Here is a 144,179-nt window from a genome sequence, read left to right on the forward strand (position 1 = left end):
AGCTGGTTTTCGACTTAGTTGGCCTGGGACCCTGCTAATCAGGGCCCCAGGCTATCTGCTCTCTCTGTAAAATGGACTCCATGTACCCTAGGTACATACCTAATTGGATATTGGGTCACCTTATGAGCCCCTGTACAGTGTACTATAGGTACCCAGGGCATAGGTGCATCCAAGGCCTCCCAGGGGCTGCAGCATATCTTTTGCCACCCCTGGCTGGCTGGCCATCCAAACTGACACAACTGGCTGATCACTCAGCTGGGGAAAGGTCGTGTAATCACCCCTTGCTTATATATAGTACACCTATATCTAAACCTATATCTGGACACATATATAACTATAAGTCACTCCTATGGCAGGCCTTAACAATCCTTGAGACAGAGTGCTTGGTTTTATGTAAGGTGGTGCTCTAGCATGAGCTGAGCCTGTCTGAAGCTTTCCGAACCATGTCCTTATAGCTGTTCTGGGATATTGCCATACCATATGCATTATAATCCTCGCGGTTATTGCTAACTTTGGTTTGGCTTTATCGAAACATGTCGTGTAAGGTGTCATACACTTTGGAATACTACCCCCTCGCCAGTTCTGGTGACGGGGGTAGCATTCCACCCTTCTAGAGGGCTAAGACATGTGGGTAACAGCAAATGCGGTTAAAACTAACCACAGCCTCAGCATCACAAAATGGATGCTACTGCCACAGACACAAGTCTGGCCTCCTGCTGCTGACCGAAACTTGGCAGGGGAGGCTTGGACAAATGTTTCCTATCACAGGGAGGTGTTACACCACCCCAGGCAGGAGATAGTGGATTGAGGCAGGCAGGGCGAGTGAAACTAGACACTGCCTGGGGCACAAGGCCCCCCATGCATAGTCCAGTTCAAACCGGTGCTGGGGCACTCCAGCCCCAGCTCTGGCGCGAAACTGGACAAAGGGAAAGGGGTGTAACCACCCCCTTCCTGGGACCCACCCATAGGAGGGACCTAGCAGGATATCCAGCCCCTTGATTTGGAATAAAGGTAGGAGCTGTGCCCATAGACGACAGATAATCCTGACTGAAACTTTGATACAGAACTCTGGACCCTTCGACATCCCACTCGACGTGGAAGACTGAAGAATCTCCCTTGTGGTCAAGGAGTGACCACCCTGTGCAAACAGGCACCATCCAGCGCCCAACGGTTGGCTTTGTTGCAGCTCCAGCCAGAGCTCGAGCGACAGAGATCAACAAGAACCAGATTCCCAGACATACAACAGCCAGTCCACAGCCACAGCAAAGCTGAGACCCGTGGAGGCGACGTGAGACGTGGGACCGGCCATCTTGAAAAGACTGCGAAGTGCTGACCGTGCAGCTACCGAGGCACCCTTGAAGCTGTGCATTAGGGTTTGAGAAGCCCCAGCCCAGAGCAGCTCGTTCACTGCAGATCACCCCTCCACACTCACCGAGTGCTGCGTGGGGCCCTTTAGCATTTTCCTGCTTGATACGTCTGTCCGGTCACTTGCCTGTTGGCTAGTGGTCACTATGACAACAAAACTTTAAAACTACTCTGCTATTCTGGTTGCGCCTGACTGGCCCTCGCTCCCCTGAAAAGGAGCAACCTCTCTGACCTTGCTGGTCCGAGTAAGAAGCAATCTTCAACTCCTGTGTGGGTTGCATTTGCCAAGGCCTGTTAACTCCGATCCGGAAGCCAACACCGCCGACAGTGAGAGCCTTTATGGGACAGCTTGTGCTCCACTCCTGGTCATCCTCGATGCCCCAGAGTCCACGTGGCAGCGGAGACAATCTTCTCAACAACCACCTGATTGCGCCCGACATCACCTGGTTCCTTCCTGGTTCCATCCTGGTCACTGGCTAGTGACCCAGACTCTGTCCCCTCTGCTTTCAGGTACTCTACATCTTCGATCCACCCTTGGATCCAACCGGACTCTTCTCTCCTGGCCGCCTGCAGCATCTTCATCTCCAGGCCCTATAGATCTCCACGACGAAACCTGACACACTTTGGCACCTATGCACCCGCTTCCTGTGGGTGAGGTAAGGATGCAACACTGGTGCTCCTGTAGTGCTTTACACCTCTAGTGTCCTAGTTTTAAGTGGCTAAGTTCTAGTACAGTCGAAAGACTTCCAAAAGAGTAACTTTGTAACTTTTATGCACCATTGACTTTGCATTGGTGCATGCGTGTGCTTTTAGCGCTGCACCCGAATCCCGCGGGCTACTCCCGTCCTAACTACAGTTAGTCCAGTGTAGTCCCAGCGATTCCCAAGGCCCTAGGCCTTACCACTGTTCGTAAAGCGGTTCTTATACCACTTATTTAATATATGGTTTGAGTGGCCACCAGGCCTATCCCTAATTGTGCAACTTTTGTATGTTTAACTGTGCTTTTGTTTAAACGCTTGTGCCTCTGCCCTCATAAAGAGTACAGGGGATTATTCTAGTAATAAATACATATATTTTTATAATATATAACTTGTGTGGTGTCCTTTCATTTGATATTACAGGATTGCATATAGTAAAACAGCTGGCTTCACATGCCCTCTTGAGTTAAGCCTAAGACTGCTTAGGTCCATGCTACCCCTAGGATAGCTAGTCTATAAGGTTGACTTTACAACCACCACCATAAGGGTTGTTTGGACTGATACAAGGTGCTCACTAGAATAGTGAACATCATACATCAGGCCAACTTCTCACATTGGTGTGCAGCGGTTGGGATTTGAGCTTGCTGTTGTTTTACCATTGCAATCTTTATATCATTTGAAAGATCACATTAAGTACCATAGGTACATATAAACAAAGCTTACATACTTAAGTTCTACTGAACTTAGTAGTTGTAGACCAAAGGGCTTAGCACACCCTGACTACAACTCACTAGCAAGGTTCTAGTAGGAAAACACATAGTGTAGGTAAGTGCATCACTTACACCTCACTAGAGTCATGTCTGGCACAGGTGAGCAACCCAGTTCTCTACCTGTAGCAGGTCACCTTACCAAGGCACCTTCCAGCTATGACAACCTCAGCTTCAGAGACTTGAGTGCCTTGTGCACTACAAGGGGGCTGAAAAAGGGTCACAACCCTACCATTCCCATCCTGATAGGAGTCCTAGAAAAGGATGATCTTGAGAAGGCTAGTGCAGGTCCCTCAGGTAATTCAGGAGAAGGAGTGAACCCCCCAGATGATGAGAACACCACCCCAGAGGTGGATGAGGAGGAGGAAGTAGACTCAGATGATCAGGGGGATATCCAGGTCCAAGTTAGGAGGCTTAGCCAAGCTAACTTGAGCCTACATGGGGATGGAGAGGTGAACCACCTTTCCAGACCCAATAACAGAATACTCCCTGGCAATAGAAGAGAGAGATCCCTTTCCAGGGAATCTAACCTTTCTAATGCCTCAAGGGCTTCTCAAAGGGGAATGATTTCCCCTCAGAGAAAAGAGCATAAGGCCAGGATGTGAGCTGTCAAACTCCAGATAGAGAGGGAAGAGATAGCCCTGGCCCAAGCTAAACTTGCTTTAGCAAGGGAACAAAAATTGAGTGGATTAGATTCCACTGGTGGCAGCAATATCCCTAGAGATAAAGACAGGTCCTATGACAATAGAAACCTGACAAAGATTGTGCCACCCTATAAAGAAGGGGTTGACATCCATAAATGGATGACTGCTCTGGAGAGGGCCTGCATGGTACAGCGGGTTCCCCAAGATCAGTGGGCAGCAATCTTATGGTACTCCTTTTCTGAGAAAGGGAGAGATAAGCTCCTCACTGTTAGACCTGAGGATGCTAAAAACTACACTGTCCTGAAGAGTGCTCTTATTGATGGGTTTGGCCTAACCACTGAGCAATACAGGTTGTTGTTCAGAGATACCCCAAAAGCTCAGACTCAGGACTGGACTGATTTTGTAGATTGTGCTACTAAGGCTCTGGAAGGTTGGTTACTTGGCAGCAAAGTACATGACTATACAGGATTGTATAATTTGATTATGAGGAGGCAGATCCTTAGTAATTGTCAAAACCAGCTTTTGCACCAGCACCTGGTGGACTCAGATCTGGACTCTCCACAAGAATTGGGTAAGAGGGCAGATAAATGGGTCAGAACCAGGATTAGGCCTAAGAATCAGGGTAATGACCAAAAGAAGGATACGTCCAAGGCTCAAGAGAAAGGTGGGGATAAATCAAAAGACAAGTCTCCCACAGGGCCCAAAAACCCCAAGGAGGGGAGTGGGTCCCAAAACACTTCCTCTAACCCAAAGAAACCTTATTGCCATGCCTGTAAGCAGACTGGCCACTGAAAAACTGATAGCTGTTGTCCAAAGAATAGCAATAAGGAAAACATTCCTCCTAGTAAGGCTCCAACACCTCCTGTTACTGTTAGTAGTAATCCCCCAGGTGGTGGGAGCACCCCCAAGAATTTGGCTGGGTTTACTTTTGGAACTCATGTGGACTCTGGCCTAACCAGGTCCCCAACTACAGCTACTCTTGTCTGTGAAAATGGCATGGGGTTTGCCAACTTCACTGCTTGTCTAAACACTTTGAACAAGTATAGACAGGTGCCATTCAGCAATGGTCAGAAAGTTGAGGACTATAGAGACACAGGGGCTAGTATCACTATGGTGACTGAGAATCTAGTCCCCTCAAGACACCTTTTACCTGGTGCCACATACCAGGTGACTAATATTGATGGATTGCAGATAAATCATCCCATGGCAGTAGTAAATCTCAGCTGGGGAGGTGTCACTGGCCCAAAGAGAGTGGCAGTGACAACAAACTTGCCTGTAGATTGTCTACTGGGAAATGATTTGGAAATCTCAGCCTGGGCTGAGGTAGAACAAGAAACCCATTCTAAAATGGTAAATCTCCATGGAAAGGTTAGCGGGGCTGTGATAGCCACAGCCCCAATCCAAGATGTCCTTCCTGAACAGGTTAGGAGGGCTGTGCCAGTCTCAGCCAAATCTCAAGCAGATTCCTTCCCTGAAAAGGTTAGCAGGGCTGTGATGGTAACAGCCCATACCCAAACTGAGTCCCTTCCTGAAAAGTTTGGTGGGGCTGTGATGGCCACAGCCCAAACTCAAACAGATTCATGTGTTGTGAAGCCTGAAACTATGGATCACTCCACACAAACAGAGAGCATTGAGGAGGAAGAGAAATCTCCCTCCCACCAGACTTTAGGAAAGGATCAGCCTCCTCAGGGAACTGATCTTACCCCTTGTGAAGAAACTGCCCAAGAGGTAGTCAGGCCTAGCCTGACAGAGCCCCTGATGTCAGTGGACCCTTCCAAGGTGAGACCCTGTCTGGAGCAGGTAACCTGCCCCTCTCTACCCTGCCTCAGTCAGCCTAGGGCTGCAGAGGTCAAGGAGGTCAGTGGCACCCCAGAGGGCCCCCTGTCCAATAAAACACCCCCATCAGCGGATTAGGGGCACCAAAGCTAGCAGCCCTAACCAGGTGAAAAATTCAAAAACTCCTGAGGGATCCCCCTTACAACTAGTTAGGGACCTCCCCCAGATAGACACTGTTGGGCACAGCCAAACCTGGGACCCCAAGGCCCCAAACCTGACCTGTCCCTCCAGTAAGCCAACCAAAGGGACCCAGCCTCCAGCTGTAGGCAGCCAAAGGTTGACCCTGAGAGCACAGTGCAACTCAGTCATAGAAAGAAAGGCATCCATGGTGGATAGTGATTGGAGGAATTTGAGCCCTACATTAGTGGAGCCTCACCTCAGTACTCCATCTCAACACCAGCCTTGTACTTTGCCAAAACACACTCCAGGTAGAAATTCCCTATGGTGGAGACCCTCTAATACCCCTAGGGTGAGGGATTGCTTAGTGGACCATGAGTTAGGGGGTAACCATGCCAGTGCAGGTTCCTCCTTGTATGGCCACTCAGGCAATATAGGCTTACCTGGTCAAGCATAGCCTTATCTCCTTTCGTTTGGGGTGTGGGGGGTTCTGTAGGAGGGTGGATACCTGACTATGGTTACCCCAGAATGTTTGCCTTGTGTTTAGCTGGTTTTCGACTTAGTTGGCCTGGGACCCTGCTAATCAGGGACCCAGGCTTTCTGCTCTCTCTGTAAAAAATGGACTCCATGTACCCTAGGTACATACCTAATTGGATATTGGGTCACCTAATGAGCCCCTGTACAGTGTACTATCGGTACCCAGGGCATAGGTGCATCCAAGGCCTCCCAGGGACTGCAGCATATCTTTTGCCACCCCTGGCTGGCCATCCAAACTGACACAACTGGCTGATCACTCAGCTGGGGCAAGGTCGTGCAATCACCCCTTGCTTAGATATAGTATACCTATATCTAAACCTATATCTGGACACAAATATACCTATAAGTCACAAAGGGGGGTGGGGTCGCACACTACTCACACACCGGCGGTGTCGCCCCTAAGGACTCTGGTCAATGTAGTAAAGTGTTTGCGATGCATCATCTTTCGATCTTCTGCTATCTTCGCTGTCTTTGCCATCCCTGGACACGTGTTTCGGGGTATTACCCCTCATCAGCAGGGATAGGCCGTGTACTGGGGTTGCCGATGGCTGCCAATATCTGCCAGGTCTACTTTACTACATTGACCAGAGTCCTTAGGGGCGACACCGCCGGTGTGTGAGTAATGTGCGACCCCACCCCCATTTATACCTATAAGTCACTCCTATGGCAGGCCTTAACAATCCTGGAGGCAGAGTGCTTGGTTTTATGTGAGGTGGTGCTCTAGCATGAGCTGAGCCTGTCTGCAGCTTTCCGAACCATGTCCTTATAGCTGTTCTGTGATATTGCCACACCATATACTCTTAAGTGCATTATAATCCTCGTGGTTATTGCTAACTTTGGTTTGGCTTTATCAAAACATGTTGTGTAAGGTGTCATACACTTTGGAATACTACCCCCTCACCAGTTCTGGCAACAGGGGTAGCATTCCACCCTTCTAGAGGGCTAAGACATGTGGGTAACAGTAAATGCGGTTAAAACTAACAAGTCTGGCCTCCTGCTGCTGACCGAAACTTGGCAGGGGAGGCTTGGACTAAAGATTTCCTGTCACAGGGAGGTGTTACACCACCCCAGACAGGAGATAGTGGATTGAGGCAGGCAGGGCGAGTGAAACTAGACACTGCCTGGGGCACAAGGCTCCCCATGCATAGTCCAGTTCAAACCGGGGCACTCTAGCCCCAGCTCTGATGCAAAACTGGACAAAGGGAAAGGGGTGTAACCACCCCCTTCCTGGGTCCCACCCATAGGAGGGACCTAGCAGGATATTCAGCCCCTTGATTTGGAATAAAGGTAGGAGCTGTGCCCATAGATGACAGATAATCCTGACTGAAACTTTGATACAGAGCTCTGGACACTTCGACATCCCACTCGACGTGGAAGACTGAAGAATCTCCCTTGTGGTCAAGGAGTGACCACCCTGTGCAAACAGGCACCTTCCAGCACCCAACGGTTGGCTTTGTTGCAGCTCCAACCGGAGCTCGAGTGACAGAGATCAACAAGAACCACATTCTCAGACATCCAACAGCCCGATCCACAGCCACAGCAAAGCTGAGACCCGTGGAGGTGACGTGAGACGTGGGACCGGCCATCTTGAAAAGACTGCAAAGTGCTGACCGTGCAGCTCCCGAGGCACCTTTGAAGCTGTGCATTGGGGTTTGAGAAGCCCCTACCCGGAGCAGCTTGTGCACCGAAGATCACCCCTCCACACTCACCGAGTGCTGCATGGGGCCCTTTTGCATTTTCCTGCTTGACGCGTCTGTCTGGTCACTTGCCCATTGGCTAGTGCTCACTACGACGATGAAACTTTGAAACTACTCTGCTAGTCTGGTTGCGCCAGACTGGCCCTCGCTCCCCTGAAAAGGAGCAACCTCTCTGACCTTGCTAGTCCGAGTAAGAAGCGATCCTCAAGTCCTGCGTGGGTTGCATTTGCCAAGGCCTGTTAACTCTGATCCGGAAGCCGACACTGCCGACAGTGGGAGCCTTTGTGGGACAGCTCGTGATCCACTCCTGGTCATCCTCGATGGCCCAGAGTCCACGTGGCAGCAGAGACTTGCTTCTCGACAACCACCTGATTGCACCCGACATCGCCTGGTTCCTTCCTGCTTCCATCCTGGTCACTGGCTAGTGACCCAGACTCTGTCCCATCTGCTTTCAGGTACTCTACATCTTCGATCCACCCTTGGATCCAACCGGACTCTTCTATCCTGGCCGCCTGCAGCATCTTCATCTCCAGGCCCCATAGATCTCCACGACGAAACCCGACACACTTTGGCACCTATGCACCCGCTTCCTGTGGGTGAGGTAACGATACAACACCGGTGCTCCTGTAGTGGTTTACACCTCTAGTGTCCTAGTTTTAAGCGGCTAAGTTCTAGTCCAGTCGAAAGACTTCCAAAACAGTAACTTTGTAACTTTTACACACCATTGACTTTGCATTGGTGCATGCGTGTGCTTTTAGCGCTGCACCCGAATCCCGTGGGCTACTCCCGTCCTAACTACAGCTAGTCCAGTGTAGTCCCAGCGATTCCAAAGGCCCTAGGCCTTACCACTGTTCGTAAAGCGGTTCTTATACCACTTATTTAATATATGGTTTGAGTGGCCACCGGGCCTATCCATAATTGTGCAACTTTTGTATGTTTAACTGTGCTTTTGTTTAAACGCTTGTGCCTCTGCCCTCATAAAGAGTACAGAGGATTATTCTAGTAATAAATACATATATTTATAATATATAACTTGTGTGGTGTCCTTTCATTTGATATTACAGGATTGCATATGGTAAAACAGCTGGCTTCACATGCCCTCTTGAGTTAAGCCTAAGACTGCTTAGGTCCATGCTACCCCTAGGATAGCTAGTCTATAAGGTTGACTTTACAACCACCACCATAAGGGTTGTTTGGACTGATACAAGGTGCTCACTAGAATAGTGAACATCATACATCAGGCCAACTTCTCACAGTGAGCGTCCAGGCCAGAAGAGGAAAACAGAGAGTAAGAGTGCCCAAGAGGGAAAGAGCAAGTGAAAAGGCCCAAGAGGCCAAGCGAGCATGAGAAAGCAGAAAAAATGTGGCAAAAAGTAATAGAAGATGTGCCAAAAAGCAGGTATAGAGAGAGCAGAGAAAGAGGAGAAAATGTGAGAGTGATTAGGGGGTAGAAGCGAGAGCAGTTGCGACACCCAGTGGCAGGAAGCTGTAGGCGATTTTCGGCGATTCTCGGCATTCTACAGCCCAAGCAGCAGTAGTAGAGGAGGAGTAGGGCACGGTGGCGGCGGCTTGAAAGCGGCTAAAGGCACAGCGTATGGCACAGTGGCACGGAGTCCTAGAGACTCAGAGACTTTGCCGCTTGACGCTGCATGTAAGACCGTGAGCAGCGCTAGGGGGCGTAGAACGCCGCACCGCTGCTATCCTGCCTTTACCCTGCTACTACCAGCACCGAGCCCCTCGCCCCTCAAGGTACTTGCAGTTCTTGCGGTGCTCAGCCTAATTCTGCGTTGGCCCCGCGGCCCCTCAACCTCAGGGCGGTTCACGGCATCTTCCTGATTTTGTGTGGAATCTGTGGAAGCTGCCGGCAGCTGCTGCCGGGGGATTTGGGGCAGCCTGAGCCATGGCGTGTGACTGAGCCTGTCCCCAGGTATCAGGTGTCAGGGGCTGAGGAGCAGAAAAGGAGAGGAGAGGAGCCAAGTTGGGAGCCAGGAGTTGCATGTACAAGGTGAGGGGGTGCCGTTCCTCTGCCACCCTAACTGCACTTGCACCAATATTGATCCCCCCAACCACCCAAACCTCCTGACCGTTAGCCCTGACTCCTGTTACTTGTTCATCGATTACTGGTGTACATTGGCTTGGAAGCGTTTTGATTCGTGTGCAGTCTGTGCCAGAGAGTCCAGTCAATCTTGAGGATCCGGTCCGGTATTTTCTGCATGCTCCCGATGCAAGAGCGGCTTCGGAGCACAGCGCGGGTACGGGTTGCGGACCTCTGACCTACGTGATTGTTCTCCAGGGATCAACGAAGCGTCGTGGGACTCACGGGGCTGGTTCCTTCCCGCCAGTTACCGGTCTCTTTCTGCCTCGGATCAACTGAGCGTGTGGGGGAGCCCTGGTCAGATTGTAGGCACTGAAGGCAGCCCCTACTCTATTCTACTTGCCTCGCATACCTGTGTCTGCCATCAGTAGGGTGCTGGAGCTGTAGAGAAATTGGAGCAGCTGCTCTTAGTCTGTTTAACCTTTTTGTTTGAGCCCGACGCCCCCAACAGAAGCGGCCTGGAGACTAAAGGCTCTGGAATCGGCTCTGGAATTGGTCAGCATCACCTGGAACTCGCCTCTTCGCTGTGCCTGTTTGGTGCTCTCATCTTTGGGTTCTTACCACCAAACATATGGTAAGAAGCTCTGTCTGTAAGCCCCACAATCCTGTACACTTGAAGTTTCTGGGCTCTCTCCTTCTGTTCTGTTTGTTCTGTTCCACCTCCATTCAGCTGCTGCCTCCATCCTTAGCAGGTCGATTGGTGAGAGGAAGTCACCGCTGGGGTTTCTTTTCCAGCAAGCAATCTGAGTGTAGGCGAGAGTCTATCCCTTTTGTCATTTAAGTACGCGGGTGTGTGATGTCTGCAAAAAAATTACGCTCAGGCCGTGTTCTTTCCTCGTCTCCAAGGCTTACAAGTAGATTAAGGAGATCGTATAGTGAGTCTAGAAGTGAGAGCAGTTGGTGTAATTCCATTTAGCAGAGTTTTTTGAAGTGCACTATAGTCTAGACATTTACAACATCTCTGTTTTAAAGCTCAGCCAGCCATCACTGGCTACTTCTGCAAAACTCCCCAGTCTGCTCCTGTGGTGGCAATACTGGTCCAAGAAGACCTGCTCCTTAAACCCATCTCAATAACATCACCTCATCTATTCTCAGGGGAAGCACAGAGGATTCCTTGTGGCCTCTCGGGGGGTCATACAAGGCCCTGCGAAGGGGCAATGGCCCAGTCGACAAATTTAGAACTGAAGGTTAACTCAAGTGGGCAGCTATTGGTTTCACCTCTAAGTACAAATATGGGCCTGGTTCATGCGCCCGCCACTAAACCCAACTTAGCCAGCGGAGTAAACAGCAAATCTCTTTAAACCAGTCAAATTTTGAGCATGTTACGTCTGATTAATTTACTGCATCTGTCGTTGACTTTTATGCAAAACTGGGCCTGGATCTTCTTTTTACCCAGCAGAGTAATCAAAACATCACTGTGAATAGGGAAAAACCTAATAGTATGACAGTGGCTGCATCTGTCACTTCTTCAGAACAGGGTGGCGCTGACAAGGGATCAAGCGTTGACTGTGCACCTGGGCATACCAGAGGCCCCCGGGAGGTCTCAGGTGGGCTTGTTCTGGTTTTGGATGAGAAGGCAACTGCCTGCAGTAATCTCGATCAAAGGGAAGACTTTACACTCCCAGATGTTGATATGGAAGTACAATCAAGAGGTTGGGAAGTCCCTTATGACCAAGTTGACAAAGATGGATATACCAAGAGTAGATTCAGGGACAAGAATACCCCAATAGTAAGCTCTTCTCCCAGACGATTCTCATTGCCTTTCTTATATTGTAGCTCAAGTCATCTGATTGTTACTTCCGTGGAGTCTGATCATGATGCACTTGTTGTACATGACGTTTTTTGCCTTGTTCTCAAGTAAAGTTGGGAAATGAAAACGAGAAACATGTTGTGCCCTCCGAATATTTGGTCTGCATTGAACGAATACTAGGTTCCATTCTCTCTTTATTGGAGAAATCGGTACTGAGTACGAACCATATGCTTGAAATGATCTCTATAATGTTGTTCGAAGTGCAAAAGGTATCAAAAACTGACAACATTAGTCATTCGCCTAAGATATGTATGCAATCGGGGAAACAGGCAGATGCTAGGCCTCTTTCTCCTGCTCTTCGGAGAGAGTTGAGTGATGCATCTGTCCAAGCAGGAATATCCCTTTTTCTATTACCCCCCACTGAACCTTCATGTAATCTTGACAAGGAAGAGCTTTGTTTAAGTTCACTCTTTGGCGAGTCCTTAGTGGGTCCTCCTCTGGAAAATGTCACACTAAAACCTTACCCTTTGTTTATCAAGGGAAATAGGGGGGGGGCAGCATGGATAACAAGAAAGTTGAGAAAACCAGGAGGTACATGGGGCAAAAAGGTAGGGGGAGATGGAGGGGGATGCCCCACCCCCATCCTCCTCTCAGGGTCAACCCCCTACTTTATCAGGGAAAGGGGGGTTAAAAGCTAGGAAGAAGGGAGCTTGCATAATAACTCCTAAAGGGGATAATATGAAAAAGAAACATTAAAAGACAAGACGTTTCCCTAAATGTAAAACGGCATAATTGCATTTCCGTCAGATCCCCAATTGTCAGAGTGAACCCCAAATTTCAATAGTGGAGGGAGGTCGTAAATTGCCAGTTGAGGAGGGTACACCCAGAGACCCGACTCTAGTACACTTTACATTAGACGGGGATATAGTGGCGACAGTTATGGCAGATATTCCATCAAGCCCAGTGTTGCAGGCTCCACAAGTGCCCTATCCCCTCCAGACCAGTGAGTTGTCTGCTTCCTCAACTGGGGGGTTTGTAAAGGGAGGTGGGGCTGTCTTACCTCAAACACGATCTAGAGCATTGGGGGCCAGAGTGGATGCAAGCTCAACGGTGGGGTCTCTTGTACTGGGTAACCCACAGATGGGATCTAATAGAATTTCCTCAGGGACAACAATATTGCATAACAGAAAGTCAGATATCCCAATCACTACTACAGTATCTCATCTAACTACTCAGCTTGAAGAGGAGGCACAAGCTGTCAGTTCCGGCGATAGAGTGCCTCTATGGATCCCTCCACAGGGCGTTGTAAGGAGAGATAATGGGGTGCAAAAGGTCTCCTCTTCCATTGTTGATTTTATCTGGCTATTTGACGGTGAATCCTGCCCGGTAAATAGAGGATTCATTCTCAAGCTCTTTTCTGAGATAGATACACTAAAGCTGGTGGAAAGTAGGGATATCTTGTCTGTGAAGATTAACTTGCACGAGAGCCTCTTTTATACTAGGGTTGCATTTAGCTCTGTGATTGTGGCAAATTTGGTCCTGCAAAACTGTGATCATTTTTTAAAATGAGGGCTGGATTTAATGCCTGTATTAGACTCCAAGGAACATCACATTTTGTGCCCTAGATTTCAGTACCCAAAAGTACTGAGGCCCAGTAATCCTGTGGTGATAGATGCTTTGGGCCCCGACTCAGAGTTCCCATCGGGTAATAGTCTAAAGATTAAGGTATCATTAGATAAAAGAAACCTGGGGTCAGATGCCATTGGCACCTATCAGGACACAGACATAGATGACGATTTGGCTAAGTGGAGTTGGATCACAAAATCCTTGAATACCAACTGCCCGGTTGTAGGAGAGTAGGGTCTGCAATCCTATGATCACCCAGATTTTTGCTTTTTGCTGCACTGGTTTACGACTTTCCCTGGCTGTGGGCCTGCTAATCAGACCCACAGCCTAGCTGTTCTCTCTATCCAAATTGTACTCAGGTACTGAATTGGCACTGGGCCCTCTCCAAGTCCCTGTACCCAGGGCTGAGGTGCACCCAGGAGTCTCCCAGGGGCTGAAGCATGTATTATGCCACCCCTGGATTGACTAACTAAAACTGACACAACTGGCTGCACGACAGCTGGGGCAAGGTGGTGTACTCACCCTTTGCTTTAGATATAGTATGCCTATATCTAACCCTAAAATGGACACACAGATCTCCTATCAGTCACTCCTATGGCAGGCCTTAACAATCCTGAAGGCAGAGTGCGTGGAATCGTGTGAGATGGTGCTCTGGCATGAGCTGAGCCTGTCTGCGGCTTTCGGGATCTATCCCTTAGCCGTTTCCATGATATCGCATACCATATACTCTTAAGTGCATTATAATCCTCGCGGTTATGTGCCAACTCTGGTATCGCTTTATCAAAACATGTCGAGTAAGGTGTCATACGAATTGGAATACTAACCCCTCGCCAATTCTGGCGACGGGGTTAGCATCCCACCCTTCTAGAGGGACACGACATGCCTGTAACCTATAACCCGGTTAAAAGTCAGACAGAGCCTTAGCATCCACAAAATGGATGCTGCCACCGAGACACAAGTCTGCCCTCCTGCTGCTGGGAGTCCTCCCAGAGCAGGAGATAAGGACAAAGGGTTTCCTGCCAGGGGCGGTGCCAGCACCGTCCCAGACAGGGTTTTGTGTATTGTAGGTAGGCAGGGCTTTAGAGGAAGGTGACTGCACGTGGCACCCCGGTGCTCACTGTGCATAGGCTGGCTGGAACCAGTTCCAGGGTCACTCCAGACCCTGTGCTGGGGAAAAGCCCGCCAAGGAAGTGGGTGTAACCACCCCCCTCCTGGTCCCACCCATAGGGCAGGACCTAGTCGCGTGCCAGCCCCTTTTTCCCAGATAAAGGTAGAGACTGGCCCCCTTCCAAATCAGATCATCTTTGGAATCAAGATACCACTTTCCACGAAAGGACTTCACGATTTCTTCCTCAAGATTCTCCCTTGTGGCTAAGGAGTAGTCACCCTGCATCCGCAGGCACCATCTAAGAACACTGCGGTCTGCTGCACGTCCTTCCTCCGGAATCCGACTGCCCAGCTCGACGAGACCCGGCTTCCCTGGCACCTCTGACCTCTACCCACCTCTACAGCACAGCTGAGAACCGTGGGTGCGACGAGACCTCGAGGGACCGGCCATCGCCAAGACTGCACGACTTCTGCACAGCAAGCCCACCGAGTAATTTCCTGGTGAGTGCTTTGGGGTCCGAGAAGCCCCCACCCTGAGCAGCTCCAGCACCGAAGAGCAGCCCCCCAGCATCTCCACGATCTGCGTGGGGCCCTTCTGCTTTCCACTGCTCACCGCGTTGTTTGGCTACTAGCCCGCTGGCTTGTGGCCTTCCTGACGACGCCCGACGACATTTCTGCTGCTGGTCTGGTTGCTCCAGACTGGCCCTTGCTCCCTTCCAGAAGAGGAGCACCCCGGACCCTCCTGGTCCACTCAAGACGCCATTTTGAGTCCACCGCGTGGGCTTGAATTAGCCAAGGCTTGTTGCCCAATCCTGGGTAACTTCGACGCCAACGACTTCATCCTTCGTGGGACAGCTCGCACCTCCATCCTGGTCGCCGACAACGCCTCCTGGTCCGAGAGACTGCAGAGCCCAGCAGCGCCCACTCACCTGACTGCGGTGACTTCGCCCGGTGCCATCCTGGTGCCCACTTAATCACTGGCTAGTGATTCAAGAACTTGGTCCCCTCTGCTTTCAGGTTTCTTCTTCCTTGATCCAGGCTTGGATCCATCGAACTTTCCTTCACTGGTCGCCTGCCAGCAACTTCTTCCTTCCAGGCTCCCGGTCCGGCAACGAGATCCCCGACGTCTTTTCAGACCTATGCAGCTGCAGCCCCTGGGCTAGGTAACTTCGGCACTCCGGTGTCCCAGCATAGCCTCACTATCCAAGGGTCAGGATCCACTGTCATTTTCTCCCTACCAGGTCGGGTTCGCCCGTGAACACTAACTTTGTGAATTCTAGCTTCCATAGACTTTGTCCCGCATCCCGCGTGAGAGTGCACACTCTGCACCCGAGTCCCCTGGGCCTCCTAGTAGTAATCTAACGATTCCCTAGTCCAGTCCTAGCGATTCCAAAGCCTATTAGAACTGTTACTTACCTGCTAGTAATTCGCATTCCACTTTTAGCGTATATGGTTTTTCGTGCCCCTCGGGCATTTGTGTAACGTGCTAACTTAAAAGTATTTTCGTAAGAGTTTTGTTGTGTGCTTAGCACCCTGTCCTCATAAAGAGTACAGGGTTGTTGTGATTCTAATAAATACATTGTTTATTTTCATAACACTTGTGTGGTGTCCTTTCACTGGGTGTTCAAGGGGTAATGTGATGGTAAAACAGCTGGCTTAACACGCCCTCTAGAGTCTTAGCCTTAGACTGCTCGTATCCATGCTACTAGGATAGCTGGTCTATAAGGTTGACTTACAACCAATCATCAATAAGGGTTGTTTGGGCTGATATATAGTGATCACTAGAATAGTGAGCACTGCACATCAGGCCAACTTCTCACATTGGTGAGCAGCGGTTGGGATTTGAGCTTGCTGTTGTTTTACCACACATGCCCTAAGAATATCTTGTGAAAGATCACATAAGTACTAAAGGTACATATAACTTAGCTTAGAATACTCTGGGTTCTACTGAACCAGCTGTTGTAGCTCCTAGGGCCTAGCACACCCTAAACTACAACTCTAGCAAGGGATCAGTAGGCAAACATATAGTGTAGGTAAGTGCACCACTTACACCTCACTAGAAAAGCATGTCGACTCAGGGGGACTCTACTGAGACTCCCCTGGTCAGTGTTGACCCTCCACAGGTCACTTCAAGATATGCAGCTCTCAATTTTCAGGAGATGAGGCAACTCTGTGTCTCCAGGAAACTGAAGCAGGGGTCTAACCCCACCCTTCCCTTTCTGATAGGTCTCTTAGAGACATATGATGCCAGAAAGCTCTCTCAGTTACATGAGAGCATGCCAGCCTTAGAGGGAACCTCTGGGGATCCAGACCTCCCCAACACTGATTCAGCAGTTGAGGAGGAGGATGAGGAGGTACTCTCTGGGGATGAGGTAGACAAGGGTCTTGAGGTAGTCAGAAGGCTAACTAGGACCAACTTAGACTTACTTGGGCTAGGATCTGGGGGCCCCCCAGTACTAACCCGAAGTGGGCCTAACCTTGGAGTTAGGAGAGATAGATCTCTTTCTAGGGACTCCAATAGATCTCTGCACTCTAATGCCTCTTCTCAGGGGAGAAGGAATCCTCCACAGAGGAGATTTACTTCCCCTCAGAGAAAGGAGCATGAGGCTAGGATGAGACAAGCTGAACTGAGGATTGAAAGGGAAGAAATTGCCCTGGCCAAAGAGAAGCTTGCCCTGGCAAGAGAGCAGCAGATGAGTGGGCTAGCTCCCACTGGTGGCAGCAATCTCCCAAGAGATAGAGAGAAGGGTTTAGATACTAAACACCTGACTAAAATAGTGCCCCCCTTTAAGCAAGGGGATGACATCCAGAAATGGATGGCTGCTCTGGAGAGGGCCTGCACTGTGCAGAACATTCCCCAGAGTCAGTGGGCAGCTATACTGTGGCTCTCCTTTGATGGTAAAGGTAGAGATAAGCTCCTCACTACAAGAGTGGAGGATGCTAACAATTACCAGGTCCTGAAGAATACACTGGTTGATGGGTTTGGTTTAACCACTGAGCAGTACAGGTTGCTGTTCAGAGACACCCAGAAAACTCAGTCTCAGGACTGGTCTGATTTTGTGGATTGTGCCACTAAGGCTTTGGAGGGCTGGTTGCTGGGTAGCAAGGTTACAGATTACACAGGATTGTATAATCTAATGATGAGAGAACAAATTTTGAACAATTGTCAGAACCAGTTGCTGCACCAGCACCTTGTTGATTCAGATCTGACCTCTCCCCAAGAATTGGGAAAGAAGGCAGACAAATGGGTCAGGACAAGGATCAAGCAGAACCAGAACCAGAACCAGAACCAGGGTGGTCAGAAGAAAGCAGACCAGAAGGGTAATGTTAAGAATGAGCAAAATGACCAGAAGTCTTCACCAGGTCCCCAACAAACCAAAGAGGGTGGGGGTCAGGCTTCCCAGAAAAAGAAGACTCAAGAAGGCCAGTCAAAAAGGTGGTGCCAGTACTGCAAAAGTAAATCTCACTGGTTTAGTGAGTGCACCAAAAGAGGAGGAGGACAACCTCCTGCCACTACAGCTCCTAAAGCAACTGCACCCCCTAGTACAGTCAGTAGTGGTAGTGTCACTCCCAAGGCATTAGTTGGGTTAACCTTGGGTACTGAGGGGTCTGACAACTTAGTTGGCACACTCACTCAGGCTGTCCTTGTCTGTACAGGGGATATGGATATGTCCCCTGAAATAAGCCCCAATACTTTGGGCAAATACAGGCAGACACCTTTGATTAATGGCAAAATGGCTCAGGCCTATAGGGACACTTGTGCCAGTGTCACCATGGTGACACCTAACTTTGTGGACCCTGGACAGATCATGCCAGGTACTGATTTCCTGGTGACCAATGCCAGCAATGTCACTACTAGTCATAGTGTGGCAATTGTAGCTTTCTCCTGGGGTGGAGTGAAGGGACAAAAGAAAGTTGTAGTCAGTTCAGACCTCCCAGTTGATTGTTTGTTGGGCAATGATTTGGAGTCATCACAATGGTCAGAAGTGGAGCAGAGGACTCACATGGAGATGTTAGGCTTGCCAGCACATGTGCTTGCTGTGACTAGGTCACAGGCCAGAAAATGCCCCACTGAACAGGTGCTGGATCCTGAAACTATGGACCAGACACCTTCCAAGAAGAAGAGCAGTAAGGGTAAGGCTTTGCCTTCCCCCTTGCCCCAGGTTGAGGATCAAGTCTCTGAGGAGGCTGATCTAGAAGAGCTGAGGGAAACTGAGCCTAAAGAGCTTGAACTTGATCAAGTTGAGTTTCTGGGCTCAGGGGGACCCTCCAGAGCAGACCTGGGGAAGGAACAGTTGAGCTGCCCTTCCCTTGAACCCCTCAGACAGCAGGCTGCTGCTGAGGCTGCAGGGAATGCCACAGGTGCCCACAGGGTATACTGGGAAGATGGACTCCTGTACTCTGAGTCAAGAGACCCCAAGCCTGGTGCAACCAGGAGGCTGGTCATCCCCTTGTCTCTGAGAGGTTTCCTTCTCACCTTGGCCCATGAGATTCCCCTTGCAGGTCATTTAGGTCAGACAAAGACTTGGGACAGGCTTGTCTCACACTTTCACTGGCCCCATATGAATGAGAATACCAAGGAGTTTTGTCGCTCATGTGTCACTTGCCAAGCCAGTGGTAAGTCAGGTGGCACAACAAAGGCCCCCCTCATACCACTACCTGTGGTGGGGGTTCCCTTTGAAAGAGTGGGGATTGACATTGTTGGTCCAATGGAACCCCAGACAGCATCAGGACACAAGTTTATACTGGTGGTGGTGGACCATGCCACCAGGTATCCTGAGGCTATTCCCCTTAGGACCACTACAGCCCCTGTAGTGGCAAGAGCCCTAGTTGGAGTGTTCTCCAGAGTGGGTTTCCCTAAGGAGGTCGTTTCTGACAGAGGTACAAACTTCATGTCAGGATATCTGACTGCCATGTGGAAAGAGTGTGGTGTGAACTACAAGTTCACCACACCCTATCATCCACAATGCAATGGGCTTGTTGAGAGATTCAACAGGACCCTGAAAGGGATGATTCATGGACTACCTGAACCTCTTAGGAGAAGATGGGATGTCCTGATCCCCTGCCTCTTGTTTGCTTACAGAGAGGTCCCACAGAAGGGGGTTGGCTACAGCCCTTTTGAGCTTCTGTATGGGCATCCTGTAAGGGGACCCCTGTGTTTGGTGAAGGAAGGATGGGAGAGACCTCTCAAAAAGCCTGCAACCAACATAGTGGACTATGTACTTGGTCTCCGCTCCAGGATGGCTGAGTATATGGAAAAGGCATCTAAAAACCTTGAGGCCAGCCAGGAACTTCAAAAAGCTTGGCATGACCAAAAGGCTGTACTGACTGTGTACCAGCCAGGACAGAAGGTGTGGGTGCTGGAGCCAGTGGCCCCAGCAGCTCTGAAAGACAAATGGTCTGGGCCCCACACCATCATTGAGCAAAAGGGAGAGGTTACCTACTTGGTGGACCTTGGAACTCCCAGGAGCCCTCTCAGAGTGCTCCATGTTAACAGGCTCAAAGCATATGTTGACAGGAAGGACATGAGCTTGCTCATGGCCACAGATGAGGGACAGGAGGAAGAGAGTGACCCTCTCCCAGACCTGCTCACTCAGAATCCTGATGATGGGTCAGTTGATGGTGTTGTCTTTTGTGGCAGCCTCACTGAACATCAGCAACAGGATTGCAGGCAAGTTCTGCAATCCTTTCGACATATGTTCTCTCTGACACCCAGCCAAACTGATTGGTGTACCCATGATGTTGACACTGGAGACAGTCTGCCTGTCAAGAGTAAAATCTACAGACAGCCTGATCATGTTAGAGACTGCATAAAAACTGAAGTGCAGAAAATGTTGGAACTGGGAGTCATTGAGCCCTCAGATAGCCCTTGGGCTAGCCCAGTAGTTCTAGTGCCAAAGCCTCACACCCAGGGTGGTAAGAGAGAGATGAGGTTTTGCGTAGACTACAGAGGCCTCAATGCAGTCACTAAGACTGATGCCCACCCAATACCAAGAGCAGATGAGCTTATAGATAGATTGGCTTCTGCCAACTTCTTAAGCACATTTGATTTGACAGCTGGGTATTGGCAAATCAGGTTAGCTGAGGAAGCCAAACCTAAGACAGCATTTTCTACCCCTGGAGGGCATTATCAATTTGTGGTAATGCCCTTTGGACTGAAAAATGCACCTGCCACCTTCCAAAGGTTGGTGAATCAAGTCCTCACTGGGCTGGATGACTTCTGTGCAGCTTATCTTGACGATATTGCTGTCTTTAGCTCCACCTGGGAGGATCACCTGGTCCACCTGAGGAAAGTGTTAGAGGCCCTGCAAAAGGCAGGTCTCACTATCAAGGCCACCAAGTGCCAGATAGGGCAGTCACAGGTTGTATACCTGGGCCACCTTGTAGGTGGAGGCCAGGTTCAGCCACTGGAGAGTAAGATACAGGCCATCAAGGACTGGACTCCTCCAATCACCCAGACTCAGGTTCGAGCTTTCTTGGGCCTGACTGGGTACTATAGGAAGTTTGTCAGAAATTATGGGTCCATAGTGACCCCCCTTAATGACCTGACAAGCAAAAAGATGCCAAAGAAAGTTCAGTGGACAGCAAGCTGTCAGAAAGCATTCAATGACCTAAAGCAGGCCATGTGCACAGCACCTATCCTCAAGAGTCCAGATTACTCCAAGCCATTCATTGTCCAAACAGATGCTTCTGAGTTGGGTGTGGGAGCTGTTCTGTCTCAACTGAATTTTGATGGTAATGATCAGCCTATTGCTTTCATTAGTAGGAGGTTGACACCCAGAGAGAAAAATTGGTCAGCTATTGAGAGGGAGGCCTTTGCTGTGGTCTGGGCCCTGAAGAAGCTGAGGGCCTACTTGTTTGGCACTCACTTCACCATTCAGACAGACCATAAGCCCCTCTTGTGGCTAAATCAGATGAAGGGTGAAAACCCCAAACTGCTTAGGTGGTCCATTTCCCTACAGGGGATGGATTTTACAGTGGAGCATAGACCTGGGACTGATCACAGCAATGCTGATGGGCTCTCCAGGTATTTCCACTTAGAGCAAGAAGACTCACCTGGTCAAGGTTAGCTTATTGTCCCAAAGTTTGGGGGGGGGTCATGTAGGAGAGTAGGGTCTGCAATCCTATGATCACCCAGATTTTTGCTTTTTGCTGCACTGGTTTACGACTTTCCCTGGCTGTGGGCCTGCTAATCAGACCCACAGCCTAGCTGTTCTCTCTATCCAAATTGTACTCAGGTACTGAATTGGCACTGGGCCCTCTCCAAGTCCCTGTACCCAGGGCTGAGGTGCACCCAGGAGTCTCCCAGGGGCTGAAGCATGTATTATGCCACCCCTGGATTGACTAACTAAAACTGACACAACTGGCTGCACGACAGCTGGGGCAAGGTGGTGTACTCACCCTTTGCTTTAGATATAGTATGCCTATATCTAACCCTAAAATGGACACACAGATCTCCTATCAGTCACTCCTATGGCAGGCCTTAACAATCCTGAAGGCAGAGTGCGTGGAATCGTGTGAGATGGTGCTCTGGCATGAGCTGAGCCTGTCTGCGGCTTTCGGGATCTATCCCTTAGCCGTTTCCATGATATCGCATACCATATACTCTTAAGTGCATTATAATCCTCGCGGTTATGTGCCAACTCTGGTATCGCTTTATCAAAACATGTCGAGTAAGGTGTCATACGAATTGGAATACTAACCCCTCGCCAATTCTGGCGACGGGGTTAGCATCCCACCCTTCTAGAGGGACACGACATGCCTGTAACCTATAACCCGGTTAAAAGTCAGACAGAGCCTTAGCATCCACAAAATGGATGCTGCCACCGAGACACAAGTCTGCCCTCCTGCTGCTGGGAGTCCTCCCAGAGCAGGAGATAAGGACAAAGGGTTTCCTGCCAGGGGCGGTGCCAGCACCGTCCCAGACAGGGTTTTGTGTATTGTAGGTAGGCAGGGCTTTAGAGGAAGGTGACTGCACGTGGCACCCCGGTGCTCACTGTGCATAGGCTGGCTGGAACCAGTTCCAGGGTCACTCCAGACCCTGTGCTGGGGAAAAGCCCGCCAAGGAAGTGGGTGTAACCACCCCCCTCCTGGTCCCACCCATAGGGCAGGACCTAGTCGCGTGCCAGCCCCTTTTTCCCAGATAAAGGTAGAGACTGGCCCCCTTCCAAATCAGATCATCTTTGGAATCAAGATACCACTTTCCACGAAAGGACTTCACGATTTCTTCCTCAAGATTCTCCCTTGTGGCTAAGGAGTAGTCACCCTGCATCCGCAGGCACCATCTAAGAACACTGCGGTCTGCTGCACGTCCTTCCTCCGGAATCCGACTGCCCAGCTCGACGAGACCCGGCTTCCCTGGCACCTCTGACCTCTACCCACCTCTACAGCACAGCTGAGAACCGTGGGTGCGACGAGACCTCGAGGGACCGGCCATCGCCAAGACTGCACGACTTCTGCACAGCAAGCCCACCGAGTAATTTCCTGGTGAGTGCTTTGGGGTCCGAGAAGCCCCCACCCTGAGCAGCTCCAGCACCGAAGAGCAGCCCCCCAGCATCTCCACGATCTGCGTGGGGCCCTTCTGCTTTCCACTGCTCACCGCGTTGTTTGGCTACTAGCCCGCTGGCTTGTGGCCTTCCTGACGACGCCCGACGACATTTCTGCTGCTGGTCTGGTTGCTCCAGACTGGCCCTTGCTCCCTTCCAGAAGAGGAGCACCCCGGACCCTCCTGGTCCACTCAAGACGCCATTTTGAGTCCACCGCGTGGGCTTGAATTAGCCAAGGCTTGTTGCCCAATCCTGGGTAACTTCGACGCAAACGACTTCATCCTTCGTGGGACAGCTCGCACCTCCATCCTGGTCGCCGACAACGCCTCCTGGTCCGAGAGACTGCAGAGCCCAGCAGCGCCCACTCACCTGACTGCGGTGACTTCGCCCGGTGCCATCCTGGTGCCCACTTAATCACTGGCTAGTGATTCAAGAACTTGGTCCCCTCTGCTTTCAGGTTTCTTCTTCCTTGATCCAGGCTTGGATCCATCGAACTTTCCTTCACTGGTCGCCTGCCAGCAACTTCTTCCTTCCAGGCTCCCGGTCCGGCAACGAGATCCCCGACGTCTTTTCAGACCTATGCAGCTGCAGCCCCTGGGCTAGGTAACTTCGGCACTCCGGTGTCCCAGCATAGCCTCACTATCCAAGGGTCAGGATCCACTGTCATTTTCTCCCTACCAGGTCGGGTTCGCCCGTGAACACTAACTTTGTGAATTCTAGCTTCCATAGACTTTGTCCCGCATCCCGCGTGAGAGTGCACACTCTGCACCCGAGTCCCCTGGGCCTCCTAGTAGTAATCTAACGATTCCCTAGTCCAGTCCTAGCGATTCCAAAGCCTATTAGAACTGTTACTTACCTGCTAGTAATTCGCATTCCACTTTTAGCGTATATGGTTTTTCGTGCCCCTCGGGCATTTGTGTAACGTGCTAACTTAAAAGTATTTTCGTAAGAGTTTTGTTGTGTGCTTAGCACCCTGTCCTCATAAAGAGTACAGGGTTGTTGTGATTCTAATAAATACATTGTTTATTTTCATAACACTTGTGTGGTGTCCTTTCACTGGGTGTTCAAGGGGTAATGTGATGGTAAAACAGCTGGCTTAACACGCCCTCTAGAGTCTTAGCCTTAGACTGCTCGTATCCATGCTACTAGGATAGCTGGTCTATAAGGTTGACTTACAACCAATCATCAATAAGGGTTGTTTGGACTGATATATAGTGATCACTAGAATAGTGAGCACTGCACATCAGGCCAACTTCTCACACCGGTGGTAGAAAGAAGTGGTTCTTCGATGTAGCCAGGGGGGTGTACTTCTGTCTTGGAATATGGCCGGTTTAGGTCAGAAAGATGAGAAACTGAATTTTCTGAAATCCCTGAATCCCTCAATTATATGCTTACAGGAAACCTGGGCGTGTAAAGATTTTGTTTGTGATGGCTTTTTTTCCTGTTATGCCAAGTACTCCGAAAGGGGTCATGCTAACGGGGGGTATCCATCTTGCTTAACAATACGATAAACTGGAATCAGAAAGTCTTCCGCCATCCAACAAATCTGTGTATCTGCCTCAAGGTATCTTATTACAGGACAAGACGGAAGTCCTCATCCTGGGATCCTCACCCTCCACCTGGGACGACTCCTGGTGGCCCCCTGCCCTGGGCAGCGCACCCAAACCGACAGACCACGCACGCAACCTGGGCTTCATCCTGGACTCCTCCCTCTCCATGACCAGACAAGTCAACGCCGTCTCCTCGTCATGCTTCAACATCCTGCGCATGCTACGGAAGATCTTCCGGTGGATCCCCACCGAGACCAGGAAGACGGTCGCCCAGGCCCTCGTCACCAGCCGTCTGGACTACGGCAACTCCCTCTACGCCGGAACCACCGCCAAACTCCAGAAGAGACTCCAGCGGATCCAGAACGCCTCAGCACGACTCATCCTGGACATCCCCCGTCGCAGCCACATCTCCGGACACCTGAGAGATCTGCACTGGCTCCCGGTCAACAAGAGAATCACCTTCCGTCTACTCACCCACGCACACAAGGCCCTCCACAACCAAGGCCCAGGATACCTCAACAGCCGCATCAACTTCTACGCTCCCACACGCCAACTTCGATCGACCGGCCACGCCCTCGCCGCCGTCCCCCGCATCCGAAGAGCCACCACAGGAGGAAGATCCTTCTCCTACCTGGCCGCCAAGACCTGGAACTCCCTCCCGACCCACCTCCGCCTGACCCAGGACCACCTCGCCTTCAGGAAGCAGCTCAAGACCTGGCTGTTCGAGCAGTAGCGGACCCCCCCCTAGCGCCTTGAAACCCTCCGGGTGAGTAGCGCGCAATATAAATGTTGTGATTGATTGATTGATTGATTGATTATTTTGGAGAATCCGGTACCCTTATTTTCTTTTTGGTGGCAAATTTAGATTTTTCACAGCCTGCTGGCAGGAAAATCTGGATTTTATTAAGGACACGGAGGCTAATATTGTGCAAATCCCCTTTAGTACTACAGCTCAGTAGCAACAATTGAAGAACATAGAACTTCAATCAACAGTATGAATAAGTATAAAGTTCCTTAGAGACCATCTCTCATCCTTCTTTGTCCAACTGCGAAGAAAGATCATCGTGAAGAGGATAAACATGTGGATCAAAAGCTGAAGATCCAAATTCCAAAACCAAGGTCCAGAAGAAAAGAATCGATTTTATTCTGAAAGAAAAAAGTAAATAACGTAAAATCATAAAATAGGGAGGGATTAAAAAACAAGAGGAGGGATAATATTAGCCTCTGTGTCCTTAATAAAATCCAGATTTTCTGCCCAGCAGGCTGTGAAAAATCTAAATTTCATGGCACGACACGGAGGCCATGCTATGCAAGTTTAAAGTGCACTGAGAACATTATCAAACACGTATCACATTTAAAGTGCACTAAGAACATTATCAATCACATTAGGGATTGGTCTGAAATAACAAGCTCTAAACATACTATCATTAGACCAATCTGCAGCCCTAAGAATATCTTGTAATCCTCCTCCTAAGCAAAAGGCCTTTGAGGCCGAAGCACCTCTGATGGAATGAGCACCAAAAATAGATACATCAACACCACTTTCATGCATAACGTTCTTAACCCATCTGGCTAAGGTTGGAGAAGAGAAACCTTTATGAGGAAATCTATATGAAATTAACAAATGGGATTCGTTCATCCTTAAATGTTTGGTTCTTCTCTCATATTCTTTCAAACACTTGACCACACACAGTCTATCATTCCCTGGGAAAAATGGATAAAAGATAGAGGAAGATAAGGTCTTCGTTTTTTTCTTGAGGTAAAAGCAAACTCTTCGAGTTGGAAAGCCCTGCTCGAAATATCTAAAGCCCTAACGTCTGAAGTTCTTCTAAAAGATACCAGACATAATAAGACAGTAATTTTAAAAGAAATACGTTTAAGAGAAAGAGAAGAATTGTCTCCCCAGGATGATAAAGTTCTAAGGACAAGGGTAACATCCCACAAGATGGTATATTTGGGACACGGAGGGTTTAAAACCCCCATGCTTCTCATAATTTTTTTAGTTAGCAGGTTCTGTCCAACTGATATTCCGTTAATTAAGGAATGACCGGCCGAGATCGCTGATCTATAAACGTTAACAGTTCTGTAAGACAGACCTAAAGTGAAAAGATCCGAAAGGTAATTAATAACATTGACATAGGGCCAGATGTAGGAGCCATTTACCGACCGGTAACGGCCGATTTCGGCCGTTATCGACCGGTAAATGGGTTTTTGGGATGTAGGGGCACATTTTTACAGAATCGGTAAATTTACCGATTCGGTAAATTTACCGATTCTGTAAAATACCGAATCGGTATTTCCCATTGATTCCTATGGGCTTCACAGCCCATAGGAATCAATAGGAAATACCGATTCGGTATTTACTGAATCAGTAAATACCAAATATTACCGATTCGGTAATTCCACATCTGGAATTACCTACTTCTCCCCCCCTCTATTTTACCACTTCTTAAATACCGAATTGGTAAAATTCGGTAATTAAGAAGTGGTAAAATAGATTTACCTACATCTAGCCCTAGATCAGTTGAAATGGGATCGTAACATCGTTGAATGCACCAGCAAACCCATTTGTTCCATGCCAGTCCATAAGCTTTCCTTGTGCCAGATGCCCATGATTCAGAAATGAGTCTGAAAGCATTTGACAAAAGCCCAGGGACTCTCCATTGTCTCCTGAAATCTTCCATGGATCTTGCTTTTAGTCTTTGAAGTGCCCGGTAATGTAACGGGCCCGGAAAGATCGCTTGAATCGTGGATGAGAGGAGGCCCAGAATTTTGGCTAGTGATCTCAGGGGAAAACCTTCAGAGTCAACAGTTTCCTGAGTTCTTTCCTCACTTTGTCGGAGGGGAGACGTAGTTCCGTCTGTACAGTGTTTACTAGGAAGCCCAAAAACTGTGTTTGTTGGGATGGAACTATGCATGATTTTTTCATATTTATAATGAAGCCCAAGTGTTGTAAGAGGTGTATCGTGAGATCCGTAGGAAGTAAAACGGTCTCCCTCAACTGAGCCATTAAAAGGATATCGTCGAGGTAAATGATCAGTCTCACTCCCCTCCCTCTTAGCCACGCGACGACGGGTCGGAGTACCTTGGTGAAACACCAAGGGGCAAATGACAGACCAAAAGGAAGGCTGCAAAATTGATACAGATGGTTTTTCCATGTGAATTGAAGGAATTTTTGATGGGGTTCCCAGATTGGTATAGTTAGATAAGCGTCTTTTAGATCTAACCTCGTCAACCAGTCCCCTTTCCTTAAAACGTCTCTTAAGAGGTGTATCCCTTCCATTTTGAAATGTTCGTAGACCACCCATTGGTTTAATCCTTTTAGGTTTATGACTGGTCTTTGTTCCTTGTTTTTCTTTTCTACAAGGAAAATATTGCTTAAGAAGCCTACATGGGTACTCTCGGTAATTGCACCTTTCTTTAGAAGTTCCTGAACCTCTACAGATACCAACGCCCTGTCTTTGGCGGAAAAGGTGATCTCCCGAGGGGATTTCGTTTGGGAAGGAGTGTCGATAAAGTCTATTCGATAGCCCTTCACTGTGTTGAGGACCCAGGGGTCTTTGGATACCAGATCCCAGCAAATTGTAGCAGTCTCCCCCCCACCCTTGGAGGGGTATCTGAAAGTTCCAATGAGGTTCTTACCTGCAGAAAAGGAGCGTTGCCTCTGCTCGCCTCGGAAGGGGCGACCACGGGTTCTTTGCCTCTGGGGGTAGAATTGACCAGAGCCAGTCAAGTTGTTGTTGAATCTCCCGGCTCCACGGGACAAAAAGGGTCTCGTATTTGAGTTTCCACGGCCGGGGAAACAACCCCGCATTCTCCCGGCCCGAGTAAAAACACGATCTTGAAACACTTTCTTAATATCCTTTTGGGATTTTTGAATGGAGCTGAATTTGCCGACATATCTGGCCATATCTTTAATAAATTGCTCACCGAAGAGGAAGCCCTGAGTACTCTGACCACCATCATATTTTGCCAGTTCGATCAATTTTAGGTCGATTTTAAACAGGACCCCTTTTCTCCTTTCTATGGACAAGGCTGTGTTAGCATTTCCAATAAGGCATATGGCCCTTTGGATCCATTCCCTGAGTTATTTAGGGTCGACCTGACGGTTCTCCAGATAGGCTGACTCTGCCATCTCAAACATCTTTGTTATAGGACCCACCACTTCAAGGAGGTGGTCTTGACAGGACCTCAAGCCCTTGTCTATCCCCTTTCTTGGGTCTCGTGAAGTTTTGGACATGAAGGCTACTACTTTGGGGTCAAGCTCAGGTGTTACAGCTATCTTGTTAGGGAGTGGGGGTCTTGGACATTCAGAGCGAAGTCTATACTTATTCAGAATGTTGATTGAAGTTCTATGTTCTTCAATGTTGCTACTGAGCTGTAGTAATAAAGGAGATTTGCATAATATGGCCTCCGTGTCGTGCCATAAAAATCCATATATCCCAGCAGGGAGAATTTTTGATCATTTGTCAAGTACACTTCTCTCATATATTCACGAGATAGCTACCCTGGAAGAATGCCACTTGGTTGTTTTAGTGGGAGATCTGAATGCGAATATTTCGAATTCAGCACTGGAGATTTATGCCAACCCAGATAAAGAGGAGATTTGGCATATTCCAGATTACCTCCTACCACATAAAATAAAAACGGACACATGGGGTCTACTTTTGCTTGATAGTATCAGAAGCATGGACTTGGTCATTTTAAATGGTAGGGTTCCGCTTGATAAAACAGCATATTTTACTTTTAACTCCCATCAAACACAAAGCTTATTGGACTATGTGGTTGTCTCCAATCAAATGTATGGGGCCAGTGAAAATTTAGTGGTATCTCCTTTATTATGAAGTGACCACAGTGTATTGGGTTTGACAATTGCCTTTAATTTACCCGCATTGAACCAAGGGAACTTGGACCAGGGCTCGTTAGTCTTTAATAAAGCTAACAGCCGTTCTTTTTGGACCCCAAAAGATACCATTAAGGTAGAGAGCAGAAGTTAAAGTGAAAGCAAGAGAGGGATAGGATTTAAGGTTGGCTCCGCAAGACAGTGCTGGCAGGAGCAGCTTGTGTCAGGGAAAAGAGGGGGGGTGGATGGGGGACGATGAGACTAATAAAAAAAATTAAAAATAACTTACCTGCTGCCCTCCAGCATTGCGCTCTTCTGCTCCTCTCCTCTTCACTGCAGGCAGGTACAGGCTCCCAGTCTACCCTGCGGCCAATCCTGAAGCTGCTCTTGTGCATGACAGCTTCAGGAATGACCTGATCGCCGATGATCTGCGCTCCCAGACAGACAGGGAGCCTGTGCCTGCTCTCTCCAACCCGGCATTGCAGCTGGGGTTGGCGAGAGCTTCATTGCGCATGTGAGTTCGGCGGCCGGCCTGAGACGGCCAGCAAAACACACATGCACAGTGAAGGAAGTGCCCACCACTCCACCTCCAGTCTGCCATCACCCTGGCCCCGCCCCAAGACCCGTCACAAGAAAAATAAAATGATAATAAAACAGGTTTTAACCCCGTTTAGTTATTGTTTTATTTTTCACGCTTTTGAGAGTGCTAGCGGGGGAGGGCAATGCTCTTCCGCTAAAGCGGAGGAGCCGCTGCTGAGTGCTGGGCTGGAATTGAAAGGGCTGAGCCTGGTTGGAGGACCAGGCACAGGCATAGGCAGGTACAAAGTGAGGCATGCTGGTCTACTGATTAGCCACCATTAAGGTGGCATGGCAGTGTGGAGGATCTCCTGGGCAGTGGGAGAGATTGAGGCAAGAAGAGAATGAGAGTGCCTAAGAAGCAAAGAACGAGTGAGAAGGCACAAGAGGGCAAAAGAGCATGAGAAGGCATAAAAAAGAGGAAACCTGACAGGAAAAGTGGCAAAAAGCAAGTAGAGACAGCAGAGACATATGAGACAATAGGAGAGTGATTAGGAATAGAGGAGAGAGAGCAGAGAGTCGAGAAAGAGAGAGAGAGCGAGAGATGAGTTCGAGGCGGGAGGCTCGAGGCAGGACTGGAGATAGGTTTAAAATAGCTGTACGTGGTAGCAGAAAATTGAGGGTGATGCTACAGGGCTGACAGTAAGTTCATTTTACATGAAAGATGTTAAACAACCTCGTCGCCATAGCGGTGTCGGTGCATGAAGGACGCTGAAACACTTGCCAGCAATGATTCAATGTCACTTTGACGTGATAATTAGAAAATGGAACTTATCAAAAGTAATTGCTTCTGATCCGGAAATTGCAACGGATCCGGTACAGTGGCAGTGTTCCCATTTTTTCTGAATATTTCTCGCCTCAATGCACATACAAAATATTGCATTATGGTTGCCATGTGACAGTTTCATCAACTTCTTCATATCTGATAGCAGCTGTATGCATATTTTGAATAACACGCAGTCCCTTGTCACCTACTGTTGAGGGAAATTAAACTAATAATCAGACAGGAGCAAATTTTGTCTGAAAAGACCCAATCATCAGCTTTAGTAATTTTAAACAACAGCTCGGTATAATTTATCAGAGTAATGGTAATGTCATTTTCAACAGGGTGTTTTTCTAAGACGTACATCTCCCACAGACATCAGAGAAGCCCAATGTATAACTTGGTGGTGTTGGCAGAGGTGACGGAAACCATCTTTCACTTTTGAGGACCTGGACCAATGTTTTGTCATCAGCCTTTGATCCAGATCAAGAGATAGAAATGCAGAAAAGGGACAAAGAAGGAAGAAGTGAAAGGTAGGAAAACAGCGCCAAAGGGGATGCAAGGATGAAAAACAACCCTTAACAGTGAGATACAGAGACAGGAAGGTTAGGATGATGGAAGAAATGAGCTTGAGGAGGATTTAAAATTAAACAGTTTTGGCACTGGAGAAGAAACAAGGCTATGATTACATTTTAAGGCCATAATTTCTTTTTTGTGTGCATAACTTGTGGGGCCCAGCATTACAATTTTGGCTTTGTATTTGTTTATTCTGATGCTTGCATCTTGACTGGAAGAGTTATGTTCTCTACACCAGCTGAAGCCCCTGAGGAGTCCTTGTCAGAAGGACAGCATCATCTGCATACATTAAAGTAGAGACTATTCTTTTTCCGTTTTTTTGGGGTAGGCACATATATATTTATCAGGCAAACCATTATTATAGAGTTGAAATAATATTAGGACCTGTTAAAGGCCTTATTGAAGTACATTCTCTGGAGGGTAACGTGGAGGGAGCGGTTAGGTAGCTGATCTCCAGACACGTCCCAAACGTCCCTTTAGGTGTAGTGTCTGAGGGGAGTTGCATTGATAGACTGGTTAAAGTATTATTGAAGTGAATGTGCTTAGTTAAGCCATTAGAGTGTTCCTACCCGACGAAGCAAAAAGGAAGAGTAGTTGCGGAAATCTGCAAATAAATGTGCATTTTGATTTAGGATAATTCTGAGTTGCAAAACAAAAACATGTTTTATGTTAAAATCCCCAAACACTCAAACATGAGGCAGTGATGTCATTACCCATTGACACTCACTACCAGAATATAATGCTCATGAGTTGACATTGCGGGGAATTACATCAGTGAAAGAGATTTAGGTTTCTGACCTCCTAGTTATGTATGCTACTGACCACTACAATCCGTGGCCCTTGGGGCCAAGCTAAATGCACAAAATGCGTTAGGCAGGAAGTGACCTCATAGGAAGTAACATACATGGCCATGGCCATGCTGAATGCATTTTTTAACCCCATGCATCAAAACAGTACATCCAGTGACCCTACACCCCCAATGCATCTTAAAATAAATCTGAACATGATTGGGCATACACTATAAACTGTGCAAAGCCTTTTAGTAGGTCCTTTATATTAATAACATTAAATATAAAGAAAGATTAGACCTGTGAAAAGTATAAGAAGTGATTTGAAAAAAAAAGCTTTTAACCATGCATTTTATTAAATGTTACTTTGGAGCCGATTTAGACCCTGTCAGGTGGCCCACCACCCGTCGGGGTGATGGATGTCATCTCCTTTGTCACCCTGTTCGGACTCCCGCCCACGAAATTAAGAGAATACCGTGGACACTGCAGTGATCTCTGCGCCCTGCTGGAGGCTACTGTGAAGCCACAAGTGGTTTAGAGCATGTCCTCAATTTTTATGATGGCTGCTCCCCATATTTTTGTTTTTCAGAAGCAAACTTCCAAAGCAGGAGTTTGTTTCTGAAAACCAAAAAAACATAATGGTCACACACCCTGAAAAATTTCTTTTTGTGTATGCGGGACATTCTTTTTTTTTCTTCCCCATTCGGGCCATCGGAGTGAGTTTGACGATGGTGGACCCATCGCCTTAGGAAGACTGACAGTCCGCTTGACTCATACTTGAGCAAGCCATCCAAGGGTTTGGAGAATAGGGTACTCCTTTACATTCATGACAGAGGGCCTGATTTAGATCTCAGCGGACAGGTTACTCCCTCACAATGCTGACGGATGACCCAGCCACAGAAATCTAAATCCCATAGGATATAATGGGATTTAGATTTCGGTGGATGACTTTTCCGTCACTTTTGTGATGGAGTAACCCCGTCTGCCGAGATCTAAATTAGCCCCTGAGTATCCTGTCCACCAAACTCTAAATCTGGCCCTTTGGCTTCAAAGAAGTAAACTAATAAAATGCACAATTATCACAGCAGAGAAAACATCTTTTATTTATATTACATAGGAAGCTTTTTTATAATATTTTGTCCAGATTACGGTGATAGCTGACACCAAGAAATTAGTCACTAGAGTGACTTTTGGAGAAAGCAAGAAGACAAGAATTGTCTTCTTGTATGAACAAAAATAGTAAATAAAGGTATGTTTAATTATAAAAGACGTAACAGAAAGAGTCCATTACACTTTCCAGTAGGGCTCTATTGGCAACATTAGCATGGTTGAAAAAGGAAGTTCTTCGTTGAACGAGCCATTGTGAAAAGTTCACATATTCTTGGAGTTTTCTCTTCCATTAGTACCTGGAGGTGTGTGTGGGACGCTGTGAATTAGTTCATGCATGTTAGTGCCTTTTACGTTCTGTTCCCTGTAGGCAAACCTGTCCTAGTTATTCCACAATGCTCTAGTTTTTTTCGCCCATATCACTTAACAAAAGTTCAGTATTTTTTCCTGTATAGCAAGCTGATTGATGTCGCATAGACCTTCTTCAAAAAAATGGATCTATTGCTGAGGGCTCATGGACCGCTTCTGATGATACGATTTGAAATATTCTGGTACACACACTTACATTCTCCTTTCATTTTTCTCCTATACTTAGTGAGCCGGATATGTCTGAAGAATGGAGGATCAGGACTGCTGCCACCCACGAGACTCACACTAGGGATCTGGACGAGGGCGACACGAGCAATAGGGTGGGATCATAGATTAACCAAACAGACTCCACTGTGGAAGTGTGCCTGGCTCAAGGAGATTAGTAAATTGAAGGGGTTCCAGAGTTGGGATGCTATTGGCATGTCGACCCTGGGAGATGTGATGAAAAACGGGGTGTTGCAAGCCTTCCCTGCGCTACACAAAGACTACGGGCTCCACCACACACAATACTTCAAATACATGCAACTAAGACATGCGAGGATGGCAGAGGGAGCCCTGGCGGAGGCGCTTCCGGAATATGCTCCACTAGAGGGCCGCCTGCTGCAAGAAAGCATTCCTACCAAGGCAGTGTCCCTTACCTATAAAACAATAATAAATCGGCCAGACAAACTAGGGAACCTACGTGCCACATGGGAGCAAGAAGTGGGGGATATGGATGAAGTGGATTGGGGAATGGTCTTGATGCATCCAAGGGAGGTAGCGGTTAAATCTCGACTGCGGTTGATTCAATTTAATGTCCTCCATAGGACCTATTTTGACAGGGCACGACTATACAAGATAGGAAGGATACCAGACCCTAGTTGCTTGAGATGTAACACGGGGGTAGGGGACTTCTATCATACCATATGGGCATGTCCACATATACAACTCTTTTGGAAGGCGGTCTTGGCAGAGTTGGGGGAAGTGTTAGGGACCATCATACCTTTAGATCCCAAACTGGTGCTACTAGGAATGACGAATGATGTGGATCTGGCTTTCTGGTATTGGCCCTAGTGGTGGCTAAGAGGGATGTGGCCAGGAAATGGGGGGCGCCAGACACGCCTCAACTAGATGAATGGAGGAGGGGGATGGACCTCTATGTGGCTGCTGAGAGAACTACATATAAGGCCAGGGGATGTCCCAAGAAATTTGGCAGGGTATGGGGTAAGTGGAGGAGCTATCATGGGCTGGATGGTGGGTTGTGAGTTGCATGCTGGGGGTGGGCTTTTTATTGCCATGGAGCTAACTGAAATAGAGGGTTTGGGGTCGTTCGATGGAGGACACAGAATGGGATGCTACATTGAATTAATGGACATTGTGACTCTTAGACTACAACAGGAGACAAGGACAGCGGATTGGGGGCGGGGGGATGGGTGTGTTGCTCGACAATGACATGCTTCATGTTTGATTTGTTGATGAAAAATGCTAATAAAAATGTTATAAAAAAAAAAAAGAATGGAGGATCAGAGGCACTGGCGTAACAAAACTTGAGGGAGCCTCCCTGCAAGGCACGTGGAGGGGCCCCCTCCGGGCTCAATCCCGATCTCTGCAGCCAGAGTACTGTGCCTAGGGGGCCCCTGCACTGCAGGGGCTGTGGGGGCCTATGTTATGCCCCTGAGCAGAGGCTAATTTTATCATACTCTCATAATGCGTAGCATTTTCTTTTCAGGTTGCAAGCTTAGGGCCTGGTATAAGTGGTAGCTGGTGACATTTGAAAGTGGTGAGGCATAAAAATCACCTGTAGCGAGCAACTGTAGCGAGCAAGCACGACTGTCATAAGGGGGGTTCAGGGGATGTTCTTCACCTGAGAAAAGTTTGAAAAAATGCTTAAGTGAGCTCTCAATTTGTTTAAAATATGGCCTCCAACAAACATGGCCCTTAGTGAGAAAGATATAACCATGCATTTAAACACAGTGTCTCACAAAGTGCACTTTGTAACATTATAATAGAAGAATATTTATTATTAAATGTATAGCTGCTTCAAAAAGATTTAGCTGGCGCACATCTGAGATCAAAGTAGCATTGCATTGTCACTATTCCTATGCAGCTGTGTAAATTACTTGCAAGTGCTAAATATATGAAAATACCCATTCTTGCTATAGAAGAGTATATATTAATTCACTGTTGCCATTCAAGTCTGCATCTTCACTTGCTGTTGCTAACTGTATACATCTCTTCAGTATTACACTATTATTATAAAAGTTTGCAGGCTAATTCACTATTAATACTTGAGACAACACAACTGCCCACCGGCGCTGGAAAGCTCGGTGGATTTGTCGAACCCCCAAATGCAGAGCAGAGTAAGGGACAGACAGCATGCATCAAGTTGCACCTGTAACACATCGGGCTCCAGCCCCCAATCCGGCTAAGCCGAGCCACTAAATCATCCAATCCCGGGGTGAGTTTGGGGCCTTTTGGAGTTATAGGGCCGAGTGAGGTGCAGGGAAGATATCTGCTGCTCTATCAAACTCAGCCCTAACGAGCCTCAGCGCGAAGCAGGCCCTGGTGAAGGTGGAGGTGAGGGATGTCAAGGCCCGGTAAACCAAGGCAGTGGGGGAGACCTAGAGGCTGGCCACATTACTGGAAGTATGTGGTTGGTGAGAACCAAATTATGCAGCAGGGTTGACTAAATTATGCAGCAAGAAAAGACAAATTATGTGGCATAAAGCCACACATTTTGTGATGGTCTTACTTCCTTATTATTTACAAAGGTTTACACTGTCTGGGAAAAGGTTTCACTTAATTAGAACCAGTTAACACCCAAATAGAGCAATAAGCAACATATGGGACCACACCACCTTTGCTAAGGCCTTCTACTGCCCGGTAACACGTGTTACTTGTCACTGTTCATTACTAACTTTTGATCCATTTGATCTGCAAGCAAATATTTTTTGTGTTAACATTCGCACTTTATACAGCCGATGATGGATTACGTGGCAAATGTGGCAAAGCCATAATTATACAAAAAAATGGAGCAGCTGCACAATTTCATAATTCCTGTGGCAATGCTAATACCCTCACCCATCACACCACCAGTCTCTGTAGGGAAATAGCCTTTGCAACACAGGCATTACCACACAATGCCTTTGCGACACATCATTTACCATGCACTGCCTTTACAATGCACTGCCTTTACCACGCATATACCTTTACCACACATGCCTTTACAACGCATGGTCTTTCAATCAATTCGGATGTGTAAAGTGCTGGTTATCACCAATGAGGGTTTACAGGTGCTGGGGGTAGCTGCTGCTGGGCCTGGTCAATCAAACAGCCAGGTTTTTAGCCTGTTTCTGAACTTCTGCAGGGAAGAGGAGGTGCAGAGGTGGAGGGGGTTCATGAAAGGGTTTACAACTGGATGAAGTGAGAAAAAGCAGGTGCAGTAGAACAGTCAACCTCTACAGCAGCCTTGGGAAAACCACCATCAGCTGCAGGTATTCCAACACCAGCTGCCTGTGAGGAATTGAGTCACCTGGATATTCACCACATGAAATGCAACATAACTGTTGTTGTTAAAATGGTTGCATTCTTGGTTACAGAGAAGATGCATCACTGTTTTGCTTCCAGTGTATATATCACTGTGTGCCTGAGTATCTCATTTGATGTATTAGTGTTTGGGTGGATGTGTCAGCATTGCTGCATGCCCTGTGTGTGTCAGTGCCTGCACTGGTAAGTCCCTGGCTGTGTCAGTGTGTGCATCAGTGTGTGTTTGGGTGTGCTATTGGATGCATTAGTGTTTGGCTGGGTGTGTCAGTGTCTGCATTGCTGCATGCCTGGATGTGCCAGTGTCTGCATTCTAAGTCTCTAGGAGCCAGATGTAGGTAATCCCCGATTACCGATTCTTAAATACCGAATCATACCGATTCGGTATTTAAGAACTGGCAATCGGGATGTAGGTATATTTACCGAATTAATTACCGAATCGGTATGATTCGGTAATTAATGAATCGGTGTTTACCGAGTCTGTAACTGCCATTGTTTCCTATGGGCCTTGAGGCCCATAGGAATCAATGTCAATTACCGAATCGGTAAATACCGATTCGGTAATTGGGGGAAATATTGAAGGGTGGCAGGGTCTCACTTTGACACCCTGTTGCACCCCTCAATTGTGCATGGGTGCACATGTTGCTGACATACATGCCCTTAGGGCATGTATGTCTGCAACATGGCACTGTTTAAAAAGCAAAAAAAATGCTTTTTAAATGGTTTTCTTAATTTACCACCAACTACTAGTTGGTGGTAAATTAAGAATTCTTAAACCCTTGTAGCACTGAAAACAGTGCTACCTACATCTGAAATTACAGAATCGGTAATTTTACCAATTCGGTATTTTATCGAATCGGTAAAATTACAGAATCGGTAAAATTACCGATTCTGTAATTTTACATGCCCCTACATACCAATGTCCAAATACCGGTCGGAAACGGCCGAAAATCGGTATTTTCGGCCGTTTCCGACCGGTATTTGGACACCTACATCTGGCCCCAAGTGTGTCAGTGTCTGCATTAGTGTGTGTCAGTGTTTGGCTCAGTGTGCCTGGGTGTGTTAGTATATGCAATAGTGGCTGTCTAGGTGTGTTAGTTTATGCATCAGTATGTGCCTGGATGAGTTAGCATATGTATCAGTGTGAACCTGGGTATGTCAGTGTATGCATTTATGTGTGTGCCTGAGTGTGTTATTCGGTGCATTACTGTTTGGCTGGGTGTATCCGTGTCAGAATTGCTGTATGCCTGGGTGTGTCAGTGTCTGCATTGGTAAGTCCCTTGCCATGTAAGTGTGTGAATCAGTGAGTGTCTGGGAGAGTTATTGGGTGCATTAGTGTTGGGCTGACTGTGCCAGTGTCTGCATTACTGTATGCCTGGGTGTGTGACTGTCTGCATTGGTAAGTCACAGGCTGTGTCAGTGAATGCCTGGGTGTGTTATTGGATTCATTAGTGTGTGGCTGGGTATCTTAGTGTCTGCATTACTGTATGCCTGGGTGTGTGAGTGTCTGCATTGGTAAGTCACCGGGTGTGTCAGTGAATGCCTGAGTGTGTTACTGGATGCATTAGTGTTTGGCTGGGCAACTCAGTGTCTGCATTGCTGTATGCCTGGGTGTGCCAGTGTCTGCATTGGTAAGTCCCCAGAAGTGTCAGTGTGTGGGTCAGGGTGTGCCTGGGTGTGTAATTGAATGCATTAGTGTTTGGCTGGCTGTGTCAATGTCTGCATTGCTGTATGCCTGGGTGTGTCAGTGTTGGCATTGGTAAGTCTCTGTGGGGCTTATTTATGAGCCCTTTGTGCCACCGTTGTGTCCCTTTTTGTGATGCTGTGGCAGAGGAAAAAATGCTCCACGTTAAGCAATATTTACAAAGTGACACATCACTTTGTAAAGCCTTGTGCTACATCATACCTACATCAGGTATAATGAATGCAGGGTGGACGTGCATACGCAAAAAAAGGGTCATTGCTGTATGCCTGGGTGTGTCAGATTCTGCATTGCAATGTCTCTGGGTTTTCTCAATGTGTGCCTGGGTGTGTTATTGGGTGCATTAGTGTTTGGCTGGTGTGTCAGTGTCTGCATTGCTATATGCCTGAGCTGTCACTGTCTGCATTGTAAGTGTCTTGGTGTGTCGGTGTATGCATCAGTGTGTGCCTGCGTATGTTGGTGTAAGCACCAGTATGTGCCTGGGTGTGTTAGCATATGTATCAGTGTTAGCCTAGGTATGTAAGTGTATGCATCAGTGTGTGCCTGGATGTGTCAGTGTATAGGCCAGTGCATGTCTGGGGTGTTAGTGTATGTATTAGTGAGTGCCTGGGTGTGTTAGGGTGTGAATCAGTGTGTTCCTGGGTGTTTTATTGTATGCATGAATGTGCGCCTGAGTGTGTTAGTGTATACAGAAGTGTGTGCCTGTGTGTGTTAATGTATGCATCAGTATGTGCCTAGTGTGTTAGCATATGCATCTTTGTAAGCCTGGGTATGTCAGTGTATGCATAGGTGTGTACCTGGGTGTTTTATTGGATGCATTATTGTTTGGGTGGGTGTGTCGTGTCTGCATTGCTGTATGCCTGAGAGTGTCACTGTCTGCATTGGTAAGTCTCTAGGTTTGTCAGTGTGTGTAGGAAAATGCCTCTCCGTACAGTGTACTAAAATTAAGTACACTATGTAGAGAGTGCGGGAAATCACCAAAAGGCAGGTAGAGGTAAAAGTAGATAATATAAACTCACTTTTTTGGTAGTGTGGGCAAGCAGGTAGTCTTATCAATCATGTAATCAATTAAGTGGCTTGTAAAGTACAGAAACTCACCACTAAGGGTATCAAGGCACTGTGGGCTGGGGCAGCAAATCTGTCTCAAGGCACTATGTTACAGTCAAACAGCCAGGTCTTGAGGTCCTTCCTAAATTGGGGCAGTGATGATGATTGCTTTCAGGGGAGAGGAAGGGTGTTCCAGGTCTTTGGCTTATCAGAGGCAGTGATAACCATGTGTTGTACTCACAGAGGTAATACATTAGACACAGACTAAAGAATAAATCCGAGATCCATTTGAAAAATACTTTATATTTTTGTATAATTCTTAAGCTCAAGAACACAGTTCTAAGATAAGTACTTTCGGAGTTACGATTTTTCAAAATTTGGGAAACGTATCACTTTTGTGCGCAATTACTTACCATAGGAAACAATTGAGAAAAATGCAAAATAATTCAGGAAAGGCTGTCACGAAGTTCACCTTCTCATTTTAGGTCGATGTTAGGAGGAGGTCCAACGTTCCAGCAGGAGAAGTTTTGGAACGTCCCAGATTGGCCGGGAGCAGAGTTGCTGAGGTCTTGTGTGTTTTTTGTTTGTTTGTTTTTTTTTCTTTGTCTTGTGCGCAAAGACAAAGGGGGCTCCTTGAAAAGGAACTGTACAGAGGGACTTACAGGTAAGTCCAATGGGTTGCCTTAGAGGGAGGAGGTTGCAAGGGCCTGGGAACCAAAGGGGCAGGACTGGCTGGTTGGTGCTGGGGCCGGGTGAGATCGAGCAAGTCAGCAGGGCGTTGTGTATCTTTGATGTCCTTGCTGGCATAACCAGGCAACTTGGAGAAGTGATCTTGGGACAGCTTGGCCACTCAGGAAGTGGATCTCAGGTGTCTTGACATCCCTCAATAGGTACTTACTTCTGGTGTTTTAGAAGTTCAGTGTGGACTCTTCTTCTTGGTGTTTGCTGTTGGGAGTGCAGTACCCTGGCCGTGGCTTGGGTAGGTCCTGGTGCCTACAAACTTTGTAGGGAGGCAAATCTACCACGCTGAAGCGATTGTACCTTTTGTTGCTTTTGTGCTGCATTGAGGTCGTCAGGGAGCAGCAAGTTGACAAACAGGACTTCACAAGATTGGTGCCTGCAGTGTACAGGGGAGTGATACCTTCAGTCCAAGAGAGCTTCACTGAAATTTCTCGAAGGCTGGAGGTGTTCCGGGATTCTTGAAGTCTTTTCAGGTTTCAGGACAACACAGCAGCAGTGATTGTAGAGCGATGGGAGCAGCAGGCAGAAATGGGCACCCTTATCTTCTGCAGGTCAAATCTGATGTTCAGGTGTCAAAATTCTAAATTTAGGGGCATTGCAAAGGGAAACAAGTAGTAGCCACTCTCTAATGACCACTTCTTGTGGGAAGAAGCAATATCCTAGCCCTGATAGGATGTTTTCTCACCATGCCAAGATGGTGGAATTTCAGGAGAGGGGTTCACCGCACCCTCCTGCCCTAGGGGTGCAGTATGCTAAGTGAGGACCCTCCTTCTAATCTAACACATTTTTCTGCCTTTCCTCCCACCAAATGTGGAGTAGGAAAGGGGGCCTGTCCTCCTCCACTATAAGGAGGTTCCTGGGTTGGATTTTAAAGGCGGAATTGCCTTTAAAGCTTCCTGCCCAGGAAGGCCATCCTATCCTCGAAGAGGTGTGAATCACCTCAGCCCTGAGTAGGCTTTGCCTCTGTCCTCCGAGAGCACTGGCTTTCACCCCATGAGGTCGGAAATATGTCTGGTAGTGTCAGGCTGTTTAAAACAAGTCAGGAACCAAACTAGTGCTTGGTAGGTTTTCAGTAGTGGTGGGCAGTGAGCTCCACTCCACTGGAAGAGCTTGTGGAGTTTCCCCACTCCGTGCTCCGCTTGAAGAGCAGAGTTTGGCAAAAACACTCTGCCTCCTTGCATAGCTTAGCGGAGCTTGCTGGCCCACCTCTGCCAAGACAATGGTTCCAGTGGAATAGTACTGTGTAATACACTAGTTTGTCAAATGCGCCATCACGATACAAGGTTTTGAGTGGATGTCAAAGAGAGAGTGCCAAACACACCAATGGTAACTTAACAAATAGGTCTGTATTGATCAAGAAATATATAACAATAAACATAAACAAAATTTGAAGTGCAAAGGGTTCACTTTCATCAATCGACACGATTGACGAAAGTGAACCAGCCACGCAGCACTAATTATTGTATATAGTTGCTGGAGTTATTACATGAAAAATTCAACATTGGTCACTTTCTACGAGATAAAATTTGTGAAACCTTGTAAATATTGTCACCACATGTCACTCAACTGTTAGGTTCATATGACACTTGGGACACTTTGCTCTTCAAATTTTGTTTATGTTTATTGTTATATATTTCTTGATCAATACAGACCTATTTGTTAAGTAACCCTTGGTGTGTTTGGTCCTCTCTCTTTGACATCCACTCAAACCCTTGTATTGCGATTGCGCATTTGACCTACTAGTATATTACACAGTACTATTCCAATGGAACCATTGTCTTCTTCTATAAATTTCGCACCCTGGTTTGGCCAGAAGGGAGTCGGGACCTTAATTTGTGAAATCCTTCTCAAGCACCAGTTTTGAGGTTAGATTTGTTTGACATGCTGGGTGAGGTGTGCCCTCCTCGGATACGCGAGGAGTGAGGACGAAGGCATTACATTAAACCAGCTCTGACCCTAGAAACTACAAACAATAGAAAAAAGAATGTTTAACACTCGTATCCTCCTGCGAGTTTTGAAAATGTGACAATGTCTCTATTTTTGGAAAGAGTTTGTATACAATACATGGTTTCTACATGTGGGACCTATGCATAAATTCATAGTGAAAGGAAACGATATTCATTGTCATAAAAAAAACCAAACTACCAAGTACACCAAACTCCAACTGTTCGTCTCCATTCTACAAGAGCACTCTTGCATAGAGTGATTCTGAATGTGTTGAACTTTCCTTCCCGCAGTACCAGCCTGTTCTCTCCAGTTAATCTGCTCCTTTCAAAGATGACTGACCTGGTAGATAAATGAGTTTCAGCCATCAGGGACCACTGCTCGAGTGTGGGGGTCATATTGGAACAGAATAATCTTGTTCATAAGCAGCATACTAGTGCGTGCCTTTTTTGTTCTCTTTCTATCTCCATTGCCCTGCTCTGCCTGGGTGTATCAGTGTCTGCATTGGTAAGACTATGGGTATCTCAGTATGTGCATCAGTGGGTGCCTGGGTGTGTTATTGGATGCAATAGTGTTTAGCTGGATGTGTTTGTACTTGTTTCGCTGTGTAGTTGGGCATGTCAGTCATGGTATCAATGTGTGTCTATGTGCGTCAGTGGCTGTATCAGTGTGAGTACCTCTAGCTGTATGCAGCTGGGTGTGTGACTTTCTGTACTGATGTGTGCCTAGGTGTGTTAGTAACTTTAGCAATCTGTCTTTGGGTATGCATCCTCAAAATATAAAGTTATTGAGCAACTCTACAAGACCTAAGTGGTAAAGGACAATATCCCAATAGATGGTGTCATTGATCTGTATAAAAAGAAAAAAACTGAAATATGTATTAGTTTTATAATTAATATAAATAAGCATTTATAATGTGCCCTGTTTTACTTTTCTCAGCTTCTTTACTCATACACCATAAACAATGTACTACAGTCATCATTGAAAAGTGGGGAAAAACAATCATAAATATTGTAGAAAAAAATCCAAACTGCAATTGAGGAACACTGTACCTTGCACTCATGACAAACAAACATACTGGAACTTATTTAATTATTTACAAATACAGTTTTGTGAACAACTACTTTAAACACATGTAGGTATACCTTTATATCGGCAAGCACAAAAGAAAGTGATGTCTGCAAGCATTTTACAATACCTTCAGGGGAAAACAATGCAGCTAAATATGTGCAGTGTAATATTTGCGGCATACAGTAACCCAGCAGCACTGCTAAGAAGTATTGACATGGAACTAGTTTCAATTGGAAACACTTAAAATCAATTCATGAAAGTGTGTGCAACTGAATGATGCAGGAGATACAAGGTGCAGCTGAATATTCCACCTCTACATCACTCATGGGGGAATCTTCATCAGCTGCAGTCATCATAATACCAGCAGCCTGGGAAGATTCGAGTGATATGGTTGCTCACTGTGCAAAACACCACGTTTGTTGCTGTAAAAATGTTACTGCGGGTTCGTATTCCCTTCTACAACTCTCAGGTTGTGTTCTCATACACCACAAATGATGTACTGTTGAAACAGCAATCATTGATCAGTTAAAAAAAATAACCATAAAGATTGTATCAAAAATAAAAAAAACTGCACACTTTGTGTATATAAGTAGCTGTATGCATGTGCAAATAGGTCTGTCATTGACTGCGGGTTTTTGACTGGGTGTGTGACAGAGTGTGGGTGTGTCAGTACCTGTGTGAATGACTGTATAGGCTTGTGAGTACATATATGGGTGTGTATATTACCTTAAGTTAAATTAATAATAAATCTATATAAATAAAAATGTAACTTCGTTTTTTCAAAATCTCAAATCTCCGAAAGTGCTTCACCGATTGCTTTGAAATTTAGTCAAAACGTTGCATTCAAATATGCGAGTGTTTTATGTACACAACGTTGGATTCGAATACGCACGTGTCGAATACACACGTGTTTTTAATCAAAAGCACAAACAGCCACATAAAAATGTCAATGTGCGTTTGATAAAAATCTTAAATCTATGAAAGTTCTTCACCGATTGATTTGAAATTTTGACACAACATTGCATTCGAATACGCAAGTGTTTTTATATACACAACGTTGGATTAGAATATGCGCGTGTCGAATACACGCGTGTTTTTAATCGAAAGCACAAACAGACACATAAAAATGTCAATGTGCATTTGATAAAAATGTTAAATCTACGAAAGTTCTTCACCGATTGATTTGAAATTTTGACACAACGTTGAATTCGAAAAAGCGCCTGTTTATATATACACAACGTTGGATTAGAATGCGCGTGTGTTAAATATGTGCATGTTTTTAATCTGAAGGACAAACAGACCCTATCGATTGGGTTGCTGCACAACAAATACAATAGATGCATAGAGACAATAGTCAACATATATTAGGATGGACAGTTGGTGTCAGGATGGCAGATCAGGAAGTGGGTAGAGGGAGGGGGGAGGAGTTGGTTCACTTGGCAACATTAAGAAAGGACGCATAGAGACAATAGTCTACATATATTAGGATGGGAAGTTGGTGTCAGGATGGCAGACCGGGAAGTGGGTGGACTCACTTTGCAACATTAGCGTGTGTTTATATATACACAACCTTGGTTTCGAATACGTGCATGTCCAATACGCGTGTGTTTTTAATCGAAAGGCTGAACAGACCCTATTGATTTGGTTGCTGCGCAACAAATACAAGGGACGCATATAGACAATATTCTACATATATTAGGATGGACAGTTGGTGTCAGGATGGCAGACCGGGAAGTGGGTGGAGGGAGGGGGGAGGAGTTGGTTCACTTTGCAACATTTAGAAAGGACGCATATAGACAATAGTTTAAATAGATTAGGATGGACAATTGGTGTCAGGATGGCAGACCGGGAAGTGGGTGGAGGGAGGGGTTGGTTCACTTTGCAACCCGAACAAAGCCTATTATTTTGGTTGCTGTGCAACAAATACAAGGGAGGCATATAGACAATAGTATACATATATTAGGATGGACAAAAACATATTGTATACCCACAAGCATTGTGAAATTCAACATATTGGAAACCTGCGCTTACTCTTTTCTTTCTCTTCCATTTAACCAGACTGAGCCACAGCAAAGCGTGGCCTTGTACAGCTAGTATATTTATAATTTTACAAGTACTTTTTATTAACATATTAGAATCCAATTTAAACTAAACAATTAACAATCATACATAGTATAACATAACTTATTTAACTATTTACAAATACAGAAACACACTGAAATTGAACGTTTGATTAAGTACTGTAGGAACTCGCCCATATACTTACACTGCTACTGTCTATTTACTTTACAGCCAAATAATTTTTTTTTTAAAAGCACCTAATTTGACAAGGAGGCAGAAATCATTTAAAGAAATACGAATAAGAATGTTTAGAGATAGAGTAATACAGAATTTGGTACGAAAAATGAGGGACACTAAGCTGAGAAGAGCAGCACCCAAACATAAAATAATGCACTGGGATTGTGGATGCTCTGAAGCGCAAACTATTTATTTTGATACTAAACAGAATGAAAACACTGGATAATACAGTGTTGTCTATTAAGAAAAAAGAACAAAAAAGGCTTATTAATAAAAGTTACTTTTGCAAACTTTTCAAGAATAGTGGAAGTGTAACTCTACTACTGAGCTTTTCTTTAATGAAGAAAGCTACTTACAAGAGGATCAATTAGTGTAGGTATTTGAAACAAATGGCTGATGTTATGAAGTAAATCGCTCAGGGACACCTATGGTCTCCTATCCCCACCACTTTATCAACTTCAGGAGCAAGAAAATCATCAGTAAATTCACCTCCATTCTCAATGCATCCATCGCCACAGCCACCTTTCCAGAGGAATGGAAGCACGCAAAGATCAAGCCCCTCCTCAAGAAACCTTCTGCCGACCCCAACGAACTCAAGGACCACCACCTCCATCTATCTGCTCTCCTTCCATGCTAAAGTCCTTGAAAAGGCTATCAACCGCCAACTAACTGAACACCTGGAGAGCAACAATTTGCTAGGCACCTCCCAATCTGGTTTCTGTACCAACCACAGCACCAAGACCCACCCTGATCACTGCTACTGGTGACATCAGAACCCTCCTTGACCGGAGAGAAACTGCGACCATGATCCTCCTCGACCTCTCAGCAGCATTCAATCCCACCACACCCTTATCAAGAGACTTCATCACATTGGGGTCCAAGGAAATGCCATCAAATGGATTGCCTCCTTCCTCAAAGGAAGAACCCAGAGAATCTGCCTCTACCACGGGTCACATCGGAACCAAAGAAAGGGCATAATCTGAGGCGTCCTTCAAGGCTCATAGCATGGTCTCAACTTCATATCCTATGCAGACAGCACTCAGCTCATCCTCTCTCTTTCAGAAGACCCCTCCACCACTAGGACCAACTTCTACAAGTGCATGATGAGCGTCACCGAATGGATGAAAGCCAACTGCTTAAAACTTAACACTGACAAAACAAAAGTGCAGATTTTTGCGAACAACACCTCCCAATGAAACAACTAATTGTGATCCTCCAAACTTGGATCCACACACAATTCGACTGACATGCCCGCAACCTTGCATCATTCTGAACTGCAAACTCACCATGAAAGGCCATATCAGCGCAGACTCTTCTGCTTACTGCCTCACTCTCTGCATGCTCTGAAAAATCTTCAGATGGCTCTCTTTCAACACCTGGAAAACTGTCACTCAAGCCCTAGTCACCAGCCGGCTGGATTATGATGACGCACTCTATGTAGAAATCTCCACCCATCTCCTGAAGAGATTCCAGATGATACAGAATTCAGCTGCCAGACTCATCCTTCACCTCCCTAAACGGCCCCCATGAGCCCCTACCTCAAGATGCTCCACTGGCTTCCCATCCAGAAAAGATGCCAATTCAAGATGCTGATTCATGCCTACAAAGCCCTACACAGCCAAGAACCAGCATACATCAACCATTGCATGAACTTCCACCAAGCCCCCAGACACCTGTACTCTGCCTCCCATGCCCTCGCTCACGCTACCTGCATCCGCCAAAGCAACAGTAGAGGACATTCCTTCTCCTACCTTGCCGCCAAGTTCAGGAATGACCTTACCCTTCACCTCCCCATCCTCGCTCAAAACCTGGCTTTTTGATTGATCCCACCCTCAGCAGCAAGAGCCTAGCATCTGGATACCCTCATGGGTGATTAGCCGCACACTATAAATCCTGATCGATTTATTGAGTAATACCTATTTTCTGTGCAGCTTCTTCTTGCCACTCTCACATTTAGTAGTAAAAAGCAAATCTGTGGGTGCAGAGATTTCCACGTGGAAAAGAGAGAGGTGGAGGCAGAGGTCTCTGCACATAGGTTTGTGAATAGCATTCCAGTACTTCAACTTTACATACCACATAACGCATATGAACAGGTCCCTTGGAGAGCTCAAGTGTGTTAGACCTGAAATTACCAGGTCCAGAAACACCGATCCCAGGTGGGATCCGCAACTCGTATAACTGCTCCTTCGGAGGTGCACAGGATGTGGTTGGGGGTACTGTGCAGCACCCCCCCTTTCTGCCAGCACAACTGCAGAAGCAGACAACTCTTCCCCAGCATAGTCCTACCCTTCTGTCCTCTGAAGGCAGTAAAGAGCAACAGAAAATAAGGGGTCCATTAATCAACACATGAAGGGGGATTTATGTGAAAACATACCCAGTAATACTGGATTCGATTGGTATTGACTGTTCGGGTGGAATAACTTATAATGTCAGTTTTTTGGAATCAAATATTCCAGGTGCCATTTATCTCCTCAACAAATAATGGAAATAAGGCATTTAAGGAAAGAATAAATGACCTCAAGAACTATTTATGTCCATGGACAAGAAGTAGTTCAACCTCGAAATCTATAATGATAGGATGAAGGTGTACTTGGTGGTAGGTAGGCTGTATGTCTAAGCATTATAAACAGAAATATTGTCTGACCTAAATCTTGTGTTCTAAGTATTGAATACAAAACTATAACTTCATTGGGTGTAGATTTACTATTATTAACTCCATTGGGGCGATATTTTCGCAAACAATATTTAGGACGTGAACTTTCTATCAGACATTCTACTGACAATGTTCTGACATTATTCTGGTGCCAAGCCACGCAGGAACTAGTAAGGGATGCAGTGCCCTGAATGTTGTGTATGTTGGAGGTGAACTGTAAACATGCATCACAAGTCTAGACATAGATCTTCACATATGTCTAATCTACTAAGTGATAACAAGCACAATTTACTAGCTGAGCCAGTCATCCAGAACAAGAACCAGCAAACTAGACTAGACCCAGTGCTTAATTTGAGCCAGGGGTTTTCTGTGCTCGGCACAGCACTTAATTGTCAACACTGGCACGTATGACGGTCTGCCACAGGGTGGCACTGTCTGTCCAATGTAGAAATGAGCACAACAGTAGATACTAATTCAATATAGATTAGAAGGGATTAATACCTGCCACCCAAGCCATCCTTAAAGTGTTGGGCACCTGGAACAGTCAGAATTGTCACACTTATAGGAGTATGATTGTCAATAATTGCATTGATATTGCCATTAGCAGTGCTGGCATGACAACAGGTGGTTGGAGCTGCAGTCGCCTCTTGATGAGGGCCCTGCCACTTACTATTTCCCTACAAATGAAGCACTGTCTGGACCCCATTCTAAAACCATTATTCTTAATTTCTCATTGGGCAGGTATAAGACAGAACTGTGGTAGGCACATTAGTTGTTACTATCATACCACGTTTAGAAATAGTTGGCTGCGAATGAACTCAGTCACTCAGTTCTTTAAAGTGCATGTTTGGAGTACTTCACATGGAAATGAATTATGGTGAGTAGGAAGGAGGAGCTGATCCCTCATTTTTTACAAGGATCAATCGACATGTCATTTCCATAGTGTCTGAAGAGAGCAGCAGCCTAGCTCTTAATCTGACCTGGGCAGAAGGTGATCACAAAAACACAAGTTTAGATAATCATGAGCAAACAGGCCTGGCTGGGGTTGACATATTTGCTGAACTTCAAGGTTGTAAGCATTCACAATCCGCCACAACAGGATTAGCTACCTTCTTCTGAAAGACAGAGAAAAGAGTTACCAAACAAATGCCCCAGGTGGCAAAACAGAACTGGGATACATTTACGGAAAAAGGGGAGAATAGGCCGGTGGAGACTGTGGCATGGAATAGGAGCCGGATATATGAGACATACAAACCAAGAAGGAGTTAGTGCAGGAAAGCTTCCAGAGCTATAATGGAAGATTTAGCAAAGGGCACTTGCCTAGCAACTGTTAATGTGATCTGTGTGAATGGGAAAGCGCAAGCATGCATCGTATTGAACATAATATGACGCATTCCTGTCCTTTCCTTGTGCTGATGCCATTTCGGCTGCCTAGTGCCAATGCAGAAATCCTTGCACCATGGTGCAAGGGTGCTTGCTTTGTAAGCAGGATTGTTTTTGAGCATTAAGGGAGCACTCACATTCCACCCATGGAACTCCTTCCCAGGCAGAGTAATGCAATGCTGCATTGCGTTACTCTGGATTTATTAAGCGCCATGCAGGGCCACGCAAGATGGCCTTGCGTGGCTTGATAAATCTGACTTTGTTTTAGCGTAGCCCTTGCGCCTTCTTGAGAGGTGCGTGGGTGACAAAATATTCATAAACATGGCCCACAGTCTTTCAATCAAATGCTTTGCATATCTGCCACACCTCCTCAACCCCTGACTCCTACTCCTGTTAACCTTAGTACAGGTCTTCTGCTTTCCACTCTATTCCCTCCTTTCCCTCCTTTTCTGTATATCCTTGGGAATGGGTTCATCATTGCATTTCCAGGTTTTATTAGTTAGAAGGTTAGGGATTAGCATCAACAGCAAACTGTGGAACCCAATTGTCTGACAGCTTGCTAGTCCGCTGAAAGAAATATCAATTTTTCGCAAAGTATGGATCCCAAAATCAATCAGCAACAAGCAATAGAACAAGCTAATAGGAAAATTCAAGATTACATTACAGTCAATGGGCAAAAATGGGCATTTCTTCTTAATGAATTATCACCACCAACAACCGGGATGGATTTCACCTGGGCAGTTCTCAAGGGAATTATTACTGGTTAAGAGGCCACCACAGCACCGACTGCCAGACGTTGAGCTATGGTCTTAGCGCATGATCAGTACTGAAAAGAGTCACCACTGAATTTGGATTGTCGCTAAACACTGCATGGCACTCATTTTGATCTGTTCAAAGTTAGCAGATCAATGAAGCAGTTATGTTATTTCCGACATCAAACAGTTTCAGCACCTTAAAATAGACTCAATTTAGAGGAATGAGACAGCAGTGGGAGGTTTTTACCATGGCCTCAGAGACGAATTGAAAGACTTTTTGGCACTGGTAGTTAATAGTCTCGCAACTACAAATTGTTTGGAAGAATTGATGTTCAGCAAAGATCAAGATGCACTGAAAAAAAGATGTTTTTCTAAGCACCAGGGGGCAGATTTATGAAGGCCTTGCGACGCCGGTGCGTCACTTTTTCCCATGTTAAAAATGACGCACCGGCGGCGCAAGGCCTTCATAAATCTGCCCCTAGGTGCTTTTAACTTCTGATACCAATATAGGAGAAACTGATCCTGAATAACCAATGCAAATTAGATCGGTACATTGTCCTCTTACTAAGGAGGTGAAGGACAAATGACAAAAAGAAGGGATTTGTCTATATTGCAGCAAATTAGGACATTTTGTGTTGGCTCCACCCCTGGATCTCGAGAGTAATGATTTTGATTGACAGCAGAGCCTTAGTGTGTTTCATGACTCAGATGTAAACTCCAACACCACTATATATCTGCAGAAAAAGCACAGACCAGTGATTTTGGTAACTGAAATTCGCCATTGAACATCTCTCACATTTTACCTTACTAATTCTTCTGCATTCGCTGCCATTTGGGCACAGCTTGGCCTTGCTGTCTTGGACCAAGAATTGATTGGAGGAACACAGCTATTGTGTTTTCTTCAGAACTTTGCTAAGAACACTTGTCTTACATGTTCAAATCACAAGCCTTAAAATGTTTCAAAGCTTGGAATCAGAAACCAGAAGAGATGATACCTAAACAATATCAATCTATTGCAGACGTTACATTTCAGAAGGGAACCAAGACTTTACACGCACATCAGAGTTATTACTGCATTGTTCATTTGATACCTGGGGTCAGCATCGATCATGGGCAAATGTATCCTCTCATAGTCAAAGATGATCAAATATGTAAAGACCACCTGGAAGGAAACCAACAAAAATTAATTAGTCTTGGGGCGCTAGGTGACGCACGAGCAGAATGGCCGCGGCTATGTGAGGCTCCCGCTGTCCGGTGGATTATCCGTTAATTATCCTGTGTCTACGGCCACCTAATCAACTAAGAATCACTGCCTCTGCTTCGCTAGATATCGGGGGAGGAAGCGGAGCACTCAGGTCTCTGATCCCGCTGAGAGCGTGAGTTGTCTGGCGGACGAGGAGGTCACTGTGGGAGAACCTGTGCGGCGCTGTGGAGCTCAAAGCTGGACGCTGTTGCTACGCGAGCGCCGTGGTTCCCACGTGGAGAGTGGGCGGTGTGAGTGCGGACGACTAGCTCCTTCAGCCCAGTGCGCTGTGGAAATCGGTGGGACAGGAGAGAGCTCCCCTGAGACTGGGCGGATTGGATCAAGGAACCGCAGGCTACTAGCTCTGAGAGTACGCAGTGACAGAACGGGACAGTGTGAGTACACCGGCATGAATCGCAAGATGGCGGCAGCCAATTTGAAAGCCTAAACTGGATGATGTAACTGTCGTCACACAAGGGGACTAAGAAGTATATGACACTTGGGGAGCAGATGCCATACGCATAGCAAGCAGTGCGGCACCGCTTGTGGAGGTCAGCGATTATACTATACTCAGCAGAGTCATTGTGGCGCTTCGAGTTGTGGGAGGCCTGACTTCATGGTGTGCAGATGTAGTGTGGTGTTGTACTGTCCGGTAACTCGACTACTCCAGTTTGATCAGTGATCATGCAGCCACAAGACAGGGCCCTGAAGAACAACACGCACATTTAGCACGGCTGCGGGATTCCTCGCACTATCACGTTAGCCCTTATTGAACCCTAATAGGAAGAAACTACTGACGAAGTTTGGACGGGAGTGTACGGTCTAAATCTGTTGTGTACTATACAAAGTGCCGTCGAATCTGGGCACGCCTGGCTGTTCCATTGCTGGGACTGTGGATTGGGGGCCGCCACAGGGGGCTCGCTGAGTGGACTTGCTAACGCACTTAAGATCGTGTGCAGCTAACTGGGCTGCATTCCTACAACTAGCATCGATAAAGAGATCGGGTGCTGTATTTGCTAGGCCCAGGGGATCCAATATGGGCAGGATGGATTCGCGACAACCACGTCTCACCTTTGAGTCTAAAAAGACTGCAAAGCAGCAAACTGTGGAGAAGGGGACTGAAGTGCCGGAGGTGACGGCCGAGCGGAACCCTAGCGCTGACAGCGATATGCGCACCATATTGACGGAAATGAGACAGGGGTTTGCGGCAATAGCAGAAAAGGTAGACACTCTTACCACCCGTATGGACAGTATAGCGCAGAAGCTAGACACTCATGATACCTGGCTCAAAGAAGCGGAGCAAAGAATATCGGATTCAGAGGATGTCACAGAGCAGTTAAAGACGACCATGACTCAAATGGACATGCTCATGAGGATCATTGATGCCAAATATGAGGACATTGAAGCCCGCAGCAGGTGTAATAATGTACGAATCCTAGGGATGCCAGAGAGCACCAACACTGGGCGGCTGGAGAAATACGTAGAAAAAATGTTGGCTGCAGTCACTGATGAGGGCATACTCTCTTCCCAATTCATAGTCGAGAGGGCGCGTAGATTGCTTGGTCCAAGGCCGCCTCCTGGAGCCACCCCTAGACCCATTATAGCGTGTCTCCTTAACTACCGGGATCGAAATGCTGTCTTGAAGGTGTCAAGAGAGAAGAAACAACTCAATTATGATGGGGTCACGTTTACTGTCTTTCCTGACTTCACTCAGCGTGTGCAAGAGGAGAGAAGAAAATTCAACAGCGTGAAGCGGAAGTTGAGACAGGAGTAGGTGGATTATGCTGTTATATCCTGCGCGTCTTCGTGTTACCTACCAGGGAAAGCAAACTATACACATGACGCCACAGTCGGTTGAGAAATTTCTAAAGACTCTCAGACGCCGAAAAGCAGGGCCTATGGAGCGGGATGATGTAGAAGAGGGGCTACTTTCTGATGTGGAATGATCTGTTACATGGCTGCTGTGCCATAGTACATCAAAGAGAATGCACCTGGGTGGTTGATGTGAGACATTGACTGCGCTGTGGCAAAGGAAAACTGTAATGTATATTTTCTCCTATTGCACTGGTTATGATTCATGGTATTGGTAAACTGCTCACCACCTAAGGTATGGGAGGGCGTAGCACGTTATATGACTCTCACTGGACGCCCCCCCTGCTACTGGGGATCGACGAGTATAGACAGTTCCCTGATTAGGGGCGAGGTTCGAGTGTGCCACTTGGTGGGAAAACCTCAATGGGAGAACCCTTGTTGAATTATGGTTTTGCTATGGTGGGGAGCGGGAGGGCGATGGTATGGTTCATTTCTGGCATAATTGGGATGCTTCAGTGGGAGGGGGTGGTGGGTACGGGGAGGTTTGTTACATGCAGGGAGATGTTATACACAGTGTGGTTCAGTTGAATATCAAGTCGAGGGGAGGTTTGATCGGCTTTCTTACTTTGCAGAGATATTGTGCAAAATATATGAGACAACATGGCAGGGAAGGAGAATGATTCGGCCTTAACGATCATGACTTGGAATATTAGAGGGCTGAATGATGCGAGGAAATGCAGGAAGATATTGGCATACTTAGACAGACATCAGGTGCATATTGCACTATTACAAGAAACGCATAGTCATCCATAATCGCATAACACATTTGATGGTAGATGGGCAGGTGTCCGACTGTTTTCATCTTTTTCGTCATACTCCAGGGGCACTGCCGTCTTGATAAAAAAGAATGTACCCTTTATGCTTGCTGGAGAGATTCTGGATCCATCGGGGAGATATGTATTTGTTTGGGGCAGATTGGGTACTGAATCTGTGACCATTGCAAATTTGCTACGCACCTAACGTGGACACACCAGAATTTTTTACAACACTCTGGGGTAAAATACTGAACATTGGCTCTATGCACATTATTTGGGGGGGGGGACTTTAATGTCGCTCTGATACCTACTCAAGATAGGGCTGATGGGGGTAGCACATTACCATAGCAGAACTAGGGAGGTGCTGCAGGGTATTGTAGAAGAGGGGGGGGTTGCTGGATAGCTGGAGGTTCGTCCATCCTCTACGTACAGAAGGGTCACACTACACATCATACACTGGCACTTGGGCGCGTCTAGATTATTGTTTGATATCCAGAGGACTGAGCATGGGTCTCACTGCTGCTACACACCTGGCCCAGCCATATTCGGACCATTGTCCTGTTCTGATTAAGTTACATATCCCCGGATCTCATAAACCCAAACCAGTGTGGCGTCTTCAGCCTAATGCTATGCTGGATACCGTTTTTCGGACGGTACTTGAGGAAGAGATTGCAGCTTTTTTTCCACGCAATAGGGGGTCAGTTGATAGTGTTGAAGTAATCTGGGAGGCTTTTAAAGTTACAGTGCGAGGGTACTGTATATCAAAGAGTTTCGGAGTTTTAAGGGATATACAACAGACACTACGCACCTTGGAACAAGACCTGAAGGGATTAGAGGGGCACATGCAATGTGGTGACGTAGGACAAGCACACAAGGACTTCAGGGCCAAATTTTCAGAATATGAGGAGGAACCTGCTAGGGAAACCAAGTTTAGGGGTCAACATTGGGTTGCACATAGGTACGGCGAGGGGGAGAGGCTGGGGAAGGCATTGTCTGCAATTACAAGAAGTCCACGCTTTAATAACAGTATCTTGGAAATAGGCGGCCCAGAGGGAGGGACATGTCAAGACACTGCTAGTAATCTGGATATTTTCACCACACACTACACTCAACTGTACACTACGCAAACTACTGAAGAGATAGATATTGAGGGATTTATGTGTGATATTGCCCTATGCTGGTGGAGCGTTTTTTGGACTTGCCTGCTGCCACTGCCGCTGGGAGGCCGGGTGGAGAGTTGCTGCCCTTTTCGCCCTTTCACTTGCTGGGGTTGCCGCCTGCCTCCCGCTGCCCGCTCCCATTTCCACCTGGGGATGCGCCGGCCGCCTCGTGGAGTGCAGGACAGGGGACTGCAATCCCCAGCAGCCCGCGGGAACCACGTGACCACAGCACAGCGCCAGGAGGCGCATAAAATTACCGACAGTCCTGCTGAGCGGGGGAGCGTTTTTTGGACTTGCCTGTTGCCACTGCCGCTGGGGAGCCCGGGTGGAGACTTGCTGCCCTTTTCGCCCTTTCACTTGCTGGGGTCGCCGCCTGCCTCCCGCTGCCCGCTCCCATTTCCACCTGGGGAAGCGACGTCCGCGCTTGGTTTGCTGGACAGGGGACTGCAATCCACAGCAGCCCACGGGAACCACGTGACCACAGCACAGCGCCAGGAGGCGCATAAAATTACCGACAGTCCTGCTGAGCGGGGGGAGCGTTTTTTGGACTTGCCAGATGCCACTGCCGCTGGGGAGCCCGGGTGGAGAGTTGCTGCCCTTTTCGCCCTTTCACTTGCTGGGGTCGCCGCCTGCCTCCCGCTGCCCGCTCCTATTTCCACCTGGGGAAGCGCCAGCCACCGCGTGGAGTGCAGGACAGGGGACTGCAATCCCCAGCAGCCCACGGGAACCACATGACCACAGAACAGCGCCAGGAGGCGCATAAAATTACCGACAGTCCTCCCTCGCGGGACGCCGGGCTAAGCCCGGGCAAAGGGCGGGCCCTCTGTGGCCCTCAGAGGCCAGAGGAGGTCGGGTCGGAACACCCATCTTGGTTTTCCGGGACTAATGTAATAAACTAAGGTATGCTTATTTAGAGACTAATCATCTAGAGGCTGACAACGAACATCTTTGTCCTCTCCAAGTAGCCCCATTGATGATTAAGATACCCACTGGTCCCATACATAGGTGTGTGCTTTTGGGTCATAAGCTAGTTGCACCATGACCCCTAAAGGGCCCCCCAAACAATCTTCTTCTCAGTGAGGGTCACTCAAGGGGACACTGGACCGGTACATAACAGGGGTAACATCGGCCATTGAGACAATAGACCACAGCCTTCCTAATGATACCACATGCTGCGTACGATCCCCTTCGATTCCTACCGTCTCACCAAACTCTTTACTACTTAGGGAACTTAATGCAATTTGCAAAACTAGGTACATTTTTAGAGAGCAGGGAATTGAACAAACCGGTTCCCCAACGTGCCCTACTGGTATTGGAAGCCCGAGCCTAGGAAATCGTATCAACCCAATAAAAGTCCCCTGGAAACTCCTGTCGCACTTACAGATAAATCTACCATTCAAGCGACAGCACATCCCCAGGTCTTTTCCCAGAGCAGAAAACGTAAAGGTATGGAACATAAGGGGAAACCAGCGAAATACCAAAAAATAAACTCAAGCCCCCCTCCGGTTATTGACACCACCACCCTCGAGACACCCAAAGTGCGTCAAACACCGGAAACCCCTGTATCCCTCTTACCTTCTATTTTGCTGGTCCATGTAGAAGAACTGGTCAAAACCTTACTATCCCCGCTCATTGAGAGGATGGCGAGAATTGGGGAAAACCTTTCAAAAATAGATGAAAATACCAAGCCAAGCAACCAATCCCAGAGCACAGTTGCTTCAAATAAGCTTGACACCACTGTAAATAGCAACATTGCCCAGAGCCAGCTACTGGATCCCGTACCATTAGTTTTTAAAAGCAAGGAGGTACCCAAAAATCGATAATGGCCCCTAGCTCTGCTCCCAGAGCAGGGTTGAACAAAGTAGAAATGAGTTGTGAGGGGTTAGTTGCAATTAATAAATGTATAAACTTACCACCGGAGGCAGCACCCTATGTGTGTGTCCTCTCGGGAGTGCCTGAGCTCTCTATCGGAAAAATTGAAGGTTATCAGGACCTTAAAAACAAAGTACAGTTTTGGGTGACGAAGAACAGACCCCTTCCATTTAATATCGACGGAGGAATTCTAAATGTGAGAAGGGTGGGGTGGATAGGTTCCCGACCCAAGTCCATAGCCGGAGACCTGGTAATTGTTAACTTCAGGGATAACCAGGTCGTCCCATATCTGCATAGCTGGGAGCCACAAAGAGGAGATGGGCCAATAGCAACACAGGAATTGTGCGATTTCTGCCCCAGAACTGCGTATTTTCCAACCACAAGTTGGAGTGTTGAGGAAAACCATTGGGTGGACAGGAGGGGCCCTGTATCGATCAGCTACCAGCAGATACCCATATATAATCACCAAAACCTACTCCCTGGCTTAGATATGGTGATCCGATAGGACAAGGATATTGCCCCAATCAGCAATCATTAATGCACAGTTATTATTCTTTTTGTATGATGTACAATATCGCTTTGCCAAAATGTAACGAACCTCAACTTTCGTTTTTAATTGCTTTCTCCTTTAACTTGTAACTATTCCTGGAGGTGTTGACTGTTTATTGTTTGATCACAAGGAAAACTGATCTACATTTTTTACTTTGTCTAATATTTTAATGTAAATGAATTTTGTACTTTGTATGCTTTTATGGTTATTAATTTTAACCGAATAAAGTACTTTGACTGACTGACTGATGTACACAGGGAATTCCTTAGTGCTCCTCTGGAGCTCGATGAGATTAGAGAGGCGATAATGTCACTTAAGAATGGAAAGGCACCGGGTCTCGACGGGTTGCCTGCTGAGTTTTACAAATGCTACATCGATATTATGGCTCCGGTGCTGCGGGAGGTGTTTACAGAATCACTAGAGGTAGGGTTACTTCCTCAGACGATGCGTGAAGTAGTGATCATGTCCCTCTTGAAGCCTGGTAAAGCTCCCGAGAAGTGTGATTCCTATCGCCCATTATCATTGATTAATTGTGATATGAAAATATTAGCTAAAGTACTTGCAACTCGGTTGTCCCTATTGATGACAAAGATTATACACCCGGATCAGTCGGAATTTGTCCCTGGCAGAGCCACTAGTCATAATCTGCGGACACTTTTTTCTTTGATACAGACTGTGGCGTCTGATTTTCCGGTTGCAGCGGTGTTCCTCGATGCCTCCAAGGCTTTCGATTCTGTTGAATGGAAGAATTTATTTGCAGTCCTGCAGAGAATGGGGTTCCCTAAGATGTTTATATCCTGGCTGCAATTGCTTTATAACCAACCTACTGCTAAAGTACTCATAAATGGCCATCTGTCCTCATCACTTTCCATAACGCGGGATACAAGGCAAGGTTGTCCCATTTCCCCTCTCCTTTTTGCTATAGCAAGTGAGCCTTTAGCATGTCGATTGTGACAACTCCATAGAGATAGTGCGTTCAAGTGCTTCCAACGCCAGATGTCGATTTCCCTCTATGCCGATGATGCTTTATGTTAATGACCCACAACACAATCTAAATCCGTTGTTAAGGGAATTCTTGGTGTTTGGGAGGCTATCAAGGGTGCACATGACTTGGAGGAAGTAGCAATTCTTCCCACTTACACCTGCAGTAGCGGAATTTCAATTGGATTACCCTCTTGAATGGTGCCACTCTGACCTTCGCTATCTAGGGATTCAAGTGTCAAGGAATAGGGAGGAAACTCTCAGACTCAATTATGGCACTGCAATCACCAAGTTGAATACCAATGTTACGCACTGAATATCACTGCCCTTGTCGATGGCGGGTAGAGCCTCACTCATTAAAATGATAATTCTGTCGCATTTTTTATATCTCTTTCAGAACATCCCTTACTATCCGGGTGCCTTTTTCTTTAAAACTTTACGCACTGAATAATACGTTTATTGTGGGGAGGCAAACAGCCACGGCTCAAATGGTCGGTTATGGCGCAGCCTTATGATAAGGGCGGGTTTGATATACCTGACTTTGAAGCTTAATACATTAGTGCGCAGGCTCAATATGCATATCATTCGATGAGGCCCATGCCATATATGCCTCAAATAGCTACGGAGGATTGGTTAGTACGCCCCCTGCCCTTAAATGGTCTAATACATGGTTCTATTGAAATACTGGAGACACCACCCACAACGGTAACAGGCATGATTGATGCTTGGAGGCGAGTGGCGAAGATGTTACAGGTCACACTATTGTATTCGCCACGAATGCCTCTCACATACCACCCAAAATTGGTACTATTGCAGGAAAGGGGGTTTCAAGCATTGTGCCAACACCTTCATGTTACAACATGGGGCGATCTGTTTCTGGGGGGGACATTTCGGTCCAAGGCCCTTTTTTTTAAAGACATATGTCCCCCACCGCTGGAGGTCTTTTACTATGTACGGCTGAGGCAGGGTATGAGGGATATTTTACCGGACTTTCCTCGGGAACCTGAGTGTCTAGCTCCGCTGCATTTCATGCTCAGCTCTGAGGATGGGACACATTTGGTATCTAGTATATATGGCAGTATCAGAATGCAGAAGCAAGAGGTCGAAGGGTCGGCTCGTGGACACTGGAACGAGGACATGGGTAAAGAGATATCTGATGCCCAATGGAAATATTGCTGTGGGGTCACAGAGACTATTTCTGCGAGCAGTAGATTCAAAATTATTCATTATGAATTCCTGCAGCGACTCTAGTACACACCTGCCAAGAAATATAGGTTTCACTTGTCTGATAATGACAGATGCGAAAGGTGAAGGAGAGCCGGAGCTGGGTTTATGCATCTGGCCTGGGAATGCCCAGATATATGGGAGTATTGGACACAAGTGCATACGGTTCTTGAGACCATGCTTGCATTCTCGTTTGAAAGAGACCCCTTACTCATGTTGTTGGGATACACTGCGCAAATACCCAAACATTGTAGGAAATTCCTGGACATCATACTACTGCTTGCTAAGCAGAGATTAGCCTGTCTCTGGGGTAAAGGGAGAGCTCCGAAGTTTAAGGACTGGCTAAATGATGTTATATATTGTCAAGAGCAAACTGTCATTCATGATGAAACGCAACCGCTAGCAAGTAGGCCCAGAGACATCTGGGGATCGCTACAGACTTATCTTTTACTTGCAGTAGATCGGGATTCGGACACGTCACCTCAAACTACTGTGCAGGATTGAGAAGGTGGGGGGGAGGGTATGTTCCCAGCTTAAATGATATAACTGTAATGACTCTGCTGATTCTTTTTTTCTTTTTTCTTGAGTGAGTCTCGTAAAGGGATATGTTACAGAATGTGTTGTCACCTAGAATTGTGGATACTCCAGAATATTTGTTTCACAATTTAAAATGATGTGAATTGTCTTTACTCAGCTAGTATTATATATGCCATACCTGCAGTAAATGTTCAGAACTAATTTCGCACTCCTTGGATGGGACTACTAGAAACCGAATCCTCTTCTTCAATGTATGATATATGTAAGATTTATACTTGTCAAGCCTCAGATAATGTATGATGCATGAGAAAGAACATACGGATGTATAACTATGTTTGTATTACAAAAAGCTATAAATAAAGTTTAAAAAAAAAAGTTAATTAGTCATTAATCTTCAAAGTAGGTTCTCCTATCTTTCTTATTCTCAACACTGATGGAGCTTATTTATAGAAGTTGTGCTGATTATAGAAAATTGAATATTGTTACCATAAGGAATTGTTATTCCCTAGCTGTAATCTCAATGTTATTAGATCTAACTGAAAACTAGATTTAAGAAGAGTCTACAATCTGGTTTGTATTCGTATTAAGGCAGGGATGAGTGGAATATGGACGTTAACAAGCAGTATAGACATTTTAAATATCTGTTCTTAACATTTGGCCTATGTAACACACCAGTTGTGTTCTAGCTTTTTGTTACTGATATATTTTGTGACATTTTGGACACCTTTGTTGTCATTTATTAATATGACAGTATTTTTTCCGACTCCATTTGATAACATTACAAGTATCTAAGAGAGGTGTTTCCACGTCTCTGTGGCCACTCAATATACGCTAACTTGACGAATTGCTGTTTTGAGACATCGTCCGTTTCATTCTTAGGATTTGTATTACCATCTTTAGGACTGCAGATGGACCCTGGAAAAGATACAGCAGGTGTTAAGTTGACCTTGAAGCCAAACAGCCCAAAACATGGTGGTTTGCAATTTTTTTACACATAACTTATTTACAACTTTTTTAGATGTATCCTTCCTATTGCACAACTACGAAAGGAGTGACTTTTGTAAGGCAAAAATATCAAGAAGATGTGTTCCTAAAACATCTCTTACCATGACTTCCTGTTTATAGAGACAGTTCATCATGAAGATAGATGCATCAGCTTTTCCAACCGTGGGATTCTTTCTCAGGGACATCCAATCACAAAATAAGTACATCCAGTGGAATATTACTCTAGAAGACATACGGGTCCAGAAAGAAATGACACAATTTATCATAGAGAACCTTTGGCTATCAATGAAGTCATTACACAGTGTAGACTCTATCTGGAAAGGGCAGTACAGAGAGTTATATTCTGGGCGGATCATAAGAACATGGGGTTTCTCAAGTCTATGAAATGTTCCAATGCTAGATCAGCAAGATGAACATTATAGTCCATTCATACTAACCCCTTAGGAAGGATCTCTGGATCAAGCTGCTGCATTACTGTAAGATATACAGGGAAGACAAGCAAGGTGAATAAAGAGAAGGAAGTCCAAGAATTTCTAAACAATAGAAATGTACAGCAAGGATTCTTATTACATGAAAAAAGGCTGCATATTCCACAAGAAGGCCTGTGGTGGAGTTTAATCCCTTTATGACATGACACCAGCAGCATGCTACTCTGGCCTTATGAAAATAAATGCATTGTTAGCACACGTGCTCCGGTGGCCACAAATGCAAAAGACAACTGGATGATACATCAAGAAAATGTACATTATGTGCTAAAGCAAAGACATTCCATGGAAAACCAGCCAGTTTGTTACAACCACCATCCGTTGCCAAGTCAAACGTGGCCCACATATACTTATTGATTTCATAGAAAACCTTGCAACCTCAGAAGGATGGGCTATTATATCTGTAGAGGTGGACCCTTTTAGAAAGATAGATCACTTTATTCCCTTATGAAGGACACTATCTGCTCCCAATTTAGCTTAAGTCTTTTTGAAAGAGATTGTCAGGTTACACGGATTACCGGAAATAACCATTACAAAGAGGGGAGTACAGTTTATTTCCAAACTGAGTTATTTGACAAACTGAGTAGCATCAATTAGATTGGAGATGAGTCTGGGTCGTCCCTTTGGGGACCGATACACTTAGGGGTATATTCACAAGAACTTGTGCTAAATATCACCCAAAAATGCTAACGCACCTTTACACATCGCAGCCGATTGCGCTAAAATAACCCCGTGTTAACGTGGAATTCACAACACCGCAGTACCATGCAATAGTTTGCCGAAAACGCAGCCAATGTCCGTGATACAACCACTGCGACGGTGATAAAAACACAAACCCCAACACAGAAAAAGACGCGATGGGCCAAAGCAAGATGATGAAATCAGCGATAATCTGTGCCAGGTCTGCAAGGTGGGAAAAATCACTATGAAAGTAGAAAAAACACACAAACACAAACTGACCAACACCCAAGCACCACGGAGGCAGCCGGATTAGGCGTAGACCCCACAAGCACCCCGGACTACCAGCCTGGGACCTCAGGGACAGGGAAGGGCAAGGACAAGAAGAAGAGGAAGACGAAGTTCAGGAAAACAGGATCCTGATCACGGAGGTGAGGGAACACCATCAACATCACCACCGTTGACTCCATGGCATCTTTTGGCCTTCAGGTGTGGCACTGGGCTTGGTTACCTTTTGTGGTGCAGGCTGAGGTCCGACTTTACACCAGGCCAGGGTAGGTGTTAAATCCCTGCTGCTACCGCAGCTTATCACCTGTTTTTGGTTCGCATCGCGGATCTGGCATTTCGTTGAAAAAGTGGTGTTGTGGTTTTTCGTGTGTTTTTGCACGGGAACGCCTACTCTGCATCTCATTAGGGTCAGTTGGTGGTGTCCACCGTGGAGGTAGATTTTAGGGCAGTTATTGCGGCAATACTGGTGATGTCTGCAGTTTGCACAAGCTTGTGAAAGGGGTGTTAGATCTATCTCCGCTTTTGATGCGGTAATGTGGGGATAAATCGGAGTTACGTCCTTGTGAATATACCCCTTAGAATTTCTGATTTCACGCCTGACCTAGATAGGCAGGGTTTCCAACAATGGTGGGAGATGGGTTGCAAGACCTTGCAAGACATGAGAAGGATGGGGGAACAAAAACCTCTTAAAATGGAGTTTGGCTTGCTGGAGATGAAGCACGTTTGATAATTATTACTGTGGCACTAGGCCCAACAACCCCAAATTAAAAAAATGGGATAAAAGAGACTTGACCCCCTTTGAGAAATTCCTCCTCAATTACGATGATGAGGGACATGCAAACTCCTGGATCTATAGATTTTTAAATGTAATGCCAGGAGGGACATTTTCATTCCAGAAGGTGCGGGGAAAAAACTTTGGAAAACACTAGACAAAGAAAAGTGAGGAGATATTTTCACAAGCGCTAGCAATAAAGGGGTATATTCACAAGAACGTGTGCTCAATAGCACCAAAAAATGCTAACACACCTTTATAAATCACAGCCGATCGTGGAAAAATAACCCCGTATTAATGTGGAATTCACAACACCGTGGTACCATGCGATAGTTCGCCGAAAACACGGCCAATATCCGCGATACAACCAACGCAACGGAGATAAAAAAACAAGCCCCTACGTGAAAAAACATGCAATTAGCCCATTTGCGATGAGGAAAGCAGGGATAAGCACCGCTAGCCCACGACAAACACAGAAGTGAAAACCACACTGCCCGAAAGGGAGAAGGGTGAGCCAAATCAGAGCTGAAGGGACATCCCACACACAATGCAGCACAAACACATAGGAAGCAGAGCACCACAACATCGAACACAATGTGGAACAAACACCAACATTTGCACAAACGAACACAGGACACAAGTGCACTTGCCTGTGGCCGTTAAACGGCCATACGCAACTGTCAAAGCACGAAACAGGGACACAACAATGCACAAGTACAAACCCACAGTCCTGATGGGGTAGCAATGCACGTATGGCAGGGAGCCAGAGAGTCCGTGACACACACATTGGCATACAAATCAAGACACAACACAGTCGGCGACAAGTGAAAGTGCTCAAACTTTATCAAGAAGTGCCTGTCAGTACGGTCAAGAAAAGTGCCAAGATAGGCAGACCAATGCAGCAGCATGCCTGAATGAGGAACATTGCAACGCGCCAATGTCCACCTTGGGGGAGTCCATCACCAACACAAGTCTGTGCCAAGCCACATTGGTTGTCCGCGCCGGGATCATGTGTCAAGGACAATCCATCCAGCCATGTCAACTGTCAACTTGGGACATCTAACCAGATCCACCTCCTGCAAACAGGTGTCGGGACACGTGCAATGGGTCACATCCAGTAGTGACTGCAGGTACCTTGTCACTCGTCCATGAACACGAGTGCAGCAGCATAGGCCAACAGCTCCAATGAGCCATCGTCGTCCAACAAATCCGACATGTCGTCGACGTAATCCATCAGACGACCTGGACAGATGTGCTGACTCCAACCACACGACCCAATGTGCACCAAAGTCCAATCGGGTAGTGGCTCAATGTGCTCACTGCACACGATGACTCGTGCAATCTCTCAGGCCCAGTTCCCAGCCTGCATGCCAAACATCCATGCATGCCATAAAAGGGCATCACTGTGACACTCCTGGTCGTGGGCCAACAGGGGGCACACACACATGTCGAATTCCAGGTCAGCCACTGTGACGTTGGAAAGGCAGACATCCATGGACCACTTGAATATGCACGAGCGACAATGCAACACAGGCTGAATGCAGGTGACATCCGCAAGGAGGAAGCTCAGCCGGTAACTTATCTGCAGCACTGCCAAGGGCAGTGCCCCCAGCACATGCAGCAGACGTGCATGGTACAGCTCCATGTGACTGTAGTCGAGCATGTGTCCGGGATGGTCTGCCATTGCGTCAGTGGCTCTGCTTGAAGCGGCACTGGCTTGCCCTTCGCCAGACCTGTGAATGAAATGGCACAGCTCGGTGCAATAAGCAGTGTCTGCATGCAACAGGTGCAGGTCTTGTTGTAGAGCATTTTAGAACCCTAGTGTGAAATTCCCGATTCATGCCCATATATAGGTATAAATCACCCTATCCTTATATAGGAATAGAAATCATAACCATATTTAGACTTAGCTTATGCAGTCCAAATACGGCATGGCTACTTCCACTGGTTCCGAAAATCCACAACGATTTCTTGGAAAAACCCGCCTTCAGCAGTCAGGGACTTCCCCTTGCTTGAATATTGATTTGTCCAAGAACTCATGGAGTTTTCAAAGAACTGAGTCTTTGATGACGCTATTATGTCCAACCTTACATCAAACTCGGCACCTTCAAGGTATAAATATGCCCACACTTGCCCAGGCAAACACACGGTGGTTTGGAGCAGTTCGACTATCTACCTACACAACACAGCTCGCCGAAGCAAGTGCCGAAGGAAGCCGACCCTCTAGCAGACGCACAGAGAAAGACGCTGTCTTTTCTCTTGCCGAGAAATCCAGCTCCAATGTTTCCAAGCTACCCTTGCGGGTTGTTGGGAAATCGAGTCCTGAGAGAGAGATACCAGACCTCCTACATTCTGAACCAAGGTACGGAGCTGATTAGACCCTTAGAGAATTCTTGGATTAGATTCTTGGCAAGGAATACTGAAACTAAGCTACACCTCACTTACTTCTTCCCTCGTACTAGACCTAGGTTAGGTACACCGGGGTAGGCGTATTTTAGAAGCACCAGTTGAGTAATTTTTAGTCTTTGTTATTTATGTATGTTATTTTATATGGCTTAGAAACCATACCATGCTTTTACAGTATTATTTTATAATACTCCTCGTACTTTGCAACTAGTATTACGATTGTAGCAGTTCATTTCTTCTGCATGAGAAAGAAGACAGTTCAATAAATACTTTTATTGAAAACGCCCGTCTATCTATTTCTCTGCACCTCTGGTGAAACGAAGCATGCACGATTGACTGAGTGAAATAACTATCTATTGTGTCCGCGACTCTAGAGATACATGTCTTATTCTTGTGAAACAAAATTGTCATGTTTATGCGGTTGTCAGAAACTAATCCCTTCTTGTTTATTCGAGAAAGTTTCTAGTGACCTCTGAGCTAGCTGGCACTCACAATTAAGTCTAATATATTCGATAGAGACCTAGTTGACCTCAGTCCTACGTCTAATCTATAGTATATATTATTCCAAGCCGCAGAGCCTATTGGGAATATAGGAACTACACTACAGTCTGGGGTGGGGTCGGAGTACGTGTGAAGGCCATTTCGTACACGCTAACTACGACCAAGGAATCCTGCATGTGGGATGTGTACACATTGTTCCCACGTTGGGCAGTGAGTAGTGTGAGAGACACAAGCAAATGCAATCATATCTGTCACGGGGTGCTGGCCACATGCAAGTTCCTGCTCGGAGCTACAGATGTGCTACCGCCTGATAGTGCAGACAAAGGACCTTTCCTCCCTACCGTAACTTCACCATCTGCATGCATACAGGAGATGTTAGAGGCCTGTCGCAGGTGTGGTGGGATGTCTGCGACCCTGGGAATCTTGGACGGTATGCACAGCACGTGGCATATGAGCAGCCCCACTGTGTATTACGTTGCCACACAGCTGCTCCTCCCTCCCACAAGCCCCCTCACTTGTGTGCGCTGTGCTCCTACGTGTCCCCGTCTGTGCGGGCCCGCCCTCCAGGGGCATGCTACATTGCAACATCGACTACTGTGGCCCTGGTGTCGACTACACCCCAACACAAAGACACACTTACAGCACATCCTGCACGAGGCCAGGTCCGAGCCACGCCCTGCTGTCCCTGCCAAACCAGCACACCCCTTCGGTGACCTGACATAAGCCAGACCAGCACACGCCGTTTGTGCATGCAGGGGAGTGCATGCGCAGCAACATGTCCATGGCCTCTGCCAATAGTGAGGTGACATGGTAACGTCCAATGAAGACAGCACACTGTGACGTTGCAGGACCAGTGCCCATCATGCTGACACAATGACTACACGGACAAACTTGCTCAGATGGTGTATATGGCTTGTGCACTTGCGCCATGCCACATTTATTAGCAGGCACACAAACCGAGTGACACCTGTGTTGGATGTGTGTGGGATGTGTGCACACCAGCCGGCAAGGGCGTCCTGGTGCAGTCAGAAATCGACAACAGTGTACATCATAAAGGTCATAACCATACAATCACAAGGGCCCCATGACTTGTGCTGCACAGAGTTAGTGGCCCCAGACACACTGCGGCAGACACGGGCCCACCGCCATGGGACGCTGACCTGCTGGAGACTGGGGTAGGCTCACGAGTGCAGAGCAGGTTCCCGTAGATGTGAAAGGAGCTTGTTGCAGAGTGTCTTGGTGGATAGTGGAAGGTGTACCCCAGGGCACGATGCAGAGGGCAGGACCACGCTGCAACATTCACTATTGTGGAGATGAAGGGAACAGACACATGTCGGGCACCAAGACCGGCCCAGCCAGATGAAGATGCTGGAGACCACCAGGCCATAGACTCAGCCGCCACCAAGGTCCAACCAGAAAGTGCCCATGACTCATTGTGCACAGAGTTAGTGGCACCAGTGCTGTTGGGGATGTTGCCTGTGATGAGGCATGTCCAATGGTGTGGGCTCCTCCACATCTTACCCAAGACACAGTCCCACATGTGTGACCTACTAGACCGCAGTGTAGGCCTGAGGCAGCGGTCAGCGCAGGGCCACAGATACATGGCGCTGATGACCCCATTACCACCATCACAGAGGTCATCCAATACATCAGGAGAAGGGGTCAAGGACATGACCAGCACAGAGTCTGTGGCCCCGGATGCACTACGGCCGGAACAGGCACACCACCACAGGACGGTGACTTGTGGTGCAATCAGATGGGCCATGCGACCTGAGCGGGTCCTCATCAATGTCCAAGGTGTATGTGGTGGAAGGTTGCGGGGGACAGTGGAAGGTGTCCTCCAGGGCATAATGCAGAGGGTGGAGGCTGTCCCGAAGCAGCAAACTGAGGAATGGATTGCCACAGCATCTTTTTCGCCACGGAGTCAGTATCACTGACATGATGGGGACGACAAACCCAAGTCCATGGACTCAGTCGCTCCCAGAGTCCAAGCAGAAGGTGTCGTAGGTCTCAGGAAACAGACTCAGTGGCAGCGGGGCTGAAAGGGGATGCAGTCTGTAATGAGGCCTGTGCAATGACATCAAGTTTGCCATAAATTAATCAAGGCTGAATTCAAAATTGTGTGTGACTTACTCCACCGAAGTGTAGTCCTGAGGCAGTGGTCAGCACGGGCCATTCACTGAGTGTCGCCGGCTTAGGTTGGATGGCCCCTCCGGCCTGCGTAGTTCGGGTTCAGTGGCACCAAAGGACGCGGACTTGCGGTTGACATGGTTGATGGCACTAGGTCAGTTGTTGATAGTGTTCGATCACCTCCGTGACTCTGATCCGGCTGTCGTCTAGACTGGAATGCATCTTCCTCTTACACCTCTTCGTGTTCACTGGTGTGGACTCTGCCATTCATGATTCACGAAAGAGTGCTGGATGTGTGACCCACTGGTCCGCAGGGTAGGCCTCGGCCCTCAACCACATCTCGCCAGCTTGCATTGAACAGGGTTAGTGGGACCACATGTCACCGGCTTGCGTTGAACAGGGTTAGTGGCACCACGTGTTGCCGGCTTGCGTTGGACAGGGTTAGTGACACCACGTGTCGCCAGCTTGTGTTGAACAGGGTTAGTGGCACCACGTGTCGCCGGCTTGTGTTGAACTGGGTTAGTGGCACCACGTGACACAGGCTTGCCTTATGGAGCTATGCCTCACTGATCGAAGGGGTCTGGTGCTGTGGCTGCTGCCACAGACTTGGGGACACTGCCATTCAGGACTCAGGACACAGTTCCACATGTGGGGCCTACTGGGCCGATGAGGACGCTGGTGTGAAAATGGGAAAGGAGTAATGTGGGCCAGCGTCGGGGGGCAGCGATGGTCTGCGGAGGCTGCAGAGGTTGCGGGCCTGGTGCTTGGAGCTTGCACCGGCATGTGGTGGGCGCTCTTTGACACATGCCAGTGTAGGCAGGTGAACAGAGCCTCATTGGTACGCTGGGGCAGGCATGAGGGGTCTGGGGACCAGTGGCCCGGGGTGCAGCAGGCACACAAGGACGCAGTCCCCAACGCGCTCGGCGCAGACCTCGTGGCGGCCTGGGAGGTGCCTCCCTGGCAGACACGTTGTCCATTCCGAATGAGAACCATCGAGCAGTGCAAGGGCTTTTTGTTCACACCCCTATGCAGGCCTGGCGTACACAGGTCCAACCCACTACGCACGTGCATGAAGGGGGAGACGTAACGTGTGACATTTCTGCTTCTTGCCCCACAGCCTGTGGGAACATGGTAGCGTCCACTGGCCACTGCACTCCATGCACCAGCAGTTGCTCACAACATGGGCATTTCTGTGGTTTGCATTCTGTGGTCTGTCAGGCACCTCCACGCCACACCTGGCATTGGGTAGGTTCACATTCCTTTGTCACTTACCGTTCTTGCACATGCCTGCTCCATGCCTCTCCTCACATCGTGCTATTGCATGATCATTGTCTCAGTGGCATCAGTGGGTCTTCAGGTATGGCTCTTGGCTGGGCTCCCTTTCATGCTGTGGGTAGTGTTCCTGCTTAGCACCAGCAAAAGGCAGGTGTTAAATGCCTGCTGCTACCGCAGCTTATCGCCTGTTTTTGTGGCTCTTTGCGGATCTGGCATAACATTGTGAATGTGGTGTTGTGGTTTTTTCGTGTGTTTTTGCACGGGAACGCCTACTCTGCATCTCATTAGGGTTAGTTGGTGGTGTCCACCGCAGAGGTAAATTTTTGGGCCTTTATCGCGGGAATACTGGCGATGTCTGCAGTTTGCAACAGCTTGTGCAAGGGGTGTGGAATCTATCTCCGCTTTTGATGTGCTAAGGTGGGGATAAATTGGAGTTACGTCCTTGTGAATATCCCCTTAGTGAGTTATGTAGCAGGAAAGGAAGCTTTGCTGTTGATCCTTCTATGTGCTTCCCTTACATGCTTATAAAACTCCTCAACTGGCTTTGGAATCTGAGGGGCTGGAATCTTTGGTGGAATGCCTCTCTCTGATTAGCCTTTACTTATAGAGTAAAAGAGAGCATCAGCTTTAAGATTCAGGGTGGTATGAGATGTAATGAGGAATCTAGAAAAAAAAGAGTGCCCATCTAGCATGCCTCACATTACTGCATCTTATTGGTTTGGTTTCACAAAGCCCAGGTTTTTATGGGTAGTCCACACCGCCACCTTATGCTTTGCTCCTTCTAAATGTGTCGCCATTGACTAAAGGCTTACATAACATAATATCCAGCAACTTTCTGTCATAGATGGTATCATTTATTTCAGTGGTCGAGAGAGTGTGAGAGAAGAGGGACAAAGAATGGGATTCTTTGGCCTCAAGATGCTGTTAGTTAATATTGCTCCTATTGCATGTGCTGAAGCAAATGTTTCACAATTTGGAAATTGTGAGATGGGAGCAGATGTGAACATTTGCTTAAGCAAAGCGAAGGCCTCTTTTTTTTGGACCTCTCCTGAACTTAATGACAGCCTTGGAAAGATGTGTTATGGGTAAAACAATCATGGGAGATCCAGATTAATTTTCTATAGAAATGAACAAAAGTTAGAAAAGTTTGAACTTGTTTCACGTTCTTAGACTGAGCCATTCCAAGACTGAAGACTGTTTTTCTTTTATTGGAATCCATATGTAATCCTCTTTCTGAAATTACAGATACCAGGAAGCTGACTTGAGGTCATTCAAATGTAAACTTTTTAAGCTTGGCATGTTAGGCAAGTTTTTGGAGCCGAGACTTGTCTCGTGCTTTGCATGTTCTGTCAGAGATTTTGCGAACACAAGGATTTAATCGAGGGAAATTACCACATATTAATGCAAAATGTCTCTAACAATATGATTGACTAAATGTTGGAAAGCTGCCGGTGCAGTTAATAAATCCTACGAATCTCTGACAAAATATCGATTACAAAAATATCTACCTACAAAAATATCGCAACAAAAATATTGATTACAAAAATATCGACATGCTATCTCTAACAAGGTAAGTACGAAAAATCCAGAAAACAAAATATCGTTTTTTTGAATTAACAAAATATGTAATATAATTAAAATAATACTTATAAATGTAATAAACATAGTTAATAATATGTTATAATATGTAAGATAAATAAATAATACATAATTTATTTAAAATAAATTAATTAATAATATAAATATAATACATAGTATATACTTCCTTGATACCAACATTTAAAAATAATTTTTTTAACTTATAAATAAATTAAAATAATATAAATTACAAATAAATGTATACACATAAAATAATAATACAAATAAAAATTAATAACAATGTAAAACAACTTTAAAAAAAGTAATAAAATGTTGGATAGCGTAGGGGTAAAAACTACTATTCCAACTCCAGAGAGTGCAACAGTAGGGAAAGTGTTGGATAGCGTAGGGGTAAAAATCACTATTCCAACTCCAGAGAGTGCAACAGTAGGGAAAGTGTTGGATAGCGTAGGAGTGAAAATTACTATTCCCACTCCAGAGAGTGCAACAGTAGGAAAAGTGTTGGATAGCGTAGGGGTAAAAATTACTATTCCCACTCCAGAGAGTGCAACAGTAGGGAAAGAGTTGGACAACGTAGGAGTAAAAATTACTATTCCCACTCCAGAGAGTGCAACAGTAGGGAAAATGTTGGATAGCGTAGGGGTAAAAATTACTATTCCCACTCCAGAGAGTGCAACAGTAGGGAAAGTGTTGGACAACGTAGGGGTAAAAATAACTATTCCCACTCCAAAAAGTGCAACAGTAGGAAAAGTGTTGGATAGCGTAGGGGTAAAAATTACTATTCCCACTCCAGAGAGTGCAACAGTAGGGAAAGTGTTGGATAGCATAGGAGTAAAAATTGCTATTCCCACTCCAGAGAGTGCAACAGTAGGGAAAGTGTTGGATAGTGTAGGGGTAAAAATTACTATTCCAACTCCAGAGAGTGCAACAGTAGGGAAAGTGTTGAATAGCGTAGGGGTAAAAATTACTATTCCCACTCCAGAGAGTGCAACAGTAGGGAAAGTGTTAGATAGCGTAGGGGTAAACATTACTATTCCAACTCCAGAGAGTGCAACAGTAGGAAAAGTGTTGGATAGCGTAGGGGTAAAAATTACTATTCCCACTCCAGAGAGTGCAACAGTAGGGAAAGACTTGGACAGCGTAGGAGTAAAAATTACTATTCCCACTCCAGAGAGTGCAACAGTAGGGAAAGTGTTGGATAGTGTAGGGGTAAAAATTACTATTCCAACTTCAGAGAATGCAACAGTAGGGAAAGTATTGGATAGCGTAGAAGGTAAAAATAACATACTTATAAATAAATTAATAATTAAAATAATACAAAAAATAATTATTACATAAATATAAACTATTTACAAATAACAATACATAATTATTAAAAACATGATTAGCAATAAATAATTAAGTAAAAATAAATGAAAAATAAATACCAATTAATAATAATAAATTACAAATTAATAATTAATTAACAATAATATAATTTACAAAACAATTAATTAAAATAAATTATTACTTAATTACATTTAAATTACTTCCCACCCTATTCCCCTATAAACCCATAACCCGCTAAAGCACATAATTATCAATTAATCACCAATTCATAAAAATTAATTACCAATTTATTAAAATTAATTTATAATTCCTTAAAATTAATAATTAATTTAGTATATTTAAATTACTTCCCACCCTATTCCCCTATAAACCCATAACCCGCTACAGAACATAATTATCAATTAATCAATTAATAAAAATTAATTACCAATTAATAAAAATTCATTACCAATTAATCCAAATTAATTTATAATTCCTAATAATTAATAATTAATTTACTATAATTAAATTACTTCCCACCCTGTTCCCCTATAAAAAGCCAGAACCCGCTACGGTACTAAAATACAAAATGTACTTAAATTACATAAATAAAAATTAAATACATAATAAATGCATAATAATATACATAAAAATCATACAAAAATCGATATTAGTAACATCGATATTACTAACATCGATATTAGTAACATCGATATTAGTAACATAGATATTACTAACATCGATATATAACATATTGATATAACTTACCTTCTATATTATGTCCCTTCGATATTTAAACATCAACATTATTGTATGTCGATATTTGAAACTCAATATTTTGTCTGCCTACCAAATCCTACAGCATAACCAGGCATTTAGTGTGGACATACCATGTACTGAAAAAAAGTTTATCACTCATCGTCTTTCAGATTCGAATTAAATTGTATGCGCCTCCTCTAACTAGCTCAAAACAGAGCATTTGTCAATAAAGTAGTATGTTGTCAAAGATATAAGAAACCATGTCATTTTATGGTAACCAGGTGCTTGTTTCAGAAAAAAAATAACAAAATCGCATGGTTAATGGAGAACTATTTAAACAGTCAGTCCATCAAGGGGTTAAAAAACTTCCAATTCAGTGACCTAGTTTCATAGCTCTAAAGTATTTCAGTGTTGGATCCAGTCAATTGGAACTGATGTTCCAGTCCTCCTTTTAGACCTGTAGTTTGATCCATGGAGGCTTAGTTCTAGGGTCATTGTCAGGACGGGGGTTCTCTAACATCTGTAAAAGAGTGATAAAGAATTTAGGGCCATATGTATCAAGGTACCCATTGCGATTCTGAAATAGCGATTTTTAAGAAATCGCTATTTCAGAATCGCAAATTGGTATGTATGTACAAATTCGCATTTTTTTGCGAATTCTTAGCATTCCTTAATTGCGATTCTCAAATTGTGAATCGCAATTAAGGAATACTTTCCCATTCATTTCTATGGGCCCGGAGGCCCATAGGAATGAATAGGAAGGTATTCTCAATTTTGCGATTCGCAATTTGAAAATTGCAAATTGAGAATAATTTCAAGGGTGCAGGGGTGTCCAAAGGACACCCTGTTGCACCCCTGAAATAAGCATGGGTGCACATGTGGTGCACATACATGCCCTAAGTAGGGTGACCAGGCGTCCCTGTTTTGCCAGGACGGTCCCTGTTTTTAACCAGCTGTCCCAGCAAATTTCAAGAAATGTAGCTCATGTCCCCATTTTTAGAGAAGGTCGACTGAAAACGGTGGGAGGTGTTTTTTATGTTTTACAAAGCAGGGATAGTTAGCAGTTGTTTCAAGAAAGCAATTTAATAAAAAGGCAAGCTACTGGGCATTTTATGTATGTTCTTACTGCCTGTTTTGTAAATCTCTGCTGATGACCGCTCTCATCACTTGAAGTAAAATTGTAGTCCTTCTTCTGTTTTTGTGAAATGTCCCGGTTTTTGGCTTTAAAATTCTGGTCACCCTACCTTAGCCTAAGGGCATGAATGTGCCTCACATGGCACTTTAAAAAATGCAAAAATTGGCATTTTTCAAGGAAATCACAAATTACCACCAACTTAAAGTTGGTGGTAATTTGCGATTCCTTAGGGACAATTTGCAATTTTTTTTGCTTCATACATTGCATTTAACCCCTTCGCCGCTGGCAGGATTCCCCCGCTGTGCTGGGGGGCAAGGGAGCGCGTACAGCGCCCCCATGCTCATGACGAGGTCAGCTCGTCATGAGCCACGGTGTTCCGGTGCTCTTGACGAGCTGTGCTCATCATGACCGCGCCCGTTCCAATGGAACGTTCAGCACAGCAGGGGAATCAGCCCAGCGTGCGAGCGTTCCAAGTAACGGGCGCGGTCATGATGAGCTCAGCTCGTCATGAGCACCGGAGCGCCGTGGCTCATGACGAGCTGACCTCGTCATGAGTATGCAAAAGGTTAAGGAATCGCAACATTTGCGATTCCTTAAATGCAATTGCAAAATAAGGAATCGCAAATTTTGCGATTCCGTATTTTGCACCATATTTTCCTTTATACATACCATTTTGCAAATTCGCATTCGCAAACGCCAAAATTTCAGCGTTTGCGAATACGAATTTGCTTCATACATACGGCCCATAATGAGGAAGGAGCCCTGCAACAACCGCCTTGAGAGACAAAACCGTAATTTGTGAAATGTAAGTGGTAGCCGAATAGTTGCAGATTGCAGAATAAGTTCAGCTGTAATTTCAGAAATTGTGCATAAAAAACGTAATAAGAAATTCAGAGTTATGCAAGACTTAGCCAGTGTAACAAAAGTTTTTCAGTTTTACTGCCGAGGTTGGAGATTCTGAAGCTTTTCCTGTGTGCATCGTCTAGAGAGCGGAAATATGTGCATACGTGTTTTACAGACATGTTGGTGAGAGCTTTATAGATAGCTTTAAACACTGATGCTATTCTGTGAAGAACTCTAGCATGTAGTAAACCAATGGGCTGGTTACATCTAATTATAAACATTGGCTCATTTCATAAGCATCTTTGTGATGTTACTTCCTAATCCTCTTTTAAATTCGCCAGGTTATGCAGTCTAATGGTAAAGTTAGACATCTGTCTGGGAACACTTGCAAAAATATGATGATGAACTCTCTTTTTATTTTTATGTTTTCTAAGACCCATAGATTTTTATGCCTAGCACTAGTTGTTACCTAACTGGTAAATTTATTAGGCCATTCTAGAATTTGACTAATTACAGCTCCTTTTTGCCTTTTCTTTTGGTAAACATTTCTCCCATACAGACTTTCTGCAGATTATTTGGGACTTTCTATAGCTCTTTTGAAAACTACCAGTTACATCTTCATCACCTTAATTTTTCAAGCAGTAAAAACATACACTTTATTTTAGTTCAATATAAACCACTGAATTCATTCAAATGCTGCATTGTCTATTGATATCATTTTGTAAAGAGATCATTCAGCTTAGACTCTAGTGTGATCAAATACTTTTCAAACAGGTTTCTTTACATTACCTATTTACCATAAAAGATGTTTGAGATTGTATTGAATGTTGGGTAGATATAACAAACCTATATAAAGGATTGCAATAGACATGTGTTTGTAGTGCACTATTACTGTATCTTCAATTTCAAAACGCTGTTAAAAACTTTACGACCACAGATTTGACTTTAGTGTGAATCATACAGTAATACATTGTTTTAACATCTTAAATATTTAAAAGCATTTTCCGGGCATCAGGTTGCTTTTTACTAAAACATAGACTTAAAAACCTTGGCACTTCTGTGACAGTCATGTCCTTCATAGAATTTGAAAAGGATTAGCCATTCAAAACATCCAGGATAGTCGATATGTATTTGCCGATGTACTTTGAAAACAAATGAAGGTTATTTAGTCACTCTGCTGTTATGCATTTACATCAAGCACAACTTTTAAAGCTTTTTTGCACGGCTTTGAAGAGAATATAATTCTTCCCCTACAGGGGCGTAGGTCAGTCAGTGAGATTCGATGGGTGTGAATCTCAAATTTCCCCAACTGAAAAAGCAGAGGGCTTCAGGGTGAATGTGTGAGATGACTAAGTTTCAAGATGGATTGTTCCCATGAAGAGCAGAGTCAGTACTAACTTGCATTAGGTTGACCTCGGATTTAGAGTTTGGCAGACAGTGTATGCCATTGCAATGGCGATGGACTACCCTGGCTGCCAAGCTCAAGGTCTGTCCATCCAATTTTGAGTTGGGTGGTCCTCAAGTTTTACAATAATGGAGTAAAATTGACCCTGTCAGTGTAAAACCATTTCCAACATCCCGACAGAGTAGGATGGTTGGATGGCTTTTTTGTAACTGTCCACCACCACCAGGTGGTGAAGCCTAGTTAAAGAAAAATTACCACCACACCATGTGAGAAAATTCCCATGTTGTGGGGGATATTAGTTTTTTTTCTCAAAAACAAACTCCTGCTCTAGAAGTTTGTTTTTAAAAATTAAAAATCTTTGGAAAAGCTTAAGGCTGTCCGTCATGTTTAATGGAGTTGTCTGTCAAACCTTTGCTATGCTCTCAGAAACTGCCATGATGGCAGTTTTTGACAACGCATAGAGATGTTCAATGGCTGGGGGACATCTAAATTTGGAAGGCAGGGTGGCTAATGTAAAGTTCTCCGCCACCCTGCCTGCCGTTACACTGTCTGCTAAAACCCTAATCAGGCCCTCTTTCTGGAGTGGCACAGTGAGTGAAAATCAATGGTTTGAAATGCTACTCTGAGTGGTGAGACTGTTTGTAAACATTTGTTCCAACACTTTTTGGGTGTTTGATTGCCAGTAGTATGACTGAAAGTATGAAACTAGCGCAGCTTTCCAAATCTTTTACTTCCATTGTTTATGAATTCCAAAAAGTTGTACATTTGCATCCATTCACGGAGTACTTCTATGGGTGCAGATTTACAATTTTTTTTATTTATTTTAAACTAATCATGATATATATATTTATGGTATTGATTCAACAAATGAACAAGTTAAAACATCTGAGTGAAATCAGGACAAGAGAAAAACTTTCACAGACAAAGCTCAGTGCCCCCAGACCCAACAACCATGTCAGGAATGCATTTATTTTGGGGGGTGTTATAGCCCAAAAACCCTGCCCTGAAGCTACTCCCCTGTTTAAACTACAAATCTCCACTTGCCTGTACCTAGGAAGCACCACCTGATATGCTAGTGTTCCCTGGGGCCCAAGGCCATAGGTTCCAGGGTCTGCACTCTTCTCTCTCATGATGGGGTGCTACCTTATGACTTCCACACCTAGTCACAGATAAAATCACAAATAACATAATCACTGACAACACTGGTGATGTTACATATAATATAATAATTGAAATCAGAGTTCATACAACTCAAGGTGCACAATGACATCCTGTGGTCAAGCTTTTGCCATATCGAGCAGGCTTGGTCGATAGGGAATGGTCTTTGGCCATGCTTTGTGCTGAGATGGAAATTGGTGTCGAGGCTGGTGACCTCTTTGGGCCTTCTGGGATAACAATAGGCAGCATGGATGGGCTACATATTCAAACACGAATTCTCTAAACGCTGATATAGAATTAGTGGTCCCGGACCCCCCAAGTAGCCCAAAAGATTTCCAGACCTGCCACGCATCATGAATCAGGGTAATTATTTTAAGCAGTTTAGACTTGCAGAAGTTTGCTTCAGGTCCCTAGTATTAATGTTCTTTATTGTTGCATTTGTTGTCACACACCAGGGGAAGAGTCACACTTATACATACATGGCACTCAGTATGACAGTTGTTGGTGGGGATGTCGGGAGGTACGTGTGGACCTGGGTAGATGACCAACAAATTGAGGGCCTTGCATTCCACCCAGCATGACTCCCACTACTAATATAAAAAAAGGGTTACTTGGAATTTACATGGGATGCACACAGAGCACAGTAGATGCACTATCTACTCATATATTAAGTGACATGGTCGACACATCATATTTCTTCAGGAAAACATATTACTATGTCAGAGGCCACCAAACTTCAGAAACGCTGGCATGGAAAAATTTACTCCACAAGATATTCAGCGTATGGCAGGGGGTGGGAATCGCTTTTCCACAGATCAAAACACTATTGGACAAGGAAGGAAGATGTGCCATATTGGAAGGTCGATTAGATGGCACCCAGGTCCTACTGGGGGGCATCTATGCTCCAAAGGTTGATCAGGTGAGCTTCATGGCTAATTTAAGGAATGTGAAGTGTCATCGTATATATTACACAACGTCAGTTGAATTATATAAGTATTTTATTGATATATATAAAGACCCGCAAGTGCAGGACCGGTATGGCAAACAGCTGGGGCTGGAATAATGCCGATCAACTCTGATGCCTAATCAGTAATCTGACGTAGGAACCCAATAACCAATGAGACGGGAGCGGGAGGGGAAAACAAGGAAAAGCTGGAACACCAACCCTCAAACATATAATGCATGTTACAACATCTCCCTTTCTTTCAAAAGAACAGAATGATATTAATACATTATAAAATCTCTAAACTTACAAGGAATTTGTACCACTCTTCCTGAACTTGTACTAGCAGATTCAACAGTATTAGGATAAAATAACAACTCCTGCTCATTCTGCACACTACCACAATCATTGTATTCATTTGCGGTAGAACTTTGGGAATTCGACCCTTGGATGTTAGCAGAAGCATTTTCTAAACTCAATTCTATATTTGATCTTAAAGCAAAATCAACAGTGTCTTTTGGCTGGCAAATTTCGCCATTGGGATTTGAAGAGGAACACATTTCAGACTCCTTATCATTAACCGTATTCTCATTATTAGATGTCACCTCATACCAAAAGCTATCTGCGAGTGACACTGCATTCCGATCTTTAAAATCACACATCAATTTCTTTTGAAAGCCTTTGATTTTGATTATATCACTCTTGTTCCTCCAACCCAATTCTGACACACGAATTGCACCTCCTGATACTTCTACAACTTCGCTTGGATCAAAGAATTTAGACTCTCCTTTCTGTTTTACAAATGGATTTTTCACTAACACCCAATCCCTTACAGAAATGTCTTTGTGAACTGCTTTATGCATGTCATCATAGTATTTCTTGGATTTTAGTTGTTGCTTGCAGATAGAACTCTTGACTTTTAGGCTATCATCATCCACAACAGTAAAGTCACTTTTCCCTTTTTGATGCAAAGAAAGCCTGGGTGATATGCTTGTGACGGCTTGTCTACCTCTCATAAGAAAGAAAGGGGAAAAATTGGTAACGTTATTGACAGTTCTGTTATACATGTCCACTCTCTCTTGAGTGAATTCTACAACTGATAAATTGTTTGCCAGGGCCATTTGAATTCCATCTTTTATAAACCTGTTGACACGCTCCACTTGCCCGTTGGATCTGGGGGAGTACAATGGAGTCTTTTCTTGTGAAATTCGATTTTTCTTTAAAAAGGTCGTCATCATTTCCGATGTCAGCTGTTTACCATTATCTGACACTAAAATTTGAGGCAACCCTTCAATAGTAAAAAGTTGTTCTAAAAATTGAATAACACTTTTAGATTCTATGTTAGGAACAAACTTGAAATAGACCCATTTGCTGTAATAGTCACAAACCACCATTAAAAACTTACATGAACTTTCTAAAGCATGAAAAGGGCCAGAGAAATCTATGGCGATTTTATTCCAAGAGGAAGATGGTATTTCCACTAATTGCAACTCTTGAACTCTGGACTTCCAACGTTTGTCAGAATTCAAACAGGTGGCACAAGATTCTACATATGAATTCACTTCTGAGTCCAAACCTGGCCACCAATAATATTGTTTAAGGGCTTTCTTGGTTAATGTAGATCCAAGGTGAGTCCTGTGAGCTTTTTGTAAAAGAATTTGTCTTACCTTAGGCGGGGGTACCAATAGTTCACCTCTCATTATGAACCCATCCTCGATGCTTAAATCATCTGCCACTTGTGCATAAGTTCTCAGATCTGTACTCAAATTTCTTACAGGGGGCCAGCTACTGGAAATAAATAATTTGACTTTACTTAATACAGGATCATCATTAAGTTGTGAAAGCCAATCAGATTCCTCGCAAATACTGGTAAATTGACTGCTACTGTTTACAAAAGAAACTACACATTCAGTGTCATCATAATCCTTAGAATCATCACATTCAAGTGGAAGGCGTGATAGACAATCAGCTCTCACATTGCATTTTCCAGAAATATGTTTGATAGTGAAGTTATACTCTTGTAATTTTGACAGTATCCTGATTAATCTAGATGAAATTTTTCCATTCCCTCTACCACAACCATCCATAAGAAAAGTGAGTGGCTTATGATCTGTAAATAATTCAAAACTTTTGCCCCATAGATACATTCTCAGTTTTTCAACCGCCCAGACACAAGCCAATGCTTCTCTTTCTATGGTGCTGTAGTGTCTTTCAGATTCCTGTAACCTCCTAGAAATAAATGCAATTGTATGACTTTCATTGCCAACCCTTTGTGTGAATACTGCTCCGATACCCACAGAACTCGCATCCACAGTTACAACATTATGCCCTTCTGGATTGTATGGCTTCAAAGTTGGAGCATTAAGAATAGCATTTTTAATCAATTTAAAAGACTTATCTTGATCCTCAGTCCACAAAAATTTCTCTCCTTTGCGCAACAATACTCGTAGGGGTTTGACTTTACAAGAGTAATTCTCTACGAACCGCGAATAATGTTCGCTAAGCCCGAGAAACGATCTAAGAGCATCCTTATCACATGGCTTTGGGGCATCAGTTATAGCTTTAACTAAATCAAGTTTGGGTCTAATACCTTCACAGCTTAACACATGGCCTAAATATTCAACCTCATCTTTTAAAAATTTGCACTTGTTTTTTGATACAGTCATCCCTCTATCAAACAATTTACTCAGAACAATATCCAATATTTCATTATGTTCTTTTACTGTTTTTGCATGTATAAGAATGTCATCTTGGAATTTTTGTACTCCGTCAACTCCACTCAAAATAGCTTCCATTAATTTCTGAAATACGCTGGCTGAAGAAGCCAGCCCAAATGGAAGTCTTTTAAATCTGAATGCCCCTAAAGGAGTGATGAATGTGGTCAACTCCTTTGACGCTTCTGATAACTGCACTTGATGATATGCAGACTTGAGGTCAATAATTGAAAAATATTTTGATCCACTAGTGGCTGCCAAAATCTCCTGTATATTTGGCAGAGGGAAACAATCAACAACAATATTTTTATTTAACGACCTCAAATCTGCACATAAACGAATTTCACCATTTCTCTTTTTAATTAAAACAATAGCCGAAATCCATTCTGAAGAATTGGTTGGCTCAATTACTTCTTCCTCTACTAACTTGTTTAAGAGTTCTTGCAATTCAGATTTTACTGATAAAGGAACTGCCCTTACCTTATGTTTAACCGGTATTGCACCTTTTTTCAGCTTAATTTCGTGTTCGAAACCTTTAACACAACCAATTCTATTGTCGAACAAAGATTCATACTTGTTAAAAATAATTTCCAAATCATCATTTAGAACTGGACTTACCAAAGAAATAGATGCTTGTACAAAGTTTTCGTCCAAAACAATTGGGTCATCTGCACCAGGTTTAAGTATAATGCCCAGCTTAGCTAAATCCTTCCAACCTACAATGTCTTTTCCCTTTTCAGCAACATAGATTTTGGTGGAAATTATTCTACCTTTTATATTTAACAAGTCATAAAAATACCCATATGCATTAATGTCAGACTCTCCATATGCTTTGGCAAATATATCTGTAGCAAATAAGTCTGTATTAGGCCAATATTTCGCATATTTCACATCTGAAATAATAGTGATAGGAGATCCTGAATCTGCCATGATCTTTACCTCTACATCTCCAATGTGTGCAATGCCTAATGGACCTTTAATATTTCCAGTTTGGTCATCAATAGACAGAACAATGTTGGCACACATATCTTCCTCGAAATCATTTACATAACTTACTTTCACCTTCTGGAATCTTTGTGATCTGGAATTATTACAACTCGAAGCGAAATGACCAATTTTCATACATTTTGTGCACTTCCTACCCTGTGCTGGGCATCCTTTAAAGTCTGCCTTATGGTTCTTTGACCCACATCTATAACATATAATAACACTTGACTCTGTGCCCCTTCCATCTCTATTTCTTTTCTCATAAACAGGGTACTTTTGTTTTAAATCATTAACAACATACACATCAGCCCTTGAATTTGAGGAAGCAGATAAAACTTTTGAAGTCTGAAGAGATCTCTCGATCCCTTTGGCAATATCTATCGCCTCTTGTAAAGGAGGATTTTTACATGACAAAAGCCTCTCTTGTATTTTCTTTTCATGGCAGTGAAAAACAAACTGATCCCTAATATATACATCCACCATGTCATTATATTCACACTTGGTTGCTAGAACACGTAAAGCACCAATATACTCCTCAACAGTTTCATTTTCTTGTTGTTTACGCATAGTGAAATGATGACGCCCAATCATTATATTAGGCTCCTCACCAAACTGTCTTTCCAAACGTTTGAGCGCCTCTTGGTATTCATCTAATGGTATAAACTGTCCCGGGGGTGGCTCATACTCAGGCAAACTATCGAAAATTTCCTGACCATTTGCTCCCAATAATCCAAACAAAATTGCAACCTCTCTCTCTGGATCATAATTCTTCCCGTCTATTGCGACTAAATAACTTTCAAAAGCCCTCAACCAGTTTTTCCACTTCATGCTTGGTTTCCCTGGATCATTCAAGAAAGGGGCTGGAGCACATATATTTGTATTTGTAGCCATTTCTGCAACTTTTCCTAGTACCTCTTTCTTCACAAGAAACGCTATTTTTAAAACTTATTATTAAAATATGAAAAGAGAAAAAATTGACAATTCTATAATTTCTCAAAAATTACTACTAAATATTCTAAATATTAAGTTTAGTTTTATAAAAGAAATAGCTCATTGATGTGAAAAAATATAAACTTGAAAAACAGGTAAAAATCCGTTTGTTTGTTTTATCACATAACATCAAATTCCTCTCATGAATAACACTGTTCTGAGAGAAAAATACGATTTTCAGAATACAAAATGGAGTCACGCTCCGGATCGTAGGCTACGCGATGACGTCAGCAACCACATCAGCGATGTCAGTTTCAGCTGAAAGGAATGCCTGGCTGCAAGACTCTGAACAGAAAATTCCAACGGCCGTCGTTGAAATAGACGTGACCGTTGACAGTTTACAGCTGAGGAGAATGCTACTTGCTTCCTCGAAAACGCTGTCGAACATGTGAAAATCAGCGCGTCAGCACATGGAAGAAAGTAGACGAAAGAATGAATTAGCGCTAGAAAACTCCTTTGGCAAAAATCGAAATATCGTAACTTGCCTGAAATTAAAGTTTAGAAGATCGCCGAGTCTTGAGCCAAATGAACACTCTTTTGCTTGATAACTCGACCTCCATGAAAAAGTAAATAAATTAATTAGCACTGAATAATTCGCCACGAAAAAGGAAAATCTGAATAACTTGCCTTGAAAAATACTTTGAAGAGAAAAGGCGATCCTCTGTCAAACACCGGCGGGTCTTGAACAAATCTTTAGTATCCCGCCCTCGTCGCCATCTGAAGTGTCATCGTATATATTACACAACGTCAGTTGAATTATATAAGTATTTTATTGATATATAAAGACCCGCAAGTGCAGGACCGGTATGGCAAACAGCTGGGGCTGGAATAATGCCGATCAACTCTGATGCCTAATCAGTAATCTGACGTAGGAACCCAATAACCAATGAGAAGGGAGCGGGAGGGGAAAACAAGGAAAAGCTGGAACACCAACCCTCAAACATATAATGCATGTTACAACAGAATGCCTTTCACAGTAGTCTGGTGTCTCGTGGATTCTAGGAGGAGACTTTAACTGTGCCTTAGACGTCAAAGTAGAAGTTCACATCCTCACCTTTCGCAGACCCCCACCATCCAAAATGCCAAAAATTTGACTCACTGGTTGATGCACGGGCCGCTGCTTGACGTATGGAGACACCAAATCATTTAATAAGAATTTACATAATATTATGACCCCCATGACCTGTTTGTCCACCTGGATCGGATATTATGCACTGACTCCCTCAGCCTTCTTACAGAGTATAATGTTCTAAGCACTAACCTGTTTCTTTTTTTTTCCCAAAGGTTGTGCAATATAGCAGGAGTGAGATGTGGTCCTAGAGTTAGTTCCCAACAATAACACTGTTGGAATCCTGACAAAAGATTCAAACTGCGCCAGCCCTCATGGTAAAATGAAAGTGGTAAAAGAAGAGAAACGTCCTCTGTTTAGTCTGGCCCTTCTTACCTTAGATACTTCAAGCTGGTTCCTCTCAAGTCACTAAAGGAATGTGTCTGCATGTATCTAACAAAACAAGAAGACAATTGTGTAAACCACTAAGAAAGCGGCACTCCAGAACAGAATAAATGGCAACGCACGCATCAGTAAAGAACTCTTTGCCAGGCCCAACAGCACCACCACGGATGTCCCATCCTCCCAAGGCCTCTGCAACAAACTCGGCACCTTCTTCCACCACAAGATCAAGCTTATCTATGAAAGTTTTGACACCCAAGACCCTACCATCAAGCCTGATACCACTACACCGCACCCAACCCCGCCACTCCCCAACAGATCCTGCTCAACTGGACCCCGCTCACCACTGATGGCACTCTCAAGACCATGAAGAGCATCCACTCATGAGCCACATCGGACCCATGTCTGCACCACGTCTTCCACAGAGCAGACACCGCCATCGCCCCCGAGCTCTGTTGCACTATCAACTGCTCCATAGAGGCCGCCACCTTCCCCGACAACTGGAAACACGCCGAGATCAACCCTCTGCTAAAAAAACAAATCTGCTGACTTGACGGACCTCAAGAACTTCAGATCCATCTCTCTTCTCCCCTTCCCAGACAAGATCTTCAAGAAGGCCATCAACGCCCAGCTCTCCGAGTTCATTGAAGCAAACTACGTCCTGGACATCTCCCAATCTGGTTTCAGGAGCAACAACAGCACTGAGACTGAACTGTTCACCACCACCAACGACACCCGCTCCCTCCTCAACCGAAATTAAACCACAGCCCTCAACCTCCTGGACCTTTCAGCCACCTTCGACACCATCTGTCAGGTTCCACCCGTTACTCCTCGGGGCTGCGTTGAACGTCCTTACTCCACACCCACACGACCACCCCGCGGCCCGATAGTAATAATCAAAGACCACCAGGATGATCCCGTGAGCGCGGGGAAGGAAGGGAACAGCGGGGAGGGAGATCTGTAACGATAAACACAAGAGGTTTTAGAATCACACCCCTCCCTATCTGAAACTAGCAGGTAATACAATTAATACTGAACACCCAGTTATTGTTAACAAAACAACAGCATACCTGTAAAGAAAAATACACAGGCTTGAAATACAGGAGAGGGAGGTGAGGTCCTGTCAATGGCGGGGATTGATTCTAAGGAGCAAGAAATTAAACATAAGACTTAGAACATTTGGATACAGAGCTTAAGCTGATCCTGAACCACACCTACCACTTATATGCGAACGCTATGCTGTAAGCCATTTCTTCCATCATACTTAGGTACCCCCCTTTGTTCTCTCCTGTATTGTAATAGAAAGCAAAAAACAGGTTGTCTTCAAATCAACACACTTGAAATGATTCATAGGTTCCAGACACCTTCAAATTCCGGTGTAACGCTGCATTCACAGTTCAAATATGTACAAGTCCGACTTTAATAGTGCATACGCACTGCAATCTCCGATAACTGCAAGTCTGTCTCTTTCTTGTAACAAGGTGGTTTATGCCCCCACCAAACTCCTAAGCAAATTATCCAATTACCACCATTGGATTACATGGCCCATTTAAATACTCGACTGTCCTGTTTCAATCACCGTTTTCCCCACATGAGAAAGCAGCCGCTTTTCTCTTCAGGAAAACGGGGAAAACAAACACAGGTCATCAACCGTCACAAGGATCACACACAGCCGTGTGCGCATCAAAAAACGGGCTCACCCGTAGTCTCGTGAGGCGTGGGGTCGTGTGTCACCAGCCGGCGAACACACACACAGAAGTCTACTCACAGTAGCGTTGGTCTCCAGACAAGAGCCGCTCCACGAACATACTCTCTCTCGGCGGAATTATCGGCACTGTTCCTGCCGGGTTCCTGGTTTAAATTTCCTGATCTGCGCGTCTGACGTCACGCGCTATGTGCCCCAGAGCCCTCTGGGGATTGTAGTTCGACATTGTTTTGGTTGCCGTTTCTCACGCATTGCGCGGATGGCGGCCCACAAGGCCGGGTTCCTGACAGTACATCCCCCCTCACAAGGGACGCCGTACCGGGGCTGGACGCTCCGGATGACGGCGATGGAACCAGGACACCAGACGGGGCGCATGGACAGACCCCGCAGGCTCCCAGGAGTTTTCTTCCGGTCCGTAGCCCTTCCAAGACAGTAGGTATTGCAATCTCCCCCTCACCCGTCTAGAATCCAGCACCCTCAATACCTCGTATTCCTTATCCTGCTGAACCCACACAGGCACCGGGGGGCGATGAACAGGGGCACGTGAGGGCTTCAATAGGGACACATGGAACACTGGGTGAATCCTAAAATGACTAGGTAGCCTCAGTTGTACAGCCACAGGGTTGATGAGCTTCACCACTCGGTAAGGACCTATGTATTTGGGGTTGAACACACTGTACCTCTTAAATGCGATATGTTTAGTGGACAACCACACCCGGTCCCCTTTCTTGTACTTGGGACAGGGTCTACGATGTTTATCAGCCTGTCTTTTATATTTCCCTTTGGCTTGAACAAGATTCCTGCGCGTCGCCAGAAGTATCTTACGAATGCGCAACAATCTTGCCTTGACATCTGGCAGCCGGACCTTTTCTCTCGGAAGGATCAAGGGAGTTACTCTAGGATGGTGTCCGTAAGTACTGAAAAACGGGGCATGACCTGTGGAGGAATGTTGTGTGCTGTTGTAAGCCAGCTCCGCCACCCACAACCAATCCACCCAGGAATCAGAGTCAGCTTGAACATAGCAGCGGAGATACTGTTTTAGTGACTGATTAAGTCTCTCTGTTTGGCCATCCGTCTGGGGATGGTAACTGGTGGATAGGGACGAAGAGATATGTAACTCTGCACACCAAACCTTCCAAAAACCTGCAGTGAATTGTGCCCCCCTGTCCGACACTATCACTTTCGGGAGTCCGTGTAGCCTCACTATGTGTGTTAGAAGTAAATGTGCCAACTGACCCGCTGTAGGTACTTTCTCACAAGCGATGAAGTGGCCCATTTTTGTGAGGTAATCCACCACCACTAAGATGGCGGTCTTCCCTTGGTCTCTAGGCAACCCGACAATGAAGTCCACCGACACACTCTCCCAAGGCATTTCCGGAGTGGGTAAAGGATGTAGAAACCCCTGGGTTTGTTGCCGATTCGATTTCATTCTTGCACATTGTCCACACTGTGTTCCCCAACGCTTCAAATCCATGCGGATGGAGGGCCACCAAAATTGTCTCAATGCTTTTTCCAAGGTTTTCACATATCCCATGTGTCCTGCACTTGGTATTTCGTGGCACCACTGAAATACCTTACGTTGTAAGGCCTTGGTCGGCACAAGCGCTTGTTTCCCTTTCATGGCTATTCCCTGTCTCATCTTCCATTCTGGATGATGCCGTAGCCAAGTTCTCCAGACGCATGACTGGATCCCAGAGCGCAAGGAACGTAGAAAATCACAGGTTTGTGTGACACACACGACTTGAGCTGGGTTGATTATGGATCTGGTCGGAGTCAGGGTATGCAACGCCGGATGTTCTTGTCGGGTTAGGGCATCTGCTTTCTTGTTGAGCACTCCGGGGCGGTAGGTCACAACAAATCGATATTCCTCGAAGAAGAGCATCCAGCGTAGTTGTCTGGGCGTGAGATGTCGGGCAGCTCTTATGAATTGTAGATTACGGTGATCCGTATAGACCGTTACCTGATGCACCGCTCCCAAGAGCCAATGCCTCCACTCCACAAAGGCATCTCGGATAGCCAGAAGCTCCTTTTCGGCGATAGTGTAATTGATCTCCGCCGGACTGAGTTTTCGGGACATAAAAGCGATCGGATGTAAAACGCCTGTATGTGTTTGTCTTTGAGAAAGAACAGCTCCCAATGCCACTTCAGAGGCATCAGCTTCTACTATGAACGGCAAGTCGGGGTTTGCATGTTTGAGTATTGGAGCACCGATGAAGGCTTCTTTCAACCATCCAACGCATGTTGTGCTTCATCGCTCCAAACAAACGGAACGTTCTTTCGTGTTAGACGTGTCAAGGGGGCAACCAGGGCCGAAAACCCCCCAATGAACCTTCTATAAAAGTTCGCGAACCCCAGGAGGCATTGGATATCCTTGACCGTGCACGGACGAGGCCAGTTCTTTATGGCTTGAACTTTTCTCTCTGCCATGATCTGGCCGGATGGCGTGAGCATCACTCCCAAAAACTCAACGGTGTTCACGTGGAATTCACATTTCGTGATCTTACAGTAGAGATGATGTTTCATCAGTGCTTCCAACACCAGGCTCACATGACGTTGATGTTCTCTCGTTGTGTTGGAATATACCAAAATGTCGTCTATGTAGACGACTACAAAGAGGTCCAAATACTCTCGCAACACTTCGTTCAGGAAATATTGAAATGCGGCTAGTGCGTTACACAGCCCAAATGGCATTACGAGATACTCAAAGAGCCCATACCGCGTCTTAAAGGCCGTCTTCCACTCGTCACCTCTTCTTATGCGAACCAGGTGGTACGCCCCTCTCAGATCCAACTTGGTGTAGATGGTGGCTGCTCTAACTTGCTCCAGTAGAACCGGAATCAGGGGTAACGGATATTGGTTCTTCACCGTGACGGTGTTGAGCGCCCTGTAGTCGATGCAACACCTCTTGTCACCGTTCGCTTTTGGAATAAAAAACAACGGGGATGAAGCGGGAGACCTCGAAGGACGTATGTACCCTAGAGCCAGGTATTTATCCAGATAAGCTCTCAAGTATTCATTCTCGGGTACAGTAAGGGCGTATAACCTGCCATTGGGTATTACCGCATCGGGAACCAGATCTATCCGGCAATCGAAGTCTCTGTGAGGCGGGAGAGCCTCTGCTTGTTCCTCGCTGAACACCTTGGCGTAAGCGGCATAACATGACGGGAGTTCCACTTCTTTCTCTGCGGCTGTGGCTATATTGAACACCCTAGCCAAGGCCTGAGACGGACTCGCAGTGGATACCAAACAGTGTTCTTTGCAATACTCCGAAGTGAAAAGGACTGTTTTCGAAGTCCAATGGACTTGGGGTTCGTGTTTTTGTAGCCAGGGAAGCCCCAAGATGATGCCGTATTGTGGTGCTTGGATAATGTTAAAGGAAATGGTTTCCTGATGCACACCCTTACAGACACACCTGATTTCTGTGGTGTGGTATTTTATGGGTCCGGCTATCAATTCGCTACCATCGACAGCATACACCGGTTCAGGCTGTTTCTTAGCTATGAGTCGGATACCCAGCCTCTCTGCTTCAAGATAGTCCATAAAACACCCCGTGGCCCCTGAATCCACCATTGCCTTTACATCTTGTTCTCCTGAATCCAATAACATCACAAATGGAAGGAACACATGTGTCTTTTCTTGCTCGCAGCAGGCTGTGACTGAAGGGATAACGATAGGGCTTGAGGGTTCCCCTTCTTCTACTCTCAAGCGTTGAAGTTTTCCGGCTTCTTCTCGACGGTTCCAGCTGCCGTTTGCCCAGCCCTGATTCTTCCTGTCTTTGGCTTTACAGGACACTCCCGTAGGTAGTGTCCCTTCTTTCCGCAGTACAAACATAGCCCGTTCTTCCTACGATGTTCTTTCTCACTAAATGTCAACGAGGCTCGGACTGCCCCGATTTCCATGGCGTCCTGTGCTGTAGTGGGTTTCTCGTTGCCCCCTCCGCTTCGTTCATGACCCACGATGATCGGCTCTTTCTTTCGTAATTCTCCTTTGCGTTCCCGGATCCTATGATCAAGCCAGAGAGCGAGTTCAATAAGCGCCGAACAGGTACGTGGCTGAGGGTCTATGTGTGCCAGCACGTCTTTCATCTCATCGTTGAGTCCTTGGTAGAACAACGCCGATTGCTTGACCTCCGGCCAATCCGTCTCTGCTACAAGACGCCGAAAGTTGTTGAGGTAAGAAACCAAGTCCGTCGTGCCTTGTTTAAGTACCAACAACTCACGGTCTGCTGAGAAGGTTTCGGCTCTACGATCAAAGGTTTTCTCGAATTCCACCCTGAACTCGTCCCAATCGTATAATAAAGGGTCGTCTCTCCTGACTACAGGAACCGCCCATTGAGCCGCCTCCCCACCCAGATAAGAAATCAGAAAGGCCACTCGGGCCTGGTTTGTGGCAAACATTTTTGGCTTACACATGAAGTGCAGTAGTATTTGCGTCATAAACACCTGCACCTTCTTGTTATCCCCATAGAACCTTTCCGGTGGTGCTAGCGGGATTTGTGTGGGCATTTCTACTACCAGGGAGGATGGTGTGGTGGTGCTAGCCCCTGCATCAAATGGATTCCCTTGAATCCGGTCCATGCGAGCTCTAAGCTGAGCGTTTTCTGTTCTAGAAGCAGCGACCTCTCTATTGGAGGCAGCCAGTTCTGTTTGTACCAGAGCCAAAGCGGCCAGAACCTCGTCAAGTGAAGCCATTATCTGTCAGCGCAGCCAAGAGGAGGACAGTAACCGTGGGCCGATAATTCTGTCAGGTTCCACCCGTTACTCCTCGGGGCTGCGTTGAACGTCCTTACTCCACACCCACACGACCACCCCGCGGCCCGATAGTAATAATCAAAGACCACCAGGATGATCCCGTGAGCGCGGGGAAGGAAGGGAACAGCGGGGAGGGAGATCTGTAACGATAAACACAAGAGGTTTTAGAATCACACCCCTCCCTATCTGAAACTAGCAGGTAATACAATTAATACTGAACACCCAGTTATTGTTAACAAAACAACAGCATACCTGTAAAGAAAAATACACAGGCTTGAAATACAGGAGAGGGAGGTGAGGTCCTGTCAATGGCGGGGATTGATTCTAAGGAGCAAGAAATTAAACATAAGACTTAGAACATTTGGATACAGAGCTTAAGCTGATCCTGAACCACACCTACCACTTATATGCGAACGCTATGCTGTAAGCCATTTCTTCCATCATACTTAGGTACCCCACTTTGTTCTCTCCTGTATTGTAATAGAAAGCAAAAAACAGGTTGTCTTCAAATCAACACACTTGAAATGATTCATAGGTTCCAGACACCTTCAAATTCCGGTGTAACGCTGCATTCACAGTTCAAATATGTACAAGTCCGACTTTAATAGTGCATACGCACTGCAATCTCCGGTAACTGCAAGTCTGTCTCTTTCTTGTAACAAGGTGGTTTATGCCCCCACCAAACTCCTAAGCAAATTATCCAATTACCACCATTGGATTACATGGCCCATTTAAATACTCGACTGTCCTGTTTCAATCACCGTTTTCCCCGCATGAGAAAGCAGCCGCTTTTCTCTTCAGGAAAACGGGGAAAACAAACACAGGTCATCAACCGTCACAAGGATCACACACAGCCGTGTGCGCATCAAAAAACGGGCTCACCCGTAGTCTCATGAGGCGTGGGGTCGTGTGTCACCAGCCGGCGAACACACACACAGAAGTCTACTCACAGTAGCGTTGGTCTCCAGACAAGAGCCGCTCCACGAACAGACTCTCTCTCGGCGGAATTATCGGCACTGTTCCTGCCGGGTTCCTGGTTTAAATTTCCTGATCTGCGCGTCTGACATCACACGCTATGTGCCCCAGAGCCCTCTGGGGATTGTATTTCGACATTGTTTTGGTAGCCGTTTCTCACGCATTGCGCGGACGGCGGCCCACAAGGCCGGGTTCCTGACACCATCTCTCACCACACCATAATCAAGAGACTTCATGACGCCAATATCACGAAAAGGTCCTGGACTGGATTCACTCCCCCCACTCCGGACAAACACAGCAAGTCAGACTACCTCTATTCAGCTTTAAAACCACAAATATTTGCGGCAGGGTCCCCCAGGGTTCTTCCCTGAGCCCCACCCTCTAGAACGCCTACATGGCCCCCCTCTCAACCATCATCAGGCACAACGGACTCAACATCGTATCCTATGCAGATGATGCTCAACTGATCCTCTCTCTCACCAATGAACTAGCAAGCGCTAGAAACAACTTCCACAGAGGAATGAATGCCGTCAGCACCTGGATGGAAAGCAGCTGTGTCAAACTGAATTTGGATAAGACCGAAGTCCTCATCCTAGGACCCTCAGCCTCAGCGTGGAACGACTCATTGTGGCCCTCCCCACACTGGGTACCCCACCCACACCCACAGAACATGCATGAAATCTAGGCATCATACTGGACCCCTCGCTCACAATGAACCATCAGATTAACCCTGTTGATTCATCATGCTTCCACATGCTCCACCTACTTCGAAAGACATTCAGGTGGATCCCCTCTGTATACAAAAAGCAGCCACCCATGCACTCATCAGCAGTAGATTCGACTACTGCAATGCACTCTACACCGGTGTCACCCAGAAACTCCTTGGAAAACTTCAGAAAGTTCAAAACGCAGCAGCCAGACTGGTTTTTGACATCCCTCGCCGCAGCCACATCTCCAAACACCTCTGAGAACTTCACTGGCACTCAGTCAACAAAAGGAACACCTTCAAGCTCCTCACACACACCTACAAAGCCCTCCATGACGCAAGACCAGCATACCTGAACTACTGCCTCTCATTCCATGTTCCACCAGACACCTCCACTCTGCCCAGCTAGCCCAGGGCACACTCCCTCAGATCCACTAGACAAGAACTGGAAGAAGATCCATCTCCTACCTTGCCGCCAAGACCTGGAACACCCTGCCAACCCACCTCAGATAATCCCCGTCGCTGACCCAATTAAGGAAGGACCTCAAGACTTGGCTCTTTGAATGAACACTATAGCACAGACGGATCAGAGAGATAGAGAAAGAGTTTTTTTTGTTTTGGGGCATGACATACTTAAAATGAGGCATTATTACATAAGATGAGAAGAACTAAATTATTTGCTATATCATAACTCCTTTTACTTGTTGAACATCAGAACTTTTTGTGATTGACCACAACTTGGAGAAGCGACAGGACAATCAAAATACCAGGATTAGAACTCTTGAACTTCAAAGTGAGAGAGTAAGAGCTTAAATATTAGGCCACAAATCACTCTTCACTTTCTGGATTAAAAATAATGTAATTCGAACCAAAAAACTGTCAATGTGTTACAGTCGGTGAGAGTACACTTACAGATACATAATTTACAGAATAGGATCGTGAAGGAAGAGTGGGAAAGAAACTTTTCTTTTAGCTTTGGAGCATGTTAAATTTACAAAGAAGCATTTTTAGGTAGAGTCGAAAGATAATGTGTTTGCCAATTTATAAGAAAGAAATCATACTTACCTACATATGTTAAACATGGCAAAATTTTGCAATTGACTAGTCATGGCAATTGGATCACCACAATTGAAACACTTGACCTTACAAGTGATCATTTAGGACCTTATGCAAAAAAGTCAAAAGTGACTCTTTACTATGATGGATCAAACTCTGGGTGAGGAATGCGATCCAAAAATTGAAATATATGTGGTACCACAGTTGAGTGTACCTGGCAGGGGCGTAACACAGGCCCCCGCATCCACGAGCTGCAGGAGGCCCCGTCAGCACTGTACTCACGCTGAAGAGCTACGGATTAAATCCGGAGGGGGGCCCCTCTGTGTACCTTGCAGGGGGGCCCCTTCAACTTTCATTACGCCACTGGTACCTGGCACTACATCATTCACACAATTGGATGTTGGGTGAAGAAAGAAGAGAGAGGGAGATGGAGAGGGGGAAGGAGAGGAAGTGAGAGAGGGAAAGGGAGAGGGAAATGGAGAGGGAGGGCTAGAGGGAGAGAGGGAGACTTAGATGGAGAGGAAGAGGGCGAGGGTGAGGAAGAGGGAATAGAGAAAAGGAATGAGGTTTGTTTTAGCTTTAGGGCATGACTTACATAAAAAGAGACATTTTCAGACAAAAGAAAATAATATTTGCCAATCAATAATAAAGTAATCACCTTTCCCTATATTTGTTGAACTTTTGAACTTTTTGTAACTGACCAAACCTTAGAGGAGTCAAATCACCATTGAAAAGCCAAGATTCAAACCCTTGAGCTTTAAAGTAAAAGTCTAAAGGGCAAATTTACAAACCCCTTGCGACACTTTTACGCCGCTGTTGCGTCACTTTTGTGACGCAGCGGCAGTGTGAACAATGCGCCACTATCAACATATTTAAAACATGACGCATCTAGTGAGATGCATCACATTGTAAAGCCCTGCGCTACATTATACCTGCGTCACCAGAAGGAAGCCCGGTAAAAGTAACGCAGTGAAATCTACAAGATTTCACTGAGTCGCTTTTACCTCCCCGCTGCGTCAAACCCATACGCCTGCTTGTAGCAGGCGTAAGGAGGACGCAGCACAGCAAGTATAGGGCACCCCTGAGCAGTACTGGAGTTGTGTCGTGCTTGCGACACAACTCCAGCACTGCGTCACCTTTAAGCCATCAGATGTGTCACGCATCTCTCTATCCTTGCACCACGGTGCGCCGCATTGTAAAAGCGGCGCATCCATGGTGGCGCAAGGGGTTTCAACCGTCACACAAAATAACTATTGCATCCCTCCTGAGATGCAGATTTGTGCCAGAGATTGTAAATCTGCCCCTAATGCCTTAACCATTACTTAAACTTAAAAATAAATAAGCAATTCAAACAAAGAGCACATGTCAATGTTGGGCTATAGGTGAGGGCATACTGACAGCTACATCATTTACAGATTGGAAGGCAGCTGGGAGATAGAAATAAGTTGCTGTCAGCTTTATAGCATGATATAATTAAAAATAAATTGTTAAGCATTGAAAACTCAGAATTGGAACCTTTGACCGCTGGAGCAAGTGTGTAAGACCTTAACCGTTAGATCCCAAGTGACTCTATTCTAAGTTGAATCAAGACTCAACTATGATATTTAAACTAAGAAAACAAGCAAATGTGGTGTCAAAGATGAGTGTACACCATCAGCTACGCATTTGCAGAATGGGATGAAAGGAGAGGGTTTGGCAAGGAGAAGTTGTTTTTAGGTTTGGGGGTATGATATACTAAAAAATTGCATTTTCATACGAAGTGAAAAGAAAATAATATTTGCCAATTAGTAAGAAAGTAATCATATTTCCCTAAAGTAGTAGAACATTGTGCAACTTGCCAGACAGATAACCTGAAAAGGTAGGATTTGATCCCCCGATCTTCAAATTAAGTCTAAGGGCCAGATGTAGGAGCCCAAATACCGGTCGGTAACGGCCGATTTCGGCCGTTACCGACCGGTATTTAGGAATTGGCATGTAGGGGCCATTATTTTACAGAATCGGTAAATTTACAGATTCTGTAAATTTACCGATTCTGTAAAATACCGAATCGGTAATTTTACCGATTCGGTAAATCAAAATGTAGGTGACACTCCTGAGAGTGTCCCAGGCCCTTAAGAGTCGGTATTTTACCACACAATCCTATTGTGTGGTAAAATACCGAATCCAGGTGTGCATGCACATCTGTACATGCACACTGTGCAATGTGACACACAGACATGCCCTAAGGGCATGTATGTGTGCCACATGTCACACATGCCTTTTCTTCGGGTGCTAGAGGGTGTCAAAGTGACACCCCCTGCACCCTTGCAACATTCGGTATTTACCGATTCGGTAAATACCGAATTGGTATTTCCTATTGATTCCTATGGGCTGTGAATCAATAGGAAATACCGATTCGGTATTTACTGAATCGGTAAATACCGAATGTTACCGATTCGGTATTTCTATTTTTAAAAATACCTACATCTCCCACCTTCATATTTACCGATTCATAAATACCGAATCGGTAAAATTCGGTATTATGAGTCGGTAAATGTCCCTCACCTACATCTGGCCCTAAAACCGTTAACAATTAGGCCATAAGCACCTCTTTATATTGAAGGGTCAAACCTTAACTGTGACATTCAAACCAAGATCACAAGCTAATGTGGTGCCCACGTGAGTGTATAGAGACAGCTACATCGTTTACGGAATGGGATGATGGGAGTAGAGGAGATAGAAAGTTGTTTTTAGCTTTGGGCATGATATACTAAAAAAAGAGCCATTTTCAGACAAAGTAAAAAGGAAAAATATTTGCCCACCAATAAGAAAGAAATCATGCTCTCCTACATTTTGCAATTGACTAGACAAATGATCTTTGAAAAGCACCAGGATTGAAACACGTGACTCTCAGATTGAATGTCTAAAACCTTAACCGTTAGGTCACAAGAGCCAGTTCACTGTACTGGATCAAAACTTAACTTTGACATTCATCCCAATAATAGAGGTCAGTGTTCTGCCATAGGTGAGTGTATACTGACAGCTTCATCAAATATAGAATGGAATGGAAGGAGAGAGAAAGAAATATACGTTGTTATTCACATTGGGGCATGATATACGTAAAACTAGACATTTGTATATAAAGTAAAAAAAAATATGTTTTAATCAATACGAAAGTAATTGTCTTTCCCTCTATTGGTAAATCAATGGAACTTTTTGTAAGTGACCAGACTTTAGAGATGCCAAATGATGACTGAAACACTGCCATTCAAACCCCTGCTTTTCAAAGTGAGAGTTTAATATCTTATTACCCATTGGGCCACAAGCAGCTCTTCACTTTATTTGAATCAAAACGTATCTATAGGCCTAATTCACATGTAGGCCGACAACCGTTTTCTCTGTCAGGGAGATGGAGTAAATGTCTCCATCACCCTGATGAAGGTGCCGCCCGCCCGCCTAATTTAGACATGATTGCCAAGCTGGTAGTTATTTCTAAAGCATTGGCAAGAGCCGCCGTCATGGTGGTTCCTGTCAATACTAGTTATAGTTTGGTTCAGAGCTCCGTCAACAATACAAAGCCCTGAACCAAACTGTTTTCTTTTTACTTTAAAAAAGAAAATCGGAAATGGGATTTGCTTTTAGAAGGTGAGCATTTAGCAGTATTTCGCAGCCCCTTACCACCAGGGTTTGGCTGGCTTTGATGGGCAGTGAAACCTGTCCTCTAAATCTTCCATTCTAAATTAGATGGGGGGGTTAGAGGTCTGCCTCTGACAGCCTTTACTGCACAGGGCTGTCTGAGGGGTTTAATTGCAGCAGAGACATAGTAGTCTCCGCTGTGATTAAACCTAAGGTCAACTTGCTAATAAATTTAACAGGCAGACCCTTATCTTGGCGGTAAGTGTACTCCATTGCCAAAGAGTGTGCTTACCGCCAAGATAAAAAATTGGGCCCTATGACATTCGTGCCATGAACACTGGTCAATTTGGGGCCATGGGTGATTGTACACATTATTTTCAAAATGGGATGGAAGAAGAGGGAGAGACAGAGAGAAGTTGTTTTTTGCTTTGGGGCATTATGCACTTCAAAGAGATATTTTTATACAAAGTGAAAAGAAAACATATTTGCCAATCAATAAGAAAGAAATTGTCCTTCCCTATATTGGTAAAACACCAGACCTTTTTGTAATTGGTCAGACTTAGAGCAGGAAACTGACCATCAAAACACTAAAAAACCGAGAAAAACCGGGCCCTCCAGACCTCGAAAGAAGGCGGCTATACATAATCTATACACCGCTGTCACTAAGAATTTTAAATTAGCCTGTTGAATTGATATTCCTGTCCCCGCCAATCCCATTTCTACACCTAGAAGAATCTGTGTTGCGAATAGCTGATTTGGTTTGCCCATAATCTCTGAAAGACATATTTCGATCTGTGTCAATAGGCGAGCTAGATCTGGGCAGGTAAAAAAGATATGAACATCATCTGCCGATATGGCTCGACAGCGAAAGCATTTCCCAATCAAATCGCCTGGCCATTTTGAAACCTTGTCTGGTGTATAGTATAAGTTAAAGAGAGATTTAAAATGCTGCGCGGACAGTTTTGCAGAAAGGAATACGTTTTTAGCCATCCCCAGGGAAGTTTCTATTTGTATGTCCTGCCTACCCAATCTAATCCCCCATTTGACATTTTGTTGTTCGATATCACTACCCCTAGTACTTAGCATATGCCCATATAATATACCTATCCTTGCATTTTTCAAATTATCTTCAACCAAGGGGTTTGCCCGAAAAATGACTCCACTATTAACCAGATAGTTCCTAATCTGCAAATACCTAGCAAAGTTCTCCCTAGGTAGTTGATACTGTTCCCGTAGTTGTTCAAAAGATTTAAGGCCTCCATTAAAATAGAGGTCTCCCACCACCTTTATTCCCTTCGACCTCGAACTATACACCACCCGGTCCCACAGATCTACTGGCAGAAATATTGAAGATGTCAATGGTGTATACCATGAGATTTTCTTAATGTTAAACATGTCCCTAATATTCTCCAGACCTTATATGCAGCTTCTAATATCTTAAACCTCGTGCGTTTGTAGTAACTCCACTCTAGGTATAGAAACAAACAGTTTTTAGCTTTTACCCCCAATAACATCTGATATATGGATGGACACTCGGCAATATCCTTCGGGCCTGCCCCTGTTAGTAAAATGTTCATACCTTGCATCATACAGGCATAATAATATAGCGAAAAGTCTGGCACTGCCCAGCCACCTAAGTTTCTTGATAATATCATATATCGTCCTGCGCGTCGGGCCTTGCGCCCAGCCCACATAAAACGTATACAAATTGCTTGGAGCTGTGCCAGACTCGCCTTAGGAACTTCCAGAGGAACACATCTAAAAAAATACACATTTTTCGGTAGGATCAGCATTTTTAATAGACTGCATCGGCCTACCAAGGAGAGATGTAAACATTCCGCCCTATCTACCTGTTTCTTTACTCCTACCAAGAGAGAGTCCCAGTTTGATTTAACCAAGGCCGTTGTAGAGGACCTGATCTTGACCCCCAAGTATGTGACTTCTTGCCGAACCCTTACATCAGTATACTTTGGTATATTGGCGCATAACAGCTGTGTTTTAGCCGTATTCAATTTGTACCCAGAGGCCCGCCAAACTTTGAGGCAAGATGTTCAATCGCCTTCATCGCAGTAGCTGGCTTCGGGGTAACGACAGCCACATCGTCTGCGTAAGCGAGAACCTTAAACTGGTAGGTTTGAATAACAAATGGGTAGATTGTGGTGCCTGCTCCCAACATTTTTAAAAATGGTTCAATATATAATGAAAATAAAAGAGGCGAGCAGGGGCAACCTTGCCTGGTGCCCCGTTCTATGCGAACTGCCGCCGACTCGAGTCCCATTGTGCTTATCCGAGCTATTGGTTGGCTATATAATGACTGCAGAGCTTTAATGAATTTGGGCCCGAAGCCCTGACGCTTCATGGCATCCCATAAGAAGCACCATGACACCCGGTCAAAAGCCTTCTCGGCATCTAATAACATTAAACACAGTGGCTCCTTAGATACATTAGCATAATCAAAAAGAGTTATCACACGGTTGACGTGATTCGCCGTACCGCGCTGTGGAATAAACCCATGTTGTATCGTAGAGACAAGTCCAGAAATAACAGAAGACAGCCTGTTGGCCATAATCTTCGAATAAATCTTCCCATCCGCATTTAAAAGTGAGATGGGACGATAAGAGCCGGGTAAGTTCGCCGGTTTATCTTTTTTATGAAAAACAACTATGCATGCTTCATTCCACGTTTTAGGGGGAGTACCTTTCTGAGCCATTCGCATTGTTGCTAACAGATCTGTTTCTAAAATGGAGAAAAAGGTTTTATACATTTCTGAAGGTAGCTTATCTTGACCTGCTTCCTTGCCCCTTGCCAGCCCATTTACTGCTAATTCCAATTCCTCAATTGAAACAGGAGCTTCCAACCCTTCAATCTCTTCTGCGGGAAGATCCGGCGTACAGTATTGGTTGATGAGGGTAGCAGCACTAACCTCATCATACTCGTCGCTTTGGTATAATGCTTTGTAAAATTGACGAAACACCTCCAAAATATACCACTTTCATTTTCAACAGAATCCCCCTTCGAGTCTAAAATTTTATCTATCCGTTGGGCTGCCTCTTTCAATCGTAATTTTTGGGCGAGGCATCTGCCATATGCCTCGCCATATTCATAGTGTATTTGCTGTTTAATAAATATTTTTTTTGCAGTTTCCTGGGACCAAAGCAAATTTAACCTTGCTTTAAGCCGAGCCACCACCGTGAGTAAATCAGTTATATCAATGCCAACCTGAATGCCATGCATAAGTGCTTCCTCTGTCTTTATCAGCTCCTGGTATAGCTCCTGAAATTTAGCTGTCTGTTTTTTTTGGCTATTTAAACCAAAACTCAGAGCTTCCCCACGGAAGGCGGCCTTGAAGCTATCCCAAACACAACCTACACTGCTACTCCCCCTATTAATATCAAAAAAGGAAGTAATCTATTGTTCCATATGCTCAATGAATTGGTGTTCCAATAATAATTTGCGATCGAAGGAAAAACCCCTTGGCCTTATGACTGCTACTATATCAGTTATAGAAATGACTACCGGCCCATGATCAGATGTAATTCTCGGGTAAACCTGTATCACAGCCTGATTTAATAATAATTGAGGAGTAAAAAAATAATCCAACCGAACCAATTTTTTGTGAGGAAAAGAAAAGAAAGTAAATCCTGAAGCCACCCCCCTTAAGAAAGCCCAAGCATCCACCAACCCATGTGCGGTCGTTTGTGCCTGTAGTGCTTTAAATACTCGCGGTTTCCTACCACTGTATCTCAACTGTTCATTACTAAGGATATTAGATACTAAATTTATTTTAAAATCCCCGCACAGGATCAGTGGTGTAGGCCACAACGATAACTCCACATTTAAGAACTCAAGTGTGGAAGCTTCATCTAGGTTTGCCCCATAGGCTACACAAATCGTAAATATTGTCGAACCTACAACACATTCAGCAATTGCCCACCTACCTAATCCATCAGTTAATATTCTACCCGTGTTACCTATATGTTTTTTTCCCAAGAATTGCTACTCCTCTAGCCGTACCGGAGTATTTAGTGCAGGCTATTAAATTAAATCCCAGCTCCTCCAACAAATGCTGCTTAGACCACACTATATGGGTCTCCTCAAGACACATTATGTCACAGTATAGGGCTCGTAACTCCTGAGCCACACGCCGCCTTTTATCAACAGAATTCAGTCCCCTAACGTTCAATGTACCTATCCTAATACCCCTGCCCACCATTTAACTATCTCTGAATTCCTTTCCCTCGTCCACCAGTTGCCTGGAAAAAATCACTGACTGCCCATATTAGACTCCTATGCGTCCTGTACTCATGCATCATTTTCTTTTTCACTCCCCCACCCTCCAACCTCCCCCCAACCCCCAACCCCACCCCTCCCCACCAAACCCACACCACCCATTGTGAGGCTTAAGGACCATGTCCTCAGCGATGTTAAAGTGCTTTACCCGTGCCCCCAAGTTTGATTCCCCTGCCCCCTCAGTCTCACTTCCCCTCGTAATTCACTTAACTGCCTTACTTCAGGCTCTTAAAAAAATGAAAATAATACAGAATCCTCTCCCCTCTCTTCGTTTCACTTCAAGAACAAACGGTAGTCCATAAAACTCCATTAGATGTATCCCCATAGCTCAGTGATCTATGTCTGCACCTTTCAATGTATCTTAGAGGACCAGCATTCACCTAAGTTTTGGGAGATTGAGCTATAAAAAAAAATGGACCAAAAAGCCCGGAACTAAAAGAAGTAGAAGGAGGAGAAACTATGGGAAGGGAGACCCCTGTAATCTGAAAGCAAAAGTCACAACATCAATTATGCTTTCTACCCCACGCAAAACCCAAATAAGCATAACATTAACAAACTCCTTAATTTAATCAAATGTCTTTTAACTTTTCGGGTTCGGACTTCTCGATTTTTTATCCATTTCCATTAAATAATCCTGTGCAACCGTCCCGGATGTAAAATATCTAGTTTGGCCTCTGAACATAACCTTCAACTTGGATGGATTTAACAAAACAACCTGGGCCCCTTTTGCTTGAAAAAGTGCAATTAGTTTCCGAAGTTGCCAGCGTTCATGCACCGATGCAGGGCAGAAATCCGGACGCACGAAGAACTCACATCCCATGCCTTTCCGTTTTTTCTCAGGGTGCGCTAAATCATATCGCGCCTCTCGTAATAAGTAGTTATTTAGACATATTAGTATTGCCCTAGGATATGAGTTCTGATTTTTCCCATGCTGCCGTGCCATAAATGGGAACCTGTGTGCCCTAATCACTTCAGTTTCCCAATTCCAAGTATTGAGTTCAGGGAACGCTTCCTTGAAGAGCTCGATAATGAATTTCCGTGGATCAGCACCTTCCTTTGCCTCTTCAATGCCCAACACACGCTGGTTGTTGCGTCGCACGCGATTCTCCAAGTCCGTAAGTTTCCAGTCATTATCAGACTTAGATTTCTGCAAAGTCTCAATGGCTACTTGCTGCTTTACTAGACAATCCTCAGCAGAGGAAACTCTCTCTTCCACCTCTACCACACGAGTGGTGGTTTCTGCACAAGTTTTGACTAAGCGTCGTACTGTGTTTTGGAGTTTCCTTACTGCTCCTTGTGTGCGTAAGCCTTCCGCTTTTGTTTCGCTGCGGAGTGCCATTATGCTCTTGTAGATTACACCTAATGTAATAGAGTCCTCTTCAAAATCGTCGTCCAAATTAAACTGCGCTAATGGAGGGCTCTGCTCATGCCCAGATGATTCTCCCACCTCCGCTACCTTTCTTACTGTTTCATGGGACAGTGATAAGTCAAAATCATCTGCATCTTCATCATCCGGGATATCCCCCCCAGTCACCTGGGTTGCGAAGATTATCCTCATCCTGTTCCTTATCTGATAAGGTTGTTAAATCAGACATTGAATAGAACTTGCCATCCGATCCGGCATACTCCGACTCGCCACTCTTCTCAATTTCGACATTAATGCATAGCCCTGGCATTGTACTGTTGTCTGCTGCTGTGGCAACCCCATTACTGCCATACACCACTGTGGCTTCTATTTGAATCCTTTGATCCCCTTCTTGATCACCTTCTTGATCAACTGAAGCAAGAGCCGACGATATTTCAGAAGAGACACTCACAGTTCCCTGTATTTCTTAATTTTGGGCCCCAGAACCTACTCGAGCTGTATGAACTTCCCCACACGCAGCCTCAGCCAGCTTTGATTTTATTCCTTGTTGTTTGTTGAAAATTGCCGGAACAGTCTGCTGCTTTGCTGGAGTTTCTTGAACTGGCTGGGCTGTCTTACTCAGGCTCAAACTCAATAGGGTACCCTGCCTCCTTGAGGCCGCCGAATTCACCTGTTGTATATTGCTGACATCAGACACCAAGGCAATATTATCTGTGCTGCCATTACCATTGTCACTACTGTTGGCATTAGAGTGAGTGCCTGTGTGCATATCTATCATAGTATTGTCGCTGTTATTAGCGCTATTAACAGCGCTCTGTGGCACACTCACTACAACCGGCTCAATACCTCCTCCAGCGGGCACATTCGAAGTTGCTCCCCCCCCGGTTCCTTAGACCACCCCGACCTTTAGGCGCCATTGCCTATGCCGGGTGACCGCAAATATCCTGTCCAAATCGCAAAAAGTCACGCAAGTAAGATAGTAGCGCTGTCAAGTTCGCTTGTAAGGAAAAACTTCTCTTCACTTACTTATTGCAGCTTTCACTGTTTTGCTGTTTTGCAATTTTCTACCGGGGGTCCAAACCGATGGAGAAAACCGAAAAAAGACAGAGGAACAGCCTGCCTCGCCCAGCAGACCGAGTGAAGCACGCCAGCACCTCCGTAATTGGATCCGAGACAGCTGTAGCCTATCGAGCCGACGCCCGGCAGCGCTGAAGCAGTCGGATCAGGTCAAACGTAGCGGTCGGAGCAGACGGTCGGAGCAAGGCAGCTACCTCGAACGCCAGGAGCTACGAGAGCAGTAAGCCCCCATACTTTGCCTCCCTCAGCAGATTGTAGATTTGTTCTGCAAATACGACAGAGAGTTTTTACGGAGTTTGCCTGGTAGAAGCAGAAGCACAATTGTAGCGGGGTAATAGGGAATCAAACGGAGCTAGGAGAAAGCACCTCACTCAGCCACGGTTGCAGCCGCCATCTTGCCTCTGGTTCAAAGATTAAATATCTATTTTTTACAGATGTGTATACATTTCTTCATTAATGTTCAGCCCTACCGGTTCCTTGGTGTCTAGTCTGCGGATGTACCTGGATTCAAGTTTTTTCAGCGCTTTCTCCCAGTCTCCCCCTGAAGTGTTTTGGGAGTAACATCTATTACACTGTACATGAGTAAGTTTGGGTCACTTCTGTGTGTGTTCATACATTTTCTAGCCGTGGGGTAGCCCTCTTCTTGGATTTTAATGGCCCTCAGGTGCTGCATAATTCTTTTGTAATCCTGCAGCTTTTGGCTCTGTATGTATCTTTTCAGACAAGGGCATTCCAGTACATAGATGGCATGTTCCTTTGTGCAGTTGAGGGAATATCGAAATTTGATTATTTCATCTAGGTTCTTCTTTATCTCAGTAATGTTTTGCTCACAGGCATTGCACCTGCTGCACTTCATGAAGCCTTTCTTTGGTTTTGGATATTGTGCATTTCCAGATGTCACAATATTATGCACCAATTTGTATTCAAGTGCTTGGGCCCATGAACATGTGATCTGGGGTTTTCTACTCACTTCTTTCCCTATGACAGGATCATTTTAATGTAATTCCAGTGTTTGTACAAAACCACAGCACCGAGACAGCCCTTATCGCCGCCACAGACAACATCAGGCTCCAACTAGATAACGGTGAAACATCAGCCCTCATCCTCCTGGACCTGTCGGCCGCCTTCGACACGGTCTGCCATCGCACTCTAAAGACACGCCTCCTAGAAGCCGGAATCCAAGAGAAGGCCCTTAACTGGACCACGTGCTTCCTCTCCGGCAGAACCCAGAGCGTTCGCCTCTCACCCTTCTGATCCGAAGCCACCAAAATCATCTGCGGCGTCCCCCAGGGCTCATCCCTCAGCCAGAGGCTGTTCAACATCTACGTGGCCCCCCTCGCACAAGTGGCCCGCCATCACGACCTCAACATCATCTCCTACGCCGACGACACCCAGCTCATCCTCTCCCTCACCAAGGACCCACACATCGCCAAAACCAACCTCCACAAGGGAATGAAGGCAGTCACCGACTGGATGAAGAGCAGCTGTCTGAAGCTGAACTCGGACAAGACGGAGGTACTCATCCTCTGACCCACCCCCTCAGCCTGGGACGACTCCCGGTGGCTGACCACGCTGGGTACACCATCGACACAGACTGACCATGCACGCAACCTAGGATTCGTCCTCGACTCCTCCCTCTTCATGTCTAAACAGGTCAGCGCCGTCTCCTCCTCCTGCTACAACACCCTCAGCATGATCTACAAGTGGATCCCCACCGAAACTAGAAGATCAGTGACACAGACCCTCGTCAGCAGCAGGCTGGACTACGGCAACGCACTCTACGCTGGAATCCCAGCCAAACACCTGCCCCGACTACAATGCATCCAAAACGCCTCCGCCTGACTGATTGTCAACGTTCCCCGCCGCAGCCACATCACCCCCCACCTGAGAGACCTACACTGGCTCCCCATCGACAAGAGGATCACCTTCAAGCTCCTCACACAAAGCACTCCACAACGCCGGACCAGCCTACCTGAACAGCAGACTCCGCTACACCTGCACCCGCCAGCCACGCCCTCGCCGCTGTCCCCCGCATCCAACGAATGACCTCCAGTGGCAGATCCTTCTCCTACCTCGCCGCCAAGACCTGGAAGTCCCTCCCTACCCACATACGGCAGATCAAAGACCTACTCGCCTTCAGAAGACTCCTCAAGACCTGGCTCTTCGAGCAGTAGCAGCACCCCCTTCCCCTCAGCGCCTTGAGACCCTCACGGGTAAGTAGCGCGCTCTACAAGTACTATGATTGATTGATTGATTAAAAACATACTATATCTGATGTTAAGAGAAGTTGGTTAACTAGATGCTCTAAAAGGAAAACACAGCATACATCACCATCTTTGTTTTCCAGAATTTAACTTTGATATCTCCTCTATTGAGGTCCACTTGGCCACCATTACAAACTGTAAAAGTCCTTATTAAACATCTTTGTTCTCTAATCCATTGACCACATTTTTTTCAGCCAGTCCAAGGCCTTCTCCTAGCCAAATATATTCCTATTTAAATGGGGGCATTTGTACCAATCTGTTAATTTACTCCCTAGCACTTTTCTTACAAAGTATAATTTCAAGTGGCCTTTACACTATTAGTAGGATGATTGAGGTAATCACCTCTACACTCTCTGCATGTTTCCTTGTAGTCATTTTTTTTCTCAACCACACCCATCTTCCCTTCCAAAGGTATATTGAACTTCATATTTATTAACACATTTCTTTTCCTGTGTTCTCTCACTTTTCGGTGTAAATGTCAGATATTACTTGACCACAATCTAACAATAACCAATTCTTAACGGTCTGTGGCTTTGGTATTAGTATTATGCATCACAATATGTAGTTGAGGCCCAATACATACCCCAACTTTGAGTAAGCTCAAGCTTGCAACAAGCGAAGTAAAGCAGCTACTTCTGTTTTCACAGGAAGTTTTCAATCAGTAAAATTTAATTTAAAAACTGGCTACCTAAAAATGAAGCCATACCTTTATTAAGCTTGTCTACATAAACACGGTTAGTTTTTTAACGCTAATAGTACAAATGTTCCTGAAAACATCTTTGATTCATTAGCAGTCTTTAGTGTTCTCTTCTTATCAAGTTAGTTTGCCATACTCTGAAAAGAGGTGCACTTGCTTTTCTATTGTATAACAAAGAAGTATGAGAAGGAAATAATATCTACTTGTATTCATAGTACTCATACAAGTTATCTTCCTTAAACCCATAAACAATCCTACCTTCTTCATGGTGAAATACATTTCTGAATAGAATTATTTCTCTGAACCTCTTTCACCATGACTAGCCCTAAATGATACAGCACTGTTATATGTTGTGATGAATCTAAATATCCTCTTGTTTTTGCCCTTTGTGTCCTTGTGATTGAAAAACAATGTCTCCCTTTTTTGTGTGGCTAGTTACTTTTTTGTCAAACATTAAAGGGATCCACCCTTATGGGAAAGTATAGAAGTGTTCCTCCAGACTACGTGTGTCTCCTACAATGGTGGAAAGCACACAGGAGCCGTGGCGAGGCAGTGTCCTGGTGAGGAGGTAACCTTGATATTTGTGTGACTATAGTTTCCCTATAATTTTTAAGGCTCATGGTGCATTATCTGGGCGCTATAAGAAACCTATTCAGCAATATACCTACTGGGGTATAGTATACTGTGCATGTTAAATTTATGTGCACCACTTAGTTAGGATTATATGTAAATACACAGTTGTTTTGATTTGAGTGTAGAAGGGATCTCTTCTAGGTCCTGATGAGAAGCCAGGGGAGAGCTTCGAAACATGTCAACACAGGAGACACTGCTCATTAAAGCATAGTATCTCCATCTCATTCCCCACTTTTAAGGATACCAGCTCAAATGAACATTACAATTAATTTTTTTCCACTGAGCCAGGTATTTTTTAATGTTTCACCATTCACCAATCACTCTCTTCTGACCCTTCCACTCACACTCCTACACCACACATAGGGGTCGATTACTATTCGGTAAAAACTGCTCCGAATAGCCGTTCGGAGCGTTTTTCCCGTACGAATCGTACCCTGCATTGTCCCCCGTACGTACGACGAAGTACGATTCGTACCAGGAGCTGGACTCCGTACGAATCGTACAGAGACCGTACGACTCAAATCCCCATACGAATCTCCCTCGGAACCCGCTGTACGCGACAGCCGTATGTTTCGCTCCAGGTTTTTCCGACCCAGCAAGTACGATTTGTGTCGGGTACGCACCGTACGACCCTTTTTCTACAGGAGCTGAAAACAGCCGTAAAAGCAGAGTACACCTCGAAACAGGTACAGAACCCCCCCCGGGTACAGTGCGTACACCCCATGATCGCATGGGTACGGTGCGTACACCCCATGATCGTAGGGGTACGCACCGTACCCCTGCGATCATGGGGTGTATGCACCGTACGGTGTGTTTGTGAGTGTAAGCTTTCCTGTACAAATCGCCCTTACCTGACGTGGACCGTACGAATTGCGTCCTCATCTCCCGGTCCGGATCGTACTCGTCGGTATTCAGCAGTTCCCTTGCCCGCCATTCGCTGAGTTCCTTGAAGAAACTCGCTTTCCTGACCTCGTAGTCCATTTTCTTGATTCTATTATAGCAAGAGTTATCTTAAAGCTTTATTTAGATACATCTTTCTGGGCCACAGCACTACGTTACCTTTCTTGTCTAAGCCCCTTATGACACACTTTTTCGTTTTCATCCATTTACTCACGAATTCTCAAAACTTTCTTTTCAGTTCAAGTTTGTCTATACCTGCATTGTTTATTGGTAAGCCTCAAGTTCTTCAGCTCACTGACCACAGTGTCTGTGAGCTGATCTATTTTGTCATGGGGTGTGAGTGGTAGGAATTGGGATTTTCCTGAATGATCTCTGTTGTTTTTCTTTAGTGACACAATATGTTCTTACAGTTGACTTTCACTTTACTCATTCTTTGGCCAGTTCCATTTCATGAGATTTTCAGCGCCAAAGCGATGGAATAGTAAATTCAAAGTTACTAACTTCAACTAATAAATATGGATACTTGAATGTGAAAATGTTTGGGGTGTCCTGTTTCCAACATTTTGGAAACACACCACTTCAAAAATCTGTGGCTGCATGCTGTTGAAGTGTCAATTTGCCCCTTATGACACACTTTTTCGTTTTCATCCATTTACTCACGAATTCTCAAAACTTTCTTTTCAGTTCAAGTTTGTCTATACCTGCATTGTTTATTGGTAAGCCTCAAGTTCTTCAGCTCACTGACCACAGTGTCTGTGAGCTGGTCTATTTTGTCATGGGGTGTGAGTGGTAGGAATTGGGATTTTCCTGAATGATCTCTGTTGTTTTTCTTTAGTGACACAATATGTTCTTACAGTTGACTTTCACTTTACTTATTCTTTGGCCAGTTCCATTTCATGAGATTTTCAGCGCCAAAGCGATGGAATAGTAAATTCAAAGTTACTAACTTCAACTAATAAATATGGATACTTGAATGTGAAAATGTTTGGGGTGTCCTGTTTCCAACATTTTGGAAACACACCACTTCAAAAATCTGTGGCTGCATGCTGTTGAAGTGTCAATTTGTCAGACTGCTTACTAATGCTTGTTCTTTCCTCCAGTACAATATCACTTTCCAGATCATGTTGCTGTTGTTATAAGAGCAGAGGATACCCCCTGGTAACCTCTTGTGACTATATACCATCTTTGTAAACCACACCACAGCTTTTGTGGTTGCCTCTATCACAAAAAAGGCTCAACCTACCAAGAGCAAAAGTTAATGTAAATCATGGCAAATTGTGCTTCTTCTTTGTGAGCGGAGAAAAACAAATAATATCTAGTGCTATGTTCTTCAAGGAATTGTCTTGCATCTCTGTGAGAGACAATGAGGAATGTAAAACTGTTGGTTTTTTTTATCACTTAGACCATGATGATTAAAATCTCATACTCCACACTTCATTTCTCTTTCTAGAGTGGGCACCAGAACCACTCTCTTAACTTAAGTTTTTTAACTCACCTACCAAGGTGTCCCTTCTGAGTCAAACCTGTAAGTTTTTTTTGTGCAAACAACGTAAATCCAGAAACATCAAGCTTTTGGAACATCCTTCTCAAGACAAACAAACTTCATGTCTCATTGCTTAGGACCATCTCAATTTCAGGAACAACCGTAGCCACCCAGTCCACATACATTGGATCATCTTCAATATCTCCCTGTTAGGTGGTGAAGGCAAACAGTAGAATTAATCAACCAAACCTTATTTTTTCCACAGCATGCATTCTACCAGTAAGTTACAATCCAGCAATTTTAACAGCCAACTTGCAATGCGGGGAATACCCTTGATGACCCTTTTGTAATTGTTGGATATACTGAATACATATTTATGATCTGAATGTAATCTCAGATATGCATGCTCTGAATATTGTAACCCCACCCAAAAAGCATTTGATTCCTCATGAGTCATAGAACACCTCCTCTCTAAATCTCGTAAAGCCCTGGAGGCATAGGCAAATGTTTCAACCCTGGATTTGTCCAAGCACTGACCCATATATGTGTCACTAGAATTTCCCTGCAGGAAGATTTTACAACTTGCAACAAAAGTAATCAAATATGGTGGATGTGTAACAATAACTTTCAACTGTTCAGACATACCCTAATATTCTTGTAATAAAAAAAAATACCCCCATTCTTTTAAGTAATTTTCTACTCAGGACAATTCTTGGATACATTCTGCAAATTGTGTATTAACTCTTAGAATAAATGCAGTTAATCTTTATCAATTGGGAACGATGGACCCGACTCACAAAAGTAATCTGAGACAAAATCCTAACTTTATGACTTTCGGTATTCACAAAAGGCATTTAGGAGTAGTAAAGTTAGGATTCCTAACTTTACTACTCCTGAATGCCTTTTGTGAATACCTAAAGTCACAAAGTTAGGATTTTGTCTCAGTTTAGGAGTAGTAAAGTTAGGATTCCTAACTTTACTACTCCTAAATGCCTTTTGTGAATACAGAAAGTCATATACTTAGGATTTTGTCGCAGTTTAGGAGTAGAAAAGTTAGGAATCCTAACTTTACTACTCCTAAATGCCTTTTGTGAATACCGGAAGTCGTAAAGTTAGGATTTTGGCTCAGATTACTTTTGTGAATTGGGCCAACAGCCTTTACCATAGCCTCATCCGATCTTTGCTTCAAATAGGTTTTTGCAGTTAAGCTGGTATGCTTAGGTAAGTAACACATCACATCTTTAGTACAGTAATGTCACTGTGGATCATATTTTGCAACAGCCCCCATAATGATTAATCAAGTTCTTCCTCACTTAGATGGGACTCCAAAATATACTCCTGAAAGAAAGCAAGTTACTGTGTAGCACCAAACACCTCATGCACGCCCCTGTGAAACACAGTCCAAGCTAAGTTCCAATGGATATAAATCAGTATATTGGGAGATGGATAACAGATCCATAGGATCATCTTGACACAGGGTCATAAACAGTTTTGCAATATTACAGTCAAATGCACATAAGTCTGAAATATTTACACAAATGTTGTCCCTCACCTACATTCCTGACCGCAAGGCTGGTCATTCAGACACATCTATCGCCCCAATCACTCAATCAATCACAAGCTTCTCAGATCAGTTTTAACTGTTCCTACACAGTCACCACAATGCTTCCTCTTCTTTCTGTTCATACATGTAACTCTATCTTTGTTTACGCTTTGGTTCTGTTGTTTGTGCGCACGCACTGTTTTTCTCATTGGATGATGCCTGTGTTGCGGGAGGGGGCGGCGGTTCTGCACACTCATGTTTTATCATGTTTCCATCGCGTTTGAATGGCTAAGGTAGGACAGCGGTCTGGTCCTTCCAGACTTACTTCCATGTCCTGGAATGTCCGGGGTTTAAATGACACGAGGAAAAGACGGCAAGTTCTAAACTACGCAGCGAGACATGGGGTGGATGTCTTATTCCTACAGGAGACACACCTAGTGGACGCTGACTCTTCCTCCTTTGCAAAAAGCTGGGGTACGCACAGGTTTTTTTCTAGCTATAGCAGATATGCCAGGGGGGTGGCGATCTTGATACATAGACGCGTCCCTTTTGTGCTCTCGGACAGTGTCTCTGATGTAGATGGCAGGTATGTTGTAGTTACGGGGGTGCTTCTGGGCTTCAAGGTCACCTTTGTTGGAATATATGGCCCCAATTCGGACTTCCCTGCTTTCTTCCAGGGTCTCCAGGATGTTCTGCTGCGTTTAGACACTGATATGATGATAATGGGAGGTGACTTTAACCTGCTGCTGAACCCTACCAGAGACAGTACCTCCTCTTCCCCGGATTGCAAGCCCTGTTCCCGCGCTGTCCTAGCGGATATGTGCGCCCACTACCCACTGATTGACATTGAGGCCCGTTTGCACTCCAACACGCCCACCTACACCCACCACTCGGGGTATCACAACACTAGTACCAGAATAGACTACTGGCTCCTTTCCCCAGGGGTGGCCGGTTGGGTGAGAGACCACTCGACGCTCCCACGCACGCTGTCCGATCACTCTCCCATAGTGCTGACCCTACTGATCCCCAGGTTGGGAGGGTATGAGAGGCAATGGCGCTTTCCTGGCAAGGCGTTATCTGATCCGGTCTTCAAGGAAGACATTCGTACTGCCATAGAGGAGTATTTTGAGTTCAACGAGGGTTCGGTGGACACGTGGGCTACACTATGGGAGGGATTCAAGGCCACTATTAGAGGGGTTTGCATTAACAAACATGTAGGGGCTTTGCGCGACATCCGTGCCTCCCTGACCCGTATTGAGACGGAGCTTACCGCACTGGACGCGGACACGCTCACTAACGCAGACGGTGGGGTGGAGGCGAGATGACTAGGACTCCTGCAAGAGTTCAGAGACACTGCAGACAGGGAACTGACATATCTCTGCACACAACACTCAGCTAGGCAATATGGTGAAGGTGATAGGCCTGGCAAGCTCTTGGCCCACTTGCTCCGTCCCCCCCGCCAGGCTTCATACATCTCTGACATGGTGGATGATCTGGGTGTTCATCATCAGACCACCCCTGCCATTTGTGATGCCTTCCTATCCTACTACAAGGGATTGTACACCTCGAGCCTGACGGCTGTCCCCTGTATTAACGAAATCTCTATGGTGTTCCTAGAGAAACATATGCAGGAATTTCTGGCGATGCCTATCGAACCGGACTGCGTTGTGGAAGCCATTGATGCTTTAAAGGGCTCCTCGGCGCCGGGTCTGGATGGCTTTTCGGCCGACTTTTATAAAGAGTACAAGGAAGAACTGGTACCTCGCCTGATCGAAGTGTATGCGGAGGCGCTTGAGTCAGGGATTCTGCCACCCACGTTGCGGGAGGCAGTTATCATTTTACTTCCCAAACCGGGTCGGGACCCCACTAGGTGCGGATCCTACAGGCCCCTTTCCCTACTGAATCTTGACTATAAGATTTTGGCGAAAGTCCTTGCCACTCGACTGTCTTTACTTATGGAATCTATCATTTCGCCAGCCCAGTCCGGATTCGTCCCCCATAGATCTACCTCCTTTAATCTGCGGACGCTGTTTTCTGTTCTTCACAGGATCGACCCGGATACACCGGCAGCTGCGGTGTTTTTGGACGCCGAGAAGGCATTTGACTCCTTAGAATGGTCGTTTTTTTTGTCCGTCATGCACCGGATGGGCATGCCGTCCTTGTTTGTCTCCATGGTCGAGCTGCTTTATACTGCCCCCAGAGCAAGACTGCGACTTAATGGCACGCTTTCTGATAGCTTCCCTCTCTCCCGGGGAACCAGACAGGGATGCCCCCTGTCCCCCCTATTGTATATTCTGGCCATGGACCCGTTGGTACGGCACTTTCAGGAGCGCCACTTGCACCGCGGGCTCCAGTTCCGGACGGGTCCGTTACTCGTCTCCCTCTACGCAGATGATACCATTCTCTATGTTAGGTCTCCGGAGACCAACCTGTCGCCCTTGCTGCTTGAGGTGGAACGCTTTGGGAAGTACTCCGGTCTTCGTATTAATTGGCACAAATCTGACATCTTTTCGCTCACCCCCTCCACTGCCCGCTGGGACTGCCCGTTCCCGCTTGAGTGGAATACTGACTCGGTGAAGTATCTGGGTATCCACATACATCTGGACACGGTATCCATGATTCGTCTCAATTATGGACAGGCGTTAGACTTTCTAGAGGATAATCTCGCGCGTTGGATTCGCCTCCCTCTCTCGATGGCCGGCCGTATCGCCATAATTAAAATGATTATACTTCCCCGTTTTTTGTACTTATTTAACAACATACCGATCCCGCTCACTCAGGTCTTTTTCACCCAACTACGCTCTCTGTTGTTGCGTTTAGTGTGGGGGGATAAGAATCCTCGAGTTTCTTGGCGCATCCTGACACTGCCTTATGAACGGGGTGGCTTTGGAGTGCCCGACTTTTATATTTATTACCTAGTCGCGCAATGCGCCTATGCACACCCTTGGTTCCATCCGGACGCTCGGATCCCATATTTGAGACCTGAGGCGGACTTGGTACTACCACTTACCCTCAACTCGATATTGCCCAAAGGCATACCCAGAGACCCACTTGACATACAAACTGTGTCCACTACATCGTGGGCCTGGATGCAGTTGCGTAGACTGCTCCAGTTGGACATGCTGTACTCCCCGGCGCTTCCATTGCCGAGCCCACACTGGCTCCCCATCACCGCGGAGGCAGTGGTCTGCAGAACGTTGTCCAAATAGCAGCTCGCCACAATAGGGGATCTGTTCCCGGACGGCCATGTTTTTTCGGTGTCCGAGGATCCGCGATTTGCGGACCGGACGTTTATGGACTCCTTTGTCCTGACTAGGGTGAGGTCCATGCTTAGAGCACAGTTTCCCTCATTCCCATTGCCGCCAGATGACATGGCAGCACTGACTTTTCTACTCCAGTCACAAACAGGAGCCCACATGGTCTCCAGGTTGTATGGACTCTGTGTGGCGGCACTTCCTGCTTCGGATGCGAAAGTTCGTGCGGCATGGGAACTTGATCTGGGTGGCCCCATCACGGACGCCCAATGGGATGCCTGTTGCCGCTCCACTAAAGAGGTATCTGTCAACAGTAGACATAAGCTAATACATTTTAAATTTTTGAGGCGACTATACTTCACACCGGCGCTGGCCCACAGAATTGACTCGACCAGACCTCATCACTGCCCTAAATGCAAAGCTCCGCATGCCGATTTTGCACATCTCACATGGACCTGTCCGAAACTGCACACCTACTGGCTACAGGTGCACCACATCTTGGGCGACATTTTGGAATGTGAATTGCAACACAAGCCGGAAATTGCACTGCTTGGCTATGTCGCTGAGTTCCCCCGGGCCACGCGTAAGCTTGCTGCCATAGGTTTCTTGCTGGCGAAGAGGGAAATTGCTTTACTTTGGGGATCCAGACGAATCCCTGATTCCAAGTCTTGGATGCGCAGCCTTGCCCAATGCAATACCAATAGTGTAGAATACTCCACGCAGATCCCAACGGCTTCACGCCCTATCGACATCTGGGGCCCATATCGACAGTATCTTAGCAAGATTACACGGGATGCACACTCCCAAGCTGCTAGCTCTATTGTCCCAGAAGGGGTGGGCTAGGTGGTTTTGGTTTCCCTAGCGTGCGCTACCTATTGCGTTCCACAGTGCTTGGCGTGTACACACTCTCGGAAAAAGGGTATGCGTGCGCAGCTGGTTTTGGATTGTATGCTGGTTGGGGCCGAGATGTTTCCCTCCTCTGTTTCCTTGCATCCTTTGCCCCGGCTGAAATAGTTGCTTCACCCTAATCTTACATTTGTCGTTTTACCCACCCTCGTCTGCCTACGCCTATACTAATGCCATTTTCCTTGTCAATTGATGTGTTGCTTGCCGCTCTCTCTATCACGAAGGCTCATTCATTTTCGTTCTGTTTGAAAAAGGTTATATCTCTTTGTGTCATCATTCCGCGCATGCAATTTTCCCTCACATATGGAAAAAGTGAAAATGAGACTTTAGAATGTGTTACACTGCTTGTAAATGTCATTGGTCTAGTCCTCCATTTGCTTCCTTTGTATAATGACCGCTAACGTTTTCATTGTAAACAGTTTACTGTGTAATTGTATGCCTACACGGACCAATCTGATGCTAATAAAGAGATTTAAAAAAAAAAAATACATGTAACTCTATCTCATTAAAAACAATGCATTGTTAAAATCCTAATAACTTTTCAAGTACTTTTTTTGCATACATGGGTGCAAAATTGCCACATAAGTGCTAATCGGATGTGTTGTGCAGCCCCCCTTTTTTGGGTTACGTCAGAGTTATGGTTAGAGCACTCTGCAGAGAAACAGAAAATGGACATGTATTTCATACTTCTCTTTGTTTATTCTCTTCATTTGGAAAAGAGGCGTCTGATGCAGAACAGCCCTGTGAAATGACTTGAATGGTTTGCTGGGAGACTGCCATGTTTCATAGTCCCCATAAGTACACACCTACAAGCATTTATATTAGAATCCTCATGATCATAATGCAGACACTAGCAAAGAAGAACAATATTGGAATAAAGTGTAAAGACATGAAATTGTATGGTTGGTTACAGAAAATGATACCCTATGGGCCCGATTTACTAAGGTATGGTGAGATGAAAGTCTAACTTTACAACTTTCAATATTCACAAAGGGCATTTACGAGTAGTAATTGCCCTTTGTGAATACCGAAATTCGTAAAGTGAGACTTTTGTCTCACTTTACCTTTGTGAATCGGGCCTTACATTTTTTCTCAGGTATGCCAATCGATCTAAAAAAGATAATCATGTGAGAACAGTTAGTGAGGCGCTATACCCTACAGTATAGATAATCATGTGAGAACAGTTAGTGAGGCGCTATACCCTACAGTATGGATAATCATGTGAGAACAGTTAGTGGGGCACAATACCCTTCTTTATAGATAATCATGTGAGAACAGTTAGTGGAGCACTATACCCTTCTTTATAGATAATCATGTGAGAACACTTAGTGAGGCAATGTACCCTACATGATACATAATCATGTGAGAACAGTTAGTGAGGCTCAATACCTTACAGTATAGATAATCATGTGAGAACCGTTAGTGGGGCACTATACCCTTCTTTATAGATAATATGTAGGAGCAGTTAGTTCGGCACTATACCCTTCTTTATAGATAATCATGTGAGAACACTTAGGGCCAGATGTAGGAAGGCAAATACCGGTCAGTAACGGCCGATTTCGGCCGTTACCGACCGGTATTTGGAGTTTGGGATGTAGGGGCATGTTAAAATACAGATTCGGTAATTTTACCGAATCGGTAAAATACCGAATCTGTATTTTGACATGTAGGTAGCACTGTAATCAGTGCTACAGGGTTTAAGAATTCTTATTTTACCACCAACTAGAAGTTGGTGGTAAATTATGAAAACCCTTTAAAAAGCATTTGTTTTGTTTTTGAAACAGTGCCATGTTGCAGACATACATGCCCTAAGGGCAACATGTGCACCCATGCACAATTGAGGGGTGCAACAGGGTGTCAAAGTGACACCCTGCCACCCTTCAATGTTTCCCCCAATTACCGAATCATACCGATTCGGTAATTAAATCGGTAAAATTACCTACATCCCGATTGCCAGTTCTTAAATACCGAATCTGTATGATTCGGTATTTAAGAATCGGTAATCTGGGATTACCTACATCTGGCCCTATGTGAGGCACTATACCCTGCATAATAGATAATCATGTGAGAACATAGATAATCATGAGTGAACAGTTAGTAGGGCACTTTACCCTGCATGATAGATAGTCATGTGAGAACAAAGATAATCAAGAGAGAACAGTTAGTAGGGGACTATACTCTGCACGATAGCCAATCACGTGAGAAAAGTTATAGATAACATCACGTGTCCTGTCATGCAGTGAATAACATAGTGAGTTACCCCTTCCCGTGTTTGAGCGTGAACGACAACAAAGGTAGTCCCCTTCTCAACACAAAAAATCGGCTTAATGCAAACATGCTTCAGGAAAATACTGACTACTTGGTGCTGCCAAGCCAACATATTTGCTCGCATGCATGGGGTGAAATCCCATCCTAATCACCACTGTAGAAAGTTTGCTGGAGTTTGAAGAAGTGCAACAGTTTACTCCAAAATACCTTGCATGACATATCTGGGCAGGCAGAAGATCTTCATATCAGGTGTCCCTCCCACAACAGCTTCACGTTCTACCCCCATAGGTGACGTCATTCTACTCCCTACCCAGCATGCACCGCACGCCTTGGAGGTAGCACATCCTATCATAACACCCATCATTCACATACCTGAGCAAAGACTCAGGAGCACTCCATTGTTCATACTGCACATCACGTGCACCAAGGCTAACCGCACCAAAAACACTCCTTGAACAACTACAACCCATTAACGATTGGGAACAGGGCACCTGAGTGTCATCGGAGGGGCTGGAGGATAACCACATTGATCATTCATTCTTCTTCACTCAGTCTTCTAGGGATGTCTGATGTTGGGGCGCTTCCTACCAGGCAGTTACATTCCTGCCGCCACCTCACTGAAGTGTCCTCCATTTTTGAACTCTCAGCTAACAAGTAGAATGCGAGACCTGTAAATAAAAAAACCTTTAATCTATGGGATTTCATGATAGGTCAATGACATTCACGGACCATCTAGGACCCCTCTCTGCGGCAAATAACTAAAACAGTGAACACTGAAAGAACTGAAGCACCAACCAGCCCATGTGTAGCAGACAAGACCCCAAAGGGTACATTGTTTGAAAACTACCTTCTATAATGTCAGATTCCTTGATTTACGAGATTGCAAAAGTACAACAGCCTGGTTTTCAAATCTCCTCCTTTCATAGGCAGCTGTCTCTCCGGAGGGAGTTCTGTGGCAAGCAGCCGCAGAGATCCCCCCTCATGAATATGCACAAGCATATGAAATATTCATGCGCATTACACAAACCCTCTGGGAGGAGAGATTGTTTGGAAAACATATCACATTTTATGCCACTGATATTTGTCTTGCCTACCTTACCTGCTTATGTTCAGACCTTCACGTCAGTCCTGATCTAGCTTCAGAAATGATTTTACCTGAAAGAGGTTTACAGTCTGTGAATATTTCACAATATTTCCAGACTGTGAATATTTTACAATGCATCCCACATTATCTCTGACAGGTAGCCAAGGTTAGAGTTTATTGAGTCAGTGCAATCAGAGAAGCATTGCACTTCGTCATTATTTTAATATACTGCAAAAACTTCCCCTAAAAAATTATTCGCTTACATGTCATACACCAATAACCTGCTTTTTATAAACTGTTTTATACCACACTTCTATCACTTCCTCTGTACATAATTCTTACTTTTGCCAACTATAATGGCTTTCGTTTTAGCAGGCTCAGGAGGATGAAAGGCTGAGCCCAGTATTGAGAAAAATGTTAACATCATTTTACAAAATATTTTACATTATAGAACGCTGCCCAATCATTGACTGGCTGGATGGAGATTGGGGACGTCGTTGCAAGGCTCAATGAATAAATGAGTAGTTGGATAGAAGAGAAGTGGGGTGGATAAATTAATTCAATAGTGGATGACCACGAATACAGCCTTTTTGCTAAAGGGATTACATTGTCTCAATGCTCTGGTTTTCATTTTAGCTTCTGAATTAAACTTCACCCACCCAAATGCTACCCCCACCAGTCCTTGTGAAAGAGGAACAGCCCAGATGTGTTTGCTGATTTAGCACCTCCAAGAATTAAAGACAAACCATTAAGCTTTGATCCAAAGCGAGAAAGAGCTAACCATACAGTGGCCAAACAGCACATTGTGAAACCGAGAGACCTTGCATCAATCTTGGCTTCCACTTGACCGCATTGGTTGATCCCAGACAATTCCTTTTCTGGACAGTGCCTCCTTTTCTGAGTCAAGCAACAGTGGACACATTTCCCACTTCCCACTAAAGCCATGAAGATCAGTGCTGCTCTTGACAACCCTGCTAGAGACAGGAACCAACCAAATGCAAAATAATAAAGATTTTGAAGCGACATGCACAAAAAACGTTTGTTTAGCAATGTTTGCAAAGTGCTGAAGCACTGTAGGAAGGATACGCAGCTGGCCCACAGCAACAAAACTGTCCACCACAAGCAGTAAAACTGGCTCCCACCCAGTGAACTCGCATAGGGTGCGGGTAGGGCCAGTTCGGGCCTGGCCAAGCTCCTTCCGGACAAATGCTCCCCCTTAAAAAATGGTAGGGTGTCTAGCGGGAGATAAAGTGCATTGGTTACAAGAGGAGGATGAGCAGTAATAGTGCAGACCTGAAGGGCACAGGAGGACTTATCTTCCTAATTTCCCTCAATCTTCCTCCATTATTGTTGAATTGTCAACGTGAAGGAAATAGGAAGCAGTACTGGTAAAGTTGAGTTCTTTCTTCATCAAATATATGGAGCCTCGCAAGGCGGAGGGCCAAAGGGCAACACAACACACCTTCCTCCTTTTTCCCCCAATATAAAAATACCAATATATTATGATAAAAATAAATAATTGAAACAAGAAAATATAACAACAAATGATCTAACAGACAGTAATTATATTGTATGATAGAAATATTATGTCAAAATAAAATCCTCAACATTTTTGCCCATTATACGAGTTCTCACACAACGTCCCTTCTTGCTATAAGAAGTGGATAAGGTGGAAGAGAAAAACGAACCGTCAGATAACTCACTTCTCCTTTAAACAGGGTTCTTCTCTCTTCTCATCTGCGACCCTTTCGTTAAAAATGACAAATGCAAACCTGGCAGCCTTAGTAAATCAGAAGAATGACATCTCATAGGTTCACCAACATACTTTGACACCCTACTAAAATCCCAGACAGCACCAAGTCTCCACTCCCACTGCCCCATTCAATACTTCTACAATCTGGACAGGTCGTGACTATTTTTCCAGTTGTCCAATTTTTCCTCCCAGGGATTTGACGCTAACCCACTGACAAACACTGAAATCACTGTGACTCACCCTGCCACTAGATTGGGTTATACTAGCTCCCATTTTCTTTTTATACTCTTCCACTCTACCAACTTCGTGAATATCTCCATCTGGGGCATAAGATAAGATATTCCACAAGCCCTTTTAGCCTTCAAGGTACTAACAAGGAGCTTAGTTTCCGTCTATGCAAAAGCTCAATAGGAGAAAACCCTTTAACTGAATGAAGAGTGATCCTGTAGGATTACAAAGTAGCATGTACAGCTTTCCTCCAGTCCAAACCTCCAACCAGAGCCAATTGTGTAGATTCCTTGATCACCCGATTAAATAGTTCTCCCTGACCATTTGCTTCAGGGTGACCAACAGCTATATTCTTTTGTTTGTATGCCACACCATTCTAAATATGCTAAGAAATCTTGAACTCATAAATTGAGGACCATTGTCGGAAATTAAGTTTTCCGGAATAACTTCTCAACAAAATATATCTTCCCAAAAATTAACAATCACCTCAGATGTAATAATTTCCCCAATTCTGACTTCTGGCAGTTTAGTGTGGTAATAAACCAAAACAATACAATAGGAATTTCTATTATTAGGCACATAAAAAGGACTAACAATGTCAATTCCCAACTTCCTCCATGGACCTTCTGGAACCGCCAGAGGCATAGCCTTTCCGACATCAGGTTTCACAACTTTGTCACTTCAATTCACACTTGCAAATAACTGCGTCCACCATGTCATCCAATCCAAGCCACCAAAAATCGTCGCTAATTGTTCTTTTGGCAGCAGACATGCCCACATGCCTCAAATGACTCAATTTATTGTTTTTCTGTCATGCCTTGAAAGGAGGGACTACCTTGTCTCCACGCATCAGAACGCATTCAGTCCATACTAACTCTCTGTATCACAGAAAAAGATTTGACTTCTCCTTGCAAAACTCTAGGTTGAAGCCAACCCTGTTCTAAGTAATGGTTGAACATTCTGTAAATATTGTCACTATTGGGCATCTCACCGGGGAGATGTGTGGCGCAGTGGTCAGAACGGCTGACTTCGGAGCACGGGGATCACGGTTTGATCCCTGATGCCCGAGGCAGCTCAGCTCCGCATCATGTGACTCTGGGCAATAGCTCACTTATTCTCCCCGACAGCCCAAAGTGCCTTGAAACCTTAAGAGGGAATATGTTTGTGCTTTACAAATACGGATTATTTTTTCCAATCCTTCTAACTGCAAATCTTCTCTAACCCTGGGCGGGAAGCTCCGCTCCGCCAGCGGAGTTTGCGGAGATTTGCCTACTCTGCGCTCCGTGGCGAACGCGGAAATAGGCAAAAGTCCACCTCCGTGGCAGAGCTGAGTTAGCCACACCCCCCTTCCAAATGCTTTAAAAATACTGAAAGGAACGCACTTGTCTGTGTTTCTTCCGCCTCCCCTGCCTGGCCAGTCTCCTTCCTGCTCCTCTTGCATCCTTTTTCATTAATAATACAGTACGCTTTACGTCTTGCAAGTGCGAATGCGCACGCGCAAGACGTACAAGGGAGGGTTTTTTCAATGAAGAAGGACGCGAGGCGGCGAGGAGCGGGAAGGAAAGCAGCCAGGCAGGAGAGGCGGCAGAAACACAGGTGAGTGCCTTCTTTTTAGTATTTTTAAAGCATTTGAGTGGGGGGAGGGGGGAGGAAGCGGGGTGGAGCTCTGAGTAGCTCCACTGAGTTTTTTTTAAACTCCGTGGAGCTATGCATAGAGGCACTATGCCAGCTCCGCCCACCGTTAATCTTCTCATATCCTATCTCCAAAAAGGAAACCTTACTTATGTTCCATCTCTACCTCATTTAGTATACACTCTAATGAAGGCAGTGGCAATCGAGACATACAGTCAGCCTGACGATTTGTTTTTCCAGAAACATACTGTATTTTGAATTGATAATTTTGTAGTTTTGCAGCCCATGTAGCCAGCCTCACAGTCATTCCTTATGCCCGTCTGATTGTTGTAGTATAGCTCCCAGACCATAATTACTAGCATCTACAGCCAAAACATGTTTCCATACAACGAAAGGCTTGAGGAAAGGTGCTCAAACTACTTTTTTAATAAATTGGAAAATGTGGTTTATATAAGTCGCCCCACATAAATTCAACATTCTTCTTCAGCAATCTCCACATTGGTTATACTTTCTCGGAATAGTTCTTAACAAATTTTACATAAAATTCAATTAAACCAAGGAAGAAACCAACTGCTCTTTAGATTCAGGATTGGAAGCCTCCAAAATAGTCTTCACATGAGAGTCTTGGGGTTTGACTCTTATTTGGATATTGTGTGACCTAAATATTCTACACTATCACATCTGAAGTGATACTTCTTCAGTTTGAGTCAAACCCTTATCCGATAATGATTGAAGAACTTTACATAGTCTCACATCATGTTGATAATTGTCTTTACCAAACACCAAGATGTTAGACAACTTAATGTCTCCTTCATTATATGATGAAATACTGAGGCCACACTTACCAGACCAAAGGGCAACCTTTTAAATTGATACATTCCTTCAAAGCAATAAGATACCTCGAACTCTGTACCAAAACCACCTGATGATAGGCACTAGCAAGATCAAGTGTCAAAAATACTTCTGCTCCCTTCAAAGTTGAGATCAATTCAGGTATAATAGGTAGGCGATTTCGGTCAATCCATATAGCATCATTAAGACTACTGAGATCTACACAATGACTTAGTTCACTGGAGCCTTTGAGCAAAATTGCTAAAGAAGCTGCCCAAAGAGATAATTCAATTGACTGTATAATGTATTTTTTAACCAACTCCTACAACATGCCCTTCAATTTTCCATTGAAGGACAATGACACGTTTCTCACATGGTGTCTTACAGGAACAGCATTTTCCCTGATAATCATCTCATGTTTGAATGCTTTTTATTCTTTTCTCCCAATTCATTGTTTGAACACGTTACCAAAATCCTACTTCAGGATCGGAATAAATTGTTCTAGAGCACCTGGATTATTTATTATTTTGTTCATTGTTCATCCTTTCTGATTTAATAACATATACTGGTGTACTTGCCCTGAGGTCCAGTTCAATTCCCATTTCTTCTTAGAGTGGCCATCATAAATTCATATCACCTTTATCTACAACATGTACTTTGCCTCTTGTTCTGCGATTTTTGAAATTAAGATTACTCCAAAAGTACCCTAAGATGTTTAGTTATGACCAGTATATCGGCCAGTTTAATGTCAGTTTTGAAAAATTCTCTTTTATTCCACAACTTTTGGATAATTTCTTGACTTATTAGAGTGCACCAAGCACAAAAGCCCACAGTAACTTCTGCTTCATGTTCATCCATTAATACACAACAATTAGGCCAACCTTTGAGTTTTGTACCAGACCTTATATACAGCACTAATTTCAGGTCACGATTATCCTTTAAGTCATCCATCTCATTGGAGATCAAGATGACTTTCCCGCCTTTGCACGCTCTGATGGAATGTCCTTTCTTTTTATCAACAATTACAAAATCTTTCAATAGCATGCCATGGTTTATAATCCCCAACTTGATTATTGCTACCACAGCTGCAACTAATCAATTGCTTCCTTTTTGTTTGGTCATAATTATAACGTGTTCTTTTCTTGTCTCATCCATCAGTATTCTTTTTCCTAACAACATTTATTTGTTGAGCATGTGTTTACTCCTTATCTCCTCTATGAATGTTCCCAAATGCTCTATACTCTTGGCCAATTCAACTGCACATTCTAATATGAAATTGGACGAGGCACATGGCCTCTCCTGGATTTTCTTGTTATTCATTTTCATCAATATTTAGTCCCATGGCACATGGTACTAATTTATTGTCTCAAACTGACTTGTTGATGCTAAAGAACTTAGTGCATCTACATACTCCTCAATACTTTCATCAATGTCTTTTTCCTCAAATAGAATATTAACCTTTCCATAACAATGTTAGTTTTCTTGCCATAACTTATCTCTAATTGTTTTACTGTATACTCAAAGTCAATTAATGTATGTGTATTTTGTAGCAGAGGTAATAAATTCAACTCTCTTAAGCCTTCAGCATCCAAAGAATTCTTTAGAAGGGACAATTTTCTTTTGCCTGAACAATCATCTCGTTCTAAGACTTCAACATGTGCTAGAAATATGTCCAGCCAAATCTCCCACCTAGTTAATGGTTCCCCTGGTGATGGTAGTAAAATAATGGTGGCAGAAAAATCTAACTAAAACAAATAAAAAGTAGTCCCAATTGTCTATCTGGTTGCAGTTCCTGAATTAAAATAATGAACTAAAACAAATAAAGTAGTCGCTGTTGTCTATCTAAATGCCTGACACCACTGGTAATTAAAATGTAATAATATTGCTCTACAGAACACAACATAACAGAATCTGTATTAGGAGAAATACCATGTGGTGCTGCTCCAGAAGAATGGATATGATCCCATATTGACAAAATAGCTGCCACTTGTTACATTTTTGACTCCTATGCTTAAGGGCTTGATTATGACTTTGGCTGTCCGACTGACAAGTCTGACATGGTGGCGGTCGGGAGTACGCCGCCAAGCCATTAGCATCCCGCATGCCGTATTACAAGTTAACCGCCAGCGACACGCGTCGGCTAATAGAGAGCCTGCAGCACATTCCACTGCCATAGCCCCACCTCTTGCACATCAGTGCACTGTGTACCATGCAACATGTTGAGCATGGCACACAGTGCACACACGACAGTGTAAGCAGAGAGGGGCACGACATGTACCCCCATGCACACCCCTGATGGGCTAAAATCCCCTGAGGCCCTGTTTGGGGCCACTTCCCTACTTTTCTGCTGACCTTTTCATGGCGGGGTGCTCGCGATGAAATTGTTGACTGTAAGGCAGGTTGTAATCTGCACCGCAGTGCTGGCATCACCGCCAGAGTCTGCCACTTTCCCCACTGCCGCCCCATCGGGTTCCAGGATCCTGGCGTGGCAGCAGTCTTGCGTCAGGCATGTGGCGATCCAATTGCCAACCTCATAATCGGGAGATTGAACCGCCATATTCGTAATCAGGCCCTAAGTCTGTTCTATGCTGAGATTGACCAAATGGCCACCTAATGATGGTCTCAATTTACATAGGTGGTGGAAGTGATACTTAAAAGACAATACCAGCCAATAGTCCCTTGACGCAGCTCCCCCTCCGAAAGCTCACAACTTCCACTGCTGTGCTCATGACAAAATGTCCATGTATGTTCAGGGCTGCACTGCCTGTAAAGTAAATCATCCACAAATGGATTTCAACGACCAGAGGGCTCCGTACATATTGCTCCTGCTCATCGCCAGTGTTGAATGATCAATGTGAAGAAAATGAGAAGCAGTACTGGTAAAGATGAGTTCTTTATTCATCAAATATGTGGAGCCATGCTGGCTGCCGCAGCTCTAACCAACTGCTGGTTCACGCTTCACTCCTCTCACTCGCACATACTGCTCCTGCGCTACCACTCACGCACAACTACTCACGCACTACCCTTAACATTCTCTTACATGGCTATTAGCAGCACGGACCAGGAGAGGACCGATGAGCAACACAACAGTAACCATCCCCCAGATTTCCCCAAACGTATTCTAGAAGCACTTGACACTCTAATGTTCCCACTTGAGTACCCATTACAAGATACCAGATTCTATCATTTCCCATTAACTAACTTCCTCAGCTCACCCAGTGTTTAGCTGTCTCTGCTTGCTCAGATCCAGATACATTTTTCTTCGGACAGGAGTGATGTATGAGTGTGAGGAACATGCTGGGCCTAGTACAAAGACATCCAGAGAGGTGACAGTGTAGGCCAGGGGCCCTCCCAATCTGTTCAACCACCAGAAGTATAAAACAAATAAGGTAGCACTTAGGGCCTGATAGCAAGTCAGACGGATTTAATAGCTGGATACTGAGCAACTGGTATCATCTCGTCAAAATCTAGCTCTTCTGAATTATGGACCTTCGTTGCATTGGCTTAAGAACTGCATACAGCTTTCCCTGCTCATATACCACCTGCTTTCACCAGGTAGGAAATAAGAGTGGAGATCACTGTGGAGTGGAGAACTGGGGGTTGGAGCAACATGAGGCTTCGTGGTTAGGTAGTGCTGCTCCTACAGTGCTGTAGGATGGAGTCATTGGGGCCTGGACTTTGCTCGTGCCACCTCCTGCACTTTATTTTACCTGATGCTTTTCAGCTTACCAAAATCAGTCTGAGGAATCTTGCATATGGTAATCTTAGCTGCGTTATCACTTTGCCACTTGTGTTGAGACGGATGGGTATTCCTGCGGAGGCATTCTGTTCCGACCCACTTCTAACTGAATGTGGCATAGCCAATGCATCATGGGTCCTAGTGCAAAGAAAGAAATAGCTCTCTGGCCTCTATCTGAACCATAAAATAAAGGATAAATCAGGGTTAGGTAGGCCCCTCAAATCTCTGAGCCCTGGTGCCATTGCATCTGCTGCACCAATGGAAGCCACCCCCCTGGTAACCTTATACTTATTATTTGAAGGTCTACTGATGTAATCTGTACTCTTCATATGCACACCTCACAGACGTACTGCCCCATATGAGAATCTGATGTTTTTATCCACCCACTACAATGGTACTCATTTCACCTAGCTCGGCATGTTCAGATGAAAGCCTGAGCAGGTCCAGCTTGGACTTGGATGCATAACCTTTACATTACACACGATCTCTGTAGCAAATGAATCCATCAGAGAGCTACCACACATGGGGCATATGCACAAGGACTCAGCACTGCAGTATCATGATTTTTCTGCTGCTGCAGCAGCTTTTTTTATCACCTTAGTTACAAAGTGTCGCTAAACCCCTTTAGCAAAATTTTTCCACAGTTTGCGCCTATTTTCAACAACGCCACTAAATAAAAAAACTGCAGCTAAGTCCGATTAGCTGCAATTATCTACTGCTAGGAAACAGCTGGTCTTAAAAATGACGCATACACACTTGTATAAAAATGTAACAGACCCAAATCACCTAGGCAAGCTCAACTATGCCATGGATCTTCTGCTATTGCAGCTAGGAGCATCAAGGAGACCACTACCACCACCAGCATCACCACAGAGGCAATGCCTGAGAAGGGAGCAGATATACTGTCAGTGGATCGCCCTCATTGTCCTCAGGCAACAGGAGGTCATAGCTCATTACAGGCTCAAGCGCGGTCCATTGTCCTCCTCCTGAAACAGACTGCGCCAAGGCTGCAGCCAACATCCTAGCGCTGCACCAACATTCCTCTGCAGGCAAAGCTACTCGCTGTCCTGCACATGCTTGAGTCTGGAACTTTTCAACCCTCCACCGCTGGAGTGGCAAGAGTATCCCCGTCATCCTTTTTCAGGTTCCTCCCCATTTTCCTGGATGCCATCATTAGCCTCCACCACAGTATTTATACTTCCCAAAAGCAGCACAGCAACAACAGGGGACCAAGCAGGGCTTTTATGCCATTACTGTATTCCCACATGTGTTGGGGGCAATGGACTGCCCACTTGTGCAACTGGTGCTTCCTGCTGAAACATCACACATATACCGCAAAAGGAAGCACACCTATTCAATGAACATGCCGGCAATTGTAGACCATCTGGGACTCTTCATCAATCTACTAGTAAAGTATACCCTGACAGTGCGCATGACACCTACATCTTCCGGCAAACTGTCATCAATCCGTGTTTCCAGAATGGGACCTATGGGAATGGCCTGCTTGTTGGTAAGGACATCTCAAACATATGACAGACAAAAACGCACTCAATCATGTAGGAAAACAATGATAATAGGTCTTGTGTAGAATTCTACTGTGCATACATAGTAACTATGGCCCTGCAAAATATTGCATACATAAAAAGGCAAACGTACAACATATAACTGACAAGGTGCACATGTTGACACCAATTAAGCTAGTGTGGGCTACATCAAATTAATCAATGTAACAAACATTAATCCTGTGTTGTGCGACTATTCATCTGTGAGGGTCTCAATGCACTGAGAAGGGGTTGGGTGGATCTGCAGTTCATTTGAAGAGATGGGCCTCTTGAAGTCCTCCCTGAATAGCAGCAGTAATGGCGATTGCCTAAGGTGCAGAGGTAGGGAGTACTTTGTCCAGCTGTGGTCTTGTGACCCGGAACAGTTGGGTGGAGCAGAGATGTCTGGTGGGACTGTAGGAGGAGAGGCGGTGGTTGAGCAAAGCAGGTCAGGCATTGTGGAGGGCTTATTAGGTGTGTGTGAGGAGCATGAAGGTAATCCCTTTGTTAATAGGTAGCCAGTGAAGGTCTGTCAGGTGGCCAGTGATGTGAATGTGGTGTGTTATGTGCAAGATGAGTCTGGTGGATACCCTTAAAGATCTTACAAAGCAGGCAGAGTGTGTGGAAGCAGGAGGATGAAACACTGTTGATGTGGCAGTTCTTTAGGGGTAGGAGTCCAGGATGATACTGAGGTATTGGGGGAAGGGGAGTTCTGCTGTCGTCCGAGAATTGTCCCAAGGGGAGTGGGTTGAACCCTGGATGAGGACTTTGATCTTGTGTTAGTGAAGCTTGAGGCAGAAGTCCTCCATCCAGGAGGCGACTGCCTCCATCCTGTTGTGAAAGTTTCTCTTGGTGCCTGTGTATTCATTGGTGAGGATTAGAATTAGCTGTGTGTCGTTGGCACAATAGAAGAAATTGACTCACTGACTTCAGCAATAAGGCTGCAAGTGGGGCCATGTACATTTTGAAGAGGGTGCGGCACAGGGAGGATTTGTGAGGCACTCCACTGCTGATCACTGTGGGTTCTGAATTTAAAGATGGAAGCCTGACTCTCTGTATTTGGCTGGTGAGGAAGAAGTAGACCCATTCCAGGGCTCTATTGCAGATGCCGGCGTCGGGGAGTCTTGTGCAGAGGGTATGCTTAGAGATAGTGTTGAAGGTGGCTGAGAGGTTCAGGAGGATGAGGGCAGCAGTTTTCCCTTGGCCAAGGAGGCCGTGGATGTTGAAGCAGTGAGGAGAGTGGTCCTGGTGCTATGGTTGCTTCTGAAATCCGATTGGGAGAGGCCCAGGATGTGATCTGTCCCAATGAACTCTGAGAGTTGGCTGATGATGGCTTTCACAATGACTTTGCCTGAGAAAGAGGAGCAGGGAGATTGCTAAGTAGTTACCTGAGGCCTGTTGGGTTGGCAGAGGGTATATGAAGCTGGGGTGATCTCTGCATCCTTCCAGTCTTCCAGGAAGGTGGCTGACTCAATAGAATAGTTGATGTTGTGGCAGAGGTTGGGTGTGATGGAGGTGCTGGCTCTGATGAAGATGTAGTGAGGGCAGGGATCAAGGGATGCTCCAGAGTGGATACTCATCATGATCCTGAGGATGGGGTCAGGGGTGAGGGTGGGCCAGCTGACCAAGGCCTGCTAGGCCCAGGAGGCATTGGGTGCTGTAGTGGGGGGGTGTTGGGTTAGTCATCTATTTGTAGACATCCATGATCATGCGGTGCCCCCTCATGCACAAACTATATCCCCTTTGACAACTAACAACTACATTTCCAAGGACATATTGTGTGTCATTGGTTAAAATGGAACTGCCTCTGCCAGCGAAAACACACAATCAAAGGATACATATTTAAGTGAAAGCTATATCCTATACTTAACCGTTGATCATTTGCATAGTGGTGTTTGTAGGACACTGGTGTAATTGTTCTGTACAATATCACAACACATATTCATATTTCTATATACTGTCCCCACTGTGGGCTCGGTGTACCACCATGTGCAGTAAAATCCACATGTACATATGACACCACTGACAATTCCATGCCTGAAACATAGAAAAAGGTAGATGCATTGAGATATTTAGAAATGCTATATGGCAGAAGGAAGAAACTCAAACAGTTACTGTAAATTGCCATGTATAACTGAATGATGAGCAAATGTTTAAGGGATGGCACACATATACATCAACACAAGCAAATGTTGGCAGACAAAAGCCTGAGCAATGGCAATGGAAAAATCATATGTCATTGGCGGCTGAGCAGAACCTACAAGCCATTGCCACTTTGCAGAGTGGCATGGAATGAAGCTAACACAGAGTATAGCATACTAATCTGTGTTGTTGTGTGTTCCCCAATGCCAATTTCCACTTGTATGTGAGTGATGCATTGTCATGACATGTATATGTGTGTGTGTGCAATATCCTTGTACAAAGCAGGCCACAGGCCACATTTGTGACTAATGTAGTGATCCCCCTCATCGTAAATGCTGACTAATGTAAGTCCTATTTTCTTTTTCTTAGCCGACCAAGGGTATGCACTGATGCCCAGGGTGATGGCACCGGTGAAGTATCCCCAAAACCAAGCATTTATGACTTACAATCAAGCTCTCGCCGAAGCAGGTCCATTGTGGAGAGGACTTTTGGTGTCCTCAAGTCACATTTCCACTGTCTTGTTGCATCCGGGGTACGTTACTGTACTCCCCACCCGTGGCCTGTAGGATCATTTTGGTGTGCAGCATCTGCACAACAAATGTGCCTTTGCCAGAGGACAATGTTGTAGCAGAAATGCCAGATAATAGAGAGAAAGGGGAAGATGAGCCTATGCAATCTGCAACGTCATCAGCAGCAACAAGGCAGAGGGATCAAATCATTACATATTTCTTCTCAGACTGTAGATCATCAGAAAGCATGACTAATAACATTGTATTGTGACAATTGTGCCTCTGTCGATGAATAAACATCCACTAAAATCACATCTTCTAAGTATTTCAATGCTAAAATCACAAGACACATCCGGCATACAGTATTTGTTCCAGCTATGTTTTCCACACAGACTACTCATGTAGCAGGGTATCTGATACAATTCATTGCATCATCTGGTACCAGGACGTATGTAGCATATTCCAACTACAATATGTAAATGGCTCACCAATGGAAGCAACTATGATCTTGGTGTGGTCATTTAGATTCCAGGCACCAAGTGTGTGTGTGCCACTCCTGATGCTAGCCATGTGTGTGGTCCCATACTTGTGCGTACCTGTAGAGCCAAGTAATATTTGAGGTAGATTGCAGTATAACAGATAGGATGTGCATGGAAATCCACCCACACAACTACATTAAAGGCTGGAGAGCGCAGGCTGAGGGGAGGGACTCAAGAGCCGTTGAACCTGCCCAAGGGCACTCCAGGGGTTCGGGCTTGAGACAGCCGCTCCCAGGGCGCGCATATGCCGTCCCAGCAGAGGCTGAGTTTGTGCAGCCTGTTCCCTGTCAGAGGTGCGGTTTTATTGAAAGTACAACTGTTGGGACTGCAGTTCCCCTGCTGACACTTGTGGCCTCGCCCTCCCAACCATCCTCACAGCCGCGAGTAGATGTCAAACTTTGCGGCGCGCGACTGGGCCAGCATGGTCGACTGGTGGAGGGTGGGTGTCCTGAGTGCGGCCGTTGTCATCACTGGTGGGGTCTTGTATGTGTTCTGGAGTTACCTGTCATCCAGGCGCCGAAGAAAGAGGATGAGGAGCCCCAGTCCCCGGTTCTTCCCCAGCCCGCGCAGCAGCAGCAGGTAAAACCGGATGAGAACCCCCAGTCCCTGTCCCAGATCGTGAAGCAGAAGGCAGAGGCTGGTGAGACAACCTTGTATCAGGTCGTGGAGCAGGAGGCACGGTCTCTTGATGAATCCATGCCCCCCTCCTTGTTCCAGGACTTTCCGCAAAAGGAAGAGGCTGGTGTGAAATCCAAGACCCCCTCCGTGTCCCAGGGGGTCTTAGTGCACGAGGCAGAGTCTGGTAAGACATCAATTTTCCCCTCCGTGTCCCAGGGGGTCTTACCGCACGAGGCAGAGTCTGGCAAGAAATCCAAGACCCCCTCCGTGCACCAGGGGGTCTTGCCGCACGAGGCAGAGTCTGGTAAGAAATCAAATCCACCCCCGTGTCCCAGGTCTTGCCGCACGAGGCAGAGTTTGGTAATGCATCTCCTGACAGCACCCTCCTTCAAACAGAAACGATATGGGGGATTAATATTCTCCACACTGGGCCCAAGATACTGGAATTCCATGCACCTGGTAATCAGATCCTGTACAGACCTCATGACTTTTCGCAAACTCCCAAAAACATGGCTGTTTAGACAGGCATTCGAGTAATCACGCGAATGAATTCACCCCATCTCCCTTCCAGGCAGCGCCAAGATACCAACCCGGTGTACGTGCGCTATATAAGTTAGTAATAACATAACATAACATAACATAACATACACTAATTATATGCTATTTGGTGACATATCACTATTAGGCCTGGGCAGTTAACTTCGCTTTGTTCGTGGAGTTTGCGGAGTTTTCTGCACTCCGCACCCCTCAGAGCTCGCGGAGTGCAGAAAACTCCACTTTGCGATGTGCAGAGGAGTTTTTTGCCCGCTTGAGGCAGCTGTTGGTCATCCAGACTGTGACATATTGCATTCCTCTCTGGAAGTTGAGTTTTGCGGTGGAGGGGTCTCTGGTGAGGGAGAGGGTGAGCTGGGTGTCATCGGCGTAGGATATGATGTTGAGACCGTGTTGTTAGACGATGGCTGCGAGGGGTGCCATGTAGATGTTGAAGAGGGTCGGGCTCAGGGATGACCCCTGTGGGACTCCGCAGGTGATGTCCGTGGGAGCAGAGAGGAAGGGCGGTACTCTGATCTTTTAGCTTCTTCCGGTGAGGAACGATCAGATCCAGTCCAGGGCCGTCCTTGTAGGCCAGCGTCATGTAGTCTGGTGATTAGTGCGCGGTGAGAGATGGTGTCGAAAGCTGCAGATAGATCGAGGAGGATGAGGGCTGGGCTGTGGGCTTGGTCCAGGAGGGTGTGGATATTGTCTGTGGCGGCTAGTAGGGCGGTCTCTGTGCTATGGTTGCTTCGGAATCCGGATTGGGGCGGGTTGAGGACGGGTCAAGGAGGGCATTCTGTTCGTTGTACCAATGTTGGTATGTGGAGTGGTTCCCTGTTTGCTGCCTCTTCACCTATGGCACTCACTACATTTGCTTGTCACCCCAATGAGGTATGTTTCACTAATTACTACGGTTGGATATGACACTTGTGGATAGAATGTTTTTATCCTTCACTTTGCGGGCACATTACCAGTTAAACATTATTGTGGCCACCTTGAATTAGCACTCAATGTACAGCTGACATTATATGCTTTACACATGTTTTGACATCTCACTGCCTATCAAGGTCCAGAGTCTGCAGACACCAAAGTTTCAACCCTACTCAGTTTGTGATGTAGTGGCTACACTGATTAGCCATTGCTGACACTTGTCCTGTTTCATGGTGACAAACAACACATACCAAGCAATTAAAGGTTTATTTATTTACATGTGCAAAACACACTTGGTCACACAGTTCACTGGACCACAACCCCATAGGATGTATAAAGTCAGTGAATGTACAGACAGACTCCTTGTGGGGAACATATCAAGCGACATGTAGAGGAATTGGGAAATGTCAGTCAGAAGGATGACTGCAGTGTTACTGGGGCGGAAGGGCAACATTGGCGAGTCCACACATTTTCAAGGTGAACAGGCTAAAGTCATGACGAAGACAGTGATGGCAGATGTTCCAAGCCATGCTGGTGAGCACAGGTCTAAGCAGAAACTGGCCATTTGACACAGACGAGTGATACCGCTGACTTTTCCTTTGAAAATAAGAACCATCCACATCTTACTCCTCTTATGTGTGTGGTGTATTTCCCGTGAGGTATTGTTTGTATTGGTGGCAGGAAAGGGAGGCACAGACACATCAGGAGCAGAAGATGTGGATGCTACGCCTGCAGCAGCAGTCATCTGTGCCAAATTGTGAGGCTTCATTGTCCCAAGGTAGAACAGCTGGTTCTCCAACACAGCAGCAACGTTGCGGTTGAAGACAACCATGGCAGCCATGTGAATGTCCTCCTTCCGCTCTACGGTCTCCAAGATTTTCCAGATTGCCCCCACCTCTTTGTCCACATTGCTGCTGGTACTTTGGCAGGGCAGTTGTTGATGTCTCTGTCATGACACCAGCGATTGCCAGCCAGGGACGGCTGGAGGCCACGGAGTAGAGAGTAGGTGCCTCTGATGGCAGCAGAGTTGTCCCTATTTGGACTGAGGCACTCACGGACACCCTTTAGTGTGTCTGCCAAGGTCTCCATCCTCGCTCTCATCAGGATCAGCCCATTCCCGCTGGACTCCTACTGCAGTCCGTTGGAATTTCACGGTTGGGTCCTCAGAGTCCAGGGGTGTGTGTGTGGTGGCCTGTTGGTTTTTTGACGGGATATGTGGAGATACCACAATGCTGCTGACCCTCCATGGGTCCAGATATAGTGTTCTCATGGAGCCCAGGAGCTCCTGAAGGGTGTTGTGGTTGATGGTTGATAGGTTGCCTTCGTTGTTGCCATCATTGTACATGTCTGGAATGGGAAACAACCTTTACAACACAACTTTTACGAAGCACTACCATTACAACGAAACCTTTACAACGCAAGATCCATTACAACGCATGTCATTACAATGCAGTCACTACAACGCATACCATTACAACGCATACCTTTACAACGCATACCATTACAACGCATACCATTACAATGCATACTATTACAACGCATAGTTCCCTTACACTATCCAACACTTACCCTACTGTTGCACCCCCTGGAGTTAGAATATTAATTTTTACCCCTACACTATCCAACACTTTTCCTACTGTTGCACCCCCTGGAGTTAGAAAAGTAATTTTTACCCCTACACTATCCAACACTTACCCTACTGTTGCACCCCCTGGAGTTAGAATAGTAATTTTTACCCCTGTACTATCCAATACTTACCAAACATGCGTTATAATGGTATGCGTTGTAATGGTACATGTTGTAAAGGTAGTATGCGTTTTAATGGAATGCGTTGTAATGGTAGTTTTTTTTGGCGAGAAGCAAGATGGCGGCCGCTACTGCAGCCGTGTGAGGAGCTGCGCGAGTTCTCTCCAGGGATCTGTCCCAGCCTGGCGTGAGAGAGGCGTTTGCTGCTGCTGATTATCTGCGGAGCTGAGCTGTGTGCCGGGGTCTTTTCCGTGGCGCCAAGGCGAGAAGATCGATTGCTCTCCTGTGCTTTACATGCGATATTGGAGCCGTTGGTCCGAGTTGCCGGACCGTGCTGACTTTTTTTTCCCTGCTGGCTGACGGGGGACCTAGGTGTTTTCGAGCGTCGGCGGCGTTCTCAACCGCGGCACTCGCAAATTGGAGTCAGCTGCAAGACCAAGCGAGCTGAACCGCAGCGGAGTGTGTGGAGGACGCAGCTTGGGCGTCTGAGCCGGCGGAATACAACATTGCTACATTGTGGCTACTTTGTTGCCAATAGTATTTCGAAGGAGGATTCGAAGGATTCGGTCGGTGCTTTTGGTTGCTGTGTGGTTTAAGGACGCGATTAAGGCGTTTATTGGTAGTACTCGCACAAACCGCTTCCCAGCTAGCAACTGTAGCAGCTTGCAATTGTAGCAGCTTTCTTCCTCCTGCTGCATGTTCAAATTGAGACACTTTTGGTGAGTGGGGAACACATTTTTCTTTGAATTTGCTACACTGTGGAACTTGTAGTGCTTGAAAAATCCCAGAGGTGATTTAAGTGTACTGGAAAAAGACTCCTCCTATATTAAATACTTAACATACTTAACATGGCTCCCAAAGGCAGAGTAACAAAAAAAAATGCCTCTAATTTAGCCAATTCTACAAATGCTTTGAATTCTGCAAATGCTGCTAATAGTACCATAGCAGTTGATCCGGAACACCGCAATTCACAAACAAATGGAGTTTTTAAAGAACCCACAATACCTGAGCTATTCAAGAAAAAGCCTACGACTATCCTTAATAAAAGCTCTACGATTGAATTGACTCCTTCAAGGGCTACTGAACGCTCTAACCCTGATAAAACCAATTTGAACCAATCAGCTAAAACTGATGCTGGCTTAGCTGCAGCTAATGCTAATGCCAATGAAGATGTTGGTGTAAGGGGGGAAGTCAACAATGACGATGCAGTATCTGAGCTACCTACAACAACAACATGATGCAGAATCGGTAGAGTCTGGGGGCCAATTCTTTTCAATGTCTGATTTATCTGTTGCTTCAGAAGGTGATATAGAGGAGGAGCTCCTTAGCGAGGACCACTCTCTGGTTAAAGATTGGGCGGAGGAGTGTAATCAAATTACAGAGGAAGACATGCTAGGCCCTGACTTTCTAACTAATGAAGGAGTTTCAAATACAGTCCGCAAGGTCATAGAGGAAAAATCTAAGGAGAACATAACAGCGATGAATCAACCTCAATGGGATGGGGCCGGTGCTAAAAATAATGAATCCGATCATGAAAATGCTGAGACTCCTGAGTTACTAGAGGAATCTGATGAGATCACCTTAAAGTCCATATATAAGCTACAGGCCTCAATGTATCGTATGATTCTAACTCACAGAGAAGAAACCAAGGCGGAAGGTCTTCGGACTCAGGGAGCAGTTCGAAAACTTCAAAATGTAGTTCGACGTTTGGCCAAGTCTAGTACGGATACTAACTTGAGAGTGCAAGAGACTGAAACGCGTATTTCAGCAGTAGAAGATGAGTTAACGCTACATAAGAAGTCAATCAAAGATTTGGATAGTACTAGGCAAGACGTGGACTGGAAGCTAACCGATTTAGAGAACCGCGCTCGACGCAATAATTTGCGCGTCCTGGGAGTTGGTGAAAAATCAGAAGGGAAAGACACTCGACGCTTTGTAATAGACTTGTTTGCGGATGCTTTTCAGGATCTCACTGGATGGGACTGGGATAAGGAAATTATAAGAGCCCATCGGTTCCCATTTAACCAAAAGACAGACCAGGAAGGCAGGAACAAATATCCAAGAGCTATTCTCATCTGTTTGCAGAATTATCTTCTCCGCGAGATTCTGTATGATTTGGCAAGACCTTCGAAACCTAGAAAAGGCTTGGGGCACGAATTTTTTGTGAGACCTGATTTTTGTGCCGCAACTGTTCAACAACGTTGGAGACTAAAACAGCTTATGGCACCAATGCAAGCTAAGGGGGGTCAAACCTTCTTACTTAACCCTGCTAAACTCAAAGTTGTGCATAAAGGAAGAACCATATTTTTTGTATCGGAGATAAAAGCGCAGCAATACTTAGAGACTATGTAGTAAAATGTTATAGGAACAAGGTTATGTTCAATAATGCAGTTAGTTTGAATAGGTTGACCCCCTTAGTATTATGCTTAGATACTTAATTGATCTCTTTTCTTTTTTCTGTATTGTATTTTCTTTGGCTATTTTTACCAGGAGGGTCAGATCCGGGTGGAACTCACAGCTGATACTCACATTCCATCAATGAGGGCACTAGCCCTTACGCTTCTGGTGAGGGGGTGGTGGGGGAAGGGAGGGGTGGGTGGGAAGAATTTTTTCTTTTGGGGTGCAAGGTCATACAGCTGGAATATGTATTTGTCTTTTGTTTAAGATTCATTATTGGTAGATATCGAATTTCGGCAGTTGTTGCTCATATGTTTGTGTTTAGTCTAGTTTACTCAAAAATGTTTTATAATGGCTAAATTGTCAATATATTCCATTAATGTATGTGGTTTGAATGATAAAAGAAAAAGAGGCATAATGGCCCAGATGCTATCAACTATGCGGGTGGATGTAGTTTGCATTCAAGAGACCCATATTGCTTGGTCCAATAGAGGGACCCTAAGAGATCTTGGGTTGGAAGTGGTAGGATGCACTCGTCAGGGTTCCACAACACGTGGGGTTGCAATACTCAAGAGACGGGGTATGGGGGAAGTTAAAAGAGTTAAAGAGGACTTATCTGGACGGTGGGTGATTGCAGAACTTAAAGTTGGAGGCTTGATAGTTACCATATGTTCCTAGTATGGATCTATATTGGATGATTCTGGTGCACTTGATTTTTTAAGTGTAGAGCTGGCACAATGGTCACCCAATATTATTTTTTGTGGAGACTTTAATCTGCATCTGGAAGAAACATTTGATATTCATAGTAGGATTCCATACAAGGGGAGGAAGAAGAAGGTATTTACAGCACTTAAAGGGATCATCGAAGAGTATAGACTAACTGATGTAGGTCATGAGAAGCGAGGAAGTATGTTTGGGCACACTTTTTTTTCTGCACCGCACCAAAGATTTTTTAGATTAGATTACTTTTTTGTATATAAGGGATTATATGATGATTTAGCACAAATGGAATTTGAGGTCCTTCCAAAAGTTATCTCAGACCATAACCCTTTAATACTCAAGTTTGCACTGAATATGGCTAATACTACCCGCGCATGGTCTTTTGACCGCAAACTACTGTATGACCCAGTTTATGTTGATCGTATGAACGTTTGGATTCCAGAATTTTTTTTTTAACAATAAAGGCACTGCATCACTAGAAATAGTTTGGGATGCTTTCAAATGTGGGGTTCGGGGTGAAACACTTAGTTATTCATTGAATAAACAAAAAGAGACCCGAAGCCAGGTAACTTCTGAATTTAAAAATCTTAGAGCTTTAGAGGTTCAACTTATGCAGTTATGTAAGCAAGGGTTATCTACGGAAATCATTACAAAGAAACTAGTAGCTCTAAAAAATACGATTTACCAACGATATGCTATGAAATTTGCACAACAAATTTCTACATTTAGGACAGAGTTATATGAAGTGGGAGAAAATTCGGGCAAAATATTGGCAAAGAGGGCAAGGCAGGCAGGGGGCGCTAGAGGGCGCACTGCGGAATGGCTGACTGACCTGTCAGCTCCGCCGGACGGGCGCGCCATCTACGGCCTTTGGCCCCTTTAATCCCCGTAGACCGACCCGCGAATTATACATCTGGCGGCGGAATTCAGCCTGTCCACACTAATGTCCAGCGGATAAATATGCGGCGGGCAAGTGAGGAGAAAACGGGACGAATGGTGAGGAAGACGGGAGAGCGCTCCAACATGGCCGCCAGAGAAGATTGTTGTGATCGCCACTAAGCTACGAAGGCTGAAGAATAGGCGATCTAAACTGCGGTCGTAGCCTGGGAAGCGGCTCTGAGACACCCAGCGGAGCAAGACAGCGAAAGTAACCGGCGGCGATGAGAGATATCGCTGTATTTCGATGTGCGTTCCAGCGGGCACAAAATGGCGGCGCCGCTGAAACGCATACACCGCGGAGCGGCAACTGATCAGGACGGAAGCTGTGGACCCCCGAGATGCTGACTAACAGTGAGCGCAAGCTCTGGAGGTAACAGGGAAGCGCGATTGTGGAGTGGCTGTGGCTGTGGCGGTGGGAAGTAGAGCTGCCTCCAACACGCAACGCGCCCAAGGAGATGTGCATGCAGGCGGTGGGGGCGGTCACACACTCTGCAGGGACTGAGAGGCACCGGCAGTAACGGACCCCTGAGGAGTACCTTTGCCAAGAGGGCCCTCCCTATCTGCAATACCACAGGATCACGAACCAGGCTAACTTCAAGGCGGCGGGAGGAACGAGCAAATCGCGCCATATAACGCGAGTGCCACATGTGCCGCCCAGGTGGCGAGGACTTTTGAAATAACAGCGCACACTCCCTCCCTCAGCGGTACTGGGCATCCAAACCAGTCAGTCAGTAGATGTCTAAACGCACGTCGCGGTGGAGGGCAGCGATAGCGACAAGTCCAGCGACGCACACGGCCAAGACTACACCAGTTAACAGTCCAGGGACGACCCTGTCGCAATCACGTGGGGGAATGGGGAAACCGGAAAAGCAGCAAACCAAGCTCCCATTTGAAGCGCGAAGACAAGACAGGCTTCCACAAACAGGCCCCGCGGCGGAAGGACATAGCGAGATGGCGGAGGGAACGGGCATGGAATCAGTGCTGCGCGCAATCCAGCAGAGCTTGCAAGACATGAACGGTAAATTAGATAATGTAATGCTAAGAGTGGACAGTATGGCAGCGAAGATTGAAAAACACGACGGCCGTATCGTGGAAGCTGAACAACGTATTTCCAGGGTGGAGGACGACCACAGTGTCACGTCAAAGACCTGCCATGGATTGGAAAAAACAGTGGAGACCCTACGGGCTAAGGTGGAAGACCAGGAAGCCAGGTCCAGACGCAACAACGTCCGAATTTCTGGCCTGCCAGAATCCACCAATACAGGGAGGATGGAGACATATATTGAGACGCTGATAAGAGACATCTTTGGCTCCGAAAAACTATCCTCGGTGTTCCTGGTGGAGAGAGCTCACAGATCCCTGGCTCCCGTACCAAAGGTTGGAGCAGCGCCACGCATGATAATAGCACGCATGCTAAACTACAGAGATAGAGACACGATCTTACGGCTGGCCAGAGAAATGGGCAAGATCACTCATCAGGGGAACACTCTGGAATTCTACCCTGATCACACCATGGCGGTTCAACTGGCACGGAAGGAATTTGCTCCGGTGAAGAAGAAGCTGCGGGACCTTGGTCTGGAATACGCTATGCTGTACCCAGCGAAGCTCAAGCTCACGAATGTAGGGAAGCCGGTTATATTTCTGACAGTGCAGGCGGCACATGAGTACATCAAGAAACAAAGTAAAAGACGGAAGGATCAAGAGCGAAACGAACCTACGAGCGATGTTGAGTGATATTCTGCTTGTACCTCATCTAGACATCACTACAGGGAACGAAACACGGACTGTGGACTTTGCTCGCTAGAACGTGCAATAGGGACTATAGAGGCACGTGTCAGCAGCGATTGCGATAGACAATGGTATGACGCTGCAGATCCATGAATGCTGAGTCTATGACCGACATCACCGGACACACGATGTAGGTATTGTTGAGTAGTGAATGTCTGAGGAACAGTGGGCGAGAACAGGAGGATATGGTGGGTACTACAAGACGCCAGTAGCACACTATAAACCTTTCACTATGCGAATCGATTAATTGTTACAGATACTAATTGCCTGCTATGCAAAATGTGTAACATATGCGGCTCTAAGTCGCTCTACATGTGCATCGCGGAGGCTTAGGGGGTCTGGGTGGATAGAGCTACACTGTGCGACGTTATCCGCTTCTATTTGAGGGATTGGAGGGAGGCAGGAGGTCATGTGTAGGCAATATATTATCGTACGTGTAAGCGCCCGTCCACGTCCACCATGTGGATGGAGTCGTGCGAACCTAGTGACACCCCCACGAGGGTGCACCCCATGACATGTTTTTCTTTGAAGTTACGAGTTAATTGGGAATGGCTTTGGCAAAGTTTGGGTGCTAAAGTGGGTGGAGGGGGGGGGAAATGTTTCAGTTATACTCAACTGCAATCTCCGTGTCTGAGAAGCATGGCGAACTCCTTGGTTGCGATAGGATCAGCGAACTTATCTGAACGTATGTCTTGGATACATTTGTTATTAATGCTATATGTTGACTATGGCTTGTGCCACTCACTGCAGGTGAAACGCCTATCTTATTTGGAGACAGTCCACAACTGTACAAATGTCACGTAATAATGCGCTGAAATTTTTAACGTGGAACATACGGGGTCTGGGTAACCTGAAAAAGATAAGACAACTGTTCGCTTATTTAGACCGTATGCATGTAGACATAGTCTTTTTACAGGAAACGCACTTAGCACGAGACGGCTCACCCTCTCTGGGGACTAAATGGGCTGAATCTGTGTCCTGCTCGTCTTACTCAACTTACTCCAGGGGAGTGAGCATATTCATAAAGAAGGGTACGAATTTTGAGATAATGGATGTGCACTCGGATTCAGAGGGGAGGAGTGTAATGGTGGCGGGTAAGGTGAGAGGGCAGAGACTACTGTTAGTGAATACTTATGGCCCTAACGTGGATGATCCGGGATTTTTCAGAAAGGTATGGCATACTATTGATGACCTGAAGATGGCACATGTGATATGGGGAGGAGATTTTAATGTAACACTGCAAGACACGCTAGACAGGGCGGCTCACACGTCGGAACACCATGGGAATGCTAGGAACATGCTGCATGATGCAATGGAGGACCTGAAGATGGTAGATCTGTGGAGAGTGGGTAACCCTGGGGAGATAACAGCAACACATATAAATGCAGCTAACAACAGTTGGGCTAGACTGGATTATTGGTTGGGTACGCAAGAGGTGCTGAGTTGGGTGGTATGCATCAAACATTTGCCACGAACATTATCGGACCACAATCCAGTGCTCCTGGACATTAATATCCCACAT

Source organism: Lissotriton helveticus, chromosome 5_1, assembly GCF_964261635.1.
Source record: "Lissotriton helveticus chromosome 5_1, aLisHel1.1, whole genome shotgun sequence".
NCBI lineage: Eukaryota > Metazoa > Chordata > Amphibia > Caudata > Salamandridae > Lissotriton > Lissotriton helveticus.